This window comes from Bicyclus anynana, chromosome Z, assembly GCF_947172395.1.
Source record: "Bicyclus anynana chromosome Z, ilBicAnyn1.1, whole genome shotgun sequence".
NCBI lineage: Eukaryota > Metazoa > Arthropoda > Insecta > Lepidoptera > Nymphalidae > Bicyclus > Bicyclus anynana.
The window spans coordinates 8,335,854-8,480,032 of record NC_069110.1 but is presented as its reverse complement, the minus strand read 5'-3'; the positions used below and the strand labels follow the sequence as shown (position 1 = coordinate 8,480,032).

At 35.1% G+C, this 144,179-nt stretch overlaps 9 protein-coding genes and 1 long non-coding RNA gene across 16 annotated transcripts in view; 5 read left to right on the top strand and 5 right to left on the bottom strand.

Annotated features, from left to right (window-relative positions):
- Positions 1 to 19,731, top strand: part of LOC112052368 (palmitoyltransferase ZDHHC16B) — a 21,364-nt gene extending 1,633 nt beyond the window's left edge. The window contains exons 1-5 of one of the 3 annotated variants that reach the window (XM_024091443.2): positions 8,366 to 8,626; positions 9,861 to 10,008; positions 10,706 to 10,897; positions 11,932 to 12,187; positions 14,010 to 19,731. In XM_024091443.2, coding sequence (XP_023947211.1) covers positions 8,568 to 8,626; positions 9,861 to 10,008; positions 10,706 to 10,897; positions 11,932 to 12,187; positions 14,010 to 14,515 — 1,161 coding nt within the window. In that variant the 5' untranslated portion in view covers positions 8,366 to 8,567 and the 3' untranslated portion in view covers positions 14,516 to 19,731. Of the gene's footprint in view, positions 1 to 8,365; positions 8,627 to 8,808; positions 9,119 to 9,860; positions 10,009 to 10,705; positions 10,898 to 11,931; positions 12,188 to 14,009 lie in introns of those variants that run through there. The other 2 variants (XM_024091528.2, XM_024091606.2) reach the window with 2 other exon arrangements.
- On the bottom strand, positions 236 to 4,382 carry LOC112052558 (uncharacterized). The gene is made up of 3 exons (XR_002887316.2): positions 2,644 to 4,382; positions 2,389 to 2,423; positions 236 to 1,568 (listed from the first exon to the last, which is right to left on the bottom strand). It is a non-coding gene; the product is annotated as an uncharacterized LOC112052558 (long non-coding RNA).
- A 137-nt stretch (positions 19,732 to 19,868) lies between the features above and the next one.
- Positions 19,869 to 30,024, bottom strand: LOC112052169 (pancreas transcription factor 1 subunit alpha). The gene is made up of 6 exons (XM_024091260.2): positions 28,537 to 30,024; positions 28,221 to 28,396; positions 25,270 to 25,375; positions 23,963 to 24,083; positions 23,443 to 23,533; positions 19,869 to 23,127 (listed from the first exon to the last, which is right to left on the bottom strand). Exons 1-6 carry the CDS (start codon positions 28,587 to 28,589, stop codon positions 23,009 to 23,011), a joined length of 666 nt encoding a protein of 221 aa, XP_023947028.1. The 5' UTR covers positions 28,590 to 30,024; the 3' UTR covers positions 19,869 to 23,008.
- A 10,992-nt stretch (positions 30,025 to 41,016) lies between these two features.
- On the bottom strand, positions 41,017 to 70,221 carry LOC112052044 (peptide transporter family 1). The gene is made up of 13 exons (XM_024091063.2): positions 70,044 to 70,221; positions 55,377 to 55,455; positions 50,738 to 50,879; positions 50,018 to 50,104; positions 49,600 to 49,874; positions 49,138 to 49,220; positions 48,787 to 48,951; positions 47,144 to 47,269; positions 46,639 to 46,761; positions 45,993 to 46,333; positions 43,387 to 43,606; positions 42,279 to 42,515; positions 41,017 to 41,289 (listed from the first exon to the last, which is right to left on the bottom strand). Exons 1-13 carry the CDS (start codon positions 70,062 to 70,064, stop codon positions 41,116 to 41,118), a joined length of 2,073 nt encoding a protein of 690 aa, XP_023946831.2. The 5' UTR covers positions 70,065 to 70,221; the 3' UTR covers positions 41,017 to 41,115.
- LOC128199720 (esterase E4-like) lies at positions 43,614 to 45,732 on the top strand. The gene has a single exon (XM_052890678.1). It carries the CDS (start codon positions 43,769 to 43,771, stop codon positions 45,488 to 45,490), a length of 1,722 nt encoding a protein of 573 aa, XP_052746638.1. The 5' UTR covers positions 43,614 to 43,768; the 3' UTR covers positions 45,491 to 45,732.
- A 12,983-nt stretch (positions 70,222 to 83,204) lies between the features above and the next one.
- On the top strand, positions 83,205 to 89,704 carry LOC112051887 (odorant receptor 13a-like). The gene is made up of 8 exons (XM_024090751.2): positions 83,205 to 83,239; positions 83,556 to 83,811; positions 84,739 to 84,846; positions 85,983 to 86,431; positions 87,411 to 87,513; positions 88,664 to 88,759; positions 89,154 to 89,309; positions 89,645 to 89,704. The coding sequence occupies exons 1-8, from the start codon at positions 83,205 to 83,207 to the stop codon at positions 89,702 to 89,704; spliced, it is 1,263 nt and encodes a 420-aa protein (XP_023946519.2).
- On the bottom strand, positions 89,465 to 92,602 carry LOC112051965 (BPTI/Kunitz domain-containing protein). Its single transcript, XM_052890742.1, has 4 exons — positions 92,584 to 92,602; positions 91,467 to 91,658; positions 90,695 to 90,782; positions 89,465 to 90,009 (listed from the first exon to the last, which is right to left on the bottom strand). The coding sequence occupies exons 1-4, from the start codon at positions 92,600 to 92,602 to the stop codon at positions 89,847 to 89,849; spliced, it is 462 nt and encodes a 153-aa protein (XP_052746702.1). The 3' UTR covers positions 89,465 to 89,846.
- Positions 92,494 to 127,668, top strand: LOC112051744 (SPARC-related modular calcium-binding protein 1). Of its 4 annotated transcripts, none has more exons than XM_024090559.2 (12): positions 92,494 to 92,901; positions 98,636 to 98,813; positions 100,204 to 100,422; positions 113,137 to 113,190; positions 114,426 to 114,631; positions 116,091 to 116,217; positions 117,245 to 117,313; positions 118,976 to 119,085; positions 120,776 to 120,968; positions 122,932 to 123,025; positions 124,544 to 124,800; positions 125,379 to 127,668. In XM_024090559.2, exons 1-12 carry the CDS (start codon positions 92,830 to 92,832, stop codon positions 125,456 to 125,458), a joined length of 1,659 nt encoding a protein of 552 aa, XP_023946327.1. In that variant the 5' UTR covers positions 92,494 to 92,829; the 3' UTR covers positions 125,459 to 127,668. The 4 variants fall into 4 exon arrangements, with proteins under 4 accessions (XP_023946327.1, XP_052746739.1, XP_052746741.1 ...); XM_052890779.1 differs by having other exon boundaries at positions 117,212 to 117,313; XM_052890781.1 differs by lacking the exon at positions 100,204 to 100,422 and having other exon boundaries at positions 117,212 to 117,313.
- On the bottom strand, positions 121,713 to 139,664 carry LOC112051674 (uncharacterized). Its single transcript, XM_024090454.2, has 9 exons — positions 139,286 to 139,664; positions 135,572 to 135,772; positions 135,390 to 135,500; positions 134,898 to 135,014; positions 133,500 to 134,818; positions 132,075 to 133,272; positions 131,021 to 131,130; positions 129,949 to 130,339; positions 121,713 to 129,405 (listed from the first exon to the last, which is right to left on the bottom strand). The coding sequence occupies exons 1-9, from the start codon at positions 139,434 to 139,436 to the stop codon at positions 129,212 to 129,214; spliced, it is 3,792 nt and encodes a 1,263-aa protein (XP_023946222.2). The 5' UTR covers positions 139,437 to 139,664; the 3' UTR covers positions 121,713 to 129,211.
- Positions 139,665 to 140,709: 1,045 nt separating this feature from the next.
- The window catches only part of LOC112051311 (ubiquitin carboxyl-terminal hydrolase 35), a 29,051-nt gene continuing 25,581 nt past the window's right edge, over positions 140,710 to 144,179 (top strand). The window contains exons 1-2 of one of the 2 annotated variants that reach the window (XM_052890777.1): positions 140,710 to 141,987; positions 143,224 to 143,326. The gene's annotated coding sequence lies outside the window, so the exon portion shown is untranslated. Of the gene's footprint in view, positions 141,988 to 142,046; positions 143,327 to 144,179 lie in introns of those variants that run through there. The other variant, XM_052890776.1, reaches the window with a different exon arrangement.

Sequence of the window (144,179 nt, the reverse complement as noted above, 5' to 3'; positions counted from 1 at the left end):
TGGCCTTTCAAAATAAAAGTGAAGGTCTCAAAACTGTTCTTCTCTCAAAAACAAACCAATTTTTATTGACAAACAGCTAATGTTATGAGGAGTAACTTTGGATACTTTTTTATGCCACACAGATTAAATCACAGTTTAAAAAAAACCTCAGGTTGTTGTTGATAGCTTGTTGTGATTGTTTGCTGTGTAACTTTAAAGTTAAGCTGTTTACTTAAATAAGAAAAAATAAAATACCTTTAGTTAATTTAATTATTTAATATAGAAAAATAAATTAAACTATAGAAAAACTATATAAACGTTAAACTATATTATGTACTAACTCTTATAAAATAAAACAAAAGAAGAAATAATTCAATTATTGTCTTCCAAGCATTGAACAACATGAGGATTATTAAACCCACATCCAATTTATTTTATAACAAAATTAATACCATGAACATAATATCATGTCTATTCAATTTTAGATCAGTTAGGTTGGAACAATGCATTTTAAAAATCTATTTTACTTATGAACTGTGCTGGCAATGTCTTCCAACTGTCAATGTGAACATAAACATTTCTACCAGTGTCTAACAAATAGTATAAATTAATACAAGAATCCTATTAAATTCTTGTACTATTTTATTAATGTAACTTTTCAACATTTTGTATATTTTCATATACAAAATGTTGGTAAACACTGACACAGAGCCATGAACTCTAGATTCTATTTGTTTACAAATGGAATTTATCCATTTTTTATATTCTGGATTTTATCATTGACTTCATTATTCATCATCATAGGCCGATGGACATCCACTGCTGCACATAGGCCTCTTGCATATACTTCTAAGCACAATGGTTCGTCATTGACTTCAGCAACATAAAAACATTTTGAGCTATTTGCCTGACAACCATTACATTAATTACATTAATTTTCAATCTTTAAACTCATAGGATACTTTTGATTTTAGAATCAATAGAATAGAAATATAGGTTAGCAAAAAGTTAAACCTAATAATAGTAGATGAAGTGCAACGTCATTCCATCCATCAATTAAAAGCCTCACAACCAGTTTAGATAATTCTTTATCACGTATGATCATCGTAGCTTGGTGTCCATAACCTTCTTGTTTAAAAACTTTAGTGGCATTAATCCAATTCTCATGGCCTATCTTTGTGCACTCACTGAGCTTACAGTTGATAGCCATTTCTGGAACAATTGAGAGCCATGTTTTGCATTTCCATATACGATCCAGGTGCACAGAATCTTCACAAAAGCCATAATCAACAGCATATACACTGAAACTGTTGTTAATAGCAGTTATTATTTGACCACGTGCATATTTAGTTCCTTTTGCAGATTTAAATTCAAAAATAATCATTTGATCTATTTTCACTTTAGTAAGTTTGACTAAATGCTTCATATTTTCAATATTTTCAATTAATGGTGTATATATATCTTGGCGCACAAAGAAGTTTCCTGGGTCAATGATATGAGTTATTATAATATTATGACGTGATGAACTAATACCCAAATTTGAGAATTCATTGAACATTTGTTGGAATGTTTCCATTGTTGATTATTATCTATGGACAATATAAAATAGAAATATGTTATATAATATATGACCAAAATATACATAACATTCCAGACCCATAAAATACATGTGTGGTTAAAAATAGAATTTAATGTCAACAGAGTTATGGGCATCTCTTTATTTATATTCTTCTTGCTTGCTTGTGACACTAGAAATTCAGTTTTTCACTAATACAGCGAGAATCATGTATTTTTCCAAAATAAAAAGTTGCCTATATGTTGCTCTATGACTCCTCTAACCAGTGAAAGTCTCGTTAAAATTGGTGCAGCCGTTCCATAGCTTAGCCTGGACAAACAGAAAGACAGGCAATTTTTTTTAAAACTTCATCATATTGTGTTATTATTGTGTAAATAACTATAAGCACTTGATAAAAGTTAAAACGTAGTTGTTTTTAAAACACAGACCGACACTTCAATTTGATGATGATTTGAACATATCATAAAAACAAAAAAAACAAACAATAAAATATAAAAAGAGCACTATGTATAATATTAACAACAAACATAATACATTTCAAAGTCTATTTGCTCAAAAATATCTAATACAAATAAAAGATAATAATTTTATTACTTCATCAAAGCAGGGTCAATATTAAATTCCACACAAACATGCCTTGTTCCATCCCAGGTTCTGCACATGATAGAATTTTATGAAAAACATAACTTCAAATAAACTGTAGCAATATTTCTAGAATTATGTGATAGGTCTGAATTCACCATTATATGCTGATGCAAGGTACTTATATGTTGATGACCCTAACGCCATTGTCTACCATATAGTCGGTCAGATATTAGATAAATAATTCTTACCTTGTTAGGACAGCCTCTTAAATGTTACTTAGTACCTGCAATCAAAAATCACCTATTATCATACATAGAACCAAAGTGAAATTTCGCGAATGCACCGCCATAGCTCCCACCTCCCGGCGGTACCACGAGGCTTGACAAGATCCGAATATGTAAAATCTCGTTATAGATCGATCGATCGATCTATTACTTACTCGATCGAGTCTTGTAGAATCAAAAACCTAAAAGTTTCCAATATATTATTAATAACATACTTACATTCGCTTTGGCGTTTTTGTTCTGTGAAAATAAGGCCGGTAAAAGCAAGCTACACCAATATTTAAGTAGTTAAACGGCAAACGAGGGTAGGTAAGTTACTCTGTCTACTCTATGTATTATCTATGAAAACTAGGGAATCCAAATCCAGAGAAGTAAGATCATTGGATCAAAGCTTAGAGACATAGATAATAGAGGATATGTGACAAGTAATTATTTTTGAGGCTTCCGGTAACCATGTTTGGTCTCTAAATTGAGCTATGGCTGTTTTATCGGTAATAATTAAGCACTCGATATAAAATTATACAAAATATTATGTTTACTAAAATGAAACATTTTAAATTCTATCTTACATTATTATAATATAAAATTCCATACAATTGATTTTTCACTACTCTTGCTCAAAAACACTGTCATATTAACTAAACAAGCATATTAGCCTCTAGGGGCTAAATTAATTTTGTTTTTTTTAATTCTTGTCTGTTACGAGTACTAGCCAAGTCCTAGCCTACTATAAAACGGAGGAGGTTTTATTCGAAAATAGAATCATTATAGGTAAGGCACTGATTGTTTTGAAAAATAAATAAAAAACTTTAAATTGAAATGAAATGCAGCGTTCTTGTCTGTGGAATGCGTTTACTTTTTTATTTAATTTTTATTGAGTTGCGAATAGAGCGAGATTTGAAGACATGGGATATCCTTTACGGTGAAAAAAATAAAACTAAAAAGCGAGAATTTAAAAAACAATTGGCGTGAATAATACACACTAGATTTTTTTCAGAAATTCATTGTAAATTGTAGACTTTGTACATTTAATTTTCAATTCTTCAAAAGTTTAAAGAAATAGGTATGCTAACAGTAGCATGTCAATATATATATAACAGTATAGTATATGTAAGACAAAATATTAATTTGTACAAACGAAAAGGAGATCTAAACCCACGTCTTACTAGACACGGGCATAAGTTAGTTATTTCTGCATATCGTCTCCAAAGAGTAAAAAAATCTTTTGTAGGTTTGGGTGTACTCTTCTATAATAAGATCCCCAAGACTGTGAAGGACCTGCCAATGCATAGCTTTAAGCAATGTGTTAAAAAACATTTACTTAGTCGAGGGTACTACAACATCGATGAGTTCCTTAATGATAAAGATGCTTGGAGGCCGTTGGATCAGCTTCCACCTTCACACAGGAAGTAAAACTATAAGAAATGTAAACAGTAATTGTTATCAATTGTAAATTATAATACTGTATGACTTTTTCAAAAGAGCAACTGTTGAGTTTCTTGCCGGTATTTTCTCAGCAGGGCCTGCCTTCCGAACCGATGGTAGAATCTTTACAAATAGTCAACTGACGTGTCAAAAGTGCTTGTAAACTGAGCCTACTTGAAATAAATGATTTTTGATTTTGATTTTGAATTAAAATAAATCATTGAATATTGTACTAAACTATTTTATTTTCTCGCAATCGTAGTGAAAAGCAGAGTGTAACACGTGGGGCTAAACCCATTATAAACTCGGTTTCTATTTAGGCGGCCCTCGCCTTACGTCTCGGGCCCTAAAAATACCTTGTATATAATGGGTCTTTTTAGCCCCTTGTATAACAATCTACTATTCTCATTAAAGTGTTTTGTATTTAACACTGATTAATCAATAATATACAGATGGAGCGTACGGAACATGACGATGTCGTACCCGCTACGAATATGAAATTCAAAAACGAATACGTTCTCTTGTCAGTACGATACGAACCGTCGCATCAGTAATTTTCAATATTATTCAAGAGAAATGGCGTTAATTGTTTCTAAATATTTTAAAAACTAAAGAAATAAGATGGAGTATTTTTTTTTGATTATTATATCAATTTACGTAATTGTTTTTATATGCAAATGTCAAGGAGACGCGTGACTTTTGTTTGTTTTATGGGTTGCACGCACGCAGTTTCTAAAGACTCTCTGGTTACTCTGTGGTATTTAATAAACATTGTATAGTATAAATTATTTAAACTATACAATGTTTTGTATTGGCACACACGAACGTTGGCCTGTGTTTATGTATTGATTGTATAACGATTACTATCTGATGAATATGATGTTGTCCTAGACTACCAGACTAATACTAAACCAAGGCAATAGGAAACAAAAATCGTAATTCATCAACAAAATTTATTTATAGAAGTTGCAACACTTACAATTTTTGATACAACGTTATACGTTATACATAACAAAATTGACACTTTTTTATAAATGGTCTTTTAAAATTTGATTATCGTTCTACTAGACAATTTTTTTTAAATGTTTTTTTTGAGACGTTGTTACAAGAAAATTTTAGTTTTTAGATATGTTTTTGACAATACAATACAATACTAATTATATTCCATTTTGGGAAACAGCATTGTCATGACTCTCTAATAACAGATTAAGGTTTACTTCTTGCAAAGGTTGTCTTACTTGTTGCTCAGGTGATAAATTCTGCAATAGGTAATTTTTATTCTTTGGTTACATCTACTAAAATATTACTATAAAGGCAACATTAGTATTTATATGAGTAGGTACATAAAGCAACCAACCAGCAAAATCTTTTTTTCAAATTTGTGAATGATATCTTTCTCTTACACTATTGGACACAATAAAAAAATTATATAAATAAATGTTAAAATTAAAATTTGCTATTATTCAGATATTTTAAAATGAGGGAATTCCTATATTATCACAAACAAGAATAAATACTATGAAAAAGGATTCTCACCGGGATAGATGGGCAGGCATTGTCTTTGATGCGCGGAAAGCATAATGTTAAATTAATGTAATCCTTTTTAAAATGATCACTACATATGCAGCTGTATCGTGATGGAAATTAGGTCTGTTAATGCTGTTTAACCATTTTAGTCTTTAATCATGATTTTTTGGAAATCTGAAAAATATAAAATAACTATACATATAGAACATAAAATAATGTATTACCTAATTTATACGTTTTCGCTTATTTCGGTGATATAGCGAAACAAATCAATTGTTCACTATTCATCGATAATGTAAACAATATTTTCCCAACACTACGTTTACGGTCAAACCAAAACTTGTGAAATAATTCAATTCTTTAAAGGATTGCCCTTAAAACCGCCTATTGTAAAGCTTTGAATTAGTCAATGGGCCTAATTAAAAAAAAATACCTTTAAAATACTCAATATCAACAGAAAACTCAAAGATTTTAATACTTACTTGTGATATGAAATTCCCGCTAGTTTTGTTTGGGTTTTGTTGGTGCAGGCAACAACTGCACACTTCACTATTGTATAATATTTAATTTATTTTGCGATTCACAAGCTATTGGTTATTATTTTCGTAATATTTCGAATACCGTTACACCGGAACCACAACAATAACCATTTTGGGTGGGTCGACAAAAACAAAAGATAATTTGGTCACAATTGACATAATTGATGTAAAATATGTCTAACCTCTTTACGCAATGACTAAAAAAATATCTATCTCGCTCCATTAAGGTAGCTTTCTTTAAGTTAGAGAGGTTACGAAAAAATTTTGTTTATTCTTTAAAAAATTAAATCCTTGACCAAATTTGACGTAAATTTGTCACAGGTCCATTATATATAGGTGTCAAAGGATCAAAGAATGATCCGTAGACATTCCGTGGATGAGAGAAGTGATCAAAGAGGTTTGATTAATTAGTTTAATTTAATATATATTAAATACGTACTATTCTTGTGATACTAAAAGAATAATAATATGTGTATTAAATCTATGCTAATTAGCTTTTTTATTCAGAATAGGCTTGCGCTTGATTGCAATCATGCCTGGTGGAAAGTAATGTTGAGGGTCTTAGTACGAGATCCGACTTAATGATAAGTGACGGGTAGCAGCGTCAGTGATTTTACCATTATTTTGTGGTAGAGGAAACACCTCGAGCAGGTCCCAGGGCTTGTGACTTTAAAACTCAACACTCATCCTTCCTTTTCCTGCCCGACATGTTTTCCATGCCCACAATAAAGTACGAGTATTAATTCCAGTCAGTAAAATGACTGCAGCAACTGTCATTAAACAGTCATTTTAATAATAAAATAACATTTCAGTGACAGTTGCACTTGTCATTTTACTGACTAGAATTAATCCTCCGACTATAAACTATTATTTTAACGCAAAACATTATCAATAATTACAACACAACATTATTGCACAAAATCACTAACGCGACTGGCAACGTGACGGTCTCTACGCCATAATACACTGTAATTTTTGCTCTACGCTGCCTAACAAACAACGACGCCGCCCGGTTTCACCAGCGTGGTTTCCGTTCCCGTAGGAATACGGGGTAGGGATAGCATTCTGAGATCGTTTAATCGAAGAATCTATTTTTCAAGCTGATTTTTTTAATGGAGTACAAAATTTTTTCATCACTTTGGTTATTTTGCTCAATTGTTCTAAATCTTAGATTATCAATGTATCCAAATTCCAGATACACTTAAAACATTAATTAAACGAAAAAATATTTATGAATTGTATATTTTAAAATGTTTCAGATTGTAATTAATATCTTTTACTTTTCTTTAAAAGCATAGTTGGAACGTTATGTACTAAAACTAAGAATAAACGTAACGAAGAATAACCTGAGCACTGTTAGGCTCTCAGATTTAAGAAGTGAAGTTAGGCTACACCACTGTCTTCCCAAAACTACAGAACCGAGAAGTTTGGCACCTCCAAATTACGAAGGCGCTGGCAGCAGAGCAGCAGTGCGTGTTGACAGCGGTGACCTACGGATCCGAGACTTGGTCGCTCATTATGGGCCTTATTAAGGCTCAAAGTCACTCAGCGGGCGATGGAGCGAGCTATGCTTGGGGTTTCTCTGTGTAATCGAATTAGAAATGAGGAGATCCGCAGACGAACCAAAGGCACTGACTTAGCTCAACGACTCGTGAAGCTGAAGTGGCAATGGTTAGGCCACACGTAAGGGTAGCGACTCCACAAACTTGAGGTTAAGCTTCTATTGACCCCATTACATATCCCAAAAATAAAATTGCGTCAAAAAAAAATTCAATGGACTTTAGACTTATTTGAAAACAATATTTATTATGCATACATTGCAACGAAGCCTTAATGAAAAAAATATAAAATTTTGTCACTGACATTGTAGAGCGTGGAGGGAGTATCATTTTATTTCTATGTTGTAGAGAGACGTTGTTATTGGAAAATGTTCACTATTTTTTAATGTTAGCTGTCTGTATTCTCCATTGAAAACAAAAAATACTTGTGAAAGAATTATTTCGATTCGTTAATTAATTCCCGAGATTCCTCCTTCCTCGATAAATGGGCTTTTGAACACAAAAAAAAATCAATTTTAACCATTAGTTCGTCAGTAGGTAAGGCAGAAGTTTCGAAATTGTCTTTATCAGGTGAGCAAATGTTGTATGATGACGTCACGTACAATATCGCGACTCGTATCGAATCGTAAATCTATGTGGCGGTAGTCGATATTTATGCATGCGAAGTTTGAATGCATGTAAAACCATAACTATTTGGTATTTTTAAATAAACAAAACTAGTGTATCTGTATAAATAAAAGCTCTAATGTAACGAACTTTCAAATGATTTTGCGTACCTAGTAATATTATCCATTATCTGCAAAGATAATATTATTATGGATATATATTGTTTATGGTTATTTTCAACGAGTCTAATGTCTGTGTATGTGTGGTGAGAGTGTCAGCGTCTGTGATTGTCAATGTCAATCATTTGCAAATTTTCTTTGAGAATCTAAATTTTTCCAGCTAATGTTCTTGTTATTATTTTATTTCCTATCCAAATTTATAAATGAAATTCGCTACGATATAAAATAAAATAAAAATATATCGAATAATAAATATTGAATTAATATTTCTAAATCATAATCTACTTATTTTTTAATCGTCAAATAACATGGTGCTTGTTCAGTGGAGAAGCATATTTAATTTACGACGATTGTACGAAAATATTAGGTGAGTGAGTATATATTGTTCTTTATATCGGTTCATGCAATAATGTAGGATGAAAAAATAGTTAGATAGGTTATCCGTGGACCGCAAATGGCACCTTAAAACTATGCTAATTTAGCATAGTTTTACCGTGCCTGAGCTCTGTCGCTGGACTGTCATCACGCCGTTGACAACGCCGCTGTAATATGTTTTGTGTGCCAGTTGTAAATATCGAATTTGGTTTATATAAACTATTCTAACATCATTGGGTTCATGTGATTTATAATATACTTGTTGATACAATATTAAACACATTGGTACTTAAAAGTTGAATTGTGTTATCTATGGTGTTAACTGTTACTGTTATTTTTCTTGTCATATCCTATCTGTCACCTACCATTATTTTTGATTATTGATTTTCATTTATCCACTGAGTTACCACAATCTATAATTATTATCAAGAAGAACACACAGTCAATTTCAAATTCATAACATTTATATTTTATAGACTGCCAAGTAAGTACATAAAACTAATCATCTTTTAAAATAAATGACTACTAAACTATCTTTTGTAATTGTTCAAGTGGATATGATTTTATGAAAAAACTAGCTCTTTTTGTATAAATTTATGCTATTCAATCATAAATATCTTGTATTAGAATGAAATTTCAGCTTTGTATGAAACTTACCTGTCTTTCTATAGATTGGTTTGAAGGTGATTAGAACAATTTTACTACAACACTGCTCATAATACACTTGCAATAGAGATACTGTTCATTTATTTCCAGCTTTTGAGGCATATATTTATTCATCTTATATTTAATAACCATATAATAAAACTTTAAGAAACATTGGTGCAGAAGGAACTGGTGGGTGGGAAATATTTTCGATTTGATTTTTGTTCATTATCAACCCACATTCGGCTCTCTGTTGAGCTCAAGTCTCCACACAAGATGAGAGGGGTTAGGCCAATAGTCCACCAGGCTGGCCCAATGCGGATTGGCAGACTTCACATACGCAGAGAATTAAGAAAATTATCTGGTATCCAGGTTTCCTCACAATGTTTTCCATCACGATTTGAGACAAGTGATATTTAATTTGTTAAAATGCACACAACTGAAAAGTTGGAGGAGCATGCCCTGGACCGGATTTGAACCCACACCCTCCGGAATCAGAGGCAGAGGTCATATCCACTGGGCTGTCACAGCTCTCACGCTTGATTTTTGTTACTTGTGATTAATTAATTATATTCTTTCAGGAGGGCCATCAACTGGAGAATATTCCAGGCTGTATTAACATTCCGTACATTGACATATAACACACACATGAGCCAGGGATACTTGGTTGATTGTCTTTTTGAACCTATTTTTTGGTTTGTTGACAACTTTGCAGGATGTTTAGGAAAGGTATGCTTTAAGTTTATTAATTATTGTAAAGACTCTAAAAATAGTGTTTATAGTGTTTATCTAAAAATAGTGTTTATAGTTGTAATTGTCTATTGAATGAAGACCTTTTTCTTACCACTGATTTCAACATAGTGAAAGTTAAAAATTGAAGTGTAGAATGGTCTATTGTTTAAACCTACATAATAATATTTTGGCATATTAGTGCAAATAAAATTAAAACCTCAATTTTAAAAACGGTGAAGGGTTCTTACTTTACACCATGAGGTCAAAATTCAATCCACGCCTGCTGGAATAGTGTTGTACCTATTCCTATTTCATTATTTACAATCTTTTCCAAGTAGTTAGAAAGGAGTGGGAATATTGACCTTATTTATAAGATATCATCATCATGTCAGCCGATGGACGTCCACTGCAGGACATAGACCTTTTGTAGGGAGTTCCAAACATCACGAAACTGAGCCATCTGCATCCAGCGAATACCTGCAACTCGCTTGATGTCGTCAGTCCACCTGGTGGGGGTCGACCAACACTGCACTTTGTAGTGCGGGGTCGCCATTCCAGCACCTTGGGACCCCAACGTCCATCGTGTTTATAAGATATGGCAAATATATTTGAAAAAAAAATACAGAAGTTAAGTTATATAGACTAGGTCATTTATAAAACATAATTAAATACTAATTAAATGAATTGATTTTAGGTTTTTGTTTTCTGCGTGACAGTTTTGACAGCAGCCGTAGTGGCAATTGCATATTGGGTGGGGCTGCCTTATTGGTGGGAGAGAAATCCATATATTACTGTGTTTTTAGTAATTTTTGGGAATTGGCTTTTGATTAATATAATATTCCATTATTATATGGGTGTTACTACATCTCCTGGACATCCACCTGATGTAAGTAAAAATTTTGTTATATTTTTAGGTTATATCTAATCCAATAAAATAAAGCCAAGCTATAATAATTAATATAACTTTAATTAATAAATATTTGTACTGGTTAATACGTTTGGTTACAAATGAAAATAAGATTCTTCTAAGACAAAGAAGAGATAATTCTTATTACTAACAAATCTATATAAATAAAAATACATGTGCGCCCATAACTTTCAAACAACTATACCAATTTGGATGATTCTTGGTTTTATATATTTGTTATTGTTAGGACAATTGACATTGTGATTTGTTTGACAATGCCACGTTATTTGTGAGAATCTATATTTTATTTTCATACTCACGTGAACGGGAACTACGCGGATGAAACCAAGGGTCATTGCATCATCAGATCAGCCGATGGACGTTCACTGCTGGACATAGGCCTTTTGTAGGGACTTCCAAACATCACAATACTGAGTCACCTCCATCCAGCAAATCCCTGCGATTCGCTTGATGTCGTCAGTCCACCTGGTAGACCCCCCCACCTGGTGGGGGGTCTACCAACACTGCGCTTTGTATTGTGGGGTCGCCATTCCAGCACCTTGAGACACCAACGTCCATCGGCTCTTCGTACTATGTGCCCCGCCCATTGCCACTTCAGCTTAGCGACTTGTTGAGCTATGTTGGTGACTTTGGTTCTTCTGCAGATCTCTTCATTTCTGATTCGAACATGCAGAGATACTTCGAGCATAGCTCGTTCCATCGCCCGCTGTGTGACTCTGAGCCTTCTTATAAGGCCCTTAGTTAGCAAGTCTCGGAACCATAGGTCATGTCATCACTGGCAAAACGCACTGTTCGAAGACTTTTGTCTTCAGCCACTGAGGAATTTCGGACGAAAAGATATCGCGAAGTTTCCCCAACTGTTGCCAAGCCGAGTTGGATTCGGCGGTTCACCTCTTTCTCAAAATTGAACCTACCTAACTAGATCTAGGTGTATATGTCTACAAGGGTCATTGCATAGTAAATGATAAAGGTAAATTTTTGATTTCTTACAGGGAGCAATGATATCGGAAGCCGCTAGCATATGTAAGAAATGTTTGTCACCCAAACCGCCGCGTACTCATCACTGCTCAGTTTGCGACAAATGTGTCCTGTGCATGGATCACCATTGCCCCTGGCTGAACAATTGTATTGGATACTTTAATGCACGTTACTTTTTCCTGTACATGGTTTACATGGTCACTGGAGTATCATTCCTAATAATTGCTGGATTTGATTTGGGATATCAAGTTCTATGGGTAAATGATAACGGTAAGTGTATTAATGCAACAGAATATTCTTATTTTTATTTCATATACCCTACCCTACCTCTACCCCCACCCTACCCCTACCCTACTCCTACCCTACCCTACCCCTGAATTCATTTGTTACAAAATATGTGATAAATTAAGAACCGTTTGATGTTTTTAAGCCTATTTATATATTATTCGACCAACCTATGTAGCTTTTTTTGGAAATTTATTGTTCTTATTTATTATATAGATTATTGTGCCATCTTGTAAAGTTTTGCAGTATTTGTACAATAAGTCCAACTACTTCATAGATATAGAAGATGGAATAAAAAATATAATGTTTCTTTTTAGGGTTCCGAACGTACGTAGTATTAAACGGAACCCTTATTTTGTGTAAGATTGCCTGGTGAACTTAAAAAGCATTATTATTTATAACAAAACCAAATAAACAATTTGGTCTAAACCGTTGGAACCCTTTGTGAGATCAAATCAAAATAATTAATACATATACACGTTTGATATATAATAATATACTAGCTGTGCGCCGCGGCTTCACGCACGTTCCTATGGGATTATCGTGATAATTTATCAATGATACTATGACATAGATAGATAGGGCCGTGATAGCCCAGCCCTCTGCCTCCGATTCCGGAGGGTGTGGGTTCGAATCCGGTCCGGGGCATGCACCTCCAACTTTTCAGTTGTGTGCATTTTAAGAAATTAAATATCACGTGTCTCAATCGGTGAAGGAAAACATCATGAGGAAACCTGCATACCAGAGCATTTTCTTAATTCTCTGCGTGTGTGAAGTCTGCCGATCCGCATTGGGCCAGCGTGGTGGACTTATGACATACAAATCTATGCGACTTTTTACTTTTATTTTTTATCGATTTACGTATTTTCCAAAAGTTGTACTTAAATTAAGTATTTTTTGTATCAGTATTAATGTTTTTGATGCTGTGCTTCCAAAACCAACATTCCAAGGGCCACTAGTTTTCACATTTCTACACAATTCTCTGTTCAGTGACTTTTTCAAAAATAACTATAAAGCTAAACTATAAATAACTACAAAAGCTTTGCGGCTACAGACAATTAGAGTTTCCGGATTTGAGTTATGGGTCTTGCTATGAAATTCTTGCTTTCTTGCTTCTTTCAGTAAGAAAGGACACTTACAATGTCCAAATTGGTGTCATTTATTATAAGATAATATCAGTTTTAGACTGGATTAATTTCAGTTTGATTGACATTTTTTATAATCAAGATATAGATATTTCAAAAATTTTGCTGACCCCAAATTGGTCAGTCTTTTTTAAATATTTATTCCGAAACGGCTGAGCGATTAGTACTATATTGTGTGTACAATATATGGATGGTGCATCGTAATAGATCAATGTATATTACGTTTCATATTATTTTCCAATAATTATACGGAAATGTTAAACCATTAAACCTCAAAAAGGCCTCCGGAGGTATACCTCTGGATTCGATATGGCCTAAGGCCATATTGAATATCTTATTTCTGTATCTGTGCTATAGTGCCGGAGCGTTAATCTGTATTTTACTAATCCATTTAAGCTTTTTTAATCACAAACTGACACTCACACCATCCTATATTGAATCTAATATCTTTTATTATATAATTATTTATAGAATATTTTATAACTCACGCGAACGGATTGCGAATGACTGAACAACTTGTTAAAAATCGTTTTGCGATGCCCTCTTAGGCGCCTAAGGCTAGCGTTTACCGACATTATCGACTTTTTCCTCCGCCACTGCTACTGCCAACCTACATTAATTGTGTAGGTGATTCATCAAAAGAATTTATCTATTATTTATAGGTGGCCTTACACAGGAAGACGATCCGGAATTGATTGGACACCCGGTGCGTATGAATCAGAGCGGCGTGCTTGTACCGGTCCAGGTTATTGCCGAATATGATTCCGAGAACCTTCCCCGAGCGCACAATTTACCCGCCGTCATCATCACAGAGGCCCAGCGGATCACTGCTCATGCGCTGAAGCGGAAGGCCGTCGTTTTTATGGTGATCATGTGTCTGTCGGTGTTCTTCGCTCTTGGCTCCCTGACTATAGTACACGCGAAGAATATAACTCGAGGGGAAACGAGTATAGAGTCGCATCTCAACGCCACTCTGCGGAAGACCCACACGAATCACCAGTTCAGGAACCCCTATAACTTTGGCCGACAGAAAAATTGGAAGCTGTTCTTGGGTCTGACACAAGGCCGTACGTTTCTGAGGCATATTTTACTACCGTCGCCCCATCCACCGACTGGGACTGGGCTGACGTGGCACATTGCGAATAACGGGATCGAAGACTGGCCCTAAATCTACATTGTCAAAGTATTTACAAACTTCGAATTTGTTTTTCTTTTATAATAGTAATTAGAACTGTAGTTAATGTACATTATTTTCATTTTGTTGTCATTTACGACGGAGTTTAGATGTTACTGTAAGGTAATGAAATAGTGAGATTGAGAGTTAAGGAAAAGTATTTATTAAAATAAGACTGAAGCAGGACAACCATATTCACAACTTGCTATATCCTGATTTGGTAGCAAGTATTTGTACCAAAGTGTACATGGAGTAATGTGATTGTACTTAATCAAGATTTCTTTTCTCGATTGGACACGCTTGAACATATTATTAATAGGGATGATGACTAGGTTTGAATATAATGTTTTTTATGATACATTGGGTAAATAAAGTCAATGTTGACAATACATAAAAAGCAAAGATTGACTGACACAAAGCCGGACGTTTCTGACGATCGTGATTTGCAAAATAAATAAAATTATTGAATTTCAAAAACTATTAAAAATCTTTTATCGTAATTAGATGAAAATTCATACAGTTTTAGCTTCCTTGCATTAAATGTGACATTTTTCAATATGTGAACTATACTCGTAAACGCACAAATAACAAAGATATTAGTAATTTTCTTTGATCGCCCATACAAAACTAACATTATGCACCTACGACGTCATTAAATCGTAACATTTTGTATGGGGCGTTTTTCAAGGATCCGCGGCGGCGCCGCAAATCTGACCCTTTAAATCCCTGTAGCTACGAAAATAATGATCGCAGATTTCCCGTTACTTTTACAAAATTGCTTTACTATTAGCATACTCCTAATTCATATACAATTTAAAGAAACTGTCATCATCCCTATTGTTAGTACAGATGTTGTAGCCTGCAGCATGCTTCGTTTTAGTGGGATAGTGCTTGCAAATTTTGAACTATACAGGAAGAAAACCAACTGAGTTCTTTTTAATGTCTTTGATGAATTAAACATGGTGTTTTTGTAGGAAAATGGAATAATATGTAATCACTCAAAAAAAATTCTCATTTCTTAAATGATCCATGAAAAATTGGTGACTAGCCAGTAAGTGATAATCCATTTTAAGATGAAGTATGTCTAATTTATTTATGGATTAGTCGGAATTAAACTATAATTCATAAAACTGTACCTATATAATCAAAGATTTTAAGATAGCTACTCAGAAATAAAAAAAAACTTTGTTTTAAATCAACATTATTGTCAATTTTGACATTCAATAATACCACATTGTATGTGTGTCTAAATTTTGTGTCATTCAAGCAATAGTGTCAGTGAATTTTAATTTAATTAATGTATGTATTTCTATCTTTTTATCCATATAAACAATAACTGTGCCAAATTTCATACTGCTTTCGCCTAGTTTTAGTAAAAAGGGGTATTAAGATTTCTTTGTCCTCTCCCAATTAATTAAATACTTTGTATAAAATCACAGTAACAAAACGAATGTATTATAATGTTGTGTTTACCTACAGAGCTCTCAATTCAAGTATTTCTATCATAAATATAGCAATGTATAGCCATATATACAGTACATTATACAGTCTTGTTAACTTACCAATTTTCTAGAATTCGTATTTTCTGAGATATTATTGAATTCTCAGACTATAACAATGTTACATTCGATCTTTATAATAGTCTGTTGTTGTAATACTATCTAAATTGATCAGATATAGAATTTTGTTTAATTTGTTAGCTCATAGGAATACCATCCAGAAATTCTGTATTCTGTAGCAAGCAGTAATACCGATAGATACCCATTGCTTGAGTAATTTCTGGAAGGTATTTACTGTATATTCTATTTCATATGTGCTTTGAGACTTGAACGTGATCTAGAGTTTTGATAGATTTGCGTCGACTTCGTCTCCTAGATAAATTGGCATCCAATAATTCACATCCCGAGTAAGTAATCCTCTTAGTAACTCAACATGAGGTATCTACATGTTAACTGTTTTAGCAGACTCAGAAGTGGTTTACAAGCAATAAGAAAACTAATGTCAAACAAATGTTACAATTTACAACATTAATAAGGCCAACTTAATTAACATATCAAACTGTAACCAAATTAAGACTCTAGAATGGTAGAGAATGACCTTGATTGGAGTCACGCACTTGTGATCGATGTGTGTAGGGTTAAAAGGTACCTTTTTCTGTTAACAAACACTTCCCTTTTCTACTCGAGCCACTCTCCCCGCCTATCCCAAGTAACATCCCATAAAGAATTACACAACAAAAGATGTGGATGGCTCGAACGCCACGAGCACACTGAAGTCGATCGTACAACGAGCGCCTTATATCGCAAGTCGTTCCCGACAACCGATCGGCACCCCTCTCTAACGCCCCACTTTTTACGGAAACAAGTCGCGCCACCTGACGTCATATTCGTCTCGAGACTACTATTTCTTACACTGTGTTATCTATCTCTTCTGAATATACGACACTGAGCTGTCTCATCACATCCTATGAGCTATCAAACGTGTGTATTTAAGTCTAGGTTCAGATGATACATACTCTGATTGATTTGACGTCATCGGCACAAGGATGTTGACAAATGTACACTGTGGCGTGCACAAGGTTTTTAACTAGGGTATGCACTATGGGTAAAAATTGTACATAATGGAAAATTCCTCCTCCAATACTGGTTCCTAATGAATCCTCAGGGTATGCATTGCTTGTATGCATCTGTAGTGTACGCCACTGAATGTACATCGATGGTCGGCAAATGTATGTAGTAGCGAGGCGCGATGCAGAATCTGTGTGTTCCTTATGCCTAACTGGAAAGAGACTATATATGGATAACCATGTACATTGTACATGGTACATATTTTACTTTCAGTTAGGCCTGACTTATGCCTTACGAAGAGATATGCCTTACGCGACACTGCGCGGTAGATATAGATAGTCGCGCGTTGTTTGTAAAATAAAAATGAAAGGTCAACGCGTCAGATTGTTCCTAGCTTAAGGTCGGCCGGATACACTCGTTTTCCGTGTTTGGAAAACCAAATGAAATACACTAAATGACACACACGTACGACTTTTATCCGATCGGAACAAATTCCGCGCTTAAAAAGAGGTTGAAGTTCTTTTTTTTTTAATATAAATCGTTCCTGATTTGAGTTCTATTTTTGTAAAATGATTAGTGAACTATTTATTATATATACAGAGTGCTGGGGAGTATTTCGCATAACTCAGGGGTTATTTTCTCTACCGAAAATTAGTTAAAAATGTTCTAGGAACATGTGTTCCTCATCATTCATGTGTTGTGTAAATAACATTTCTTTTGTAAATATATCTTAAAATGTGTCCCATAAATCCTTATAATTATGACGTAGCCAAGTTTTACGTATTTTAAAATGAAAGGATAGTGGGCGTTTCTTACATGGATATTCGGAATTATTTGAATTACTTTGTATGAAAACATAAAAGTTTTTATTTTTTAGTTAAAAAAATATTAGTTATGCAGTTCGGCTCCTATAAGTAGACTTGTCAACACCTTGAAGTAATGGGAAATACTCCCGAGAACCCTGCGATAATATAAGGGAATTAATAAGGGTTGAAAATTCACATCGATTTCCACGCGGATGAAGTTGTGGGCGTCCTCTAGTTGCTAACAAATCATTGCTCTCCGTCTTGGCGCGGATAAAATGCTATCACTATCCGTACTGACTATACATTCCGAATTAAGAAAAATGTAAGTCTGCGTAAATATTATCACAGAATTCCAAATCGAAATTAGGAAAACAAATACGGAAAACGAGTGTATGCGGCCGGCCTAAGAGGGGGTCAAACGGATCTAATAAGTTTGACTGTTGATTGATGCTGTAGATTTTACAGATGTCAAAACGTGAAGGCTGATTTAAATGTTAAAATGTTTGACAAATGGAAAGTTTAATAAATAATTTATGGCGTCCATTTTCAAATAAAAACTACACATTTCAAGGGATCTCTTTATGTAATAATATAAAACTATGTATCGTTTTTATTAGGTATATATATAGTAGGTGCTCAAATCAGATTATTGTACTAGGACAAACGATATGCTATTAATATTTACCTAAACAACGTTTAAAATGATATTGAACTCTGATTAGATTATAGTGATGCTAGTACTTTTTACATTTCCAGTCTTTTTTTCTGTATTAACTTTAAATGTGATCTAATAGATATTATTTAGATAAATCTTCTTAAGTGTTGATTATGCCTCAGAGCATATGTGTAGGAAAATAAGAATATTTTCTTATACCTACAGAAGTTTTCTTAGTATACTTTAGGTATAAGTATAATTATTAAATCGTAACATAAATTATTTACTCTTTAAAATATAGTACGTACTGGGCCCCGATTTCCGTGCCATTTAATTTATTACTTACTGGCGGACTCCCACGACTTCGTCGGCGTGGAATTCATTTTTCGCAAAACCCATGAATTTTTTCGGGTTATAAATATAGGTTATTTATAACCCGAAAAAATTCATGGGTTATTGCATGGTGTTAATGCAAGGTATTATCTGAATCAAACAGTCAAATCGGTTCAGTAGTTGCGGCGTTAAATTGTAACAAACATCCATACAAACTTTCGTGTTTATAATATTAGTAGGATAGTAGAATTGCATTTTGTGACATTATTATATGATCATATAACAAACGAAACTTTTGTGGTTCGTGTAAAATTAAAATCTTGCTGCTTAAGTTTAGTTCTAAAACTATCTGCCCTGTATGGTAATTTGCGTTTGTTTTGTTTAGTATACTTTTGTTTATTTTCAATACTAGTTAATAAATCTATATTATTTAAAAAATCTCTTTAAATTAGTGTATTACATTGTTGATGTTAACGTTAAGAATCTGTATTACTCATAAGCTCACCTTATTCTTATACATTTTGTATGCATAAATGTTGTAATTGATGTGCTCACATAAAGAGACCGTTTTTATTTTCACAAAACCCATGCTCTCGTGATCGCCGCTCGTGGTCAAATTACCCCAAGAGGGACAAAATGCAAAAAAAGTCGCCTACGAAATGTGATACGGATTCAGGGTTCTGGTGAATTACTAGTCATTTATTTAAAGAGTATTTATGTAAGTTAATGTTAAGAATTACCAATTCCTCTTTTTGCGTTTAAACTTTCATATTTTTTTACTTTCTTTTGTACTTTTTAGTATCTACCTCTCGCACATGTGCGGTTTATTAAATAAATTGTTTTTCTTTCTGTTTTGTTTGGTTTTTCAACACCCTTGTGTAATATACACTTCAAAAAAATAATTGGCTACGTTGTCTTTAGTTTGACTAAACGAAAAACAGCAATGGAAGAAGACTTAAAGGGTGAAGCATTAGAATAAAACAGTATTTTTTTGTTATTTTATTACCTACTCTTTATTGAACTGACTAAATTGAATTCAAATTTCAAAATATAGGTAATGAATTGCAGCGTTGTTATTTCGGGTCACTACGGTAGCTTGACACACCCGGGATCCGATTGACAACGCCTCTTCACTAGGCGTCCACTTGTCGACAGGTGGACCACGGGTGGACGCCGCGTTGTCCACTAGTGAATCTCGCGTGGTCAACGAATTTCCGAGAGTCGACAGAGGACCATCAGTGAACCACGCGTTGTTAACTCGCCGTTCACGCGAGGCAAGCATGTCAACAGCGAGCTATCATCGAGCGGTCCACTCCCAGTCCGCGCGAATGGACACCTCGCGATCGAGGCAATTCGTGTTGGTACGGACTTGATGTAATGAGCGCATTCTCCTACAAATCTATACGAAGTATACCATCCACTCGAGGCGAGGCAGTGCGGGTCGGGTTCCGGGTGGGTCGAATGAGCTACGACCTTTAGCTTGAATCATAATTATTTGGAAGTGCACAAATTTATAAATGAGGATGAACATTTTAGCATGTAGGTACGTTTATGATATCAAATTTTGTTAAGATGGACAAAGAATAAATGCTGATAAATGTAATCCAGTCTCTAGTCAAATTTCTATTCTTGAAAGTGTACTTAAAACCGTACTGGGGCAGTTTTTTATAGTAAGTATACGTCTTAACGAGGAAATAGTGGCATATTCTTTGTTCATAGAATCGTTCGCTTAAAGATTAATAAAGTTCACAATATATTCATTTAGACGTATACTGAAAAAAGCATGCTAGACAATGCCGTGTGAATATAACCTTAAGGTTCGATCGTTTATGGTTTTTGTAGACAGTTTTAGAAGTTTCTAGAAATTACAACCTGTCTCAATGCAAAAAAATTAATTGTTAATATCACAAAAATGATGCTTGAAGCGAAACTTATTGCCGTGGAATTTACTGAAGGTTAATAACAATTATATTCACACAGTGACACTAAAATAATGGTTATATAATATCTGTCGGCTTAGAGACTTCGTAGTTCGTTTTTAGACTGGAAAGATTCATATTTTCGTTTTTATTTTAGCTCATCTCGTCAATATTTCGAAATAGAAGTTTCGTTACGATTAGATTAAATAAAATTAAGAAAAAAGTCACTACTTTTTTCTTAATTTTATCTAATCGTTGCTTGATTTTGTTAAAAATATAATTAACTTAAAAACTATATTGCACATTTTGACAAGATAAAACTAAGAACGTGATAAGTACGCCTTGCAATCAACAGTGTTCGTACTCGTCTTATGTTATATTATGGTAGAACAAATGATGCAATTAATTCTGTTTTTGTTAATTAATATAACTTCGAAGTAAATTAATTATATAGAAAGAAAATCTTGAAGTAAATACCTAATTTATTTCGAAGTTTATTAATTTTAGCATATTGTTTATTATAGATTTAATATAAAAATGTACTCCATTCATTATTCCTAAAATGTACTTCCTAATGATATATATATTATAAAAATTACAACTTATAATTATACGAGTATGTAGAAACTATTTTTATGCTCGAATATTGTACCTTGTTAATATCTTCAAAGTTCAAACCCAACCAGTTTGGGTATATATTTGGAAGAACATAGGTTAGATATTATATTACATATTAGAGGCTCGCACAAAAATACATGTTAAATGTTTAGAATATATTATCTACTTCGTTGCACTTCTAGTCGCAGTCACGGTGAATGATTTTTCAAAACCGTTTGTTTTATATTGTTTTAAGATATTGAGATGTTTTTAAATGTTAGCTAGCAATGTTAGACTGTATTTTGTAGTAGTAAGATATACTTTAATTGTGAGTGATAATGCTACCAACTAAGGGTACCAATTAAACGCACAACAAACAAATAGTATTTTTTTAAAAATCAATAATTGACAGCGCGAAAAAATTAACCAAAGAGGTGGCGTAAAAATAGTAGAGGCAATAAGAAAATATTAATGGAACAAGTAAAAATATTTTGCAACTCTGTTAACGCTAATCTATAAAACAAAACAGTTTTTCATGCATTGTCACAAGCAGATCAAGATAAAGTTGATAAGGAACGAGCGCTCAAGATTATTTCCCGTTATCAGATGCCACGGTATAAAGCTTATAATCATTTTTCTCATTTGTTTATGCTTATTAGCATTTGAAAAAAAAAACAACAGCATGGAAATCATTGCAGTTGTTCCAGATAATAAGATAAATTTAATACTGGATGGCTGAACACTGTCCAAACAAAAAAGTTCTTAAAAATCACATCATGATATTATTAACGCTTTTAAAAAAGCTTCTTAATTAAAATTTTACTTCAAAAATGTGTAAAAACATTCGTTATCGATAGGTCATGTTATCAACTTAGTTTTCGTTAGCGTTTGTAGAAAGAAAATTAACTGAATATCAGACGTAATACCGGCGGCGAAATTTTAGCGTATTATGCTAGCCATTCACCATCCGATAAGCCCACATGCCTGTAGCGCTAACGACTTAACGTCTGATAAAACTGATCGTGTGTTTGGTCGCAATCGGCATGATATGCAAATCGCGACCAACACACGATAAGTTGTATTGACTTACATTATTAGTTGTGCGTTCGCTTAGCCTCACTTTGAACGTGTCCTTAAAAGTCAAAGTTCTTAATAACTTAAGTATCTATTCCCTTACTACTTTTACCTTACTACGTAATGATATTTTTGTACTAACGCATAGCGTAACTCGTTAGCCTACTGTAAATTATATCTACAATATAGAGATCAACAAAAAAACCTACCTACAGCTCAACTACTATTACAAATACCACTACGGAAGATCAACTTTTCTATGTATACAAACTATACCTATTAATTCGAAATCTAATCATTGCTATATGATATTCAACTCTATACACATCTCAAGGTATTAATATTACGTCAGTTATAAACGATCCATGTAGCTCTAGTTGAGTCACATACTATGAGAGCCATTTATAGAACACCTTTTCGCATCCTAACCGCGTTATACATATACAGTATATACGAACATCCTACGAAAATGCTTACATTGCAACTACCGTAATTGGGTAAATATAGCGAGACAACAACTTATAGTAAATGTTAAGTTAATTATGTGGATACTGTAGATTGTCGGAGCTGAGAGCAAGCGAAGTGAGGACGCTCCTTCTTTGTGGATTTACTCCAAGATTTTGCCAGTTGATCCAGGATAGCCGTGCTGTCAAATCTACGAAAATTAATGTAGTTTTAGCCTTCATTCGCACGAGAGTTTTTTTAACGGACGTTAAAATAATGTTCAAATAAATGAAGTTAAATAAAGGTCTATTTCCAACGCAAAATTGAAAATCCAACATTGCTCTAAAAAACGTCATGTTTTAAAAACTCTGTCGTGTGAACATATACTTGGGAATGCATTTGTTGTATTTGAACGTTTTTTTAACGTCCGTTAAATTTAATTCAATGGTCGGATTAGTAAGTTTTTAACCAACTTTAAAGGGACTCTATGTTGGACTGTATGTCTGTTCTTTATTTAAATAATTACCACTTGTGTTCCAATGAGCTCTATCGGCTTTGATTTCCCCTCGAAGACACTTCTCCACGTACGTCAGGGGATCGTACTCTGCATCTAATACCTGTATTATAGTTATTTCTGGTCAATTACTATGCACATAGACGACACATAAGTTTAAGACTACAGTTACACCTTAATCCATTCGAAGCAACATTTTGGCTCTTGAGAGAATCTCGTGTAGAAACCGAAAGGGGTGTGGATTTTCATCCTCCTCCTAACAAGTAAGCCCGCTTCCATCTTGGATTGCATCATCACTAACCATCAGGTGAGATTGTAGTCAAGGGCTAATTTGTGATGAATAAAAAAAAATGTAATCACGTGTCTCAAATTTCGTGAGGAAACCTGTATACCTCTGAGTTTTCTTAATTCTCTGTGTGAAGTCTGCCAATACGCATTGGGCCAGCGTGGTGGACTATTGGCTTAACGCGTCTGAGAGGAGACTGTGCTCAACAGTGAGCCGAATATAGGTTGTTTATGATGAAAGTTTTACCTCTCTTAGTAGCGCTATGTACGCGATCGCGAGCCGTAAAGTGTCTATCTTGCTGAGCCGTTTTTCGTAGGGGAAAGTCGGCACGTGAACACGCAATTCGTCGAACGCCGAGTTTATACTGCTAAAGACAGAACATCATACACACATTTTAGTAGAGTCTTAATAGTATTTTAGCCATACTCGTAATAGGTATCTGTTGTGGAAAGTTGCGTAATTAATACCGAGCTAGCGAAGGATTCTAAGATTGAACCATGAATAAAGCGAAAACAGAATCCTAAGCGTCGTGAAGTATTTCAAGTTGACAACTAAATACACTTTTCACCGTGTACAACATATTTTTTTCATCTCACTACACAGATGAAACTTTAATGAATTTTGTTCGGCACTATCTTTCATGAAATGACTTACCTACTACCTAATAATAATTATAACTAATACCAGCAGACTGCCCGCGATTTCCCCTGCACTTTACAGGCAAGCGCGTCCTATAATAGACCTCGTAATTGCTTTCCATCAGGAATGATTGTAGTCAACCGCAAGCCCATTGACCATAAAAAGATGCGCGTCACGAGATGTCTCGTGAAGATAAAAGACAAAATGTCGTCCAATGGCGGCGCATCAAAAAGGTCACTCTCTTTCATACCATGGCATCGAAAGGTACGATACTCGTAGAGCTCGAAATAGCAGCCTGCGTGCTCAGTATCAATTAATGACGTCAGTTTGCCAACTAACAAGTTGGAGGTTTCTGTTCCTAAGTCATCATTCCAGCTTTTAGGAACCTATATATATAATATACCTAGCCTGTTAGATCAGGAGCTATGAGGTATTAACTGTGATTAATTTGAGAACCGCATTCTGTCAACGAAGGAGGTTGAACACAAGTCCATAATTTGTAAATTTGAAAAATTAAGGACTTTCCATGGAAACTAAATAAACAGTTTAACCCTATTTCACACCCTTCTATTTTTATTTTAGCGACTAAAAGTATTTATGACCCTTTAAGTAGTATTAAGATGATAGATTTAAAACAATGCTTTAATTTCATGATGAAAAATTGGACTTCCTCGAAACATAGGGGGTAGAGTAACAAAATAACGGACCAATGGACATCCTTGCAATGTGTAGAATGTAATCTGCATGCTTTTCTAAGTTCAAAACTGTAAACAGAACGCGGTTCTCGAATTATGAACACTCAATAACTTACAGCCCCTGGTCTATATTGCCACTTCTATTTAGTAACTTATTTAGTTATGACTACTTAACTAAACACAGATGCAATTTAAAAATGATACCCATTGGGGCCGGACCTCAGCATTCGTCTTCGCTCGCGAACGTTCGCAGCCGCTCGCTGCACCCGGTACGGTGAGCCTCCGCACTGGTAATCGGGCTCCACGGATGTGTCCAAGAGTGAATCTTTGAGAAAAAAACAGACAGACCTTGAAATGTGCGTGAGGCGGATTATAAGGGTTCCGTTTCTCTACTACGTACGTTCGAAACCCTAAAAATTATATCAATATCTGCCATCCCGCTTTAAAACAGAGTTGTGGGTTGACTCTAAATCTCGGTTGCTATAAGGTCGGGCTTTGGATTTCTTTTTTATTTATTTAGTACCAAGCAATAGTCACATAAAAAAGTAAAAAGAAAAACAGTAGACAAAACACTTATGTCTACGAGATATCTCTGCCATACTCTTGGCAGTCAGTGGTTGTAATTTATTTGAGTTACACCACAGAATATAGATGATCCAGAATGAGTGTACAAGCAGTGTGGTAAAGCCGGTTATATTCTGTCCTATTAGACCGAGCTTTGTGCGGTGGGCCATTGATAATTATAATAATAATGATAATCAAATTAAGGTGTCTGTCTGTGATTTCATAATGAACTGAGATTTCACAAGTACTTATAGTTATTTACACGATACTTAACCACTACGAGCTCATTTTTTTTTCGTTTATCCGTCTGTCTTTCTGTTTGTCCGGGCGAATCTTTGGAAAGGGTGAACCGATTTTGACTGGAAGATAGAGAAGGTTATGGGGCAACATATATTTTAAACACTTTTTATCCCCAAAAAATCCATAGTTTCCACTGGATGTGTAAAAAACTGAATTTCATATGGACGAAGTCGCGCGCGTCCGATAGTTACATGATATAATTAATTAAATTATAATTAATTTTGACGGCCTCCGTGGCGCAGTGGTATGCGCGGTGGATATTACTGGGCAGTCTGAGATTTTCTTAATTTGTCCAGGTCTGACTGGTGGGAAACTTCGGCCGTGGCTAGTTACCACCCTACCGGCAAAGACGTACCGCCAAGCGATTTAGCGTTCCGGCACGATGCCGTGTACCGAAAGGGGTGTGGATTTTCATCCTCCTCCTAACAAGTTAACCCGCTTCCATCTTAGACTGCATCATCACTTACCATCAGGTGAGATTGTAGTCAAGCGCTAACTTGTAAAAAAATAAAAAAAATAAAAAATTCAAAAGTAAAATTCATCGCGCTTAAAAAACCATCAAATAGGCCCGCTGTTAATTTTACCTACTGTACTTGATACTTTGTAAAGTACTGCAATAACATATTAAGTAGGTTGCTTAAATATTTTGTTTACTTAGCTTAGTATACAGCAAAGATAACATTTTATCTGTACTTATTTTCAAAGCAAACTTTAGTTAGTTAGTTTATATAGGAGTATAAAAATCAACACACTTTTCGGTTTCTACACAACATCGCACCGGAACAATAAATCAAGCTGCCAAGCTATGCGGTACGTCATTGCCGGTTGGGTGTTCACTAGCCACGGCCGAAGCCTCCCACCAGCCAGACTGTACCAATTAAGAAAACCTTAATCGGCCCAAGCGTGGGTCCTCTGCGTTACGTAGGCCGTCATTGCCGTTGAGGAAGGCTATATGCTATACCAGCAGACGCCCGCGATTTTTAGTTGAATTTAGTTTTTCAAAAATCCCTCATCCCATGGATTTTTCAGGTTATAAAGTAGCCTATGTGGTAATCCAGAGTAAAATCTATTTCCATTCCAATTTTCAAATCAGTTCTGTAGTTGCGGCGTTAGAGAGTAACAAACATCCATACAAACTTACGCGTTTTTGATATAGTAGGATAACATTAGGTTAATAACGCGAGTGGAAATTGCGAAGCATTTCACACAAATCCATGCGTGCAGTAATACAAGGGATCCGAAGTTTGGTTTGACGGAGGTTCGTTATTTGGTACATAGATACTAAATATTTAAATATATAGTAGTCACCCGTGACTTCACCCGAGTAGGACATAGCGGAATATCCTAACATGCATTGTTTTGTTATATCTCGGCAGAGTTGGACTGAATTTTTCCGACAATTCCATCAGTTCAAAATTTTTTAACAAAATATGTATTGTAAAATTATATATCTAGTACTTTCTCATGAATCTATCTATTCATTCATCATAAATCTTTTGTTTACGAGTTTATTACGAACAGATATACACACAAATGTTATAATCTTTTACAACTTTACCGCATAATTCATTCATTCATATCAACCCATATTCGGCTCACTGATGAGCTCGAGTCTCCTCTCAGAATAAGAGGGGTTAGGCCCATACTCTTCCACACTGGCCTAATGCGGATTGACAGACTTCACATACGCAGAGAATTAAGAAAATTGTCTTGAGGCAGAGGTCATATCCACTGGGCTATCACGGCTCCTTACGAATAACGTAGCATTAGTAACGGATATATCCTCTGAGATATTTAGAGTTTATTTTATTAATATAGCTCCGAAATATATTTAATACGCAGAGCTAGATCAATAGGCCTCAAAAAACCTAGTAAAACATTTGTATCATTGTTTGTTCAAGCATCATTTAAAAATCAATGGACTGGTTTTCGCAGGTAGATTAAGTTTAGCTTGTAGCAGGCTTTAGATTTTTTTTCATTGAGATCGTGCTTAAGGAAAAATGTTCTTTCCAGTTATGTACATTTTATGAAATTAAATATTTGTGTTTCAAACGGTAAAGGAAAAATATTGTGAAAAAACCTGCACACCTAAGAATTTTATAAATTCTCTAGTGTGTGAAGTCTGCCAATTGGGCCAGCCTGCTAGACTATTGGCGTAACCCCTCTCATTCTGAGAGGAGACTCGAGCTCAGCAGTGAGCCGCATATGGCTTGTTAACAGAGATATGATTATAGACATTAAATTAAAGTTTTCAGTCAGTATTTCAAAATAGCAATAACATGAAATTTAATAGGTTATTTAAATACCTGCATGTAATTGCCTGGAGTGCTGGTGAACGTAGGCCGCTAGAGGAAGTTGTAGTCTGGTGCGAGCCGCCGCATACACGCAAGACGGTAGATCTGGAGGTATCGATGAGCTCTCGTCATCGGAACCTTCGGTATATGCGAATTTCAGGCCCGAGTAGTCCAATCGACGATTTTCACTTTAAGCAATCACATAAAATCCATTTTAAAATCACGTTCCTATGATGTTATAATAATACGAATTTTTTAGATATTATTTTAAATTAAAACAGATGCTTTGGAAAACTTTTTAAATAAAACGTGAAAATTACTTTTATACCTCAGAGGTGGTGAGGTTGATGAATCTGCCACCTGAGTTCTGGCTCCTGACATATTTGTTTTTCAATTTGGTACTATCACTTGTCACTTTAAAAGTGGAATGACAGTTTAGGGGTAAGAGAAATTATTTTATACTACAAGGGGTGGCCATTTTGCGATATCCAGCTGAGGGTTTGTTGTCTCACATCGTCAGAGGAGTCATAGGCTGTAAGTCCGAGAAGACAAGGTTCAAATTTACCGGATGTGATTACTTTGGAAAATATTGAATTCAACCCTGTGGATTGGGCGGAGCTACCAAATATTAGGGCGGTTAGGGGATGGACCTCGACGGCCATGAGAGAAAGAGAGTTAAGTGTTAATTTATGTTAATGTTAATATATATAGAGATTATCAGTTTTTTTTTATTTCTAGTAGTGCAGATGAAATTCAGTGTATCACACATCCCGCATGAACTATGAAGTTTTTCGCTATAAAATGTTATTCAATAATCTCCTCTATCTTCTAGTAAAAGTCCTATTGAAATAGATTAAGGTGTTTCACACATGAGCCCGGACAAACATACAAACAGACAAACAAAAAGGTTTTTGTGTTTTAGTATTGTGTAAATACTTGAGACAAAACAGTTTGTACTGATGGAGATTTTACCTAGATTAACAAATACAGTTTCAAACGGTGTGGCATAGACGGCCTCCGTGGCGCAGTGATATGCGTGGTATATTTACAAGACGGAGGTTCTGGGTTCGATTCCCAGTTGGGCCCATGTAGGTTTCTTAATTGGTCCAGGTCTGGCTGGTGGAAGGCTTCGGCCGTGGCTAGTTACCACTTTATCGACGAAAGACGTACCGCCAAGCGATTTAGCGTTCCGGTACGATGTCGTGTAGAAACCGAAAGGAGTGTGGATTTCATCCTACTCCTAAGAAGTAAGCCCGCTTCTACCTTAGATTGCATCATCACTTACCGTCAGGTGAGATTGAATTCAAAGGCAAACTTGTAGAGAATAAAAAAAAATTTAATCTCAATTTATTTTACGCCGTTCTTCAAGAATGTCTTTCAAGTTTGGACGGGAGGCCTCAGATCGATGCCGACCATTTGCGCCCATTGGCGGAGAGCGGGAGTCTGTAGTTGACAGAGGCTATAAAACAAACCCAGCTCCGAGCTCCCTCATAGTCATAAACGCTGTGAGTAACATTTTTTTCCGATTGCGTGATTTTCATCTGCGAGTGATTTAATTGATATATAAGACACGAATAAACTTCGTGTGTATTAAAAAAATCAACTGACTTCAAAAACAAACGTACCAACGAAAAATAACATTTTATAATATGACCAATATTCCCATTTCCCTCCAACTAGTCGGGAAAGACTATGCTAAAAGTGGGTACGACAATAGACCAACGGGGCGGGGATCGAACCACCACCCCTTGGTAAAGAGTCCAACCGCTCTTACCGTTGAGCTGATATTGCGTATAATGATCAGTTTGAAGGCGGAGCAAGGCTAGGAACAATTTTTTTTCAAATTTATATGGGACCAAATACACCCACTCGGTAAAAAGTTACGCGTGTTCATACATAAATAAAAAAATGTACGCGTCGAATTGATAATCGTCTCTTCGTTTTTCCGTCTGTTGAAAAATGAAGCCAATGCTCCTATCCTTCTTCCAAGTATATAAATAGGTATGCTTTATGCTTTTTGAAAATTGAGGGAACCTTTGAAATGTGCTAATTTTCAAAGCCACCACGGTCCAAACTCTATAATCTGCTACCGCAGTTACTTATGGTATGAGCATCATCATCATCGTCATTAACAACTCATATTCGGTTCACTGCTGAGCACAACTCTCCTCTCAGAATGAGAGGGGTTAGGCCTTAGTCCACGCGGGCCTAATGCAGATTGGCAGACTTCACACAAGTAGAAAATTGGGAAAATACTTTTAATTTCTTGAAATGCACTTAACTGAAAAGTCGGTGGTGCATGCACCGGACCGGATTCGAACCTACGCCCTTCGCATCAAAGGCAGAGGTCATGGTCACTGGGCTATCTGTACGGTTGGTAGAAGCATAGGCTGACAAATTTTCAGTCTTTGTTTAATGAGGTAGATATGCCTATTGCAGGCTCTCGCTCCAGTAGGTAATTTCATGCAAGGCCTACGTGTGTATAGAGTATTCAAATATAAGGTTGATTCGTAAGTAGGTACTATTGAAATATATGGCCATATTTTAATAAGGCGATTTTCTTTCTGCCTTGCCTTCTTTTATATTCTGAGACTTAACAACAAATTGCTCATTTAGTGGGGCACCTGCAGTAAATCTAACGCAAGCACATCTAAAGGATCCATAATAATCTATTAATGACTATCACTAATACGATACCCCTTGGTTCACTCGCACTCGTCCATCAATAACTGGAAATGCCAACTATCTGTAAGGAAATCAGAAATAATTGAAAAAAGCACAAAAAAGGCCAACTCGACATGCCTATTGCCTCGCTAACTGACTGGTGGTAGCGCCGCGAATCAAGCGCCTGAAACTGACGTGTTGTTAACGGCATAGCTATGGTTCTCCTGTCAGAAACCGCCCCAAAGGCACAGAACTAACCTGCATATAGTCTAACGATTGATCGTAAATACCAAGAACAAAAAAGAAAGGAGTTGAACGATTCCGATAAAAAATCGTTGATATAAATAACATTGGATATGAGTTTTGTAATAATATTACAAGGTTCCAGATCCCTAGCTCAAAAAAAAAGTGCGGGTGACTATTATTGGTTATTTCTCGTCAAAATTTCATTTTAGTTTAAACGAAAATTATAGCCTTCCAATGTTTTACTGAAAGTCACATGCGGTCATTGTTGACATGTCTGAATAAAAATGTGCCAACAAAAATGTGCCGTTAATGCCAGATATTGGCTGCTATGACATCCAAAATAGCCTTTTATGAATCAACGAGTTTTCATATAAAATTTGAATTGAGGTGTTTTGATTTTTTTACCAACGGAATAGCAGAGGTGGTTCTTAATAGGATAGTTGACTCATATCAAATTGAATATAAACAATATTAATTTCGCATAGTAAATGGAATAAGGGTCCGAAATATATCGATATTAATTAATAAAAGTTAAGTATTTTCTACAAAACTTAATTTAAAAATCATGTATTTTTAAAATTTTTGATACGTCAAAATCTCTGTCCTCCATTCTGTGACGTCACAATGATAACTTGATAAACTATATTCAAAGTAATTATTAGAAAATATTAACGCTCCGTTTGTAAGGGATTCGTTATAGTGGCGTCATGAAACAGTTGAAATATAGACCAACATGGCCGTCAGGCGCTTTTGCTCGTATCGTCAAAACACGTTTAAATACTAAAATTTTCATGTCTCAAGAAATATGATTTTTTTTTTCAATCTAGTACGACAGTGAACTATTTAAGACCATTCAAAAAATGTGTCAACTAGCCTATTCATCGCGTATTTGGTACTGGACCTTGGATTTGGTGTCATGATTGTTCATATTATGCCAAAGAAAATATCAGAACTAGCTGATAACCACGATTTTATACACGCAAAATTAAGATTTCCATAAATTCAACTTTCAGCCAAATCCATTCAGTAGTTTTTGCGTGAAACAGTAACAAATATTATACAGTCCATAACGAACAACATTATCATCGCTTTTCACAAATCTTCTAAGAGTCATTGATTTTTGCCGAATAAAAAAAGCCTTTCTGTAAATCCAGGCTGTAATCTCGAAGTGAAAAAATCTCATAAAAACCATGAATTTCGTGATTAAAAGTAGCGTATGTGCTAATCCAGGGTATCTATCTTAGTTTTAAAAATCAGTAGCTTCGGTGTTAAAGAGTAACAAAAATCCATTCCTTCACACATCACAAACTTTCGCGTTTACGATATTAGTAGGATAATCACTTCAATCACCTGCTATCTTCCAAAGCGACCACAGCACAAACTCTGGCTACCGTATTTATACAGGATGCTCGAGAGTATTTCCCATAACTCTAACTCTTCCGAAATTTAATTAAAATGTACAATGAACATTTGTGTACAAAATTTTCGGAGTAAATAATATTTATTTTGGAAATAGATATTAAAATGTATCCTTTAGACGCATCCTTATAATAATGAACCCACGATAAACATATAAGAAAAAAAAATGACGTAGCCAAACTTGAAAGTTCTAAAATGCAGGGATCCTTTTAAAGGCGTGTGTTGCGGATAGTCAGAATTATTTGAATTACTTTCTATGAAAACATAAAAATCTTTTATTTTTTAGTTAAAAAAAAATCAGTGATGCAGTTCGGCTCCTATAAGTGGACTCCTCAAGACCTTGAAGTTATGGGAAATACTCCCCAGCACCCTGTATATGGTAGGAGCTTAGGCAGACAAATTTTCAGCCTATCCTTCTTCCATAAAATGAGGTATAAGAGGGTCTTGTTCCATAATACTACGAGTGAGTGAGACACTTGTATATATGAAATGAGTGAGTTGATCTACTGTCATAAAACTATATGAGATGTCTGTTTATAAAATAGAAATATATTTTTTTTTAAATTGGTATCTAATATATTATGTATTTCACTGGTAGAAATGGTGAAAGTAATTTCCCTTTTACGAAAGTTATAACATTAGATTTACTTGGACTTGATAAGTAGAATAGTCATCTTGGGAAATAGAAAAAGGAAAGACGTTTGAAGGTCTGCACGAGTCAATAAAATCATCCTGAGTTTAAATTGCTCTCACAATGGGCTACTTACGACGAGCACATACGAGTATTATCCATTAATCTAGGATTTATTCTTGGAACGAAACGAAATATGCTAGAGTTTTGTACGATTGTATGATTATTCCATGTACTAAGGAATTCCTATTGGCTAGGAATTCCTTAGTACATGGAATAATCTATATATATACTTAGATTGTATTATATTGTATTGGCTAGGAATTCAGGCAGTGAGGAGTTTCGGACGAAAATTCCTCAGTGCCTGAAGACAAAAGTCTTCGAACAGTGCGTGTCGCCAATGATGGTTCCGAGACTTGGTCGCTACCGTAGGAGATCCGCAGAACCAAAGTCACCGACATAGCTCAACGAGTCACGAAGCTTAAGTGGCAATGGACGGTGCACATAGTTTAAAGAGCCGAAGGACGTTGGGGTCCCATGATGCTAGTATAGCGACCAAGGCGACGACATCAAGCGAGTCGCAGGGATTCCCTAGATCACATATGGAGTTAATTAACTTTTCATATGTAGAGGTACCGTTAAAAACTATTTCTCAAGATTTGTTGGCATGCTTAACGTACCTACGAGTACTTGTATTAATGCTAAATTTGTTTTCCAGTTTCTAATAGGTTTTGAGCCAAGCCGCATTCAGGTAGCGTAAAGATGGACATGTAGATTCCTTGTTGACTATTTAACCCCAAAACCAATAACAATAATGAAATATGTAACCCAATATACACCATGTCGTTTTTTTTTCACCAAGTTTAAACAGCAGGGACGTTTCTTTTCCATTAAAACAAAGTTATTTTTAACTTTTTCTTTCACTAACTACATGAGTGGCATTTTATCGATATTGCCGGGAGCTAGATGAACATTTTGATAGGCAGATTTGTTTCAACGCTCTTTTTAGGGGTTTTATGTTCTGTCGTATAATGTAAAATACTTGGCAACTTGTAAATAATTTCTGGGTTCGAAATCTGCGTTAGGCTATACTGAGTTTTTCTTTTTTTTAAGAAATTTTCAGCTGTAATTGAATTGGGAAGTTGGTGTTACACTACCGTGCCTCGGAGAGGACGTTGAGCATGTTCCAGTCACTAATTATTATTATTAACGTCTGATAGTGATCGTTAATGAATTTAACATTATCACTCTAAGTCCAAGGTGCTGACCAAGGTGAAGATGTCATCAAGCGAGTCGCAGGGATTCGCTGGATGCAGGCGGCTCAGGATCGTGATGTTTGGAAGTCCCTACAAATGACCTATGTTCTGCAGTTGACGTTCATCGACGGTGATGATGACACTAAGCGCGCCAACCCTCATTGGAGCAGCGTGGTGGGTCTAAAGTCTTAGCTCCTTATCCGCTTTTATATAAGGATGGAGGCATAGTACTGTAGTAGCCTGTTAAAATAGGCTGATAATGATGAAATATTTTATTTTAGAGGTTTTTGTAGGGCGTGGAAGTAACATCCACCAAGTACCTACCTACCATTGGTGTATCTAATCACTGTAAGGCATGGTTACCGGTGTAATTATTTTCAGGTAAATGTGGTTTCACCTTTTTCTTTTGTTTCAATATGGCTTTACCATCATTTGGCCAGTAAATAAGTAATAATGTTTATCAAATATATTGACCTATTAGGACGAAAGTGGTCAAATAGAATCCATCGCCTGTCAGTCCTGGTCAAGTCATTTCATGCTTTACTAAAGCGAAGATAAACGAACTAATCACTAAAAACACTCTTGTTCAACCTCCGCTTCACTTGCGCATCTTTACGTAACTATATTATCGAATAAAATTCATTCTACTTCCTACTAATATTTTAGACGTAAAATTTGAGTATAGAAATTTGTTTGGATGTTTATTACTCTTTAACGCTGCAACTACTGAAACGATTTGCCTAAAACATTTTCATCATCAATCCATGGTTCCCGAGGGATTTGTATAAAACTAAATTTGACGCGGACGATGTCGCGTGCGTCGGCGAGTTATGCAATAAAACTAATGTAGAATGAAAAACGAGAGCTACATGTGATTCTTATTATTTACATCTTCGCCGGTTCCTTGTAGAATACGGAACCCTAAAATAGAAATAATTTAAGATATGAAATGATTTGGCGAAAATTACAAAAATATACTAATTACACAAACATTTTTAGTTTACTGAGAAAAAATGCATCAATATTAGCCAGAGTTTACTAAGTACTAACAGGCCGCCAGACGTGTCATGCTCAGCTACCGATTTGCTCTCCTACAAATTAGCGTCCCCCGAACTTCTAAGCACAAACAAGTAATTTCTGGAACGACTATAATTTGGTGCTAATTCCCGCTCGGAAGTTGTGCCCTTGTCGACCCTGTAATTGATTTGTCGCAGCGAGAGGCGCAGCCGGGACCCTGCGAGTGGCAAGACACGCGACTAGCACGCGTCCAAACCACGCCCCTACAGACCCCGCTTTATGGACCCCGAAAAGCCAATATCTCGTATATCATATTTACGAGATGTGTAAGTATGACTTTATACTCAAGCTATATTCTGATAGCGGCATGCTTCTGATTTTTTTTAAAGAGACTAAATCTAGGCCATGCTGATACAAAATAGAGAAAGCCTAGTTTTGTTTGTTAATTCTTTTATATATTTTATCATGGTCGTAGAAAAAGTATTGTATGCCCCTGCACATACATACATAGCCGTTGTAGCACTACCTCTTGATACCTATATATATGTATGCTGCCAGTATTCTTGCCAGCATTCCACGTGGGCATGATTTATATAGTTAATAAGATGAGTTAATTTAAGTTCCTTATTGTATACTTTCCCAATATGTATGTATATTGTATACATAAGTTTATCACTCTTGCTAAAACTGAAAAAAGGGTTAGCCAGTTAGTGTATTTTCGATGTTAGTTTGTTACTTTGTCAAACACAAAACAAAATGGGAAACCGCGAGTGCATCATTCTGTCTTAGGTTATCAGCTCCAGTTGATTTTTTATACGGCTGCATATTCTGTGAGTGCTTTTTATAAAGATGACGAAATTTAGATCTATATACTTATACATATAAAAATTAACTACTTTTGCTATACCACAAAAAAAGGCTTAGTCATTTAGGAAACTTTTAAATTTTGTTGTCTTTTTTTCCCCAGGTGGTATTTTTTAAATATAAAATATAAAATAAATTCACACAGCACTGTTAATTTTAATCCACTAAACAAATTGGGAAACCGCGTGTGAGTCTTTGAGTTATCGGTTCCATTATACGCCTGCTCATGCTGTGAAATTATCCATGTAGGTTCAATAAAGCTGACGATTCGTGTAATATTATAATGTCTTATCTAATACCTTCACATATAAAATTATTTACTGAAGCTGATCCTAAAAAAAGGCTTAGCCAAATAGCATAATTCTTTAGTTCCCGCGGGTAGATTTTTTTATTTAAACAAATGAAAATAAATTCACACATCGCTGTTAATTTTAATCCACAAATTAAAATGGGAAACCGCAAGTGCGTCTTGGGTTATCGGCTCCATTATATGTCTGCTTATGCTGTGAAATTATCCATGTAGGCTCAATAAAGATGATGATTCATGTAGTATTTATAATACCTTCACATATAAAATTAATTACTGTAGCTAAAATTAAAAAAAATGCCTTACCAATAAGCATATTTCTGTAGTTCCCGCGGGTAGATTTTTTATTTAAACTAATGAAAATAAATTCGCACAGCGCTGTTAATTTTAATCCACAAATCAAAATGGGAAACCGCGAGTGCGTCTTTGGTTATCGGCCCCATTATACGCCTGCTTATGCTGTGAGATGTGTTATCCATGTAGGTTCAATAAAGATGACGATTCATGTAGTATTATAATACTTTCACATATGAAATTAATTACTGTAGCTAAACCTAAAAAAAGATTTAGCCAATTAGCATATTTTCTTGTTAGCTCCTGTGGGTAGATTTTTTTATTAAACAAATAAAAATAAATTCAAACAGTGCTGTTAATTTTAAACCACAAATCAAAATGGGAAACCGCGAGTGCCTCTTGGCTTATCAGCTCCATTATACACCTGCTTAAGCTATGAGATTATCCATGTAGGTTCAATAAAGATGCCGATTCATGTTGATTAAAATGCCATAGCTAATACCTTCGATAATAAATAATAGATCGATGCTTTATATATAAAAACTAATTACTGTTGCCTCAAAAAAAGCTTAGCCAATTAGCATATTTATTTAGTTCCCGCGGATAGATTTTTTATTTAAACAAATGAAAATAAATTCACACAGCGCTATTAATTTTAATCCACAAATCAAAATGAGAAACCGCGAGTGCGTCTTTGGTTATCGGCTCCAGTTAATTTATTTATACGCCTGCATATGCTGTGAGATTATCCAGTGAGTGGTTGCACGTGGTGACGTTGACATAGCCAGACTCTTTGTGTTTCTGGGTCGAGCCGACTCGCACGCGACCGCCGCACGCCGCCGCGTGGCGTCCGCTTTACCAAGTGGTTGGAGCATGTACCGACGCCTTATCCTAACTATTGCTAGCAGCACTTAATTAATCCATGTCGTGCATTCCCACAATAAACACTGTAATTGCAATTGTCATGCTCCGGAAAATTTAACAATTGCGGGACTAGATGTTTGTATATGAATCATTTTTTGCATCGCCTCAAATTTCGTCTACCCATCGCATGTCATATTCCAGGCTAATAGCCTAATAGAGGGTAAATAGGGGGTAGCCTAAAAGGGGTAAAGCCTTTTACTTGACCCCTTTTGGGCTACCCCCTATTAGTTTTAGTTATAGTTTTACTTGCATCGTGGTTTCATAAAATCACGCTTTTTTTTAAATTACGATATTTAATACTTACTGGTTTTTCTATATGCACCTGTACTGATTGTGGAGTATGTCGGTTAAAAAACTTTCAGTCTTTATAAAATGACAAACGTCTGGCCACTGCATGTTCTAGGAACATTATCTACGTCAGTAACCTACATTCCAAACTCGTAGTCGAGTCACAACAAACATACAAACTAATCGTTTCAAACGTCCTTATAAACAATCTTTTGAGTTCAGAGCCGTGATACCCCTGTGGATATGACCTCTACCTGCTATACCGGAGGCTGTGGGTTCGAATCCAGTCTGGGGCATGCACCTCCAACTTTTTAGTTGTGTGCATTTTAAGAAATTAAATATCACGTGTCTCAAACGGTGAAGAAAAACATCGTGAGGAAACCTGCATACCACAAAATTTCATAATTCTTTGCGTGTGTGTCTACCAATCCACATTGGGCCAGCTTGGTGGACAATTGGCCTAGCCCCTCTCATTCTGAGAGGAGACTCGTGCTCAACAGTGAGCCGTATATGGGTTGATAACGACAAATATGAGTAATTATTAAGAAAATAAAATGTCCATGTAGACTGCTTCGAGACATAATACCTTTTCATTGCAAAACTCGAGTATGATTGGAACCCCACTTACTCTATCGGTGTATATCGTCAGTCTATATCGGTGGTCAATGCAAATCACAAAATCTTTAAGCTCATACAAACCATAACATCATTGTCAATGGCCCGGAAACCGAATAGCTCCTATTATTTGCACACCCTAGCCCGTATTTGTCTCTCTGTTTGTTGTATTTAAGCATTTATTATACGCAATTATTAACAAGTCGTCTGCAGACCCATCAGCTTTGCTGCAGGCCAGTGGTTCTAAAACTTTGTTAGCTTGTGATTTTTACAATAAAACTAATGTTATACAAATTTCTTACTATTGACTGATTTTAGAGAAATTTAATGGAAATGCTTGATAAGCAAATGCATTCTATTCTAGATTTTTAGATAATATTATAAAGAGGTAAAGATTGTGGTATTGGGGTGTAATATCTGGATCTGCTGAACTGATTTTGAAAATCTTCTCGTTTTTATTTATTGGATGAAAAGGCTTTTAAATCAAATTTAATATGTTAAAAAAATATGACAAGTGGGTGAGGATTTTAATTCTAAATTAAACAATTTTTTTAAATAAATTCATGTTATTTTTCTAATATTCACACATATTGCTAATGCTAAGAAAATTTATTAATAAAATACCTATCTAACCTGACTGCGTAAAAATAATTATTATTAAATCCCTAAGCCATCCCGCAACTGATATGTGTACTTATAATGACACCATGTTGTTATTCTAATAATATTTTATAGTATTACCTAAAATTAGACAAATATATACTGCAATAGTCGGATAATTAACAGAATATACAATTCGGTCTGATGGTAGGCGTCGGCCGTGGCTATTAAGAGTGGTAACTCTATCAGCAAAGATGTACTGCCAAGCAATTTAGCGTTCCGGTACGATGCCGTCAGAAATATGGGCAGAATAAACTTATACCACATCCAAGTGAACCCGCTTCCATCTTAAAATGCATCATCACTTAACATCAGGTAAGATCGCAGCCAAGGGTTAACTTGTCATTAAAAAAAATACTATAGTTGAGGGGCACTGTACTCATAAAAAACAAACCGAAACATGGAGGGTTAACCGACGTCACACGGCTCATCCCTCCAGTAAACTTGTGACCCGTCGGCGTTCGGCTCCTATGGGAACAACACACAAATTATCCAAAACTAATTGTCTAATGTGTTCACGCCATTTAACTAAACAGATTGGACGTTTTGAGTGCAGCGTATGAGTGTAGTTTGTATGTTTGTACAAATATGTATTTACGTAATAACTTCCTGCATAGGTAAATAATACATTGCTTTGATCATTTATTTCAATTATATTAACTTATACGCGTTTGGAACCCTCGTAACTTTAATTTTAAGTTTTCGAATAATTATTATCACCATTATCTTAAGTTTAATATTATTACCTGACGTTTCAAAAGATCTTGTAAACTAAGCCTATTTGAAATAAATGAATTTTGACTTTGACTTTGACTTTATTTTGAATTTGATATTCATAGATAAATAACAATAATGCGTGAATATGTTATAAACATACTAGCAGACGCCCGCGACTTCGTCCGCATGGAATTCTGTTTTCCGCAAATCTCGTAAAAACCAAGTGTTTTTCCGAGATAAAAAGTAACCTATATATGTAAACCAGGGCATTCTATCTACATTTCAAATTTCAGACAAATCGGTGGCGGCATTATACTAACAAACATCCATACAATCTTTCGCGATTATAATATTGAAGTTCAAAACAAATCAGGGCCTACAGCCGATCGATTTTCTTTCTACAAACGCTAACGCTTCGAAAATTAAAAAATGTAAGGGAATGACATTTACTATTGACAGGTCATGTGATCAAGTTGTCGAACGGATCTGTCATACCCATACATTTGGTTGGTTTTCTAAGCGTTTGTAGAAAGAGGATCGACGTGTCACATGGCTACAGGCCCTGGTATATTGACTATGTTACCTACGCCTTTCAACTTATATAGATCTGTTGTGGCGTAAGCGAAAGTTCAATTGATTATTTGAGTTTACAATAAGAAGTTAGAAGAGTCATTTGGAAGAACAATCAATGTAAGAAAAAATTTAAATGTATGTAATAATTTATATCTATGGTTTTATTGTAATGATGCAACAAACTTAATCACACTAAAAAAAGCGCCTTTTAGTCAAGCGGTATTGATTGTTAAACTTTCTTTGTTATCTGAATAATGAAATTTACCAAAACTGACAGTGGTCGTTCTTCCAATTATTCCTTTTATTTACATAGTAAAAATAAAACTCTTGGCATTATTAAAATAATTTGATAATTTAATTAGCAACACAATAAATTATAATATCTACAATTAACATTTAAACTTATTTTATTGAAATTAAGAAACGTAACTACTAATTATTCTCAGTTGGCGGTAAGCTGGGTTTTTTATCGGGCAGTTTGATCTCCTCAACGGCTAAGTTTTCTTCACTTGACTTTAACTCTACATATTTATATCTAAACGCCATGAGCATGAATACGAACATGTCGAGTAACATCAACCCAGCGAATAAGAAAAACTCCTTCCACTGAAAGTAAAAAAAAAAAACAACGGCTTAGTATTATAAGTAAAACTCTGCAATTTTTAATTTTACGTACAAAACTTATTAATGAAATCTAGTATTTTTTATTATTCTCTACAAGTAAGCAATTGGCTACAATCTCACCTGATGACAAGTGATAATGTAATCTAAGATGGAAACGGGCTAAGGAGTAGGATGACATCCACACTCCTTTCGGTTTCTACACGACATCGTACCGGAACGCTAAATCACTTGGCGGTACGTCTTTGTCGGTAGGGCAGTAACTAGCTACGGCCGAAGCATCCTATCAGCCAGACTTTGGCCAATTAAGAAAACCTCAATCGGCCCAGCCGGGGATCGAACCCAGGACCTCCGTTTTTTAAATCCACCGCATATACCACTGCGCCACAGAGGCCGTCAAAATTTTATCAGTCAGTCTAACTATATTTTAGTAATGTATGAATTAAAATATAGTTAGACTGGAATTTAAGTAAAAGTATTCACTGTCACTATAGTGGAATTTAACCCAGAAATGTAGTAGAATGTTTACAAGCACTGAATATAACGTTCACTATATTTATGTAATACTAGCGAATGCCTGCGACTTTTGAAACCCCTGAATAATGACTTTTTTCTATAGGTACTACACGTAACTTCTTCTTGTAACGCATCTTGTTGAAAATAGCAGCATAGCGTCGTACAAACGTAGGGAGCGACTTTGTTTTATATTATGTGATAGAAAAGTATAGTTGGAAGCAATATTTATGACGTTTTCCGAAGTATTCCGTTAAGCTGCACAATACAAAATTTTAGGTGTCAGCCGCAACGTAATGGGGCGGCGGAAGAGCATCACTCCGCGAGCGCTATACATCCACCCGCTGTCGTCGCCTCTCGCGGCTTGACGTTATCGCAGCTCATTTCGAAGCCATCATAATGATTGCATCCGATTATACCCGCCAGCTAAAAATTAATTGTAAGAAAGGTAAATCACTTACTTGTGCATCCAAAAAGTTTCCTTCAACGATGAATACTACAATAAGATTACCAAAGGCAACCGTAAGTAGCCACACCGATGTTAATACTGATTTCATGCTGGCTGGAGCCTGGGTAAACGAAAACTCAAGCCCAGTTACCGAGAACATAACTTCTCCCATCGTCAGCAGCACATACTGAGGTATCAGCCACAATATATGTACACTATTCGGTGGTGTAATCGTGATCGCATTCGTCATCTATAAAAAACAATTTAAGGATTTATTAAGGTGAGTGACAACTCTATTCTGAAGAGATATATTGATTCATCATATCAGCCGATGGGTATCCACTGCAGGACATAGGCCTTATGTAGGGACTTCCAAACATCACGATACTGAGCCACCTGCATCCAGCGAATCCCTGCGACTCGCTTGATGTCGTCAGTCCACCTGGTGGGGGTCAACCAACACTGCGCTTACTAGTGCGGGGTTGCCATTCCAGCACTTTGGGACCCCAACGTCCATCGGCTCTTCGTACTATGTGTCCCGCCCATTGCCACTTCAGCTTCGTTACTCTTTGAGCTATGTCGGTGACTTTGGTTCTTCTGCGGATCTCCTCATTTCTGATTCGATCAGGCAGAGATACTCCTAACATAGCTCGTTCCATCGCCCGCGGTGTGACTCTGGAGCCTTCTTATGAGGCCCATAGTTAGCGACCAAGTCTCAAGATATATTGATTAGATAAGTATGATGCTGATAAAATAAGTTGAAATTAACGATCAAAGCTGGAAATAATAATTAGACGGTTCGTGTAAATATTACTATGAAATCGGACTAGTGATTTTGGAAATCATTAGCGATATTGGTCTGCATAAACATCTTTGACCCCAATACGCATATACTAATCTCCGTACCATCATCATCATCATATCAGCCGATGGACGTCCACTACAGGACTTAGACATTTTGTAGAGACTTCCAAACATTACGATCCCAAACCGTCTGCATCCAGCAAATCCTAGGACTCGCTTGATGTCGTCAGTCTACCTGATGGGTAAACTCCGTACCGTTGTAGGTAAAACATAATCACAGTATCAAGGTATATCAAATAATTATTTGTAATACATACATAATTTCCGTTATTTTCTTCCAATACGTTTATTGTGTAAACAGCACCAGCCATAAACTTGAAATCTTTTATTAATACAATATCGTTTATTATTACGTCATATTTTCCTTTCTCAATACTTTTTTGTGATGTATCATCAGTAGTCATTGATAATTTTGTTCTGTTCTTTTTACTATCATGCAGAGAAATGGTTGTCGAAGTGATTACATTTGATAAAAATCTGAAATGGTGATGAAAACTCGGCATTAACATTTAATATCCATACGCAACATTTAACAACAGTTAGTAGATTCTTTTTATCAATGGAAATGGTAAACATTGGAATGTGTGGACAAATTAAAATCCGATAAGACTTTATTACAGCGTTGTAGGTAAAGCAGAAATGACGTTTAAAAAATCCTTTGTAATTTTATATTTTCTACTAAACAATATCAAAGCCCATGTGAAAGTAAGGGTTGAACAGGGAGTTTTATTAGGAAATAAAGAAGCAACTGTCTTTAATAGAAAAAGTTACTATTCATTTTATGGCGTACCGTATGCTCAAGCCCCTATAGGAAAATTAAGGTTTAAGGATCCTAAGCCTCCCAAAATATGGAAACAACCTCTAGATGCTACCACAGAGTTCCGTGGTGCGTGTGCTCAAGCTCATATTGTGCATAAACACGGACAATACGGGTTCGAAAACTGTTTGTATTTAAATATTTACACACCATATTTACCGCAAGAAGTAAAGCCAATATTAAAAGCAGTGATCGTTTGGATTCACGGCTATGCTTTCACTTCTAGTTTCAGTCATATACACGGTGGGGACTTTCTGATTGATAATGATGTAATATTCATTTCTCTTACACACAGATTAGGTGCTTTTGGTTTTTTGAAACTAAATCAAAGTGACTCAAATTCAAACATGGGTCTTAAAGACATCATTCTGGGCCTCAAGTGGATCAAAACAAATATTCAGAACTTTGGTGGAGACAAAAATAAAATAACTGTAATGGGAAGTGGCTCTGCCAGCACTTTGCTTTCCTTGATATTGGTGACCAAATATAAAAATTTATTCACAAAAATGATCTTACAAAGCGGTTCAATATTCTCTCCATCGCTATTCCAGACAGAAGAAGAAACTGAGAAACAAAGATTGGAAGAAGAAATAAAGAAAATGGGTGTTAAAGATTTGAAAAACGCTTCTACAAAATATATTATTCAGGCATCTCAGAAGATTTATAATAGTAGAGATATAACGAATTTTCAACGACCTATTATTCCTTTTGCACCAATACTCGAAACAAAATCATGGAAGTCATTATTATCTTTAGATAAATACAATGCAACTTTAAGAAATGTGAATTTTAGTAAAATACCTATACTCATAGGGTTCACAAGTCAAGAAAGCATATCTGAATTGATTCCTTTTATTCAAAATACCCATTATTTAAAAATGTATCATTCACTATTTAAATTTATGGTACCTTTTGAAGATGGTTGTAAATATGAATACTCGTCTGAAATTTATAAGAGCATTTCAAACGAAATAAAAAATTGGTACTTTAAGAGTGGACTTAGCGAAAATTCTATACACGACTTTTTAAAATATGTGTCTGACTTACGTAAATACCCTATATATAAATTTATAAATACTGTTCTAAGTGTAGGAGGCGAAATTTATGTTTACAAATTTAACTATGTGGGGCAACTTAACGCGGTCAAATCAACTTCCTTAGCCGGTTCTAACATTAGAGTCAAAGGTGCGGCGCAAGGAGATGAAATATGTTACATTCTTAAATGTGATCCTTATTGGGAATCTTACGTAAAGTTAAAGGAAAATAAATATCATAAAGACAGAATTTTTATCGAACAAATTTCGCAAATGTGGGCAAATTTTGCCAAATCTGGTGAACCGACCTCGATAAATAATTATGGTAATATTACCTGGCCTCCGATGTCTTTAAAAAGAGACAATGTATTTGAATTTGCTATTAATAACAGATTAATCAACTCTAAAAGTGAAAGAAAAATGTTTAAATTTTGGGAAAAAATCTATTACAAGTATTATGAACTGAAAAATTGTCAGAATTTAATGAATACCCGTAAGGATGAATTGTAAAAATATCCCCGTCATATTTCATTAATTATGCATAATAATAATTTTATAATTTAATATAAATGTTTTTTCTTTAATTTTAATTAGTATGATACAAAAAGAAATGTATGTTTGTTTTTCCATATATCGCTCCAAAATGTTTTAACCGCTTGACGTGAAACTTACATATAAAAATAGGTGTCGTATTTTGCAATACTGTTACCGATTTAGTATTTTATTAACTTTTTAAAATACTAAATCGGTAACAGCATCGCAAAATACGACACCTATTTTTATATGTAAGTCATACGATAATAACGAAAAATTCCCTAAAAAGTCATTGACAGTAGTACACTATAAAATATTGTCAATTTATTTTCAATAGTTTTCTGAATTTAGTCTAAGAGTCGACGTACAGTTTCTGTTACTCACATATAACGGTATTAGCCACCTACTGTAATATGTAGGTATATTGTATATAATAGAACCGACACACGATTTACATTATATGAATTCATTTACGTACCTCACACGAACCCCATCAATGGGTTTGTTGTTATTGTCGATAAAGCTATAGACATTGTCTTCGTTGATGAAATAAGAATTCGCTGTTTTCTCCAACATATGGAAATTTCCATTGAATGTGATATTTTCACAAGAATTGTCAGATCCTTGCAAAGTATATGGCATTTCAATCAATTGATCAGCTACTATATCTAGTTTTTCATACACTCCTAAAGGTCCAACTGTCGCGTTCAGTGTAGTATTGTCATGGGGGTTATAAATATTCAAAGTAAAGTTGCAATTGTGTCCATTGTATACTCTCAGTTGGGCCAACCCATTTGCTACTGGCGTACCATATGTTGGCTGAAAATTTCAAAACTTGTGATAAAATTCATTGACATTTTAAAAAAAATATTCTTTTGAGTAATTTAATATCAGACATATAATACCAAAATAACCCCAAAACTTTAAACCTTCACAATGCCAAACATTTTTTAAAGAAAAAATAATTTTGAAAAAATTTAAAAAAAAAACTGGTAGTGCTAAATTAAAAAATGTATTTTTATTATTTCATTTTTATTAAAACTCTATTTGATGTATAATTGTCCTAAATCAAATTATTTATTAAGTTAAGAACCTAGTAATAGCTAGGATAAAATTTTACATACCAAGAGATTAAGTTCGACGATTCCTGATGTTATGAATGCGCATGCGGCTAAAGTTCCTCCCCAGATCATTTTATGCAAAGGTTTCTTAATCAACTTGCAATATGTCATGAAAGGATAAATAGCCTACAACAAAAAGGTAGATAGTTTAAATAAATTAAATTTCTTTTTTTATTGAGACAGAATATAATAGAAAACTTAAGCTAAGTTATCCTAATAACTATACAAAGTATGCCCATGTGTGACAAGAATATTGGTTGCATTTCCGCGTTGGACATTCTAACTGATCCTTTGCGCGTAATATGAGCCAGCGCTTCTGTTCCAGGTCACAGAAAACAAATGTACAAGCCCAGGTCGAGACAACTAACGTTGTAATAGTTTGGAGATTGTTTTTGGCACTGCTACTCTGTGTCCCAGGGGTCACCACATTATAAATATTATAAAAGATTATACAATTTTCAAGCTTACTAAATATAAAGAAGTAACGAAATAATTATCTGCAACTTACCACTTCAAAAAGTGGAATGAAAACTAAAATTAAAAATGGGTTGATAACTTGCATCTGATCAGCTTTCAACGTCCAACTTCCTATATCTTGTTCCATTCTATCGGCTTGGAAAGTCCATCTTGAACCCTAGAAATATTATTAGAGCTTAAAATATGAAATATATATTATTTTACTTTTCTCACTCGTTTTAAAAAATGTTTTTAGTGGTTTTTTTTTTTAAATAATTATACGAGTAAATGACACCATTCACCATAAAAAATAAAATCTCCTAACGAGTACCCTCTATTTTTTTGTGATGATAAAACCACATAATACGCATTTGTGAAAATTCTGTGGAACTATCTGGAAAGTATGAAAAAATATGACCCTTTAAAATATCAGTCCAGGCATCTTCGAGTATTCGGGAAACATACATGAAAATAAAAGTTCCGACGAATATAGCAGCTCTTGGAGGGCGATAGATAGGATTATTAGGATGGATTGATACACCTCATATAGACGATCAGAGATGTACAAAATGGTTTTAAAAAAGCATTTAAATACAAAATGCAAAATACTTTTGAGATTTACTATTTCAAATGCAAAATACCAAATAGGTTTGCGTTTGGTATTTTAAATGCTAAATGCAAAATAGGTATTTTCAAAATACTTTTTCAAAATAAAATAGGTACCTTTTGACCAAATCACAGATAATTTGTATTTATCATGAGCAATAGAGACACAATGCCGAGCCGAACAAAAACGTTCGTCATCTCGTCAAGACTAAAGGCGCGCACATTGACCAACGAAGAAAAAAACAAAAAACCAGCCAAGCGCGTGTCGGGCCACGCGCAGAGTAGAGTTCCGTAGATTACATGAGCAGTTTAATTCCTTATATAATGCACAAAAATACCGATAATGGTGCCCCACACCATGTGATAGAAGATAAAAAATTCAACCTCACTTTATGTAGGAAAGAACCCCAAAAACAACTTTTTTTCCAATTTTCTATTTACTATCTTATACTTCTATAGTCGTAATTAATATAACCAAATTTCAGCTTTCTAGTTTTAACAGACTCTGAGATATCTTATTTTATTTACAGCTTTACCTTTTTAATTAACTCATAATATATTTTTAATTAATAATTTTAACCTAAAAAAATTATTATTCAAGATTTTATTATACGACTTTGTTTACATTTTAATATACACACTCATGCTAATTTACAGATTTCTAGTAATTAAAGTCACTGCGCTAAGCCGCGGACGGACGGACGGACAGACAGACGGACATAGCGAAACTATAAGGGTTCCTTGTGGACTACGGAACCCTAAAAAGAACGCACATGGCTAGCAGGCGCCTCTATTGGTCAAATTGGCAATACAAGCGTCATTTGTTTATTTCGTTTTGTTTGACTGTTAATATTGGCTAAACTTAATTACAAAGTATTTTGCATTTTGAAATGAATATTAAAAATACAAAATACAATTCATAAGGTATTTCAAATAAAATACAAAATGCTTTTTACTAAAAACCATTTAAATGCAAAATACAAAATAGGTATTTTGCATTTTGTATTTGCATTTTAAATAGAAGTATTTCAAATAAATCACATCTCTGTAGACGATGTACTAATTACTAACTAATTTAGTTATACTTACTTGTTGATCAAATAGAGCCCAAAATACTGGTAATGGTAAAAACAGTACTAGCACTCTTAAAAGAGATTTAATATCTTCAATCAGACTTTTGTCGTACTTGTCATCAGCATGGTCCAACCAGTGCTCCCTTTTCTGCTTTGACTTGCAGGAGGTCATTATAGCGTGCTATTTATAAAATACATATTATTATTGATATGTACGATGTAGTACTAAATAGAAGTATATAGTCATGCATGTAGACAAAGTATGACATTATAAATCAGATCAGATAAAACAATTCCAATAAAATTACATATTAAAACATACAATAAAATTTAAACTAAACAAATTATTTTAAACATAAATACTCACGCTAATACAAGTCGAGACTTTTCCCAAAATATTGCCAGATGGATTTTTTATAATGTACAACCTTTTTCCAGCCACAAAGAAAACTGAAATAACAGAATCGTATACAATTACGAATATTCTTAAAGTATATTAAGTATAGTATACCCACAATTTACTTTCAAGGTAAATTCTTCAACACTAAATAGTTATAAAGGAAAAAAACTTTGCAGTTCATAATAGCAGTTATTTGTTAAAGATATAGAAATGATTATCGTAATTGTAGATTTCCTCATCACTCATGATTTAAAATATTAGTATTGCAAATACATTTTAAACTTTAGATTTAGACAGTTGCATGCGGTGTTTACCTTTAAAAAGAATTGCATTTTATCTTTGTGCTCTAAGATTAATATTTGTACGTCTGTTGGTAGAAGAACCAAATAAGCAAATAAAAAGAAAATAAATAATTAGGTAATCACTTACTGATGGAAATACACATGAGGATCCCGGGAACGCCAAATGCTAGAGAGTAGCAACTATTCTCGCCAAAACATTTAACATCAGCTCTCAATATTGGTGTTAGGAATGTAGATATCAAACTACCCGCGTTGATTGAGAAGTAGAAAAGTGAGAAGAAGTATCCCAAGTATTTCGCTTGTTCTGGCAATTTAAACTGGTCTCCACCGAACGCGGAAACACAGGGCTTGATTCCTCCAGTTCCAAAAGCAATCAGCAATAGAGCCAGGATTGTGAAGCCCCTGAAATTTATGTGATTCTTGTTTATTTTTTAGGACATTGCTTAGATTGACCTACGAAACAATACTTTTTGGTCATTGGATACCTCGATAGTGTTGATTTCTGAGACCCACTATCTACACTTTGTACATAGTAGTATACTTACAATGGCGGTAAGTTGAGGGGCGGCATTGCAGTAACGGATAAAAGGACGCTTCCCGCCGCATATACCAAGGACAGGTAAAATATTGTCCTGAAAACAATACGTAAAACCATAAAATAATATACTTAGTCTCGAACTTTTTATATTATTGGCAGTTTGTTTAATATGTAATATGTTTGTAAAGTGATAAACAGAAACTGTCATGTAAAAGCGGAGTGCCCAGTGGATATGACCCTCGATTCGGAGGACGTAAGTTTGAGGTCCCCGGTTTCATGTATCATCTGGTTGTAAGTTCCAGTCATGATAACGGGGGGAATTAGGACGAAACTCAAGGTCAAGGTCCTAGTCTCACAAGGCTTAAACATGGCTTAAAGAGTCATTCCACCTCTTGCATTCCTTCTGCGTGAACTTTATTTCTGAACTTCTGCGTGCTCCTAAGCTCTCATGGTAATGCACCGATATTTGCCGGTGCGCGAATCCTAAGCAATATGTTACAATCGCAACATTTATCTTCATCGTCATTATCAGTCGATGGACGTCCACTGCTGAACAAAGGCTTCAAAAGGACTACCAAACAACACGGTTTTGAGCCGCCTGCATCCATCTTCAACGCAACATTATTATAAATCTCCATAAAACTTATTTTCATTCGTGTGATTTAATTTTGAGAGACAATTAATTTAGCCCAATATATTTAGAAATTTAACAAAAGAATTTAATCACCTGAATCGTCCCAACCAACCATCGGCAATCATAGCACCAATCAGTGGAAAGAAATAAGCGAACATCACAAAAACGTGGTAAATCACCGTAGCGCTGTCATCCGAGTAACCCAGTTTATCTCGTAGGTATAGGGACAGTACCGCTGAAACAAACGAAAATTTTATAATACCAAATTAAAGTAAAACAGTACTTCGTTTCTATAGGACAGAGGTTCTTAACCTAGGCGATAACACCCCCAGTGAAGGTATTAAATTTTCAACTGGGCAGTAGATCCAAAGAAAGGAGATTTTCCATTTCAGGTCCACTCTTGTACCCCGCATCATTAAAATTTAAAAACTACAAGGATTTTATTGAAATCTAATTAAGTGAATAAATCTAATTATAAAGAAATAAATAAAATAAAAACCCAAGTTTTAGAGTTATATCAAGATGGCACCCATACAACAACTATGACATCACAATTGACAGCAAACATCAAATCGATTACTGCATTGAAAACGTCATCAATACGCCATTATAGTGTTGCATTTTTTGGGAGAGAATGAATATTATTTCGAAAGAATGAAAGTAAATTCGTAGATTTCTTTAATCAAAAATAGTTAAAAATAAATATATTTTCTTTTAACATTTTAATTAAATGTTTCAAGGACGCCAGACTCTGGTCGCTTCAAATTAAAAATTAATATACTCAAACGTGGTGGGCAAAATAAGGTTGAGAATCTATGGTCTAGTCGGTATAGTTTAAATAGGCTTTGGTATCAAATCCATTATATAAGATGGTATTATTTTAATTTTTAGTCATTGTTTGGTAGATTTTATGACATTCTCAGAAGTAACTCAGTGTTAGAGTTATTAAAGTTGGTAATAATTGTTTTGTATGTAGTTGAAAATTGGAACATCAGTCAAAAGTCAATTAACACTGATGATAATATTCCAAGTATAGTCCTCATAGTAGTCAGTAACATTTAATACCTGAAATAGACTATTAAGACTATTTCTGTAAAGATAATTTTGAAACTATTTATATAAATATCATTATTGAATAAACGAAATTTTGGGACTATATGTAGTTAGTGACTCAAATTTAAAAAAAAACGCCCATAGTGCTGGTCGATCTCGCGGACCAAGGATTCCGTACTAAAAACAATTTAGCGACAGACAGATCAGACAGAACTATAAAAAAAATAAAAAAAGCACTAATTGTCAGTGTCGCATATATTTCATCCCCGTGTACCCACAGGAGAAACCTCGGGGCGTCTGTTAGATAATGTCTGTATGAAAATAAAAAAGCCTTTTATTTCTTCTTAATAGTTAACACTTGATTAGGTACTAAGTATTTTCATTTTAAAAGTGCAATATACTCGTAGTTTAAAATGTTTTAAATATATTTTTAATTTTCATTTATTTAAAAGATGAACCCTTTGCGGAGAAGGCCCCCTCCAGGTGCTGCGGTTTTGATCGGGGTGTCTGTTAGTGCTATAAAATGTATCGATGAAGAGATAAAAGAGAAATCGAGTGTAGTAATCACTGCTTAGCAATCGTAGTTGTATAGTTAGGTACTCTGCTGAGTCGAGATAGAGTTTAACACTATGAAACATTGTCCTAGTTGTCGAGGACACTTAAGGCTGTCTAATAGATCAGATTTTAATTAAATAGTTTAATGAACGTCTTACAATGTTTTAAGTGTTTATTGTAACAATGAAGTGTCGTTAGATAAAGAGATTTATGATGGATTTGAACCATAGACTTATGCGTCCATAATCCTAGGAGTATATATTAAAATGTACCTATCGCACTTTTCATTGATTATCAATACATATAAATCAATTAACAAGTCTGTCTGTGATTTCAAGATAACTGTATTGTCTCGAGTACTTATAGTTATTTACGATACCAAACAAAAACTAAGCTTTTGTAAAATAAAAATTAACGGGCGCTTTAACTGGAAGATGACTGGTTATGGAGCAACATAATTGAATACGCTTTTTTTATCCAAAAAAAACTATGGTTCCCGCGGGATTTGTATAAAACTGAATTTCATGCGTACGCTATGTGAACACGTGTTTGAATTAATTAAATGTATTTTGATGCAACTAGGTCTCAGATATGGTCTCGGAATTTTATTTTATTAATATGATTGATTTTCGGTCATAGTAATAATTATGCAAGGCAGCAACATTGTTTTTTGGTGATTGCGAGTAGGTATTGAATACCGAACAAGCGAAGGATTCTAAGCAAAGCGACAGTGTCAGTGTCAAAGATCTTTTCCAACGACACACTATAAGGCCAGGTCTCCCTCCCTCCTTATAGGAGAATATGGGGCTAGGACCCACCATGCTGCTCTAATATGGATTTACAAGCTATCGAAATCGTTACCAAAATATGTTAATCGTAATGATCGAGACCGGCTATTTAAGTAGGTGTACAACCATTAACTTCCATACCCCGGCCTGAGATATTCTACTAAAATTTTGTAGGAAAAAATATTTGTAAAAACAGTATTTTCTAGCCCAACCCAGAGCTCAAACCCAGGATCCACCCTCGAGATCCACATAGATTGACCACCAGCCATGCAGTTAGACTAAGTTACCGAAATCACAATCCAGAATAACACATCAGTTGGTTTTTGTTTCGTCTCAATTTTGTATTCATCTAATAATAGATGCCGGATTGGGCCAGCGTAGTGGACTATTGGCCGAACCCCTCTCATTCGGAGAGGATACTCGTGCTCAATGCTCGTGCACTGAGCCGAAAATGGGTTGGTAATGATGATGATGAATAATAACTGAAGAGCCAGCGACAGCCAGACCTTCGTCATTGTAAAAAAGCTGAAAGTTTGTAAGCTAATGCTCACATCGTAGGTAAGTACGGTGGCTAACTATGGAGTTTGGACCGTGATTTTTTGGTATATAGGATGTTTCAAGGACTCAGGCCCTCAACTCAAGTACAAAGTGTATTTTTTATTTTTACTCGGCTTAAATAAGAAATTATATTCCGTAAAAAAGTACTTTTTAATATAAAACTTTGAGGGTCTCTAGCGAAGAGTGGTCATGAAGCCACGTGTCTGCCGAATGGGGATATAACTTACCATATTATGCCGAGAAAAATATAAAAATTACACTTTATACTTAAATGGTTATGGGTCTGGATCGGAACCTGCTACCTTCCAAAGAAACCACCACCACCCTCCACCTATGGACAGTGGCGTGTACTTTAAAGATGCTAAAATGCACTGCCTACACTGAGGAATCAGTATGACTATGTGTTGGACAAGGGATTTTCCATTCTGTAAAATTTGTACATATAATACATCATCATCATCATTATCAACCCATATTCAGCTCACTGCTGAGCTCGAGTCTTCTCTTAGAATGAGAAGGGTTAGGCCAAAAGTCCACCACGCTGGCTCAATGCGGATTAGCAGACGTCACATACGTAGAGAATTAAGAAAATTCTCTGGTATGCAGGTTTCCTCACGATGTTTTCCTTCACCGTTTCAGACACGTGATATTTAATTTCTTAAAATGCACACAACTGAAAAGTTGGAGTTGCATGCCCTGGACCGGATTCGAATCCACACCCTCCGGAATCGGAGACAGAGGTCTTATCCACTGGGCTATCACGGCTTATATATAATACATACCCTAGCTAAAAACTTTGTACATGCCACTGGATATGGTAGGAAATTAAGCTGGCTTTTATAAAATGACGAAGATCTGGCTGTCACTGGCTCTTAGTCTACAATAAGAATCCAAGTTAAAACCGGGCGGCGCGTGTTGAATATAAATAATATCGATGGTAATAATGTTAAACGGAACTACACGAGTGTATTGCACGCGCCACTATAATAACAATCGTGACACAATTCATACACATAACGGTAATAATTATTGTTTTAGTGAAAGCTAGAAGTACCTAATTCCTTGGTTAACACATAAAACGTCTGACTTTGGACGGCCTCCGTGGCGCAGTGGTATGCGTGGTGGATTTACAAGACGGGGGTTCCTGGGTTCGATTTCTGGCTAGGCCGGTGGCCTTGGTTCAGATCTGGCTCGTGGAGGGCTTCGGCCGTGGCTACCACCCTACCGTCGAAGACGTACCGCCAAGTGATTTACCGTTCTGGTAAATTGCTTCGTGTAGAAACCTGAAGGGGTGTGGATTTTTATCCCACTCCTAATGAGTTAACCCGCTTCCATCTTAGATTGCATCGTCACTTACCAGCAGGTGAGATTGTAGTCAAAGGCAAACTTGTAAAGAATAATGAAAAAAAACTTTCTTAGTTAGAAAATTCAGTTTTTCTATTACCCGGGAACTATACTAGAACTTATTTTAAATTTATGAAAATGATTTCAGTGGTTAAGTCGTGAATACGTAACACAACAAACTAAGAAATTAAAATAATTTATATTATTTATAGCTATGAATTTAATTTTAAACTTGATTATTTATACCTACTAAAAATAAATATTTACCAAGATTGCAATTATGAATTAATTAACTCCAAGTTTACATAAAATTTTAGTAATATAATTATTATCTTAAATATTTATTTAATGTTAAACAAACTATTTTACGAACGATATGTATCGTATGTATAAAATTTCGTAAATATTTATCTAAGTTGTGAAATTCTACTTACTTCGTATTCCATAATATGAAAATCTTTCGCAGAACTCATTGGTCACTATAAACCCCACTGACTTCGGATATGGTAGTTTCTGAAAAAGAAAACTTTACAAAATGTAATGGAATGAGTACAAATACTTATCTAGTTATAAAACCGAAAGGGGTGTGGATTTTCATCCTCCTCCTAACAAGTTAGCCCGCTTCCATCTTAGATTGCATCATTAGTTACCATCAGGTGAGATTGTAGTCAAGGGCGAACTTGTAAAGAATAAAATAAAAAAAAGTACATAATTCGAAGTGACTGTTTCCATACAAAATTAGAGAACAGTAATATAACACTAGCGTAAAAGTCTGAGCCGCGCGGCATGGTGCCTCACAGAGCTACCGGCGGCGCAAGTTTTAAAAAGAGAGCAATTCATAATTTCATACATAATTTTTGTAGCTAGTTAACTTAAGTAGTTTTAGTATTATTACTTTTGAAAAAAAAATAACAATGTATAACTTATACCGCTTACGCAGCGCATGAAACGGAGATTCTCAAAACCAACCAATTTCGCTTGGCAAGTTCGACAATGACACTCCCATGATATAAGGGGGACGGGGGAATTGACTGCGCGGTTGTGAGATCGTGCGGACGTGGCTGAGAAAGGATTGTGCGGCTATGAAGTCGTGCGCGCGGGGCATCGCTACCCCTCTCCCGGCCCGCGCTGACCATCGATAGTGTAACGAACGAATTTGCCCAGCTATAGTATAGATGTATAGATGACATTCGTGGCATCATTTGACAGTAGCATCATGCATGATCATTGACCATCCATGACTATAATTATTCTTGTTTTTTTTTTTATTTTATTTTAATATGAAATGCATCTTAGAAAGTAGTCTATGGCAGGATGTCTGTTAGGTAAGCTGGTCTTAAAATAATAATTGTTTTCAAAACTAAAACCGACTCCCAAGGCAAGCAAATATGAAAATATTTTGTTTGCCGGAATATGTTGCAGTTAGGCAAATATAACAAACTCACATGCTCTCAACATACTTACGTATAAATATGACCAAACATCATAATAAATATGTTTTGTATACTTTGTATTGACGTTGGAAGGCTATTTCAGTTAATGACTGCGCGGTTTCACCCGAGTGGTTTTCTATTCCGTAAGACTCATCATCATCATCATTTCAGCCGATGGACACCCACAGCAGGACATAGCCTTTTGTAGGGACTTCCAAACATCACGATCCTGAGCCGCCTGTATCCAGCGAATCCCTGCGACTCGCTTGATATCGTCAGTCCACCTGCTGGGGGGTCGACCAACACCGCGTTTTTAGTGCAAAGTCGCCAGTCGAATACGGATATGAAATGCAGCCTAGAAAAGGAAGATAGAATAAACTACATCTAGACAAATGAAGCCGCTAAGAACAAAGTTAAATTTGAAAACCGATGTGTTATAATTTCTTTGGAAGCGTCAGCTTTATCGTTTTCGATGTTCTGTGGGAATAGGCTAGTTGACACTTTTTCTAGTTGAAATCGTTTATTATTATCTACTACATTGAATAAAATATCATATTATTTTGAGACGTGATTACAAGAAAATTTAAATTTTTAAATGTTTATTTGACAATACGAGACAAAAGACATGATGGTCTTTAATTTAACTGTTTCGTGACGTCACGTTAACTAATTCTTTACCAAACGGAGTGTTTGACAAAACTATTAGTTGATAACTAGTTTGACGTTTAGTACATCAAGAACATTGTCACGTCACAAAATGGACAGCGTTTTTGACGTTTGGAAAATTTTGCAAAATACATGATTTTTAAATTAAGTTTTATAAGAAATCCTTAATTTTTACTAATTGATATCTAAAATTTCGGACCCTTATTCCACGCACTACGAAATTAATATTGTTTATATTAAATTTGATAATAGTCAACTACCCTATTATTGCAATGTAATTACTTGTACGTGGTAATAATAGAGTAAGGTTTAGTCAATATAGTGTGCATGTGGTTTAACTTTCAAGTTATACTCGTGTATTAATTAGGTGTATAGATAACTACAGCAGATAAGAACGGTGTAACTAACTATATTTGCGCAATAGTCGTGTACTTACCTGATACTAATATGAAGTAAAATTCAAGAATGGATTACCTACTTTGATTCTTCGTGTTCTTAACGAGTGAGCAATAACTGAAAATGTTATCTATTAAGAAATCTATGTAGGCAATCGTAATAATGATATCTATGAAGAAGACAATATTATGTAGGGTTAAATGTTTTGCTTACTATAACATTTCGTGAAGAATATTAAAAATGTATTTTTTATAAAAAATATTATATAGCAGTAGTACAGTACCGCAGACATAAATGGCATTAACATGGTACCTTCTGTCAGGAAGTATTAAGAAAAATATACTTTTATTGAAGGATGAGATAAAAAGAGATAATGATTTCTAAATAAACGAGATAAAAGTCTGAGAAAAGAACATTTAAATGACGTGTCATTATAAAGCTAAAATCTCCGGTAGGCGGTAACAATGAACAATACCTTACATTCATAATATATTATGCATACCAAAACTTTATTCTGAATACTCATCCCACAGAATAAAGAATAATCTAAAATGAGTCTTTACACCCATAAAAAAAGCAAAGGTCACGCGTCGCCTTAACATTCGCATATACAAACTTTTTTCGTAATTTGTATTTCAAAATTTAACACTAACAACAATTACGTAAATGAATATTATAATCAATAATTACCAATAAAAAATACTCCATCTTATTTCTTTAGTTTTAGTGAACAGTTTTTAAAATATTTAAAAACATAAGATGCCATTTTTCGTAAATAATATTGTAAATTACTGATGCAACGCTTCGTGTCGTACTGACTCGAAAATGTATTAGTTTTTGAATTTTGTATTTGGAACAGCTGCTACGACACCGTCGTTTTCCGTGCGCTCTATCTGCCTATTATTCTTTGTTCTGTGACCCACGTAAACACTTTACATGAAATCATATTTATGAAAATAATAATCGGCACCTCTATAAACACATAATTATTTAAAAAAATATTAATGAATGAAATTTTAAATAAACCTCATCATTTAAATAAATAACTAACATAAATATTATAATTATGAATTATAAAAAATTTCGAAATTTATTGTGTTAGCAAGCAGTAAAATGTTGATTTGGCTGAGCAAAAATAACTTTTCCAAGCTACTTAAATAAAAATTAATTTAGATATTAGATAGATCGAGAATTCTAAGCTGTCAGTCAGCGTAACGCTTTAATTAATTTCATATACGAGTAGATTAAAATTTGATGCCAGGAAATTGATCATCTAAATACTTCTCATTAGCTCGTCGAAACACGCAGTTGTTTAAAAAAAATCATTATTTATTATTAATTATGCGAAACAAAATATCACGTGAACGGGCATCCTGGGCAGCAGTATTTCGCCAGTGGCAAGGTTACCCTACATATTGTTTATGATATTGACAATATTGATCGTGTGTTGGTACCCTATATTTTATTTAGTAGGAGATACGGCATAAGAAATATATACCCTCATCTATTATTCACTGGTGCTTAAATAATAAACGATAGATAATGTGATGTCACAGTGATACATTGCAAATAGGTTGTTAAGTTAAATTCCGGCCAAACACATTTGTTACCTATACAAAATCTAGGAAACCTTGAACTAGAGATCAAAGGGAATCTAATACAGTTCAATTAAGAATAAAATACTACTTAAATTCAATTGGTTATAGACCAATTCAATTTAAGTAGTTGGGCAGGTCATAACTCTTATCTATAAAGGCGAGGACGCTGTTTGTACTTAATGACTAAACCAAACAGTCAATAATTGACTAAAACATCACCTGGCAAAAGATATGATTTTATCTACAGTAATGAAGCAATATTATTTTTTTTTTCTAATTTGTGACCCAGTATACTCCTAAGACTTAAAAGCTAAGTTACACAAGGAGAGTTACTTTATTTCTAGCGACAGTCTTCCTAGGTAACAATCTGATCGCCATAGGTTTCCCGCACACAGTCATTAACATTGTCAATATTATTGTCGGGGTTTGATTTACGCTGCGGTACAATTTTAAACAACCTGATAGGCTAAAAAAAGAAATTAACTAAGCGAGCGTCTAAAAAACCGGTCAGGTGCGTGTCGGGCCACGCGCAGTCTAGGGTTCCGTAGATTAAGTTAGCACTTTAATCCCTTATATAGAGCACAAAAACACCGATAACTTTCTAGTAGCATAGTCTCTGCCCTAAGCCGCGGACGGCTAGACAGGCGGACATGACGAAACTGTAAGGGTTCCTCTTGGACTACGGAACCCTAAAACAACAATCCTTAGTTATTTTGTAAAAGTTGAATGGTTTATGATTTGAAACGGTAGATATAAAGTTCTTAAGGTCCAGAACCACAATAGTAAACCTCAGTGAAGACCATTTTTATACCATCGAGATAGTATTAGAAATCACCAGACATACGAGTAGCTGATTTTTTTTTCGAAAAAATCCAAACAGACGAAGATGCAGGAGTTTGCTACTTTCTAATAAATGAACATAAATTAGAAAATGTTTATATAAGTACCTACTTATTAGATACACCGGTTTGTTCTTTATTTATTTAAAACCATAAACCCATAAAAAATATACCTAGTAGGTACCTCAATATAAAAGAACCTTAAACTATTTATAATGTGCAAAGGCAGTATTATCGCAACAACGATCTTCCCAGACAACCTTGGAAGGAAATATGAAAATTTGAACGGGTTCGCGTGGCAAACATTTTTTTAAACACATGATAATTTTAAAATACATAGTTAGTAAAACTTGCCATTCTTTAAATCCATCATCATCATCATCATTATCAGCCGATAGACGTCCACTGCTGGACACCAGCAATACGCCAGCATCCAGCGATACCCTGCAACCCGCTTGTTATTCTCGGTCCACCTAGTGGGGGTCGACCAACACTGCGTTTTCCGGTGCGTGGTCGCCATTTCAGCACCTTGGGACCCCAACGTCCATCAGCTCTTCGAAGTATGTGGCCACTTTAGCTTCGCGACTCGCTGAGCTCACTCAGAGCGAAGTCAGTGGCTTTGGTTTGTCTGTTGACTTGACCGGGTCCGCTAATAAGATGTAAATACCAATCGTTTTAAATATGATTACGTTACTCCCTTTAAGACAGTGTTGGGTTTAGGAATGGGCAGAACAATAGTTCAACGGGCCAGGATCGAACCCACGATCTATCGGTGATGATTCCGGCCCCTTTATCGTGGAGCTGTTAGCAATTATTGTGATTTTAAATTGAGTTAAAAACAGGACAATATTCTCGCAGTTTTCTTAAAATAGATTCATTAGAAGTTTTTTTTTATATATTTTATGATTCGTGGGCTACACAAGCACAAAATATGTATGAAAAGATATAGTTACCTAAATATCTGTAAGAGGACTTAATATAAACAATTAATCGAAGCTCTGTAACTGGGCAACCTTAGTATTAGGGTCAAGAAAAGATCAAGCAAATTAACGCTGCAGTTGTAGATGAATTTATAAAATGAAATTATAATGTTGACCTGGTGAGATGAGGTACCTAAATAAATACTTAAATAAGTTATATGATTATAACTTGCTAGCTGACTCCGCGTTTTTTCACCCGCGTGATTCCCGTTCCCGCAGGAATAAAGGACTAATATAGCTGACCCAGGAAAAGTTATGTTCTATAAATATAAATAATTATTCACTTGGGGGAAAATAGATGTTTACCGATTCGCAGACCTACCCCATATCCCATATGCACACAATATTTCATTAAAATCGGTCCAGCTGTTACGGAGAAGTTTGATAACAAACGCCGCGACACGATAATCTTTACTAATATTATACTAGTAAATGCGAAAGTAAGTCTGTCTGTCTGTTACTTTTTCACGGCTAAACGGCTGAACGGATCTAGATGAATTTTGGTAAATGGGACCTTCGAGCAAAACATAGGGTACTTTTTGACCCTAAAATTAAAATAGAAGGGTGTGAATAGGAGTTGAAAGTTTGTATGGAAAAAAAATTTACAGTGTTTAAAAATTTATTCATAAATCATAAAATATAATGCGATTAAACTTTTTTAAACTCAACCCCAAAAGTGGTGAAATAAGGGTTGAAGGTTTACATTGATTTCCACTCAGACGAAGTCGCGAGCGTCCGCTAATCTTATATATAAGAGACATATAAAACGTCTACCCAACTCATTGCGCATGCGCTACAATCTCTTATTTAGAGGGAAAACGATCGATTGCGTTGGCGGGTATAGCTTATGCAACGCAAAAAGAGCAATGACTGCATTTACACGTTATATTTGAGTCAGAAGATATTTTATGAAAATTCCTACTTTAGGATAATTATGAATATATACATACATAATTTGTGCAAATCATACATGTCGATTGTATATACATATAACTAGCGCTTCTTTCACGTTACGCCCACTATACAGCTGTTTGATCATGCAGTTTTTCATTGTCTCGACCGAGTAGGTATGTCAAGGCAAACTGTTGGACGAAATGAGCCTCACTGAAGGTAATGATTGCATTCGACAGAATTCTACGTACTGTGGGACAAACTGACACCTAAACATGAAAAGCTAGTTTACGCATAATATCTACACCTCAGCGGTAAACAGATTGGACTCATCACCGAGAGGTGGTGGTTTTGATCTATTTGAAACAAATGAATTTTGACTTTGACTTTGATCCCGCCCGCTGGACTATTGTTGTACACACTCTTAAGACAGTCTTTTCATATTTAAAATATATGGTAAATATTCTTTAAATGTATGTATGTATGTAAATATATATAAATCTTCTCTACTATATAAAAATAAGTTGGGTTTTCTTTCCTGACGCTATAACTCTAGAACGCACGAACTGATTTCCACGGTTTTGCATTTGTTGGAAATGTCTCGGGCTCCATGAGGTTTATAGCAAAGAAAAGTCAGGAAAAGGTAGGGGTAGGTTAGGGGTAGGGTAGCGGTAGGGTAGAGGTAGTTGAAAGTTAACATCGAGTTTCACGCGGACGAAGTCGCGGGCGTCCGCTAGTATGTAATATACTCGTATGTTTATGTCATCATATTAAATTTGGTTGCCTGGATGATTACAGAAATATTTACTGGATGTGAACTGTTAGTGGATTTTAATCAAGCATTTGATACACCTAATGTGCTCGTGTTATGTAGATTTAATTATAATTAGTAAATTGTGCTATAAGGTAATGTACCGCTACTGAAGCTGTGATTAATTAGATACTCGTTATGCGAATGTTTTAATTTGTGGAACATTAACTTGCATATTAATATTTAAATATTAACATAATATAACTCTAACGATTTGAATATAGGTAGTTAAGGTTAACATAATATAGATATAGATACTAATTTAACCGAGATAACTAACAGATTACCTAAGTACTTAATAGGTACTTTGATATCTAGTTTCCATTAAGAAGATAAATAAACGTGTCATTGTCCATGTTCTCCAAAGAAGATTATTGTTCTACGTAATACCTAGCTGTATTAGCTACTTATTTAAGGCGTACGTAGTTACATATATTCAAGTGATTCCATTGTTCTTAACTTATAACATGACAATGAAATATAAGATCATAAAAATATAATTAGGTATACATGTTCAAGTAATTGAAAAACTTTGAAACAAGTTAAAATAATAGATACGTAGTACAAAAAAGAGTTGAATTATGAATTTATACAAACTTTTAACTGTGGTTTTATTCGCGTATCCTATGTGTTATACCAGACTATTAAAAAATAGGCACATAGATAGGTTATAAAATATTTTTATCCATTTATCCTAGTAGCCGTTAACCCGTTATTAAGTAACAAATATTTTTTTAAATAATTTATGGTTTCTGAAATTTTCTAATTTACCGTGCTATTTTCCTAGTACCTATTTCATCACATAAGACCCTTCTACAAATTGCTAGAAGCATAAAATATAAAATGAAATCGGTTAATGCCACAGAATTTTTGGTAGGTACTTTTACCGACTCGTAAATATATGCATTTGCATAAATACATTTTGGCCGGACATATTTAATTACTTAACAATCACATTATTACAGTACATCCACAGTATGTTACATAAAAATAGCACAGTTAATAAATAGGTAATATACGACCATAATTACTAAGAACTATCATCTAAAAGCAAATATTAAATAAAAGTCTTCAAGTCTAAAAAAATACAATCTGAATATCTATATAATATAATTTGGTAAAGTATCATAATTAAACATGCTATCTGGTATACTCAAACCTACTCAGTGGAGAGCGAACCCTACTCATGTATCCCTATACTTATACAATAGGCTGCCGCGAATAGTACAAACACTGATATCTGTGGATAGGTATTTTACTTTTCATTATTTAACCCTCTTCAGATAAAACTCAGAAAGTAGAAACCGACGTTATCTTTGAAGAGCTGTCATTGTACTTTCGGCCTCGAATCTGATTTAGTTCAATTACTACAGAAACGGGGTTGTTGTTGATAGAACACTTGCAAAAATGACAATAACAGTTATCGGTGATCTATATCTTTACAAATACCATAGCTACAAACTACTAGGGGCAATGATCCAAGAAACTGGACGAGCAAAAAATATCCTGATGAATAATAACTTACTGCCCACACCAAATAGTAACTACTCGATTTTTTATTATAAACAATTTTTTCTAATTCTTAAAACAATTCTTATTCTTATTTAATGATTATCTAGTTGTTAGAACAAAAATTAAATTTAATATTATATAAGTATAATATAAATTTAATATTATTAAGATATTTCCTTTTAACATAATAATTAACATAAGGATACACAGTAATTTACAGACCTCGAGGGCAATACCTCGAAGTGGTGGTTCCCCTTTATCTTAGTGTATAAATGAAAGTTCATCATGAAATCTCGAAAATTGCTTGATGTACAAAGCTGAAATTAGGATGGAAGGTAATTTATATATTTATAGTAATCATTAAGAACGGATTATGCGATAGGACCGGATTAAAGAGGTCTAAAGGCGTCCGCTAGTTGTTTCATATTTTTAGCTTCAATTTGCTAACACCCTGAAAATAAATGGCGATATATATGCCTATTTCTTTGTTATATGATAAATTGATCATCCATCAACACACAGCCAAAGTAGTGGAAAAACATTATGTCTGTTTTTTAATATACTAGCAAATACTCACTACAACATCCGCGTGAAAACCCTGGTCTATTTATTTATAATGAGACTAGCTGACTCGGCAAACATTGTTCAGCCATATTTAAAAAAATGTTGTTTTTATACGAATGCCAAAATAATTTGAAAATATCCCTCGACTCATCCAAAATGTCATAATTATTGATCATTAATCTTGACATGGTGACAATGTTACCATGGGACTTATATATACCCTTTTAAAAGAGGTATTTAAATCGGTCCACGTAAATATCAGTGAACACATTCGTACTAAGACAACATACAATACAACCTCCTCAATTTTGAAAGTCTGTTAAAAATATGAATTATCAAAGTATAATCCTCCATAGTGGATTACTTATTAAGAAATAACTTTTGGATATTTTAACTTTCTAGACTCAGCTTTAATCAATTGTTGCCATGCTGTTGTCAGGAAGAGTAATTTTATGTAGAGAAATATTGCCGACAATATCTGTTAAGTACTTGAGGTAAGATGAAAAACTTGACGGCTTCTGATTGTAGTTATCAAAACAGTGATAAAGTTACACGAATTGTTACGAAACTGATACAAGAATTAGATTAAGATAATGTTCTGTTTCATCTCGAAATCTGAAAGTAATACATAATCTTATTTTTCACATTTTGGATAGCTAAAAAATCGTACCTATATTATTGTAAGATTATGTTTTAGTTAAGTTATTCCTTAAATAAATAAAAAAGGTAAAGGTCGCCATTGACGGCCAATTATTTTCACGTTTCTGAAAAGCAAACGGCAGTACCCACGCGGCATACTTTACAAGTCATGTACGCAGTGACAAACACACGATCAATTATAGTCGTGGGTGCTACAGAAACGTAAGAATAATTGACCGTTTGTGGCAAGCATAATAATTAAAAAAATAGAAAGCCTGCTCGCACCTAGTCATCCGCCTCGCGTATTTTGTATAGCGATTAATAAATAATGTTCTTTTAAATCTAGGGTTTTTTTTAAATTGGCATGATATATTATTTTAAAATCCTCTTGATAAGCCCTGGATTTTTATACCCATATCGCAAAAATTTATTTTTTTTATCTCGAGTCTCATACACACGCGTCTCATAGCCGTCGTGTTGTTTTTTTTTAACTTCATCTATCTAAGAATAATTGAGTTATTAAGGCGAATGTAACGATATCTTAATTACGTAAATCCGTTCAGTGGTTTGGAAGACATGAGGTGATAAAGAATATTACATACATACAAGATACGCGCGATACACGAAAAAATAACCCTTCTTGATAATGACGGTTGAGTAAAAAGTAAATCCTTCTCAAATAAGTAAATCAGTCGGTCAAATAACTTTTCACAGATAAAATTGGCGAACACTTTTACCGAAGACAAAATATTAAAATGCAAAAGTTTCCTACAGTAGACTCCTACAGAGATACATTATACAGTGTTAGCCTCTATTTACTTATACGAGTATGTATAAGCATTCGTCATAATTATGTTGAAGCCAATTTTTACGTAGGCGTATTAAAAATATAACAGTTTATTTATTCAAAATACCTGTTTTTCCGCAATAACTTGCAACGTGAACTCAATTTTGCATGTATACCGTTATGGCAGCAAGGTTACCATTGATTATAAAAGAAATATGAATAGTATAGTATATTTAGTTTACTATGCATTCGGTTCCAAGTCAAAAGAAAATTACTACAAAAGTCTTAGATATATCCAATATTAAACATTCATCTGCTGAGATGATAATGACTAATTGATTAAAAGCATCATCCCTTGTAATGAATACCTACCTATTAAGTATTTTATAGTTTTACGACAATTGTTGGTGTGGTAGGTCATATATTACCTTAAATCTTTACCTACAGGTGATCACAACCCGGTTCAATCTGAGATTCAGGTTTAAACTTTGACCTTTAAGTGTCACATGCAAGTTGTAACCCTCAGTCGTAAACTAAGGTAGTATCTTAAATTCTACGTTTTTAACCGACTTCAAAAGGAGGAGGTTTCTCAAGGCGGACAATGTTTTTGAGTAAGTATGTAGTAGTGCAATAGTTGTGTATATTATCTCTATATGTACCTACCTATTCGTTTAGATGATTCTAGCATATGAAGTGTCTTTAATTTAGATTCGTCTCGGTGAAGTGCAATAGCATATCTAAATAATGTTTTCTGTCAGCAGTAGTGTTTTTTTATTGACTTATTGTAATAGTAATAAATTCTTATTTTAATGTACTTGCATCTATATACAATAAATATATGTATAGGTGAAAGGTTTCAAATTCATCATGAAATATCGAAAACCGTTAAGGCGGATTTACATTTGTCTGACGTGTCGTGTTGACACATCAGAACAGAAACGGTATCATACATTTTGTATTGTATATAATCACGACACGACTCGTCAGATAAATATAAATCCGGCTTTAGACGTATCAAGTGTTGTTAGGCAGGGAGGTAGCTTATAGTTAATAGACGTCCACTAAGAACGGATTTTGCGATAGGTATGGCTAGATTAAGGAAGTCTGAGGGCGTACAAAGTCGCGAAGGTCCGCTAGTATATATTTATATTCTCTTTAGGGTAAGTATCAGTAGCGAAGACTGAACATTTTTCTCGTAGGTAACCAGTTCATGTGGTTTTTAGACTGAATGTGCTTTTGGCTGAGTAGGTTAAAATATTTAAAATATTTATAACTCGTAGATATTTAAAAGGTAACCCGATAGAAATCGGGTTGTTAGGAACCAGCGCCTCTGGTAGGTTGTAATTTCAAATACCTTAAAATTGCTTTTTAGTTCCAAAATCACATTGTCATAATAATACATGACAAAAACATCTCAAAGAAGATACAAAGTGGACAAAGTAAACTGGTTATTCAACAAAAACAAATTCGGTTAACCTGTTTACATGTAAAAACAACATTAATGTTTGTTTATGATTACGATTAGTTATGAATCAAGCAGGGTTAATACTATTCGTATAATAAGAAAACTTGCAATTTTTTTATGCTTTTAAAATGGGTTGGAAAATATTTTGTCATTCATAAAGTGCGAGCCAAAAAAGAATCACGTAAACAATTTTATTAATGAATAAATAAAATTGTTTATAACACATTTGCTCGTAAAGTATCTCTTATTTCAATATATTGTAATGTATCTCGTTGCGCACATGTGCCGTAACGTAAAGTAAAATGCACAAGTGCCGTAATGTAATATAAAAACTTTATCATCCGTCTAAAAATCGAACGGTCCTTTTTTAAATCTTAGCATAGAGTATTTATGTCAGAAAAATGCTCAACATTTTATTATTAAAATTTACTTTGTAGGATAAAATAAAATAAAAAAAATTTATTATTTCATTTTAATTTTAATAATTTTGACCATATGTGACAACCAGTTATCTGTATCAGAAACACGAAAATATTTATTTACTTTATTAGTAATACTGGCTGATTTTGGTACATTTGCCTAAAAAAACGCACGCAAATATGACAAGCGTATAAAATTTAATCGTATGGAAAACAGTCAAAGATGCAAATTCATTTTCAGAAAGTGAGTCCAAAGTGTGTTTCCTCGCAAATAAAACGTCGTATGAAATAAATACGCTTTGATAATTACAGCCTCTGCTTTCTTACTATAGCTCTCGCCTACGACTCGAGCTTGCAATATAGCTTCGGCTGTAATTTTCAACTTATCGCATTACATCATAATGCAGTATTGTCTAAATAGAAATATAGGTACAAGTTATCAAAAAATGCGACTCCGACGGGGTTCAAACTCACTACTCTTGGCTATTGCAGCCGGAGTACCACTTCGCTTTTGCCGACGGTGCCTAATAGTCTAAGATCTGGCATTAGAAATATATGCCCTCATCTGTTATTTATTAGTGATAAGTGACAAATGATAAATAATATTTTTAATGACACATTTCGTGTAGGTAGCCTAGTTAAATTGTGGGCAGACAAATTTTATCATCTAGGAAACCATGAACTAAACGAAAGGCAACTTAATACAGTAATTTATATCTGGCAACCCCACAATTACAGTATGAAAGCAGACAACCCTTACGTTTTCAATTCTGTTGGGTACATTATTTTTACTAGTGTACCTACTTTTTTAAATTAACCAATTAAAGTAGAGTAAATAAAATTTAATCATTTAATACTATCCGGTCGCAATTTAACTAGGCAACCTATTTGCAATGTGTGTCAATGTGAACATTTTCTATCATTTAATTCTTATCCCAAATAAATAACAGATCGAGGTACATATTTCGAACGGCGGCTGGATCATAGAAATATATACCCTCATCTGTTATTTATTAGTGATAAGAAATGATCTAAGATCCGGCATTAGAAATATATACCCTCATCTGCTACACAGTCGGTAATGGCGAAGTGGTATACTAGATCTCGTACTATAAATTATGCATAATATTATGCACGATTTTTAACAAACCTTGACGGTCGCGATGTCATAGTACGAGTAACTAGATACATATTATAAAATAAAGTAATCCGCCGCGTTTGTCTGTTTGCAAAAAACTACTGAATGTGTTTTCGTGCGGTTATTAGATAGAGTGAGTGACGAAGGTTTGGTAATATAATTTGTTAAATTTTAATGTAAATTAATTGAAATATGATGGTTATTGTTAGTAATGTCGGAAAAAGTTAACCTGCCTGGGATTTTCATCGATAACACTGCTTTTGACTTGTAACAAAACAATGAATGTTGGAATATTTAAAAGCTTTTAATAAAAGAGTTCAACGCGAGCAAAGTTGCGTGCGTCTGCTAGTATAGGTAGTGCAAGATTGTTTCACATTGTATAACAAATTATAAAAGTCAACATTTCTTTATTGAGTGGGAACTTTTGTTTCTTTTGAATTGTCATGATAGGTACAGTTGTTTTTGTTTATTTTTATATTATTATAATAAAATCATCGTGGTTAGTAACATCGCAAACTTAAAATTAAAGTTACGAGGGTATTTATCGCGTCTTGGTCCGAGAAAAACCCACTACTAACTAGCCAGTATGTAATTCATTTAATGAAGGAAAGTAACCCAAAACTAGATAGTTAACATATATAAATATTTCTGCATATAATTCGCTTTGTAACAGCTAAACGCAAAGCATAATTTGAAGTAACAAATTGCATAATCTGGTAAGTGCAGAACAAAATAAAGGTAGGTAAGTATAACTACTTTTAGTTAAAGAATAATTGAACAACAGAAAAATCAATGGGCTAAAATTTAATATAATGCAGAGATTTATTTAAAAACGAAGACAATTGTATAAAACAAAATGAAATAAGACACAACTTTTAGAAAGGGAAATAAAATTTCCAGTACAGTATAGCAAATCGCAAAAACATTTTGAAATTTTCTTTACAAACATAAAAGTATACTGACCCCGGGTTCTTTGGCAGCCATTTTGTTTGACAATTACTGTGTTTGCAGTTATTTGACTGCCACTAATTTAAACCTATTATCTTTTTTTAAAAAGGCGCGAAATATAGACGTAAATACGTTGCGCTTGCATCGAGACGAGTGCGCAAATAGCGTACGCGAACACGACTGCTGTCGGGTTACCTTAATGATTAGGTATTATCGTATGTGTCAATCGTTCTCTCTTGAGTCTGAGCTGAAATTGGCTACATAGAACCTTGATGCGTTTAAGATGCGAAGTCAAGTAAGATCATAACGTAATACAGAAATCAAATCAATCCTACTACCTAATCACACTAATATTATAAAGGCGAAAGTTTGTATGTAAGTGTATATGTTTGTTTCTTCTTTGCGCTGCGGCTACTGAAGCGATTTGGCTGAAATTTAGAATGGAAATAGATTTTACTCTAGATTAACACAAAGGCTTTCCATCCCGGAAATGTCCATGGTTTCCGCGGGATTTGTGAAAAACTGGATTCCACGCAGACGAAGTCGCGGGCGTCCGCTAGTATTATATAAACGCGAAAGTTTGTAAGGATGTTTGTAACTATTTAACGCCGCAACCACTAAATCGATTTGGCTAAAATTTAAAGTGAAAATAGATAATACCTTGGATTAACACATAGGCTACTCTTTGACCTAATCCATCCATAAATCCATGGTTTCTCGAGATTTGCATTAAACTGATGGTTATGATGGTATTAACGTTTATGAGTTGCGCTTTGGAGATAGAGATATATTATGGATTAACACATAGACTACTTTTATCCCGGAAAAATTGGAATACGTGTAGGTACATACTTATTTTTCGCGAGGCGCATCTAGTATACTATACTTAAAAAAAAAGATAAATTAAAGCCATATAAATCACTGTACAATTACAATATCTATTAAAAGTTTGTATTTACATGTTTATCTAGTAATTTTTATTAAATTAATTAAAAATAAAAATACATATTGGTCAAAATAAATTATCACATGCTTAGTAATATTTAGGAGTTCCTTCGTAAATCGAAATCAAAAATCTTAAATCTGTTTAGAGTCTGCGACTCAAATTCGAAAGGACATCCCAAACAGGTACCCTAGACTGAATTTGTCAATCTGATTAAGATCTTACTCGTAGCTGTGGCCACTTTCACTTACAATTAACGCCATATTAAGAGTAAACAGTCCAGTTTTGCATCTCTTTGATGATTTATTATTATTACTGCATGGTTGATCCGGTCAAACTCAACACTGAGGGCAATGGTGTGCACCTCGTAGATACAAGAATGCTCTGCATACCCTGAGGACTCGGTTCAAGGTACAAGACTGTATTGGAAAAGGAATTTTCCATTTCGAATATTTTATACGAATTGTGCTTACCCAAGTTAAAAGTATTGTGCACGTCATTGATTGAGAAGTGATTTCAGAACCTATATTTAGATCTATTACAGCAGAGCGTTGTAGAGAATGACCACGAATCCTACATACGAAAACCAAAAATAAAAAAAAAACAAGAATCAACAAGAAAACTGGTTGAGGAGGCTAAGACCCACAAAGGGTTGTAGTTTCAATGAAAGAAGAAGAAGAGTAGAGAGTGTCAAAATATACGTTTTACGCAGCTATCATACAGTATTTGACCTGAACCTGATAATTTAAATGGTTTTTATATCAAGTCGATAGGCGTTTACGAGATAAAGGATCACAACAGACAGACGAATAACACTGATCCTATAAACAGTCCGTTTTAATTTTGAGATACGAAACCCTACCAAACTATACATTTTAAATTATAATAAACTATAATAGGTGTAAGGGCCAGGCTAAATAAAACACAGATTTGAACTTAAACACAGGCCTCAATCGGGAACGTTTATGGTGACATTTTGGCGGTTGGCTTAAAAGTCGTTTGTATGTTCAAAAGCTGTCATAGCACGTCGTACTTTGCTTTGCTTTGCTGTCACCATATACGTCCCGTTTTTGACCCTTTATTTTGAGGCACAGATTAACCAACAATAATGGCTTATGTTGTCAATAGGGATGATGAGAGGTTTATTAGATTGTATATATTACTTAAAAGTATGCTAATTGTATAGCAAAAACGCCCAATACAAAATGGCACGAATTAATGACGTCGTTGTTCCTATTGATCATTAGATTTGTACATAGGCGTTCAAACAAAATTTCAAATATCTTTGTTATTTTGTGCGTTTATGTTTAAAGTTCACATATTGAAAAAAGTCACGCTTAATGTAAGGAAGCTAAAAATGTATGAATTTTCATCTAATTACGATAAAAGATTTTTATTTGATTTTGAAACTATAATCTTATTTAATTTGCAAACATCCAGATTAGATTTACGTATCAATTAGTTAATATTAATCTTATTTAATGTCTCATAAAAATCAATATATTTAAACCTAGTCATCATCCCCATTCAGCTGTTTGTATATATTTCGTGGAATATACGAGTACACAGCTGAATTATCGTTTCAGATAATATGGATATAAGTTACTTTCTTGAGTAAAACACGAAGTGAGGTGTCCGATCTGTGCTCAAGCGTAACAGTTATAAGTGAGGGGATATCCGGATTCACAACCGCAACTGTCTTACGTAAGTTAAAATTATGATGAAGTGGCGCTGTTTATTTGAGAGCGAGTATCAAACAATTTTGTATAGCGCATTAAATATTATAATAAGAGCCTTGAGTACAGGCGGAAATTAAATACGGAACAGTTAAACACCAAAACGTTATTAATCTCTACATTATATTATTTTTATCTATTTGCATATTTAAACCCGTCCGCTACGCCATTGCGGGTTAGCAGGCCAACTTAATGGGTTAGGTACCTACTTAATGGATCATCATCATCATTATCAATATTCGGCTCACTGCTGCCAATAGTCCACCACGTTGGCCCAATGCGAATTGGCAGACTTCACACACGCAGAGAATTGTGGTCTGTGGACTTGGCAGGACATATAGTAAATAACATAAAAATATATTTGGAACTTATATCAATTAGCATTAAATAAATAGTGAATATGAAATCACGTGCCTTATGAATTACTAACAATTAGCTAGTTGGTAAAGGTATATGTTCACTAACATACGTCAAAGTTAGTGAATTGGCATGAACTCGAACTTAGGGCCTCATGATTCAAAGCCCCATACATACGAGTACATACCTACTGGACCGTGTGTATGTATATAAAAATAAAAAATATGTATTTATTTTCTGCAGATGAATTGTCTATCTGCCTCTGCAGAAAACATTGAAGCTATATCTTTTATAAGAATATTTGCCGTATCTTTTGAAATATGACTAATGCCCCCATTCCACTCTATTTAATTCAGCACGCCCTTTTCCTCCGTAGTGCGTAGTATGAAAGATTATATTTTAATTATAACATGATATATCAAAAAGCCTTTATTAAAAATACTTAATATACTAGCTGACGCCCACTTCATTCGCAACAACAATAGAATAGGCAAAATAAGAGAATATAGGAGAAGTAGTACCTAAATGAGTCCTTAAAATAAAACGATCTATTCGTAAAATTCGCATGGAAATGCGTTAAAGTAGTTTTTAATTCATCGCAAACAGATAGACATATACTGAACTTTATATAATAACTAGCGGATACTCGCGACTTCGTTCGCGTGAAACCCTATCCCTAACCTACCCTAAGTATCCTAAGTCCCTCTCCTGGTGCTATACTACCTCTCCACTTCGGTTCTAGGTATAACCGACAGTCTTTTTTACAGAGCATGCATGGAGGAAGAAGAAACAACGATACATGTTATGCTTAGATGCAGAGGTTTAACTGAACAACGCGCAGCACACATTGGATACCCAGCAACACTCCAAGAGGCGTTCGGTGACCTGGGAAGCTTCTGGAGCGAGCTCGGTTGGCTGGAGTGACTCCAGCGGGGATGCTGGGAGCACCAAATGGACCTACGTACAACGGTCAACCCCTAGTGGCCAAGTGCGGACCAAGATAGCTTGTAACTTGTTGTAGAAACAGTGCGTTTGCCAGTAATGACCTATGGTTTCAAAATTTGGTCATAAGGAGGCTCAGAGTCACTCAGCCGGCGATGGAAAGAGCAATGCTTTGAGTATCTCTGCATGAACGAATCAGAAATAAGGAGATCCGCAGAGGAACCAAAGTTACCGACATAGCTCAACGAGTCGCGAAGCTGAAGTGAGCAGGGCACATAGTTCGAAGAGCCCATGGGCGTTGGGGTCCCAAAGTCCCAAATGGCGACCTCGCACTAGAAAGCGCAGTGTTGGTCAACCCCACACCAGGTAGAAGGACGACATCGAGGAAGTCGCAGGGATTCGCATACATGCAGGCGGCTCAGGCTACAAAAGGCCTATGTCTTGCAGTGGACATCCTTCGGCTGATATGATGAAGATTATGATGGGCAATTAAAGGTAGTAAGGGGTAGCTATACAACGTGTCCCAAAATTCAACGATAAGCGGGCGCCAAAAGATTGACCTGCTCATGAGCACTTAAGGAAAAATAATAAAAAAAATATACCTAAATTTTTTTTTTAGTTACAAAATAAATTTTAAAATTCTTTGAAAATTTACACCTTGTATGATATTTTGAACTACCGCAGCTACAATTTCTTAAATATGCTTAAGATTTTTTTTGTATCGGAACCTAAGTAGTACTACTATTCACCACAACTCTTAAAAACACCACAATGCCCGCAGTTTTTACACAAAAAAAAATCAAAATATTTTTTTTCCCTCAAATTTTTAAAGATTTTTACTTTCAGTCTACTTTGACTCATGGTCTTGCAAAAAAAAGTATGAACACCGCTATGGCAAGTTATTTTCAAAGTTGACGCAACTAATCAAGATTTCAAAATAGTATAATACCCTAGGATAACTAGTCACAAAAAAAAATATGCGTACCATTTGTAAACAAGAACCAAATTTCTTAATTGTTCTTGTTGTTAGTAATAAATTTTACTATGTTCCAAAAATGTGTTTGTTATTTTAATTACACAACATTAAAGTAAATGTTCGAATTGTTTTCCACCGGCATTAATACAGGCACGACATCGCCTTAAAAACGACCGTTTTATTTTTCGCGCATATCTTCTAGCATTGATATGTGCCGCAGCCTGAGTGATTTTTTGCCGAAGCTCGTCCAATGTCGTAATCGGTTTTGCGTAGATCCTGTCTTTGAGACAACCCCAATAAAAGAAATCCAGGGGGTTTAGGTCGGGTGATCGGGGTGGCCATAGGATAGGACCAAGTCGCCCGATCCAACGCCCCGGATACTCGTGGTCTAGGTATTGTCTCACAGGACGAGCGTAGTGAGCTGGGCAACCATCATTTTGATACCACATATTTTGAAGGTCGCTTAGGGGGACGTCTTCTAGTAATTCTTGCAAATCATTTTGTAAAAAGTTCAAATAACTGTCCCCATCTAAGTTTCCTTGTAATTCAAAAGGCCCAATCACTTTTCCATTTAAAATGCCCGTCCATAAGTTGACCTTAAATTGATATTGGGATTTGTCTTCTCTCATCAGGTGCGGATTCTCATTGCTCCAGCTGTGTAGGTTGTGAAGATTTAAATAGCCATCTTTCTTGCAGGTTGTTTCATCCGACCATAGTACTTTATCCAAGAACTGAGGATCTTCCCGATGCTTTTGAAGCATCACTCGGCAAAATGCGATCCGCAGTGGATAGTCCCGTGATAGTAACGTTTGTACACGTCTGTAATGATATGGGTGTAGCCGATGACGTTTTAGTATTCGATGTGCTGAACTTTTTGGGATTCCCGTAGCTGCTTCTATGGCACGCACTGAGGTAGTTGAATCAATGTTTATTTCATTGAGAACTTCTTCATCGCATTCCGATCTAGGTCTTCCAGCGTTTCTTCTAGCTGACGGCAAACGACCCTCCGAAAACGCTTGATGCACATTCATAAATACCCGATAATCTGGATATCTTTGAGCGTTTGGGTACCTTTCTCGATACAATCTGCTAGCAGCGTTAGCATTGCACCGACATTCTCCATAAATGAGATGCATGTTAGCGTATTCCATCGGCGTGTATGGTTGCGGCATGATAACGCTAAACAGTCCAAAATACACCAAAAGTCCAATTCACAAAACACAGGCACAGTCCAAAATAATGCCAGGTCAGTTCAGTTTGCAGATCACTTAAGTCCAGTCCAAAATGCAAAGCCAAAAGTCGTTAGTACGAGAGCCACGTCAATTGAATACGGAAAGTTGCGCAGTAAACAAAGGAGCAGAGCGTACTGACTTGCTGGGAACAGGATTTTCTTTACCTGCATCATTGTCATTCAACAAAGAACATCTGTCTATCCCTCTCTAACGTATACTTATCGCTATCTTTCTCTCTCTCTCTCTCTCTTATTTTTAAATGTTATCGTTCGTTCCATTAAAATTCTAGGAAATTGCAACGTATGACTCACATCATTTTGTGCATAAAGTAAAAGTGATTTCTAGGAGCAAAAACATTTTAGAAATTTAGTTCTTGTTTACAAATGGTACGCATATTTTTTTTTTGCGACTAGTTATCCTAGGGTATTATACTATTTTGAAATCTTGATTAGTTGCGTCAACTTTGAAAATAACTTGCCATAGCGGTGTTCATACTTTTTTTTGCAAGACCATGAGTCAAAGTAGACTGAAAGTAAAAATCTTTAAAAATTTGAGGGAAAAAAAATATTTTGATATTTTTTTGTGTAAAAACTGCGGGCATTGTGGTGTTTTTAAGAGTTGTGGTGAATAGTAGTACTACTTAGGTTCCGATACAAAAAAAATCTTAAGCATATTTAAGAAATTGTAGCTGCGGTAGTTCAAAATATCATACAAGGTGTAAATTTTCAAAGAATTTTAAAATTTATTTTGTAACTAAAAAAAAAATTTAGGTATATTTTTTTTATTATTTTTCCTTAAGTGCTCATGAGCAGGTCAATCTTTTGGCGCCCGCTTATCGTTGAATTTTGGGACACGTTGTATATGAATTTTACATTGAAGTCCCGTTTCTTATGATCTTAGCATGGTGCTATGTAGCATATAGCTTTCCTCGATAAATGGACTCAAAAATATTTTTTCCTGAGATTAGCGCATTCAACCAAACAAATAAACAAATTCTTTACCAATAGATACCTTGACCTAGAATGCACGTAATATAAAGACCAATTATTATCACCATTATCTAATGATATTATTACCAGACGTTTCGAAAGTGCTTGTAAACTAAGCCCAATTGAAATAAATGAATTTTAACTTTGACTTTTATTTAATTTATTTTTTTAATTTATATCTATGAAATAACGGATGATTTGACCATCTCTGAATCACTAAAAAGATATCCAGACACAGCCGTTAACTGCTTAGTTTGTATAATATTGATATAATTAATTAATCACTCACCTTATTCCCTTTCTGTTTCAAGAGATTGCAGTTTTGCATATAGTCGCACTCCATCTTCGAATTAACTAATAAGTTTAATTTGGAACAATGTAATTCATCACATTATTGCACGTTATCTAACAAGAGTTTCGTGTACATAGTCTGATACGTCAAGTATAGTAGCTGAGTACACCTGCATTGTGATTTACAATAAATTATTACCTACGTCATGTTAAATGTGTTCTATGTGTACACGTTGAAACAAAATTCTTGAGACAAGGCTCCATCTACACTGTCGCAGATTGTAATGGAAGAACAGAGTTTATTGTCATTATTCATCGTTATCAGCTCATATTCGGCTCACTGCTAAGCTAGAGTATTGGGCGAATAGTCCACCATGCTGGCCCAATGTGGATTGGCAGACCTTACACACGCAGAGCATTAAGAAAATTCTCTGTTATACAGGTTTCCTCACGATGTTTTTCCTTCACAGTTTGAGACACGTTACAATTAATTTCTTAAAATGCACACTACTTAAAGTTGGAGGTGCATGCCCGGACCGGATTCGAATCCACACCCTCCGGAATAAGAGGCAGAGGTCATATCCGCAAGGCTCTCCAGTTTTGAGAGAATTTATTGTACAAAACTTTAATGTGTATATGTCAATTGTATAACATTCGAGGCAAAAAAGAAATCTTGCTTCTTCCGAGAAATCTTTGCGTTTTATCGAGGACTAGCCACTGTCGTCTTTGTAATCTGCGGGAAGGCATGGATGGGCTCCCTTGGTCTATCACACCTTGGTACTGTCACAAAATTCTCGAACATTCGCGAATTCGCGCGCCTTCTCGTGAAATGAGGCAAAATTGACGGTTTTCGTTTCATTTCGCGGCAGTGTAAATTGGCCCTAAGATAAAGTGCATCACAAAGAGATTTAATTTTTAAGGTATATTATCGATACTTGTCTTCTTTTATTATTATTATCTTCTCGTATCTATTAAACAGTAAATTTTCTTAATTTTTTTGTATCTGTTATCATAATAATAATAATATTCGATCCCAAGCCGCCTACATGCAGGCGAATGAAGATTCGCCTGCATGTAGGCGGCTAAGGATCGATGATGTTTGGAAGTCCCTAAATAAGGCCTATGTCCAGCAGTGGATGATGATGAATCTTTATTGGGACTATTATATTGAGCGTAAACACCACTGAAAAAGTAGGAGCATGGGCAGAATAACTTTCACCCTTTACATAATGAGTGAGGTCAGGTGTCAGCATAGATTTACGAGTCGGTACAAGTACCGTGCCAGCCTTAAGGAGGATGAAAGGATCTCGTTCTATAGATTGAATATCGTTATGCCCATTTTAGACTACTATTTACGTAATAGCTGTATTTTGGCGTTTCGCCAAAAAACTTGCATTTCGACTGATGTAACCAAACTCAAAATTTCTAAAGCTGATAAAAATGCAACAGTATTGTATATACTTAAAGGTATACATTTGTCAAAGAGGTAATTCACATATTAACATCTACATCAATGACAGTAATATAATATTATAGGTAAATCAATATTATTGTAATTAGTTAAAAGTGAAAATTATTTATTAATTTGGTATTATTTAATAAGTTTATTTTTGAAGTTAAATATTTAAATAAATAATAAAATAATACCAAGCCTGTATTGTAAATATATAAAAATTTGATGACTTTCTGTGGCAGATACATAATTCTATTGTTGCTTCAAGAACATCTTCAAAACTTCTTGCCCATATCGTTCTAAGCCAGTCTGCAAGGGGTATTTTCTTCTTCTTAATTAAGGAGTTTTCCAGAAGACTTTGCATAGTTTAAAAAGCTTAAAAAGTTTATTATTGACAGTAGTAACAACACGCTCGGCGTGGAGCAGCTGGAATTAACTTCGAAGGGTATGTCTGAGTGTGAACACTTTTCTTGGTAAAAGGATTAATAGGTTCCGGCAAAGCTCGATGTTTCACTTCCATATTTATTCTCGCAGATTTGTCGCCCTTTTCTTCTTCTTTTCGGATCAAAATATAATAAGGTCGAAATTCGTTCGAATACATTTTTCACAGATAAATATTTCTTGAATTATTATATAATTTTACGATTTTTTTATCTGAATTATTTATGAACTTGTCAATGTCTACATTTGAGCGTTTCGTTTTTATTTTTAAAAATAATTAATTGAAGAATTAATTTGATCATAAAGGTGAGTATCTAAGGTATTATTAGACTGGCCGACGCTGCCCCGCGGCCCGCCGCGTCGCGTTTCACCCGCGTAGTTCCCGTTCCCGTAAGAATACGGTGATAAATATAGCTTAAGACACTCACAAATAACGTGACTTTCCAGTGGTAAAAGAATTTTCAAAATCGGTACATCCAGATGTAACCACACAAACCACCACAAACTCGACCTCTTTATAATATTAGTAATAAATTTGGTGGGTATAGAAATAAAATGACATAATAAATACACATTCAAATATTAATTACTGCAATAGGTAGAGGAATATCTAGAATATATGGTTCTGAATTCCAGATATGATTCATTGGTGTAGAATTTGAATAAGTTTTCATTACTCTTGTATGAATTATAAAACAAAAGAAAATGATCAGTATACAGTCAATAACCCCACAATGCCATTGGCAGTTTGTTTTTAATTTTATTTCAGCGTTGGCATTCTTGAAGACTGCAATGAAGTGTTCCTACTAGTAAGGAGATGTACTGTTAACTATACGGATCATAAATTTTCTTTTGGCCACAGGATATTTTATAAACTTTTCCTCAAAATCTTGGCGCTTATTACGCGCCTTACATACTGTACACTGAAAAACAATAAAAGTATGAGCTATGAGTTTCCACTAAGGTATTTACAACCTAGTACAAAATCTATTAAAATTCATTTGTTTAAATAAATCTATTACTGAAATGAGTTTTAAGTTTTAAAAATCAAATTACTTTTTTAATATTCTAATTAAAATGTATAAAAACTTAATAGACTATTTACAAAAATCAAGAAATCATTAATATTGCCGCCTAACATTTACCTACGAGTAACAATTAAAATGTGTTTTCACTTAAAAACCGAGGTAATGAACATCATCGAAACTTACAGCATTAGTGATACAGATAAATAGTATTAGGAAAATTCCAAAATAGTAGAGTCCAAATACATTCATATTATCAGAGCGTATATGAAGAAATTATTGCTGATACCAGTAGGTAGATTGTGAAAATTTTATGGAAGCAGTAGTAATAAAATTGAGAAATATAGCATTGCAAAAAATATATATTTTACGAGTAAATATATATTACATTAACTTGTAAGGAATTTCTTTTCTTTACAATTCCTTATCAAAAAAATTAATAAAATTTTTAGTGCATTTTAATATATTTTTTTTATTAGCTGGCGCAACAAACGTTACTTTGTTAACTTAACGCTGTCGAGGGTAGATGGGGCCTTAAAAGGCCACGTCAGAAAAAATAAATTAAAAATGTCCACCTCTAATCGCTAGTGAAAAAAAATGTGCTCATATGCTCACAAAATTTTATAAACATCGGTCCAGCCGCTTCGGAGGAGTATAATAACAAACACCGCCATATTTTAAATATAAATTCCATTTGTTTTTAGCTAAGAGGCAAAATAGAACATAAAGTTTTAGAACATAAAAAGAACATTGATTTTAAACTACCGTTTGACCCACAAAATTTATTTACTCATGATCATAATGCGTAAGCTTTGTTCAGCTTTGTGAGAGATGATCATGACGAGTTAGACATACGAGTTTTTACCAGCAAATCAAATCCTTAAAAAAGTACGTGCATATAACAAAACGAATTTAAAAACGATATAAATTACTTATAAATATACTTTTATGCAAAATTTTGACAAGTCAAATATTGATCTTGATGTTTTCTAAGATCTATAACTGAAATATCATTTCTTTTATTGGCATAATCGGGAACAACACACATCTGTGATATAGAATTTGGCTCCCATTTTCACATTTATGTTTTGATAAGATTATATTTTCTACACAAACCCATCGATATAATAACTCAGCGCACAAGGCAACTTCTTCTACAAAATTGATAAAATGTTTATAATCTAGATAATTAAAAAAATAAAAATTATTTCAATGTCGACCATATTTTTTTTTCTTAAAAGAATATTTGCCATATCTTTTTTTTTAATATGACCAATATTCCCATTCCCCTCCAACTAGTAGGTAAAGACTGTATTAGAAGTGGATATGACAATAGACCAACGAGGCGGAGATCGAACCACCACCCCTTTGGTGATGAGTCCAACCGCTTCTACCGTTGAGCTATTGAGACTCTAACTGTATCTGACCTCTAGATACCGTATAAAAACTACTAGGTACATGAAGACAAAATGTGAAGGTTAATATGAAATTGGTAATTGCAGAACTCAATTATCTAATCATGATAAAAAGCATTTGACAAGCAAATTACATAACGATCTACCGGAATAATTTTCTTTAATCGTGACACAAGGAAAGAAATTGATAAGCAACATCAATTACGTATAATAGGATAAACACTCTTTTATTGTGTCGTACGACCTTAATGATATAATCATTACTTTTGCCATCATCGTTTGCCATCATTAACTCGGACCAGTTCTATACGAATTAACTTTTCTAACCGACTTCCGAAATAAAAAGACCAATTAAATGTGTCGAAATAAAATATAGCCTATATTACTCGCTGATATTGTAGCGTTTCATTGGTGAAAGAATCTCTAAAATCGGTTTAGCAGCTGAGGCATGAGAGCAAATAAACTCACATCACACACTGTCACGTTAGAATACTCGTACCCATTATAAAGGCGAAAGTTTGTGTGTGTGTGTGCGTGCGCGTCTACTGAACCGATTTGGTTGAAACCGTAAGGAAGATGGATTTTACCCGGGATTAACGCAAAGGTAAAATGAAAATAATAAAAATAAAATACGTCAATAATCCAACGGGCGGGAATCGAACCCATGGCCTCTCGGTGTTGAGTCCAGTCCCATTATCGTTACCGAGCTTTTGAGGCTTCTATATTATAATGTAAGATTGGTCACAATATGTATTGACCTCCTTCCTTATTTCAGGCTGCTACTGAATGGAAGAAAGAAAATAGGTATCAATATTTCATAGCCCGACCAGTAGGCTAATTCAGATTGAGATTCTATATCATAAATGTCATCCGTTGCCTACTGACAATCCTTGACTTATCAGTTGATCTGATGTTTATTTTAATAAGTTGTTCATAAATACCGAATTAATGAATATTCCAACAGTACCTTCGTCATCTGAAGCTTCAAATGTTGAGGCTTCACGTCGATTCCTGTCTATTAGAGCTATGGGGAGCCTATGCGATGGCATATGCTAATTACAGGACTTCGATTGTAGTTAAAAAATAATTACCTAAGTTTTATTTGAATGTACTCGTAAACTGGTTAGGTTTTGCATAATAAGTAGACAATGCTATCTAAATACAAGAAATTATGTTATACAGTCAAGACAACTTCAATTAGATGCATATTAGAGTAGCTTATTAGAATGTCGTTAAGCATTTGTGTTGATTTCTTTAAAGTACATAGTATACTTTTAAATTATAAAGACTCATTGGAAGAAGTCGCCTTGTGAAGTAGGGAACCCCCATCGTACTCGATAATAATATTGATATTTCAAACTGTAACCATCAAAAAAATGGTTCTCTTTCTTACTGATGGCCGAGATCTTATGTAATTTATATTATTAAATATTTTCTTAAACATTGTTCTGTAGGACAACTCACAAAATTAATGCTCTTAAAAACGTGCAAAATAGCTTTTGACGATATCTGAAACAAAGCGAATAATTTCGCAGTTATTCGAGTTTAAAATTTTTTGAACTTAAAGCTTGCTGAGAGTTCCTTTCTTTTATACCAAAAAATCACAGATATATTTTTATTTAGGTATATTAATTTTGTGTCGATTTTGACTGGGATAGAATAGAAACAAGTATCTAAAAACGCCTGAAGTAAACTCGATTTTTGATAAAATAAAGATATTTTTACAGCGGAGTTACTGAAGTCCAAGATATCAAATACATGCAACTTTTGAGGTTTGCCATGAGAATTCTCAATGCTTGGCCTGAATCTATTTTGGATAAAAATATATCTAAATACGCATTCTACGGAAAATGTTACACATTTTTCATTGAGTTTATCTGTCTACCGCCCGGTTTTCTTTATATAAAAAATAGTATTGGAACTATTTCTTTTCTAGACTTAGGTCGGACTTATATTACGGTGTTTATGAATATCGTCGCTATGGTAAGTACTATTTTTTAAGTATGGTTTAACTTTTTTTTATAAAGCATTAAATGGAGTTTTATTAAACAAAGGTACAATTAAACCATTCATTATAATTGTATTATAATGAATTAAAACTAATACTTAAAAGTACAAATTTTGCCGCCTTTGGTTGCCCATGACGCAGGCAGCATTAAAGTAAAGTTCCGGTTGAAATTATTTGTTGCCTGCCTGCCCAAGGATCACCTGTTGCCTCCCTGAGGCGTTTGTTAATCCCAAATTGATTTTTTTTAATGAGAAAGAACTTAGGCATACAATAAGGATTTTATGCTAACTTATCCTAATAACAATACAAATCATGCCCACGTGTAATGGTGGAAAGGACTACTGACTTCATATCCGCGCTCGGCTGGACAGCCAGGCTGATCCTTTGCGCAAAAATGAGCCAGCCCTTTTATCACCAGTTGAGGCAACTAGCCGCAGTGAAATGATTCGGTGAAATTTTTGGCACTCAACTCCATGGCCCAAGGGTCTCCACGGTAAAAGGTACAAAATATATGTCTAGCTCTCAGTCAGAGAGGAATACTTGTGCCACATACCGGTTTTAGCTTTTTCTGCTGCGGCTCACAGTCTTGATTGCGGCTCATGTGTCAACGCATGTAGCGTCCCACATTAGGGCCCGCCCCATTTCCCAGGGAACCAGCGCTAATCCATCAGGTCTGTTGCCATCATCATCATCAATTGGAAAATTGGTCTGCCTTTGTGATTAGCTTATATGGCTTCGGATCATGAAGTTCTGAGTTCGTTTACTGGGTCGGGCTAAATATCTAATATTGAGTATTTCTGGAATTTCCAGTAAAAATTCTCAGCTCTGAGCTGTAGTGTAGGGCTGTTAAAAATAGTCTGATAGTTATGACTACATTTAATATTTTGTTGTCTTGTTTTCAGCTAAGATTGATTCTGATATTTCTGAAACGATACGAAAAACTCGTAGGGGATTTTGTAAACAAAATCCATCTTTTCCATCATAGAAACAAATCTGTACATGCAATGAAGGTATGTATACCTACTCATATTTGTAACCTCAAGACTTACAACAATTATCGTCCTATTTTAATGGATTTGAATAATTATATCTCTCTCGTGAATTCTTCTACCTGTTGATCATAAAATCATTAAAATCCGATGAGTAGTTTTGAAGTTTATCGCAAACAGAAAGACCAACTGACGCGTCGGACTTTGTTTTATAATATGTATAGGTAGATTCACATGTAAGTCATGACATGACAAGTATGACTAAGAGCCTATGTTGGCTAGATCTTTGTTATTTTAATAAAAAAATCTATCCTTGCTACGCCCGTGCCGTCCTTACCTTAGTAGAAGCATGGACTAACAATATTTAAGTTTTTATAAATTCAGTTTCAGTTTTTTATAAATTCAGTTCGGCTATCACAGGCTCTTAATATAGGCATATGGATTATCAAAGCAAAGCTAATTAATATCTAAGCCTGTTTGTTACACAGGCTTAGATATAACTCAGGTGGATTAGTGTTATTTGCGTTAACACAGTGACGTGCACAGCGGTTTTCCAACAATGTAAGGCGATACAAAATGGAAATTTAAATTAAAATACCTGCGCAAAATGTAAGGGCAATAGATGGCAATAATGAGAAATAAAACTTAACTAAAGCTTCTAAAGACCTCTATTGTTCTAGAGAATACGAAGATGAAACATAGCCTACGATACTCCCAAAGAACGTGGCTTTCTAGTAGGTAGTAAAAGATTTTTCAAAATAGGTTTAGTAGAGAGTAGTAATGAGTTGTCTCTAACTTACAATACGACAAGCTTTACCTCTGTACTATTTTTATATACTATTTTATATACTATTTTTTAGTTTTTATCATACTCTTTATTGTTGAAAGCAAAATATCTTTATATACTACTAGCAGACCCGGCCAAACTTCACTTTGACTTATGTGCGCTTCTTCCCTACCCCTACCGTTCCCCTACCCTACCCCTACTCAAACATTAATTTTTATATATGTATATAAATTTCAAAATGAAAGTATTTGTACCTTATAATTTCCAAAAAAAGTAAGTATTTGTATCTTATAATTTCTAAAAAAAAATCTCTCTTATTTACCTTTTTTCTTGACTCTCCAATATATTGTCAACTATTTGTATGTTTCAGATTCATATTCTGGTACATAAATTATCTCACTTCTTCTCAGTGTATACGGCTGTGATGATGATCCTTGGAATACTGCTCTTCACTTGTACACCGCTATATAAGAACATAACTTCTGGGGCTTTCTTTAATTACCAAACCGAAAATGTTACTTTTGAACATTCTGTGTACTACGATTTACCTTTCGATTATGAGCATGACATTCGAGGGTATATTGTACTGTTCTCATTTAATTGGTACATAACTTTAATATGCTCCGCCTGCTTCTGTACGTTTGATTTGTTAATGGCTCTAATGGTGTTCCACGTTTGGGGACATTTAAGTATACTCGTCAAGAGTTTGGAAAATTTTCGAAGACCCAATGAAAATGGAGGATGGTTTAATGAAATAGAAATGAAACTTGTTTCATCCGAACTAAAAGAGATTGTTGAGCATCACAACCTAGTTATAGAGTAAGTTTTAAAGTGATTTGAATTTATATTACTTGAGAAATACTTTTAACATTTAACTTGTAATATCGTGGGTTAAGATGTATTTTATGAATTAGGTATGACGCTTTTTAGAACTTGTGACGAGGCGTGGTTTCTAAATAAAATGTGGTTTTCACTATCGCCCCAGCGCTAGATAGCGAAGAATTGCACGGGTATTGAATAAGCAAACTCGACTCATGCTATGCCTCAGCCCCGAAAGGGGTCAGACCAAAATTACCGGGGGAGCGAGTGTCCCCCGCGTCTTAGTTGGGCAAGGCCAAACCTCGAGGCCCGTAACCCCAACCGACACTCTCGGGACGAGATGACCCCACTTGACACACACTTAGAGTGTTCCTGAGAATCATGGACCACTCTAATCGCAGTGTGGTCAAGAGTCAGATAAGGATTTTATATTTTCTAAATAAGATTGGCTCAGGTTATTCGTTGACCTGGTGGTAGACATCGTCGGTGGCTATTTTGGTAACTATCCAGCAACCTTGTCTACCACCAGCTAGCCTATTCACTAGTTTGATCTTTATTAACAAACTATTAAAAATATACCAAATAAACTGGGAAATCTTACACACTTTAAGATATCCACGAAGGGTTGTCAGTAGGCACCGGATGACGTTTGTTACCAATCTTAATCTCGCCTATGTCAGCTAACATACGTCAAAGTTAGTGAAAACCTGCAGATGATATCTTCGGCGATGTATATCTTAAGGGTGCTTTTCCACCAGAGATGTGCTATGCTGCTAGGCTACGAAGATGTGAAATCTACGCTACGAAATTTCCGAGGACGATGTGCAGTTTGACCTACGCTACTGGCATCCATAGCACCAATGAATATGATTGGTGGATATCAAACGCATCTATAGCAACGTAGCGTAGAAAATCTCTGGTGGAAAAGCACCCTTACTGTAAAGCCATACCACCAAGCGATTTACATGTGAAATTACAGATTTACAACAAGAATGGGAAATATCTTTGGCCCTGTATTAATTCTTTATTACATTTTCCACGTTGTTAGCGGGTGTGTTTTACTATTGGAGTGTTCACAAATGGTAAGCATGAAATACATATTATTAGCCTATTTTAACCCCCAAATGGACTAATCAGGCAGTCATTTATATAATTAGCGACGTCGACCCACGATATTAGAGTTCTGTGATTAGGAAGTGTATAAACGATATAGGTATACATAAATATATAATCTAAGTAAGTACAAAATTATGCATGTGCGCTCAGTGGAGTAGTTAAATTCGGATTACTTTTTGCGGTGATTTTGTAGACACGTAACATATCTGTAGTAGAATATCTTTGACGACGACGGTTCGGCTTAGCTTCTCACATGAAAAGACAAACGTATGATAAACGACAGGTAACACTCCTTAATGGATCAGCGTGGCTGGTGGGTGGTGGCTTTGTAACCCCTATCCTAGAAGAAGGAAACCCTGGCCCTATAGTTGGCCGATAAAGTATACTTACCGATAATAATATAAATGCCAACCAGTGGCGTAGCATGGATATAAATAAACGTCGTAGAAGTCGTATCACTATCGAAGGGGCCCCTTTCTTTTAGTAACTTACCAAAAACATCTAAAAACTGCTTTTAACTTTTGAAGTGATAACTCCTTAGCTCCCATTTGCACGAGAGTTTTTTTAACGGAAAATGCTTTCAAATATAGTATGAAGTAAAATGAAGGTCTATTTCCAAAAACCCAAAATTGAAAATGCAACACTGCTCGAAAAAAGCGTTGATTTTGAAAAACGCTGACGTGTAAACCTACTTGGGAATGCATTTGTTGTATTTGAACGCTTTTTTAATGAATGAGGGTTTATAGGAGGTTAAACCGTTTTGTAACATAAAGCGTTAGGGCGCCACTCTGTCTGGCTTCTCTTTCTCTCATGCATACGGCAGCAGGTTTAAGTTATTACTTCTGTCGAGCGTCTCGAGACGCAGACTTTTTTTTTAATCTGCCCTTTAATTTTATTTTAAGGTAGCCATGACTGATTATATAAATCTACCGGAGGTGGTCTTCGAAGGTAGTCGTAGAAGGTAGTTAATTATAAACTACCTCGGCAAGGTCTCGCGAGGCCATGGGTTGGGGCCCACTTAGAGTACGCCTAGTTACGCCACTGGTACTTAAATATTATCCAAGAAAGTTAAAAAAAAATAATAACAAGGACTTTATGCTTCGTATGTTTTTTCAGAATCCCGAGGCCTTGGTCCGTTATGGTACATTAACATTCTTAGTTTTCCAGCAACTGCTACAAATATCAATAGTGTTCGAACTTTTAGGATCTAAGGTGAGAAAGTTTGTGTTCCTTTACTTTGAATTATTGTGGCCAGGCCGACCAACGACAAATCTCTTTTTTTTCTATATATCTGAACAGAAATAGACCAAAAATCGTCCTATCTTTTTCGTTTCAACGCAATGAAAGAGACAGATATATTTTCGGTTCCGCCGCTACTGGTTGAAAATTTGTCTCTTTCTCAAATGCGAAATTCTGCGGATCTCCTCGTTTCTGATTCGATCACACACTCCTAGCATACCCTTCTTATGAGGCCAAGTATTGGAACCATAGATCATCATTGGCACCTCGCACTGTTCGAAGACTTTTGTCTTTAGGACGTATATGGGTTCTTAATTACAATATTACATTAATTTATTTTGGTAAAATAATGAAGGTAATTTTCTAGAGCTACAGTTTAATAAACGCTGTATACACCGTACCATGGGAGTGTATGGATAATTCTAACAGGAAGATGGTGCAAATAATGTTATTACAATCTCAAAGGTTGCTGGCTATTAAAGCACTTGATATGGTTAATGTGGGGGTGCAAACCATGGCATCGGTACGTATCCATAATACACCATAACTTTGGATGCCTATTGAATATTCAAATAGCACAACTTACGAAACAGCACAGTGTTATGGAAATAAAACCCAAACGAAAGTTTAATCGATTTTCTTGCAGACTAAGGCGTAGTTACAAAAATAAAAGATAAATTTAAAATGTTTTTATAATTTATTTATTCATTTTTTCTACAAAAGATTTTCAGTCTTAGGAATTAATTAGAATCAAGCAATTAGTTTGTTTTGACATTTTATTTTTGCTATTTCATTTACTTCAGGAGTTGAGATATAGTTAATTGTTATTAGTAAACTAATTGTAATTTGGTATTTCAGATAATAAAGACATCTATTTCATACTTCATAATGCTACGAACATTCGCAGAAATGGATTAAAATCTTCACAATTAATATATTCATTGTCTAATTTTACTTACAATTCTTACTCACAGGTAGTTGATTATATTAAAATACATTGCACATTTAAAATTGTTTTATTGCCTAAATATTAAAAAAAAAAACTTGTTTAATTAATAATTCAATGAATATCAGGCACATGAAGTGGTATGCAAGTAGTAAAATAATGAGCTCTTTGCATGGTATTATTGGGGGGACTTAAACATGTTGCTCTGCATTCAGCTTGACTTTGAAAATTATTTTGATTACCTCCACAGCCTGAATATAGTTTTCGACGACAGGTCCTGTAAATGAAAATCTAATGTATAACTGTGGTGTTTCTTAATAAAGTTGCATACATATTACTGATACTGATAGTCAGACCTTTTAGACGGAGAGCCAGCGACAGCCAGAGCTTCGTCATCTTATAAAAGCTTTGCCAGCCCATGCTATGATCAACTATGAAGTTTGCATTGTGGTGACTTTAGGAGGTAGCAGGTTTCAAGGATCCAGGCCCTCAATCATCTAAGTATAGTGTATTTTGATTTAATTTTTATCGGCTTGGATAAACCAGACACTTGGCTTTATGGCAACCCTTCACTACAGACTATTGAAGTTTCAAATTAAATAGTGTTTTTCGAAGGGTTACCGCGAAGCTAAGTGAATGGCGACTGGGAATATAATTTTTCATATTATGGCAAGCAAAAAATAAAAAATTACACATTATACTTAGATGGTTGAGAGTCAGTCCAATCTCTATAATTAGCTACCATTCTTACTTATGGTAGGAGCCTGAGCTGACCAATTTAATTTAATTGATGATTGTCATTAACAGCTGATTGACATCCACTACTGGACATAAACCTCTAAATAGGACTTTCAACCACAACAGTTTTATACCTCTTGCATCCATCAGTTACCTGCACCCCCTTCTTTGTTCCAATTAGTGCGGGGGTCACACTATTTCATATAATAGAAAGTGGTACTTACTTTGTCAATTTATCCCAAGCCCAACGATGAAAATATCCAAAGCAGGTACCATAATCAAATGATACAGAACAAAAATCTGGGATTCTTGCTGAAAAATATATTCAATTATTAGATTAAGTCACATTTAGTTAAATATAATATTCCTATTTTCTAGTAATAGGTTCTAAATGGGAATTAAAAAGCCAGATTAATCTGTACTTGATTTGCTATTACTGATCTAACTTTATTTACATTAGAGTATGCCCCACATTCATTCCTTCATAGCTCCTGATCCCATGAGAATAGAGATATATATGTATATAATATAGCCTCTGTTACTCACTCATAATGTAGTTTTCAATTGATGACAGAATTTTCAAAATAGTTTTAGAGGTTGGTCCCGTTCATGTAAAAGTGGACCATTAAAATGTTTAAATAGTTAAGTTAGCTTAAGTTCCCTAATGTATTCTTTCTCAATAAAAACTAATGAAATCACACAATAAAAAAAATTGCACATTACATGTCCATACGAAGCTAACCTTCTACTACTCAATTTTTCTGTCACTGACGCCACTTTCAGACTTCTTCTCAATACTCATTCCTTATTTTATCTATTCTTGTCTCACCACACATCCATCTCAATATAGACATTTCGTTCACATGCATTCTTTTAATATCTTTCCCTGTTACCACCCAACATTCTGATCCATACAGCACAACAGGTCTTACAACCGTTTTATATATTTTACCCTTAGGTCTAAGAGGCATTCGAGGGTGACATAGTGATACTTACTATGAATATAAGATGTATTTAGTTGGCAATATTCTATACATGCTTGCATTGAGGCGAACTTGTTTCCATTGCCCTGACATCCACCCCAATAAAAACGATAACACTTTGCTTGTCTCACATCATAATACCATTGAATAAGATCTGCTCTACATGGACCGGTATCTGGACGTAGAAAACAAGATTTATGACGAGCTGCAAAAGACAAGGACGTCAATTAAACTTTTTATTTCATTACTTACTACATCTTCTCAAATAATTAAAAAAATAAACCTTTAAGAGTTTGATCTACTCTTACGCAGATTTTTCTAGGGTGTGCTTTTGTATGAAATTTGTAACGTTGCGTTCGTTTATGACTGTGTATTATTGTCAAAATGAATAAAGTTACAATAATAGATGAAAAAAACCATGTTGTAAACCATTTATACATTTTGTTGTGTATGTAGAAACATTCAAGATTTATAGCTTCCAATTGTTTTTATCACAGGTTACTTACGTTTTATTTCATATTGAATAATACAATTTTATCCATAAAGACTGTTTTCATATAAATTCTTGAAGTTCTAAGATATTTTTTTGAATGTTATTAATTTTTAATATTTGCTCTACATAAAACCCCATATTTGTGAAAAAAAACTGCTATTATAAGTTTCAAAGTTATCTAATTATTATTGAAATCTAAGGTTTTTCCATTCTTTGGCAAAACTATCTATTTCCGTAAATAAAATAATTTAGAAAATAAACAATATTATGACATTGACAGAAGTGTCAAATGTCAATGTCTATCTGACAGCTTAGTTCAGAAAATATACTAAAGTTACCACGCTTTGTATATTGCGAATGATTTAGAATTTACATATTTAATTATATATCGATATTATTATTATTTACTTTTGTTGAGCAAACTACGTCAATTAAGAAATATTGTAAAAGTTTAATCAAGTACAATTATAAATACGTAAGTAGCATCACGCAATAAAAAAACTGGTTGATAAACGGAACGCTATTCAATAATTCAATATACGTTGGGACTTGGGTGGGGTGCGCGAGCGCTTTTTGCTTGTGTTTAGACGACCCGGTATCGGGATTTATCCTTATTGTACTTTATTCTGCTCGTAACTCTCTCTTTTATCTAACATCTTTACGTGAAGTTTTTATTTTAACAAAAAATTGTGTTCTGTAACAAAGAACGTCCTAAGATTACATATATTGATAATGCCAAAATGATAATAAAAATGATTTTAATCGTTCAGAGAGTCAATGAAAGTTTGATTTTGTTTTGTGAATGAGTGTTGTTAAATAAACAAAAGCGGTCTCCGACTTTCCTTTATTATTACATATTTAATAGTACTACAAAATTGGCATTATGAATGAATTTGTGATATATATTTTATGTCTTAATTTTATTTATGTTGCCGGCGCGGGCACCGGTGTTAAGGTAAATATATTTTTATGTTACTTTTAATTACGATATTTAACACTTTATTTAGTGTATAAAATGTATATATATAGTTTTTATAAAATATTGGCAATTACCTACATACTTATATTACATTTGAGCCGCTCTATCTGTAATATAAATTTATACGAATTACCTATCTCCATTGTCTTATTAAAGTTCATTTAAACTTAACTGGCTCTTGCTCTATGTGATTGATGTGACAGGTTGCTCTACAAGTGACATTTCACATTGTGTATGTTTATCTGTTACATTAGTGGCATCAATACATATACCTATAAATAAATAATTGCTTAAAATTATTATTTACACTACATTAAAACAAATGAACTTTTTTTTTGTGTGTTTGTCCGGGCTAATCTCTGGAACAGCTGAAACTATTTGAATGGGATTTTCACTGGAAGACAGGAGATAATTGAGCAACATATAGAGTTACTCTTTATTCCGAAAAAACATGGTTCTAACAGGATCTATGAAAAAACTGAATTTCTTGCATTGAAGTCGCGGGCGTACGCTATTTTTATAATCAGTATAAATATATACGACTAAAATATATGTTAACTTCTGCCGAAAGGCTTTTGCCGAGTACTTATATTTATCATCCTACCGGAAAAGACGTAGTCTTTGACTTCCGGTAGTGTACCTACTGCTTAGAAATCTATTAGAGTTATGGGTTCAATAAACTATACCCTAAGGCCTAGTTCGGATGACTTTTTTTATTTGAGTACGAACATTTTTGGGCGGTAAAACCAAAAATTGTTCGTACTCGACTAAAGTAGTCCGAACTAGGCAAAAGTTATTGTGATACCTAACGTCTTAGAATACCCGTAAACAAGCGCTATTTTACCGGCGACCAAAAAAAAAACCGAACAAACAAGACATATACTGCTGTGACAAGTTAAATTATAATTGTTCTCGACTAGCTTACTCACCCCGCTTCTAGCGGCTGCCGTTATGTCGGATGTACATTGTTAATCTCTATTTCAATAGCCATCTCGGAACCACAAACTTCGTAATATTTTCGCGCTGAATGCTCCTATTGTTATTCTGGTAGGTGAATGGTATTGGTAACCAGTACCCCTTTATAGTGGCTAAAGGTTATCATCCCTGGCCATAGTGTTGTATCAAAAACTGCTATCAAACAATACAGAGTATTGTGTGCTGTTTATCGTATGCTAGATGTGTAGGAAGTAAAGACAAGGGTGACTCGAGTCTCTATTCTATAATTACGTAATTCTCTGGCACCTATAAGTACACAGTTACTTTTAACGCTAGAATTACACTGTGGGTCTTTACTGGCCCATCAAGTGGTCAGTGGCTGTGCGATGGTTGCAACCATTGCAACGCATTACGAACGCATCAAAAGTTATCGTCGCGGCGTCAGTATATTTATTTAACGCTTTCTATTATATTCATCAGAGAAAATAGAGAACGCTGACGCTGTTCATAATGTTCACGAGAAAAACAATATTAATAACAACAATATTGACAAGATTGTGAATGTTACTGTCTATCACAACAGGTTTAATGCATTATCATCATCATAATCAGCCGATGGACGTCCACTGCTGGACATAGGCCTCTTGTATAGACTTCCAAACATCACGGTCTCGAGCCGCCAGAATCCAGCGGCTCCCTGCAACCCGCTTCATATCCTCAGTTCATCTAGTGGGGGTTGACACTGCGCTTTCCGGAGCGGGGTCGCCATTCCAGCACTTTTGGGCTCCAACATCCATCGGCTCTTCGAACTATATGCCCTGCCCATCGCATTTAACTTCGCGACTCGCTGAGCTATGTTGCTGACTGGTTCATCTGCGGATATACTCATTCCTGATTCTATCATGCAGAGAAACTCCAAGTATAGCTCGCTCCATCGCCTGCTGAGTGACTCTGAGCCTTTTTAAGAGATCCGTAGTTACAGGTTGCAGGTTTAATTCATTCATTCAATTTTTGTATCAATCGAGTATTTTAATTTTAAAACGTATCGCAATCATGAGAATACCTACTCTTATCTACTATTTGATGTGCAGCCGAATCGACAACGACGCCACAGCCTAGAACATCGCAAGCGCCATAAGCCATCGGACGCCATTCATCATCATCATAAACAAGTCGTCTAACTGATAAGTACGACACTTGGCCGACCGACCTCTCCCTAGGCTAACCCCTCTCATTCTGAATGAGAGGGGTTAAGCCTCAGACTAATTACAAAAAGTAACGTCTAGCGAGGCAGGTCCTTATGTAATTAATTTATGGGATAGGCTGACGTCTAAAGTCCATTACGCTGGCCCAAGATTTTACAGAGGAAGATAATTATTAAGTAAATCCATAGGTTTCCTCACGATGTTTTTCTTTCACCACAACTTTTGTTTGTTTTGTACTACATGCAACTTTTTTGTTTGATTATTATCTGGGATTATCCTAGGACTCTAGATAGAAACGGCTATTTCTTATACCGGAAATGTTTAGAGTGTTTGTATCGATGTTTGTACTCGATATATAAAAAAAGCTCGAAGCGTATAAATTCCTCTGGCTATGTAATAAATCAATTATTTGATGTAGCTAATTTAAATTTACAATCATACCATCATAAGAATACTCGTGTGATTAAATTACATCAAATTAAATAATTGATGACGAATTAAAATGTTCAGTTGTCCTCTAACTATTCAACGATACTCAACAAACTATAAATTTTTTGAAATCGGCGAATAGCTTTAATGATTCAGCAAATATAAATCTAGATCGTAACCAGACAAATCGAAGTTGCACAGAAAATCGTTGATACGAGGCGACTGACTAAAATAATATGATATCGATTAAAGATATAGGTATTAGGTATATAAATAAACGTTTTATTGATCAATAGTAGTCTCCATTTTTTTAGGATTGCTCAATTCTGATAGGCACGCGCTGTTACTTGTATCAGTTTATTTAATCTTTTTCTACGAATTTTCAAATCGTAAAAAATTTTGTTCGCTGCAAAATTTTCCTTTTATGTCGTAACAGTTTTTATGCCATTTTAATACAAGACTACATAAAAAATTGCTGTGTTTCTTACATGGCATGACTGCAGAAAAAAGTAATTTCTATTCTGAAACACGCTTGACAAGGTTTTAAAACAGTTCTAACACAGTCTTTCCGACTTAATTAGAAGTTAACTGGACCATTTGGCATATTAAAAATATATGGCATATATATATTTTTTTTAAATGGTAAATACATAACAAGGATATCCTGAAGCGTCCATTTCCATGTAAACTTCAATAGTCAGGAAATCTTTAGGGCATTGAATACTAAGTAAAATAATAAAACGATTGTGGTCGGCATTTTTAATGAATAGTCAAGACATCCAGGTTGGTCACACGGCAGACAGTTCGCGCATATACCTGGTAACAAGCTTTATCCTCGTAGAAAGTGAAATAACCTAAATAATAGTAGCCTAGTACCCCTATCCTATATATGACATTATATGTACTCATCTTTAAGTAAAGATATTTATTCAGCCAACAACAAATACATAATATTAATAATTGAAATAAATTATAACTAAGAATTAATTATAAATTATAACTAAGAAATATTTACAGAGTTAATGTTTGTAATAATATTGTAATCTCTGGATCTAATGAACCGATTTTGAAAATACTTTTACCACTAGAAAGCCACGTACTTTCACGGGAACGGGAACTACGCGGATGGAACTAGACTCATATGACCAGAAGTGACCCCCACTTCATAGATGCAAAAGTTTCGACGGCCTCCGTGGCGTTGAGGTATGCGCCGTGGATTCACAAGACGGAGGTCCTAGGTCCGATCCCCGACTTGAGCTGTCGGCCGATTGAGGTTTTCTTAATTGGTCCAGGTCTGGCTGGTGGGAGGTTTCGGCCGTGGCTAGTTACCACCCTACCGGTAAAGACGAACCGCCAAGCGATTGAGCGTTCCAGCACGATGCCGTGTACAAACCGAAAGGAGTGTGGATTTTCATCCTCCTCCTAACAAGTTAGCTCGGTTCCATCTTAGATTGCATCATCACGTACCATTAGGCGAGATTGTAGTCAAGGGCTAACTTGTAAAGAATAAAAAAAAAATGCCTATTCTAAATTTCGAATCAATTGAAGGATTGGAATTTAACATTTTGCACAACTTTTACCCTTTTTTAAATTCTGCACGCTACTGCATATGACACGCGCAAACGGAAATTGCAAAGTTGTTTCATTTTTTAAGGATAAAGTTATAATTTGCTTTTAATTGAAACGCCAATTGGAATGTCGAAGAATGTCCATTCCATTCTGTCGAGGCTGTTTCGATGCGAAAATTATGGAACCTTGCTCGGTGTGCCATTTCGTACGTAGATAGGTAAAACATTTTACTTCTTATTTAAGGTCAAATTCTGTTAATGATATTTTGAAATTTTCAGTTGAAGGTCGGGGGCTGCTCGGGGGCTATATTCTTTACCGAAAATTAATTAAAATTTGTCAAGGAACATGTGTTTATATTTTTGTGGTAAATAATATTTCTTTTTATAGATCGTGAAATGAAATAAATCCCATATACGCATCGTTATAATTATGACGTAGCCAAGTTTTACGTATTTTAAAATGCAAAGATATATAAAGGCGTGTGTTACATGGATACTCGGAATTATTAAAATTACTTTGTATGAAAACATAAAAAGGTTTTTATTTTATTTAGTACCTTGAAGTTATGGGAAATACTCCCGAGCAACCCGTATAATCGATACTGAAGCCAAAATATTTTTTGGTGTGCCACGTGAAACCCTACCTCTAACCTACCCTACCATACCTGTACTCAACCCTACCTCTAGCCCTACCATCCTATGTCCGTTATAAGTTACCTTAGAACCAATTTTCAGGTAAATCGGTCCAGCCGTTCTTGAGTTATAAATAGTGTAACTGACACAACTCTCTTTTATGTATACCCGTATATAATACTTATTTCTTGTATATGTATTCGTTGCATTGCTTTGCCGAGACAGAATTGGCAGCTTGCAATACATTCACTACACCTATTGGTGCGAGCTGAATATAAATTCAATTCCTGGAAAAATTCCTAAGAAAAGTGATGTAATTTTGACTATCTATCATAATAAATAAATTTATCATAATAGTTTTAGTTATATACCTATACTTATTCGAAAATTGGTAACCTTCGGTGATGCTTATAAGCATTTTCGAGTTGCTAGAGTAAAGACATTATAGTAATAGGAAAATATTAACGATATCACCGGCTCATTCGAAGTGTAATAACATACTGAGAAAGATATTTTTTTTTGCAATATAATACTTATATATATGGCATTGTTACAAAAATAAAACAAAGAACGTGCCTTAGCGTTTTGCTAATAACTGTATGTTTTATCATGAATTTAAAAATAATTCAGCGTACTATTATATAAAACTAAAGAATAAATGTAAGGATTTTGATCTGATTTAAGACATACTAACTAACTAACTCAGTTAAATAGAATTACTTAATATTTACTTGAACCTGTTACTATTAAAAACAGTATACTTTCACTTGTATTGTTTTCAAACAAAGCGTATCTTAACTGTAAATTATAATGAAGAATACGTTATATTGCTTTAGAAGATTTTGGCAGTCGGCTAACGGCTATTCAGTGACAAAATCCGTATAATTTTAAGTAAAATATCATATGTTTATAAACATTATGTTATAAATTGTTTGGCAGGCTGGCACCCAAAGCGGGACTTGCTATCACAAAGTGGCAGCATGTGAAGCGAATACGGGCAATGCTAATAGAGCTGTTTGCGGCACGGACGGTCGAACTTATTCCTCCAAATGCCACCTCATGAAAGCCCAGTGTTCTGGTGAAACGGTGACAATAGCGTACAGAGGGTCGTGTTCGGGTGAGTTTAGTTTTACCTATATATAAGTGTAGTATTCTAGCTAATAAATGTATTATACTATGTATTCTATTCTAACTGCCTCATTAGGCCGGTGGTTAGCTGGCTCAGCTACGGAAAATTAGGTCTAAAAACGAAATACGTTATTGGGATTTTTCTTACAAGAAAAACCTTAATAGCAGCCTAGAGTTAGGAAGTTGGCGGTATTGGTACAGCCCCACGCCTCGGAGAGCGAGTAAAGCCGTCGGTCCTGCGTCTGATCTTTCATCGATCCTGTCGGTCTATCGTCTCATCGGACTGTGAGAGTGAGGGAAAAGAGAGTGCACCACGTGTTTGTTTGTGCGCTATAATATCTCCTCCGTACATAGATAATCTCTCCAAGAGTTTGGCTGACGTGGCCGAAAAAAGCCATGTCTCGCAGTTTCGCATAGACATAGAATAAAAAGAAAACATAAATGTAAAGATGTTTTCTTCCTTTCTGTGGTAAGAGTTGATATAAGATAATACTGCTGTATGGATGCGGCTTCAGACCGGGCTTTACAGGACGTCTTTACAGGACGCCTATGTTCGGCAGTGGTCGTCCATCAGCTGATGATGATGAAGGCAAGATAGAAATGAATACGTGACAGAGTATCATCAGTGGACGAAGAGCCATAGAACGAGTGCATGGATTAGCCAGACATACCACCATTTTATAAAGGCTGATAGTTTGTACCTACCTCAGCTAAATACGATAGCCTACTGTGAAGTTTCTACTGTGGAAGGTAGCAGGTTTCAAGGGTACAGATCCTCAGGTGGTCTTGATAGTAGCTATTTATAAGGGACTTGATAAAAGTCATAGTATATCGATTAGGCGTGTTTGACGGCAGCCCAAGACATTATCACACTGAGAAAGACGTGCCACTAGTTTTTTGAAAACTCTGCTGCTGCCTCTGTGGATACCTGTTAGCCATACTGTGTTGCGCCTTCACTTTACGATAGGTAAAAAGTCATATCAGCGAAAAACTAAAGTAACACTTGAAATTAAATAAATAAACAGTAGGTGTATTATTAAATAGTAGCGGTATTCAAGTTTATTCAAGGTATATAGAGTTGTTTATCAACTTAGTGTTTCTTTTATTGTGTTAGTTGTACAAAGTCCAAACATTGCATATTTACGTAACTAGGGAAATATGGACTGCACCGTCATCGCAATATCGCAATGACGATAACCGATTGAGGAAGGATATATAAATAAACCTAATAAACCTGTGATCCTCTCTCATTTAAACAGGTAGGCTTTGTAGTAGGCGGTTAAAATAGGTTGATATATGAAATAGGTGATGATGAACAAGCCTGTAAACAGTGATCGTATCCCGACAGGCTGTCAGTAACGATAAGAATTTTCTACTAGAGGGTCAGTCATCCTGCCTAAGCGTGCTGCGTTACGCGTTGAGCGCACAGGGCGGGCGGCGCGCCGCGTTTGTCCCACGATGTAGAGCTGACGGCACTTACGCGGCGATACAATGCGCGGCCGCCGGCGCCTCCACCGGCTGCTGGTGTGTCACTCCCGACGGCAAACCGCTCCCCGACACAGCCATAAGGAACGGCAGGCCTGACTGCACCAAGACGGGTAAGTTGTTTTACTCCTTTCATCATTCGTCGTCGTCGACTTACTGCTGAGCTCGACTCTCCTCTCAGAATGAGAGGGGTTTGGCCAATAGTTCACCACGCTGGCCCAATGTGGATTGGCAGACTTCACACACGCAGAGAATTAAGAAATTCTCTGGTATGCAGGTTTCCTCACGATGTTTTCCTTCACCGATTGAGACACATGATATTTAATTTCTTAAAATGTACATACTGAAAAGTTGGAGGTGCATGCCTCGAACCGGATTCGAACCCACACCCTTCGAAATCGGAGGCAGAGGTCATATCCACTGGGCTATCACGGCTTTCACCATTCAGTTCTATAGATTCACTTATTAAGCCGAATGAACAAAATTTAAATTGTCAAACACTCCTCTCACCACCTGCGATCACCAAATCATACTATACAATTGATTTATGCAGATACTTTATGATCATATGTATCAATACCATGTACCATCTGGTTAGCTATCAAGTTTGATCCAACCCCGATTATAACGGCTAAACTACATTTACTTTTTCGTAAATATCTTGTAGATGCGAACTCTTAACAGTAATTAAATAAATCTCGAACTATTTTCCTCCTCCCTTCTATTTGTATACGTGAACAGTTTATCAACACTATACTAGAAACCAATCTTTCTTACCCGGATCCGAGACGCCTGTTCTGCTTAGTACAAATTATAAATAATGTGTCTAAGACCGTTTGTAAACATTCTTCCAGATGAGAGCCAAAGTTTATTTTACATGCGCATCTCCTTTCAACGAATCTTTCAATATATCTTGCGCAACTGTTTCTAGGACACAATTTAGTATGGGTTTTCTAGGTATATATAAAATGAAAAAAAAAATATACATTGCATTGAATTATGCATATTTGATGACGATTATTAGGAGTTATCTTAGTAAATGTTCCATGCATTTGTTGGCTGACTGGCTTCTAATTTAATACCTATAGCATGATATCGGGCGCCAAGAATCTGTTTTGTATCTTTACACCGAAAAGTATTACTTGTTTATCCGAAACGATACTAAACAGACAATCTAACTTCTAGAATTCCTCGAACTAGTTTACTTATTCAGAAATTCATAACAGAAATATTTATTAAGCGTAGTTTTATTTTCCTCGTACAAAAGTAACGCGATCACTCTGGTATTTGGTTATAAAAGCTTACTTTAAAAGATTTTATAGTTGTAAAAGTTTTCGAAAAGTTTTATTTAAAATAACAATCTTTAGACACGATGAATTAGTGAACTGTAAACTAAATACTAGGATTTACGCAGAACTCAATATTAAGACTTTGAGAGTGTTAGGTTATGGCTTAACGTGTAGAATTAGGAGTTTGGCTCTACTTTAGGTGTGGTAACCTGATGAAAATAGTTTCAGTGGGATTTATTTTCGATATTACGTGTCCATTACCCATAGCTATGCGACACTAGTAAGGATTTTGATAATACTCATATTGCCATCAATTGATTATTATTATTGGAACTTGTAGTTTATAGTCCTAAATAACTTAATTTTTACCATCATGCCAGATCGCATTGAAATATATATACCATTGAAAAACCCTTCATTATATTCCAATTGTCCCTCACCCTTGAACTCAGGTACTTGTGTAAGCAAAGCGCGATTGCTAAAGGCGGAAGGCAGCAATCCAGACTTGATTACCATACTACTATCATCATATTAGCCGACATTGATAGCTAGTCGTAGTCATACAAACGAAATGACTGCTCCTATCGGATAAATAACGCGTAGCAAGCATATCTCTAAAGATCTATAGAGACACTATAAGGGATTCCAAAATTCATTTTATTATTCAAAATACAACATATGAGTAGATTGTAACATCTCAAAATACTGTTTTTAGTTGACCTAGGCCGGCATACAGGTAGCTCGAGCAATTAGCCAGTGATCAACATACATGGACCTTTCTTGCAGTCAGAGTCAACAGCATGAGACTGCCATTGATAAATGCTATAAGCAGTTGCAACAGCTCGAGCGGTTCGTGTATGGCCTAGCGTTAGAGCAAGAAAAAATTAAAAGAATGTCTACCATATTATACGTAAATAAGGTGTAAAATTCCAACATTGATATTATCAGGCGTTAGTTGATATATTGATATAATGTTGAAGATATCTTTGTTGTACTTAGCAATTTTCCTTCCAAATCGTGTGTAATTACCGTCACACCAGTCTGAGCTTTCCTAGGCTACGCATATTAGCATTATCACAAGTACATATACTGTGAAGTTATTCGCATTAGACTAGATTAGACTAGACGACTAATGCGAATATGTGTGTGCTCAATCTTATTAAACTTTTATTGAATAATTTAATTAAAAAATATGATAAGGAAAGACTTTGCGAGATAAATAAAAGCTTAAAATACATAAAAAAGGATCCTTCTCAAAATATGTTCCTATCTTGTTTAAAAAAAAAACAAATACTAAAATGGGCTGGTCGGCTAAAACAATCACAGAAACGACATTTGATGCATGCAAAAAAAGAATTGCCCTTAATCAAAATTCTTCGATAGAATTAAGTGCAAAATGTAGTCGCCGCAGGTCTAAACTTATTGACCCTCGCCAATTTTTACCTGAGTTTATTTTTATAACAATCTAACACATACACGCGACTTTGTCAGTTGGATTCGTTTATTAAAACAGCAATTGTAAGGTGCTGCATCTCTATCCTGGAATTCGGGTAACCATGACTAAATATACCTATCTAGAAATATATAGTTTCTTACGTTTCACAAAATCAAACTCAACTATCTTTCGCGGTAGGACTATCATTTAAAGGTAAAGATCAAGTCAAAAAACTGTTGATATTAGAAATCTTTTTGATATCGCTGGCCTCGTTCGATATATTGTTCTTTAAGCTTATGACTAAAATGATTATACAGGATATGGATGTTGGCGATTAGGGACGACAATCAGGAGACATAACGTAGCCGCCCTGCGTAGGCTGCCTTCTTGGAAATATCTGTATTCTGTAAAGGAACATATTTGTTGATTCAATATTACGAAAGTATAGAACGTCCACGTATATTATGAAGTCACTATAAGTGCTAATAATATGACATACAAATAAGTGTATGTCTGTGTCTTGAAGTGAACTGAAGTGAATGAAGAATGTTTTCTCAAGTGCGTATACAAGTAGTACTTGAAAAATCCAATTGAGCTTTTTTTAAATTATTGTGTCTCTCTGTTTGATTTGCTAATCTCTGGAACGATTTAAATGGGACTTTCACTGATATATAGAGGAGGTTATTGAGCAACATATATATATCTTTTATCGCGCAAAAGTTCATGGTTTCAGCGGGATTTATGAAAAAACGCTAACGAAGTTGCGAGCTCCCGCTAGTGTAAAATAAAATTATCATCAACCATCAGAAGTAGCTTGTCTTTACACGAATGTTTATTAGCTTTATGTAGGTCAGTTTCATAAAGTGCTAAAAGAAATATATTAACGAGTTGCACCTGTAGACTTGGAGTGTAACAACGGCAAGTGAAATATAGATGACTTTCTTTTCTCGAATATTTAGACTGTTATATATTTGGCAATCCAATGACAGAAAAATTGAGGAGTAGAAGATTAGCTTGGTATGGACATGTAATGCGTAGGGAGGAAAGTCATATTACTAGAAAAATGTTGAATGTGCAAGTGGAAGGATATAAGAGGAGAGGAAGGCCAAAGAAGAGATGGTTGGATTGTGTGAAAGAGGACATATGTGTAAAAGGAGTGGATGATGAGTTGACGAGTAATAGAGACGAATGGAAAAGATTGACATATTTTTCCGACCCCACTTAAGTGGGATAAGGGTAAGGAGATGATGATTTATTTGGCAATCCTCTTTTCTGGGTACCCTTGCTACAATCTACAATCAGATACCAGATTGGCAAGCATTAATGAACATTCGTTCTTTCATAAGAGACAAATAGGTTAAAGCTACAAATTAAATATGTACAGAAGTCCTCCAGCTTTGACCTTTTCTAAGACTTTTTGAAAATATCGAGAAATTAAATAAAACAAGGTAATAAAAATAACAGGTACGCTGTAATTTAAATAATACTCGTATCTAGACACCATGTTCATATAGAATCAGCTACCTAGATCGTAAGTACGATGGATTATCGTAAAATCTCGCTGAATACATTTCGATCGTCAAAAATAATTTATTTTATTACAACTTTGGTAGTAAACGGCGCATAATAAAATTCCTATTCAACGCATATGCAAGATATATATAATTTTTGATTGCACAGGAAGAGTATCTATCTGAATGACTAGTTATATTACAACAGTATTTTAAATTCCGTTATACCATTATCGTTAACAAATGATTTATTATAAGTGGCGTTAGGTATCTAGTATAAAATTTTATGACTACAACAAAATATAATGTACAGAATCTGTGCCTAGAATCGTAAGAATTTCTGTTTTAACTTGTCTTGAACGAAATATTAATATTGTCTGTTTTATTTTGTAATTGTCTGCTTCCCAAATTGTTATGGATCACTTGAAATAATTTCTCAATCTTCTTCAAGTCTTTAAAAGCAATTTAACACTACTCATGCTTTGGCCAAAATTCTCCACATCCGAAAATCAACTGCAACCATTAAATTTAAGTCTGTTTGAATAAAAAAAATTAACTTTTATAATTAAATAAAGTGCTTCAAATATATTTTTGTGAGTTTGTCAAACTTCGTTCAGTTTTTTCTTTTTCTCTCTCTCTTTAACAGTTTAGCTGCTCCTAGAAATATAAGTAATACTGTTATTTTTATACAGAGCCATTGGACATAAGGAATGTCGTTATGCATTATTCATTTAATGTGTGTTGAGAAAATTATTATTGTCATTTCGTCATGGTTCGTTTGGTTGATTTTTTTATAGTAATCGATAGCGATGTTTCTTCATCGAACTATTGTTCTATGTTGTTGCCATAAATCATTGTTCATGATTGCATTTGAACGCATAACATGATTAACAATGTTTTTGTTTAATAATGACAAGTTAACCCTTGACTACGATCTCACCTGATGTGAATATGCAGTCTAAGATGGAAGCGGGCTAACTTGGAAGAGGTAGAAGTTTATTCTACCTATACCTAGGTTTTTAACTAGGGTATGGCACTATAACTAAAAATCTTTTTAACAAAAAATATCTTCTGATCACTTTGAAGGCGGTGCCAAGTCAGTGACGTTTAAAAAAATATATACGCGTTGAATTGAGAACCTCCTCCTTTTTTTTGAATTCAGTTAAAAAATGAGAAAATTCCTTGTCCAACTATGTATTCTGTGGTCCAACATAGGTTTGTCTTCAGAGTAGTCATTGCATTTTTTCAATAAAAAAACAGCTATTTACGAAATTTTTTTAAAAAAATCATGTTAGATGATTCAAAAACATCACTACCATTTGATGTAAAATAACGTAGTCAAGATCATTTCGTTGAAATAACTATGCTAGATGATCACAATTACGAAAATACGACGATGTAGTGACTTATTATTTTTATGGTACACGGAGTTACATAATAACCCAGTAGACATTAGCCAACTTAGAAGATATATTCTAAACTGTAGCCAAGTGGCACGTCGATTCTCTTTCTACGATCGCAAACGCTTCGAAAACTAGAAAAATGTGTGGGAATGACATTTGCTATCGACAGGTCACATGATCAACATCTGTCATTCCCATACATTATTCTAATTTTTAAAGTCAGCCCCTGTGGGCTGATCCGAGAGGGGAATCGAGCCCAGGACCTCACTGTTGAAATCCACAGAACTTCCAATTGCGTCTGAACGTTCATCAAAAGCATTATATGAAATATCCATATGTTGTCTTATTGAGACAAAATTAATCAACAAACAGATTAAAACCTGATCTGAAATTAATTATTTTTTTATAAATCTATTAAATCTATCACTTGTTTGTATTATTTGTTGCCTAAAAGCTTAAGTCCGATGGAATTTGATTTATTCTAACACATTCAGCTAAATTAGTTTTATCTTGTGGCCGCAATAAATAAAATATGGTGACAGGTAGATATTTTTAAATTCTGCAACTTATACTTAAACTGTCGCTACGAAATATTAAAATATGTATCTCAGGTGTTATGTATTACTTATAGGTATTAAGTTGTCCTAGATATTATCTAATCTGGGGTGCCAGGTAGTGCACACACCAAGACGAGACAACGGAAGTGGGCTACATACCTTTTACGAAGCGTTTCATCGTATTTTTGTACCCTTTTAAATTCGATATTGATTTTTTTTCTATCATTTATTTATATGTCCTTTTTTTTAACAATATCAGTAAAATTATAATACGTGCTAAGTTTCAAGTGTATAACTGTTCTTTAAGTTTTAATAATGATTATGTAAAAACCCAAATTCCATCACTCGCTGACTTATATCCAGCAAAATTGTTAGGGTCCTTCCTGGTGTATGAACGCTGAAATTTTAGTGTAGAAGCTTTAAAAGCGCACAATACAAAAATTAAGAAACAACGTGGTTACTGGAAAGTTGAAAATCAAATCCTCAAACTTATAAAGGTCAGAGATTTCCAAGCGGGCAAAGTCTCGGAAGTCTGCTGGCGTTATTAAAAAAAATAATCATAATATTTTAAAAAAACGTTTATTTTAATTTGTGTATGCTAAATCACAACACAAATTCATGTTTTCATCACAATAATAATAAAGCTTTATTTAATTCCATTAAAACCTAATAACTAGCATAATCTTTATATTATATTTCTCAAATAAATTTGATTTTTATTTTAATTATTTAATTTTTTTTAAATCATGTTTTTACATGAACCCCTAAGGGTAAAATCCTCCTCTAATGTTTTCCACCATTCCCTATCTTTTGCTGCAGCTTGCCACCCCCTGTCGCCTATATTTCAACATAATTACACAAAATGAAATACTATTATCCGCATTGGGCCAGCGTGGTGGACTATTGGCCTAACCTCTCAGAGGAGACTCGAGCTCAGTGAGCCGTATATAGGTAATGAATATACTATATACTGGCTTTATATTATCGGGAGATTGCGGGGATAAAATAATTTAACAAACAAACAGACAATCAAATATTTCCTCTTTATAATATCAGTATAGATAAATGCAGCAAGATATCGCGGCGTTATTCCTAACTGTCGACATCAGTATTTTGCTCATAATTCTTGTTGTACGTTTACGTGACCATAATTTATAAATACTAGTTGTGTTAGAGCATGGCGCCAGACGATAGTTCAGTATTCACGTGGGCAATTATACTCTGATTATATTAGCACTTATACTGACCCGATTGCGCATAAGGCCCAAATCACTCGGAAACTTATTCCTTCTACATCACATACGTAGTATATCTTGCATGCAAGCATTAGTAGGCTATATGCTATTTAGAAATTGAGACTAGTAGACGCCGCGCAGTTTCACCTGCGTGGTTCTTGTTCCCGTAGGAATACAGGGATAAAATAAAGCATATAGCCTTCTTCGACAAATGGGTTATCTAACAATAAAATATTTTTTGAAATCCGACTGAAAGAATTTTCAGTAGTTCCTGAGATTCAAACAAACAAACTCTTCAGCGTTATAATATTAGTACCTATAGATACGGACGGGCGAACTTGAACAACTAGTATAATTAGCATCTTCAAAACGTAGAATAAAAGTAAACGAGCTTTCTGTTCACTTTTTTTGACTCATTCATTCAACGATTCAAAGAATCATTGATCAAGTTTGAAATTATGACTACATGGCCAATTAGTTATATTTATGATTTAATAAGCAATTACTACATAATAAAATATTTTACCTAGATTCCTATATATTTAACTGGCTGACGCCTGGTTTCACCCGCGTAGTACCCGTTCCCGTGAAAAAATAGGGATAAAATATACCCTATGACATTCACAAATAACGTGGTCTTCTAGAGGTAAGAGTTCTCAAAATCGGTTTAGTGGATCCAGAGATTAACCACCTATAACACAACAAACTTTACCTCTTTATTTCGGACCCTAGCAGATTCCCATGAATACTCTAAAATGATGGATGAACGATTTCAGTTTAAGCTAGGTAAATTTTAAAGGCTAGTTTAAAGATACAATTATATATATTTACCTCTATTAACCCACCGGAATTAAAGCGTTTTCCATGTTAAGTGTGTGTTACCTTGCTCAAGTTTTTTTTTCTATTAGATGCTCTATCTTTTCGTAGTTACAGAGCTGTATGTTGTACAAATTTCTACAAATACATATATTTATATATTTTTCCTGGTTAGTATGGTGGGCGGCTCGCTTAATTTCATCTCCTATTCTTAAAAATAATTTTGCCACATGTTGATAACGATATAATTGCTTTAAAAGCTTTTAAAAGTGTCATTAATATCACGACACTATACCAACTTTACAACCTGAAACTACAATAATATACATATAAACACGTAGAGACACCGCGTACGTTTAAAATTTAAGTAACCCAAGTTCCCAAAACGGAGCGCCAAACCGAAATGAATTCTATCGTAATGACGTAGTCACCAAAATAGCTTTACAGGATTTTGAGTAAGTTAACTGTAAGGGCGACTGAGTTAGAGCGGGTTTTCTTAGAAAAAATCGTTCCTGTTAGACAGCTCGACGCCATAACACAATGGAACCCAGTTTTTGTTCACTCGAGTGGAGGCAATGCGTCTGCACCATGAGGTGACAGAAAAAAGTTCCTCAGACATCGTTTAATAGGTTTGTTGGGATAGTTTGCCGCTTTGATGTTTTATATTAAGCCAAGTCATCTACCTGCATAGTGATTGGTGCCACAATAAATGCGTGCAGACATGTAGATCTAATCAAACCTATTAATAAAAATTTACCTACGTTATTATATTGTGGATTATTCATATATTGAGCTGGTTTAGTAACAAATATGTACATGTTACCGGCAAATTTTATTATGCGATATTCTATACAATGCCCAGGCTAACACCAAGAGCTTTCTGGCAATGTATGAAATATTTTATGAATATGATTGTTCGAGTCAAGAACTCACGCAGTGTTTAAGTCCATTGCGTAATCTACACTTTTGTGTAGTTTTGACTCCACGCAGTCTTGTCCAGTCCCTAGAGTGTTTTTTATAAAGACAGAAGCTCGTGAAGGAAGTACTGAATGTCGCAAGCCTACGAAGCCAAGTGAAGCGAAGAGCTGTAACGAAACGAAAGTCTAGGAAGGTGAAGCGTTGGAACGAGTCTTCTAGCGTAGTCACATTTACACACAACTTGAGTCTTGAAAGAATATTTGGCATGTTATGAATTTTAGTGACTGTTGTGAACCAAACTAGAATCAACACCGTTAATAAAAAAAAAATGATTTGTTTATTAAAAGTTATGGACAATCATATTCACAATATTTCATACATTGAAAGAACGCCTCCGGTATTCTATACATTATATCCTAGCCATTGTATAAAATACCGGAATTATACAGATTGCCGGTAACAAATATTTACCTTTTTCTAAAAATCCTCAGATTAGGTACGAATGTCTTGCAATTTTAGGTAGCTACGTGAGATCTTCACACAAAATATTTCACTACGTTTATTTTTTTTAATATATTGATTACAGCAATAATTAAATCAAACACGAGCAGGCGTTCAGTAACATCTTAACCCTCTCTTAAATAAAAAAGGGTTACAACGACTGGGTTAGTTATGTATATGTTATAAAGGACCCCAATGGGGTTACAGCATGCGTTAGTCCACGCTCTACGGTGGTCGCCGGGATGTCTGGGACGCAACGAAATCGGATACCATCAATTTGATCATTGGATTCTTTATTTTACGACCGTGACGACGCTTTTACATGAAAAATAAACTGTTATTAGGTAGGTGTCAATTATTATTACTATCGATCTTTTCATTCAATTCAATTATGTCAAACAAACATTACTTACTTGAGGACTTTTGCAAGAATTCTGATAAAATTTGGGCAACTACCTGCTTAATGAAATAATTATATTAAGACAGAACACAGAACAGAATACGCTAAAAGCTAACGATTTATCCGTTAAACGTCTATGATTTTTCATATAGTCGGTAGGTAAGAATTGCTTGTAAACTATTTTTCATCCCCTTCATTACAAACTTACAAAGAAATTTATATGGCAGTACGTTTGTTGAGTTACTATATTATATAATTATGGAGTATTTTAAATTTATTGTCAGTGATTAGGGGATTTTAATTTTAAATCTCCCAATAATTGACAATCTCTTGTCGATAGCAAGCCAATAAAGCGTCTCAAATTAAGACATTTACTCATCGTTCAATTAAAAATTTATGGAGACAACACAAGCATTCGCGGGAAGCTCGTTCGTTACCGGTTTTCGTATTGACTAATGCTGTACATCACTGCCATTTGGACCGGTTGTGTAGACGGTCCCCCGTCTCCCCCTTCCAGGACACCGGCACACTTGCATCAAGTGGTATACTCAATATATAATAATACTTATAATAACATATCCGCTTCCCGCGATTGCCTGTGTCGCGCAGTGCATTGATATAAATGTCTTAATTTGAGATGTTTTATTGAAATGGTCCAGAGGTTGAACTAAAAAACACTCCATCTTTGATACTTCAATACATATAAACACAGAAGTGTATGTCTGTGATTTCAAAAAAACTGTGTTTTCTACAGCGCTTAAAGTTATTTAAACGACATTGAAATTCTGACAACCTTTTTTACTTGATTGTCTAACTGTTTGTTTTAGATAATCTCTGTAACGGCTAAAACGGTTATAGTGAAACTTTAACTTAAAGATGTTGAAGACTATGGAGTAACAAGCTGCTTTTTGTCCCGGAAAAGTTAATTATTCCACGGGATTTATAAAAAAAACTTAAAGCGGACGATTGCGATGGCGTCTGAAAGTTTCATAATAAATCTCGGTTTCCGTGTAGCTATCGGAATTCGGGGCTCATCCAGGTCCATTTCCCGTGTGCTTCTAAAAGAAAAGAGAAAAAATATTCAGCCAACATTTGGCCCTTGTTGTTCCATTGCCAATTACTAAAATGTCCCACTCTCCAATCTGAATTACTTCGTTCGCCCAGTTTCGCGTTTAAATCCCTCAACATAACAATGTAATTTGACTTTAATTTGAGGGAAGAGATTGAGGCATGTATAGCTTTTGAATTGAAATACAATACCTATACCTCTTCGTCGGATGTGTCAAGGGTGCGTAAACCTGTGTAATCTTCATCGGTAGTGTTTCTTATAATCCTGCTTGATACTCTCTCGACTTGTACCTTCTGCATTGTTCACGAGGGATACCACCCTTGGACTGTTGGTCGCCCTCCAAACACAAACAAGATATCGGATTCAAGGGATTTTCTTTTTGATTTTAGACCATCCTCTAATATTCCACCGTAACGTCCCCATTAGTTCTTTCAGATCGATGACTTTTTCGTCGGTTCTTACAGTGTTTGCGAAGCGGAATCTCTGACCAGAGATACTTAACACCCCTTATTTCGCCGTTACCGTAACCGCTGCCACAGCCAGGAATAACGATGCTCCCGGGGACTAGAGACTGGGTTTTATATGTTCGATATAATTTGTAATCTACAACGATTTTGCTCGACTCTTACCACGCTGGGCGTGCAGCATGGTCAGCGCAGAGCTAGATATCTCGCGCCGGCCTGGGCCATTTAATAATCTAGACTGTGGATCTGATTATGCCGCTATTTGTCAGTCGCCAGAGCCCCGTCAGTCTATCTCAGGGTGCACACGAGCAGGTGAGATTGGGAGAGACTGATAGGTACTAGTTTCTTCCTGTGCCCCTTACACCTTTGAAACATGGTACCTCCTAAATCTAAAACCACTATGCTTCATACTCTATGCACACATGTCTACGGTCCTTACGAGTACCTATAGTAAAACAATGGGCTGACAAACTATCAGTTTTTATAAATTCATGAAGGTCTATAATATCATGGGCTCTGAATCTACTAAATAGGGATGATGACAGTTTTTTAAATTGTATATAAATTAAGAGTATACTAATAGTAAAGCAATTTTGTAAAAGGAACAGGGTATCTGCGATCGTTACTTTCGGAGCTACAGGGATTTAAAGGGTCAGATTTGCGGCGCTGCCGCGGATCCCTGAAAAACGCCCCATACAAAATGGCTCGAAAAAATGACGTCATAGGCAATGTAATGATCGTTAGATTTGTATGCGCGTTCAAACAAAATTACTAATATCTTTGTTATTTGTGCGTTTAACTTTATAGTTCATATATTAAAAAATGTCACATTTAATGTAAGTAAGCTAAAACTGTATGAATTTTCATCTAATTACGATAAAAAAAAATTTAGTAATTTTTGAAATTTTATAATCTAATTTATTTTGCAAATATCCAGACAATCTTTGCTTTTTATGTATAAATAAGTTAACATTGACCCTATTTACCCGAATGTATCATAAAAATCAATATATTCAAACCTAGTCATCATCCCCATTGTATTTCGCAAAAAGGCATTTGAACTAAGTCTTCATATCTTAATATGACAGGATCTGAATATTTCTAATAGACTTAACATCAACGTTGGTTTCCAGTTCAGATCTTTGTCTGTTGATATAATAACAATGCAGAATTTAAATTGTGTTTAACGGTTACTCAATACTGATCATTTTCAATGGTATATCTTACAGGTAAATCACAGACGAAGCGGAGATCATCTGTACGGGGTCAACGAAACAAAAGAAGTAAGTCAGCACGTATAATACATAGTTGAATAGTATATTACAGAATTTAAGATGGTTAAATTAGATATATTTATTTGACTAACAATAATAAAAGACACACGCCTGAAGATAATCCATAACATTGGCAAGTTTCAAAGCTTAATACGTCATATAACTAAACAAGATTATATTATGTAGTTGAAGACTTACAAGTATTATGGTCATATTCTTACTCCATCATCAGAAAATCTTTATCTTACTAACTCCTAACACTAATAATAAAAGCAACTTTAATAAAATAATCTCATTGTTTAAATTCAATTCAGTTTATATCGTATAACATTAGTGTTAGGTATTAGTCGCTTTAGAAGCTTAATTGCTTTGCGTAATTCATTACAATCTTTAGCTTTTTTATATTTTGATTACCAAAATTATTTGAAACATACCACGTTTATCATCATCAACCTGTCCTTCACCGAAGGTCGACATAATATGTTTGATTCTTCCATTCTTCTTGATTCTTTCAGTCAACACAACTTCTATTTGTTTAAAAGCCATAACGATGGCCTTATAATATTTAAAATTTTCTGCATTTCATATTTATACCACACATACTTGCCAGCTGCTAACTTTTCAATATGATTTGTCTGCGGTGGTATTTTGAATCATCCACTTTATACTTCTTATCTTTTCCTTTCTAGTATAACCACACATTGATCTGACTGACTCGTCGGTTGCATGTATTCTTTCCTTAACTTAATTTGTGATGCAAGATTTTGCAGCCCAATTTTGTTTTACTTTCATCGCACTATTAGAATCACGGCATTTCATGTTAATTGCATATCTATCACGCGATGCGTGCTTCGTGTTTTTACAATACATGCTTGATTGGTAGTTACATGATTGGATGGTGCTATACCTCTTGACATTTAATTAGGTACTGTACTTTTTAGTACTTAACATAATAATTTCGATTACTATTATAATGTGCTTCAGTAAAAAAAAATTAAAAAATATTTTAATAGTGCAAATGGGCTAACGTGTGAAACCGGTGTAAAAAAATATGTATTATCCTTGCTTCTTTAATATATATGAGAACTTTTTACAGCAAAGTGTAATCAATCTGAGAATCAATCTTGACAGACTGAACTTTACGGAAGTGATTGTATCTGTACAAGAAAAAAATTGACTCTATTTTATGATTTAAATTTTGATTTGTCCAACAGCATTTTATTAGAATAAACAATTTTGTCCAGGCTGTACTCGTATTGATCGTGCTCAGTTCAACGGGAACCTAATAAAAATATTCAGCGGTGAATTCGATCGTGCAAGATCGTCTGAAGGCGGGGCGGCCAAAGATTCCCAGACTGTTGCTGACTGGAAGTTTCGGGAACTCGATAGGGATAAGAGCGGCACATTACAAAAATCAGAATACAGGGGATTGAGAAGGCTAATTAAAAAGGTTTGTATGGTTTCCATATAAAAGCGAGTAATCTATCATCATCATTATCAGCCGATGGACGTCCACTGCTTGACATAGGCCTTTTGCTTGGACTTACAAACACAACGTCTCGAGCCGTCAGCATCCTTAATGCCCGTAAATTACCACACTATGCTTAGGCTTTTCTGCGCCGGTGTCGCTACTCCCTGACCGGCCTGTGCTGAATGAAGAATGGTTATACCACCACTAGCAGAGTAATCTATAATAATATTATAAAGAGGAAAGAATTGAATGTTGATTTGCATTGAATAGGCCCTAAAACTACTGGACCAATTTCAAAAATTCTTTTACCAATGGAAAGTTACATTATCAGGTAATAACATAGGCTATATTTTATCCCTGTATTCCTACGGGAACGGGAACTACGCGGGTTAAACCGCGAGATACTGCTAGTGATATAAAACTTAGTGTGGCCGAAGCAATACAACAAGGAGCCGTTGTTGTCTCAGTAACATATTGACGTAGAAACTAGGATTGCTCCATACATAAGTGGTTTAACATTTCCGAAGTGGGAAACAAGGCGGCGATTGACGAACGCCTTACATAAAAGGCGGTCAAATCTGGCTTTAACACTTCCCAACTTCCAACCAAAATATTTAAATAAGTAAATCACATTTACAAGCGTATATTTTAAACACTCCGCTTGTTTTAATTTTGACTTGCAACTGTGTTTAAAGCCAAGCCGAGAGGGATGCAAAGTATCCTTTTTTAAAGATATCTTATAAAGTCGGATAAGATAAAACTATAAGTTTAAAACAGATACCTAGGTCATCTACGATGACAATGCTCTTATAGATATCCTATTTTATGATGACGGTTTTACTTTAGTTGTAGTAAGTGTACAGACATGCGTTCAATACTCAAATGTTATATCTGAAAGTCATTGCTAAGCATAGTTGTCATTAGTCACCATAAAATAAAATCTATAATACAAAATCGGGGGTATTAATACATTAATGCCATAACAACCTCACGTTGTTTATTCAAATCAAAAAAAAATTCTTCAACAGTCCAGACAGACGGAAACTTTTATTATAATAACTGTCGAGGCTAGTAAAGTATGCAGTCGTTGCGTTTCATGTAGAATGGTACGGGTGACAATTTGTTACACTCTTAAAGTTTGTCGCGATTCACGATAATAGTACGTATTATGAACGTCATACAGGCAACTGTCATCATACCGATGCTATCTGAAAACACTTCAGTCTTCTAAGTAGATTTATGGCGTGTCCAAACATAGCGTGGCGATCACGAGCGGCAAGCCGCGTGCGTTTTCTGCGTTGTGTGTGGACAGCCTTCGCGCACAAATGTTTCTGGGATATCTACACAAGTCGTGCGGTAGGGCTGTGTCTCGCGATTGCCGCGTGTTGCTGCCACGCTATGTTTGGACACGCCCTTACACATACGACGAAATGTGCAGGTGGTTAAGCCAAAAAGATGCGCTAGAGCGTGGACACGTGGCTGCGACGGTGACGGCGATGGGGCCATTGCTAGAGAAGAATGGGCTGCATGCTTGCTGTCTAACCCCGAGCCACCTGCTCCGGACTGTAAGTACCTTTATGAAAATTCCCTGTTTAATAACATGGTTACAGCTCATTAGACCTATCCAGCGCCTGATCAGCACCACCACCAGCCAGTTCACGGATGAATGCTGTGTGTCAAATAGATTTTTCTCTAACTTTGAGTAACTGTTGGGGATATATATATACCTACGAAAATTACCAACTAAGTCACGAGATTTCATATTCATTTCAATATCAAACTATTGCTAAATGATCAAAACTGAATTTGAAATATGTGGTTGTTATTGATTTTATGTTATTTATATTAAATGTTGAATAGAGCATAGTTAGTGTATAGTTGGACCACGGATTGACCACGCGTTGTTAACCAGCAAAAGTCGCCGATGAATCGCCCTTGCGCGTAGAAGCACTCGCAGACAACGCGCGATTCATTTGGCTCCTCTGCGTGGGCAACGCAAGACAAACGTGCTAGCGACTGAACAGTCCATTCGCTATCAGCCCGCAGGCGAGGCAGTCTAGAGTGAATGTAGTAAGCTTATGACCATAGTACTCCATATCCAATATCCATTAATCGATATAACCATACATTCAAGGCAAGACGGTGCTGATCAGGCGCCAGGTGGGTTCAATGAGCTATGACCTTTATTATCTTGTTGCGAAAATATTGGTATGTTTTCATACATTGTCCATATATACACGATAATTTAATAAATAATAATAAAAAAAAGTATACAAATTGTTAGTAAACCTACTTTTAAAGTGGACTTTTCCTTTTGACATTTTCCTGATGACCATGGAACCGGTCCAGTAGGCGTAATAGTAGCCTGGGTTTGCCAAATTTCCGAAGCCCAGACTATTATTAACTTACTTCACGTATACTTATCTATACTATTATAGTTTGTCCATTGAGATCCAAATCAGAAATTAATCCTACTACTTGTCTTCGCCTAGAAAGCTACGCAGGTACTCCACCAACTTGGAATGCATAAGTATGCGCAAACATAATAATAATATATAGTCTCTCTCCGTTTCTTCATGTCGTTGAATGCAGACGACGACAGCGGTCCTGAGCCGGAGCCTGACTATAACGAGGAGGAACCGCCGGCAGATCCTAGTTCAGGTACATAACATGGCCTTTTGGGGTGTTGCATATAATGGGACAGCACCAGTAGGCCTAGCGAGCGTCAGCGACATATCTCGTGAAATGAAAAAGATACTGCCGACCAATAGCAGCGGATTTGTAATATTGCTGTCTCTTGTGTCACAATGCAACGAAAGGGAGAGCTATATTTTCGAATCCACTGCTATATGTCGACATTTGTATTTCTCTTGTTTCGAGATATTTCGTAGTGGATCTTAGATCTGAGGGCAGGTTTAGTCAGATTACATTAAAAAATTTGTACCTAGGAATCATATTAGACGTGCCATAAACAGAGAATATATATTAACACTCAAAATATAAAATCAATCAGCGTAGCATCATCAACCGTGCCAAAGGCTACGAGTACTTTATGCACTTTTGCACAAGTTATTTTTTCTTTTCCTTTTGTGTAAGTGACGTAGGGTCCTTAATGGGACCTCAGCGGTGTCACCAGGGGGTTTGGGCGAGCGCAGAAACATCGTCTGATGGGACCCGAAGGCAGAAGCAGAGTAGATGGGCGGAACCCTGGCTTAGAGGGTCGTTCGGGAACGGTGTTTTGGCCTGAGTGTATCAGTCCGGACGCCCCCGAGATCGTGAGTTAAAAAGCCCACGTCTGGGTGACGTCAAATATCAGGGACCTCGTCTTCGCCGGCAAAGACGCTGTGTAGCTTGTGTTTGTGTAGCCTAGCAAGTGCTGTCGTTCGTTATGTCATCGTCAGGATCCTATAGGACGTTTTTTGGGCGTCAATCAGCGTTGGAATCGGGGGTCACAAGTTAGTGTTGTTTATAGCACAATAGAAGTCAACGATCTCAAAAAGTGCACTTTGAGTCTGACAATATATTCTGACCTAAAATCATTACAAGGATGATATGTTGGCTGCTAACTCATAACTGCAACGAGAATGAGAGTATAATCAAAATTCTTGGACATATTACTCATATTTGGATTTTACTAATGCAATGACTCAGTCGGCTTTGATACATTAGAAGCTGTGCAATGCTTTAAATGAGAGTTAATTGCGCTGACGTATGTAGACTGTACTAATCAAACACATTGAGTCTCCAAGATTAAGTAGGTATACACTTGAGAGCTTTTTAATCGCTGCACAAATGTAGACTTTTGGCATAACTGAAGCAATAAATCAGCCAGTTTCCTTTCTGTGACGTCATCTCAATCGAAGTAGTTGTCACAAAATTATGAGACTCACCGTGTACGTTAGCTTATTACTTACTAGTAAATACCTTTTGTTGATCGAGCTTTGATCGGTAATTTTTTGGTACGTTTTCTAAAAATTAAACCTAGCTATATCGATTTATCGCTCCCGAAACCTGCTTAATAAATTTCATTAAAACCATTGGAGCCGTTCCCGAGTTCCAGATCATACACTTATGTGTACCTACCTACTTAAGAGTCATACTTAAGTGTACTTAAGAATAAATATTTATAGAATTGCTCGTTTAAAGATATTACTTACGATGTGTTAACTAACATGAGATTTTGTAGAAATTATTAGTGAGTGGAGAAAACTGTACCATCGCCCCATTTCGATAAAATTTTGGCAGAAAATACTCACGATAGACCTGCTTTATCTACCCTGTATTATATAAAATGGCATGAAATAAAGTGAAAATATGTTTCAGCGATGTTGCCGGGAATTATGCGTAACTCATTCGCCCCTGACGGTTCCGTGGCTAGAGAGGACGAAGCCAACGATTGTCTCACGGATCGCCAGGCTGTGTTAGATGAACAGGTATGGTATATTTATGCTCTGGGCCTGTAGCCATGTGGCAACGCTAACGCTTCGAAAATTAAAAATGTATAGGAATGAAATTTACTATCGACAGGTCACGTGACCAAGTTGTCGATCAAATCTGTCATTCCCATTAATTTTGTTAATTTTTATAAGGTGTTCGCGTTTAAAGAGAATCGACGTGCCACATGGCTACATGCCTTGGCCTGCTGTGTTTAATATGATGGTACCTATTGTTTATTTGTGATTGCGAATGTTATTTTTAAAATTGATTGAAAATAGATAATATTGCATGGGAACTAGTAGGATTAACAGTTGGCGGAAACTTTACAAAGGAACTATTGCCGGCGGCATATAAGTTTGCTATCGATTAACCCTTGTACTACTAACAAATAATATAGTTTTTGTTTGATTGTTCTTCATTTCTATTGATGTAAATAGAAACTGCCATGTAATTTTGTCATCGCTGTAGCTTTCAATTTGCCATAAAAAGCTGTGAACATTTTTTATGGTAAAGTCTAATCTATAATAATATTATAGAGAAGTTTGTAAGGTAATCTCTGGATCTACTGTAAATAATTAGAAAATTCTTTAACCACTAGAAGGCCACGTTGTTTGTTAATGTCACAGACTATATTCTATCCCCGTTTTCTTACGAGAATGGGAATTACGCGGGTGAACCCGCTGGGCTGCTAGTTTCTTACAAATGCTTACTTAACTATCACAACTGCTGCTTACTTAACTATTTAAAATCTCTTAGCGATTGCGAATTTGATAAAAAAATATTAGCAAATAAAAGTTTCATAATATTTTATTTTATAGGATCATTTTTGTTTTTTTGTTAATTTACGTTTTCAACGTGACTGTTCTGAAAAAAAAATTATGCGATGCGAATGTATGATTTTTTCTTTAGGCCGCTATTTATCTAGGTCGGAATACTTTTGTTGATGAATTTTAAGAGACACTAGTTTACGTGCGCACTATCTGAATCTATTTTCCAACCTCGCAATGCATTTTACTTAAAAAAAAACCTAGCGAATTGCACGTAGAAATGAGTTCAACAACATTTAAACGGGTGGTGGTCGGATCTTGGAGCTTTGCGATTTTAGTCCCTTTGAGCGGGGGCAGACGATGTGTTGCGGCGCCGCATCGCAAAGATTTCACAGTATCAGCGGGCACGCGAGCGGTGTTATGTCGCAGTCCAGGCCAACGCTGCTGTTGGACAGTCTGTAAATCCTTGTAAGGCATAAACAACTGAGTGGTGCCGCTCCGACGTCGCAACGCATTCACCTCTATCCGCCTCATCTTGGTGGTCGCAAGTCCGGTGTGGTGCCGGAGCGCATCGTGTGCACGCCACATATATTTCTATGTAAGACGACGCAGCGACACCGCTCCTGCGCCGTTGCAGCGTTTGATAGTCTCTTGATAAATTAATGTTGTGACGCATAGACAGCTGAGGGGGTGCCGCTCCGACGTCGCAACGCATTCACCCCTCCCCGCCTCGTCTCGGTGGTTGCAAGTCCGGTGCGGAAAGGAGCGCATCGTGTGACATGCCACAGATATTTCTATGTATGCAGCGACACCGCTTCGGACTTGCAACCGCCGCAACGCATCGTCTGCCCCCTTTCTTATTCGTAAAACTGTCGATGCATTAACTGTTCTTTACATGTTTTTCATTCAATCTCTCCAGAAGGCGGGCAGCGCGGTACTATACGTGCCGGAGTGTATGGGAGACGGCAGATACGCCAGAGCTCAGTGCTACCGGTCGACCGGATACTGCTGGTGTGTGCACCAGGACACCGGCAAGCCTATACCTGGCTCCTCGGTGAAGGACAAACGACCGGACTGCGACGCAGCGCCGCAACATGCCAGCCCTATGCGAGGTATGAACACATTTTAACAGCCTTTTTTACCCGATTGCAAGTAGGGTTCTTTTTTGCGCGTATCTTGTATGTATGTGTTTGTATTTAAGTAATATTCTTTATTTCATATATTTTTATATGGCATGCATCGATCTCCTATTAAAAAGTGGTTGCACAATCAGCGATCAAAAAACGTCCCCACTCAATGAGTGCCAAACACAACTTCTTGGCACTCAATTCAAGTAGTCGCATTTGCAAATTCAACCTTAAACTCAATGCTTATGGTTGAATTTGCTCATAATTGAGTATTTTATTGTATATTGGACTATGTTTAAAGGTCTTTAGGTATAACTTTCTTTACAAATAATTCTAAAACTGACAAAGCATAATTGGCCAGTTTTAAGTGAAATTGTGTTTCCTTTTATTATAAGAGGTCAAAGATGGCATGTGATTTAAAATGTATGGAAAGCGTCACGCAAACACTAATGGAGCAGAAGCTTAAGGTGGTGTCCTATTATTATTAGTGTTTCTGAAATAACTGCATAAAATACTAAATTTATTAATAATTAAATTAATGTAGTTATTACAGCATACTACTTAAATATATTTTTAGCTGGGCACCATCTTCAAAGACTAGTACATCACTTTCGATGTTATTTCTCGTGTTATAGTTTAGTTTGCTTTGTTTATGAAGTGCGTTGAATAGTTTCATACAATTGCTGTTTCTAATGGGTAATATAATGAATGTTATTAAAACTACAGTAATTTATGAAAAACATGCTTATATTTTTGACAAATGTAATAGTAGACATGTTTGATTTATGCGACATCGATCAACAGTGCTACTTATATAAAGGAACTTGCTTAACTATGAATAACCACAAAATGCAGGCACATTTTCACTATCAACGATTGTAAACAACAATAGGTTAATAATACCGGTTAATGTAAAGCTTTTGACATTTAGTAAATGAGGACTGGCAGTAATGTACATCGTTACAATGTTTTTTTTTTATTCCCTACAAGTTAGCCCTTGACTACAATCTCACCTGACGGTAAGTGATACAATCTAATATGAAAGCGGGCTAACTTGTTAGCTTGTTCTACACGACATCGTACCGGAACGCTTAATCGCTTGGCGGTACGTCTTTGTCGGTAGGGTGGTAACTAGCCACGGCCGAAGCCTTCTACCAGCCAGACCTGGAGCCATTAAGAAAACCTCAATCGGCCCAGCCAGGGATCGAACCCAGGACCTCCGTCTTGTAAATCCACCGCGCATACTACTGCGCCGCGGAGGCCGACATAAAAAACAAAATTGTTAATACAACTTCCTTGCAAACAGTAATTTTCAAGTGACGGTCTAGGTCACTGACATTTCAATTCTTATTGTGATCGCATTCGCATAGTACGGAGCCTGGTCCTGCAACAAATATGTCGTAATTGACTCAATTGGTACCATTGTGTGAAAAATATTAAAGCAATCTTCAAGTAGTATTTTTATGAACGCACTATTCGAAAGCAGCTTTAACTTTTCAAACATATGTATTGTTGTATTACAAATCGTAAAGACTAGGTTTAATTACTAAGTATAAATAAAACTAAATATGAAAATGCACAGTTCGAAATAAGCAACCATTTTATCATTAATCTTATATCATTAAACGCTACAGTGTATTTGTAATCAGACTTTTGTAGTATATTTGTAATAAACATATTAACTATTATTAAATATTGTAAGGCCAACGAGGCGAAATAAAAAAAGTAAATGATCATCCAATAGGCCTAAGATGCCCGGCACGAGATAGTAAAAAAAAAATAAACAACGACAAAGTAACTCTACATAAATAGAGTTAATTTTTCAAGGCCCTATAACCTAATGAGATTACTCTCTGTCGAATTTAAACACCAACATTGTGCACATCACATTTGATGATTTGACTATTACACTAAAAGGATACAAAAATAACCTATTTTATATTTTCAGGATGTCCTGAACCTATGAAGACTCATTTCTTAAAGGATTTGTTGAGTTTTTTCGTGTCCAAAATGACGACTTCCATCAATGGAACAGGGCCTGGGTAAGACAAACTGTATATACTTACATTTAACACAGATAATAACAACAACAAGCTTTAGTTAAACACAACATCAAACCGTAAACATCAATGCAAAATATAATATATAGCACTTCACTAATATTTATTTGTAACATTCTTGCCAAGTTTTACTTTATTTATTCAGTGTTCTGGCATTATGCAATTTATATTTGTCTGACGTGTCGTGTTGTGACGCATCAGAACAGAATCGCTTTCATACATTTTGTATGCGGCACATCAGAAGCCATCACGACATGTCACAACACATAAGTGTAAACGTTGCCATACAAAATGTATGATACCGATTCTGTTCTGATGTGTCACGACACGATACGTCAGGCAAATAAAAATCCGGCTTTACAAAAAGACAGACAGACAGAAAAATTACAAAAACTATATTTTTTGCGTCAGTGTTCAATGTACAGAATTGGAAATGCTATTATAAGTATAGATATAGATGAAACTAATAAATAATGATTCAATAGTATCACTGGCGGTAGAAACCAAGGCTTTGCATTAAAAATCGTTCTGTATTACGCAACTTTCTTCACTTTACTTGTGTGGTTTGTGCATTAATGGTTTAAGTTTATTATGTGTTATTAACTATGACAATAATACATTTCAATACTACTCTTATGGACACATCCAAATTTATTTTAACTATATATACTTAATTTATTTGGATTACATTGATATTACACAAACACACTTAATTTATACCTGACTTTGTTAATTAAATTATTATGACAAGTTATAAAATGAAATTGTAAAGTCTAAACTCGAGTTTAGCAAAAAAAAAAAGTTAAAGCAATACAATGTATATAATATACAAATAGAAAAACATCATCCAGACTGTATATTTATATGCAGGGCCTGTAGTTATGTGGCACGTCAATTACCTTTCTACAAACGATAACGGTATTAAAATATGTATGGGCATGAAAGATCCGATCGACAATTTGATCACGTGACCTGCCGGTAATGAACGTCAGTCCCATACATTTATATAATTTTCAAAGCGTTAACGTTTGTAGAAAGGGAATCGACGTGTCACATGGCTTCAGGCTCCGTAATCGAGGAGTATATTTTGATATCTCGACTGGTTAATAGAATCTAAAGCCGGATTTATATTTGTCTGACTTGTCGTGTTGTGACGCATCATAACAGAACCAGTTTCATACATTTTGTATGCAGCACATCAGAAGCCATCACGACATGTCACAACACAGTGTAAACGTTGTCATACAAAATGTATGATACCGATTCTGTCCTCATGCGTCACAACACGTCACGTCAGACAAATGTAAATTCGCCTTAAAACAATTTCGAAGTAGATAAGGCTTTAACAATCCCTGATAAATAATCAAAGTTTTGTAGTTTCATTGATCTCTCAGATATAAAAAATTTAATTATGAAGCGTTAAGTTTAGTTATTAGATAATATTAGGATTTGACACGGGAATTGTTATAAAATTACATTGGTAATGGTTTCCCTATCCAGTGACATGGTGAAATGGGGTGCGTCAAAGGAAGAACAAGCGGCCACGTGGACTTACGTGATGCTGGACAAGGACAAAAACAAAGCTTTAGAAAGACGAGAGTGGAAAGCGTTCCACCAACTGATAGCTAACATGGAACAACTGAGGAGATGCGGCCGAAAGTTGCCCCGATATTGTGATGTTAACCACGACTCCAAAATCAGTATAACAGAGTGGATGGCGTGCTTAGAGATGAACCAAGCGTCGCTGGGCCGCTCTAGTAAGCATAATCCATACTAATATTATAAATGTTTGTGATGTGTGTGTTTGTTTGTCCGTCTTTCACGGCAAAACGGGGCGACGTATTGACGTGATTTTTTAAGTGGAAATAGTTGAAAGGATGGAGAGTGCCGTAGGCTACTTTTTGACTCTTTCTAACCCTCCACTTCCCTAAAATGTGGGGTGGAAGTTTGTATGGAGCATTCTGCAAATTTCAAGGTAGAAAGCTAAAAATTGGTATGCAGTGCTATTTGTGACTAAAAAAAACCGTGCGTGATTATATTTTTTTTAAGTGAAATTTTATATGAGACTTTACGCAGTTTTCAAGGTAGGTAGCTAAAAATCGATACACAGAGGTAGGGTAGGGGTAGAGTAGAGGTAAAGTAGGGGTAGGATGGGAGTAGGGGAGGGTAGGGAAGAAGCGCACAGTAGTCAAAGCGAAGCTTGACCGGGTCCACTAGTTTATAATATTTCAATCGCACTAGTTAATAATATTCCATTATATTGTTTCTTAAATAATTTTTCGAAATTATCTTATTTACAGTTTATATTATTGACAGTAAAATTAATTCCTTACAGCCGAGACCACCAAAGTTCCTTCTAATCCTAGGAGAAAAGGACCCAATCCACTAGAATCTATTCTCAAAGCCGACGACTGATACTGTATAAGTGCAACCGACAAATAATATTGTCGTCGCAATTCAGGAGGATACTAGTAATATATTATGGCCAGTGGCGTGCACACATAAACACAATGCATACCCTGAGGACCTATATTGGAGGACGAATTTTTCTATTTTGTACAATTTGTACCTATAGTGCATACCCTAGTTAAAAACCTTGTGCACGCCACTGATTATGGCCACGGGTGCCAATTCAGTTCACAAAACTTAGCAACACCTAGCTCTAAAAATGAGTTACAACCTCGTCACAACTAATAATTATAGAGTTGAAAAATTGTTGTATTGTGAGCTGAATTAACACCATTTTATAGGTGACGTCATTAAGTGACGTACCTCTACCACTAGGTCAGTATTAATGTGTATTTCAGATAGCATGAGTACGGTGACATTATCGTGAATCGCGGCAAACTTTCAATAATGAATCGAACTGTCACCGTACCCATGCTATCTGAAAACACTTCAGTGGTCATAACACCCCAGTAAAGTGCATACGTTTTTGTGAAACAATAACAGGTAACTGGGACTTTAAAATATGATAATAATAATAAATTATTATTTATTTATCTCATTGTTAAATGCAGATGTTCCCAAAGGTAAAAGCAACTGTACTTTGATTTGTCTTGTTTTGAATAAATAAATGGTTCAAAAATGGTAAATTCAAGAAGTGTATACTTTATAATAATACTAGCCCTCAGGCATAACTTGGGACAAAATCAAATTGACTACCATAATACTGCCACTAATTGGGCTACAACCCTTGGGCTTCATCTTTTGTAAACTCATATGACAGTTGTTGTATACGTATAACTAATGGTCTGCTAAAAACAATGTATAAATATATACAGGGTGCTCGGGAGTATTTCCCGTAACTTCAAGGTTTTGACGAGTCCACTTATAGGTGCCGAACTGCATAACTAATATATTTTTAGCTAAAATAGTAATTTAAAAAATTCCGACTATCCATGTAACACACGCCTTTATCTATTTTTGCATTTTAAAATACGTTAAACTTGGTTACGTCAAAATTATAAGTATGCGTATAAGGGACACATCTTAAGATCTGTTTCCAAAAAAAATATTATCTACCCTGAAAATATTAATTTTAGATCACATGTTCCATGAACATTTTTAATTAATTTTCGGAAGAATCCAACCCCAGAGTTATGGGTTATGTTATGGGAAATACTCCTCAGCATCCTGTATAATTTAATAGCGTGAAACCTGAATAATGAGTCATTACGATATTTTCAGAAATAGAGACAAGTTATCGTTTTATTTATGCAACAGACAAATGCGCAAATGTATATTAAATTTAGCATAAAAACTGTAAAATTTGCCATGCTTTTCAAGCCAGTCTATGTGAACAAGCCCTTGAACTATATTAGACTAACAGCACTTTCAATTTATGTGTTTGGAGTTGCACGTTTGTCGGAGGGCTGATTTTTCAGTACAGTTATATACACATAAGACGTAAGTGCGATGCCCCATTAGTGCGTTGCGACATCTCTGCAACGACGCTGCGTCGTTTTCCATATATTTCAAATGGCATGCCACGTTACTGCGTGGCGTCGCCGCAAGCGACGATTGTACGTTCGACGGACAGGGCTCATTTTGTTTTGTATGCATTGTTGACCGGGTGCGTGCGTCGTCTTCTTGCACTGCGTTATGTGACAACGCAATGCATGAGTGGCTTACACTGCGTTGTGATCACGCAACGCACTAATGAAGCATCGCCTTTAACCGAAGCGGTCAGAGAAAACTCGCCGTAAAAGTTATTTTTATGGCAGATATAAATATCAGTGATGTATATTATCGTTATTTAAACCACCCTTAAATATTTTTTTTAACTGAAAATAAATATAAAGCATAATTACCCTAACATAATAACGTATTTAATTTAAAAATATAACATCTTACTAGTTGTTTATATAAAATTGTTGATATAATGCCATAATTATAATAAATATAGTATAATGCCAGAAGTATAATGAACATTTAGGCATAACTTTTTGATTATTATCCCTTATTTAAATGTAATGTTAAGCTATGATATATAACAATTTTTAAGTTGAAAATCTGTATTAATTTAAATATTTATAAAACATTTAGTCAGATTAAAGTGTAAGAGATATGTGATATTTTGTTCATTTCTATTACTATTTCTAAATAAATAATTTAGTACTTTATGTGACGTTTTATTGCTTATAGAAAAATCTTTAAAAAGGTTTTAAATACTAGTAAGTGTAATTTTAAATCAATAAATAGTAACTAACTAGTGAAAAGGGGAAATAATTCAAGTTTTTTGTAAAAATAGTATCAAATCACTATCACATCAGTATATTTTAAAAAAAATTTATATCTCTATTCCTATTTCAATTATTGATATTCAATAAATGATTATTTAGTGGCCAGTTTGTGTACAGTATGTATATTTAATTTTGGGAAATAACGCCGTAATCACAACAAAATAAAAATAATCAAAACACTCGAAAATATAACTTCAAAATAAACCTATGCAAAATTTGAAAACAATACTTGAGTGAAACAAAGTTATGTTACGGGTAATGTTAACTCAAGTTTACCCAAGTTTACCTGGGTATACCTAGAATTAAAAAAAAAACGGAAAATTGAACATTAACTTGAATTCGGCGTTTACCTGTATACACAAAGGTCTATCTATGATAGACCTGGTTGGATAAATGATCTTTTCACTTCCGGGTGCCAGGTTTCGTCATGGTCACTTGGCAATATGAAAATTGGCCATTGGGGCACCACAATTCCATGCAGTCTTCCCTTACTGGAGTGTTTTTCTAAAGTGGTTGAATAAGAATGACTGAATAAGTCTTCTGGCGTAGCCAAATTTAAACAGAAATCCATACTAATATTATAATATATAACTGTAACCAAAATAAGACCCTAGAATGGCAGAGAATGACCTTGAGTGGAGTCACGAACTTGTGAACGTTGTGTGTAGGGTTAAAGACGCCTTTGACTGTTAACAAACACTCTCCTTTCCACGTCACGTCACTCTCCCTGCCTATCCCAACTCTCAGATTATTATTTCCTACAATAATACATCAAATAGTGACTGGGTCACTGTTAGGTGGACCTAAGTGTTAGCGTCCCTGAAATCCAGAACTAAAAATAAAGTTGATTTAATTTTCAGACTTTACCCAAAAGGCTTGGGTAAATACTTGCCTTGTGTATACCTAGGTAAACTTAAGTGTATGATAATTGATACTTTTATAATTACCCATAACTTAATATACATATAATGAGCTCTTTGTGAGCAAGTTGCAAAATGTCAATTATTCTTACGGCTCCTAATATACAAATAGTTTAAATATTTATTTTATATACATTATATATTACATTACTTGTACTGTGATGTGTTGTTTGTAAATTTCCTAACTTTTACAAGCTCCCCTTATTTATATCTCCCCAATTATCAAAATTAATAAAAGTTCTTCCTGAAATAAGAATATTTTACTCTTAACGTATAGACAGATAATAAAAAAACAACAGTAAAAGCGTGAGAAAAATCCATAAACCACCAAAAAAATGTGTAAAGAATTGAATTTCTGACACTATTCAAACTGACACAATTGTATATTATAAATATGCATGCAAAAGCGCAAAATCACAATAAATAATAATTATACATTAACATAAGCGTTTACTGTCATGTATTATTATAAAATTGCACAACAATTTCACAAAATTCAGATATTAGTCCTTGGGCTCGAGGACATTTTGCTTGTACTCATCGATAGTCTCAGAGAGAAGTTTCTGGAAAATACTTTCAAACACTTGGTTTTTGACGATGACTTCGTCTGCATGCAGTGATGTCCATTCGGGCTCGCATCGTCGCCACTCGGCGAACAGTATGTCATCAATGTGATCTGATCGCCTTGCCCCGACACCTGTAAATTAATAGGCTAGTTGACACTTTTGTTTAAATGGTCGTAAATAGTTCATTATCGTTCTACTAGACTAAAAATATTTTTTTCATATTTTTTTGAGATGTGATTACATGAAAATATTAGTTTTTAAATATGTTTTTGGCAATACGAGCCAAAACGCCTGTCGGCCATAACAGTCTATATTTCAACTGTTTCATGACGTCACTACAATAAATCCCATATAAATGGAGCGTTTGACAAACATTCAAATTTAATCAAATTAATACGACGTTTAGTGTCGTCACAAAATGGACGACAGCGTTTTTGACGTTTGGAAAATTTTAAAAAATACGTGATATTTAAATTAAGTTTTAAAAGAAATCCTTAAGTTTTATTAATTGATATCAATATATTTCGGACCCTTATTCCATGTACTACATGAAATTAATATTGTTTATATTAAATTTGATATGACCCAACTAGGGTAGTTATATATAGACAATTAGAACGGCATTCACAAAACACAAGAGCTGATAAGTAATAAAAATATGTATGAATATTTACCTGATACAACAGTTGGTGGAACACAGGTAAGGACTTGTTTAAACTCCGCCGTGGTTCTCTCGATCAACTTTTCAGTGGTAACTTGGGGTTTCGATGGAGGGAAGTTACATGTATCCCAATATTTCTGATTCTGCTCCATCTTGTGCCTTTCTATGGAGTCCAGACAGAAATCCTTGACGAACACATCAAAGGGGTCCATAGAATCGCCTTCATCGTTCTTGGGATCGGGGAAGAAGTTGCGTATCTTTTCCTCTACTATGCTGTCAACGGAATATTTCCCCATAGGTTTTGACCCTTTGGATTCTGATGGCGGCGTGTAAGGAGGTGGCGGCTTGTCAGGTATTTCTCTTACTGCTAATAACTGACACTGCTGCTGCTCTAGCGCTTTAATCTATAATAATAATAAAAAAAGATTTTGAATTGATAACCTCCTCCTTTTTTTTGAAGTAGGTTATAAATACAACCGACTTTAAAAACATAAAACGTACCGACTTAAAAGCGAAAAATAACATCATATTATGTTACATTATCATGTTATCTACTGATCAGTTTGGAGGTGGTGCTAAACCTGCGTCGCATTAATTTAATAAAATAAAACATACGCGTCGAATCGAGAACCTCTTCTTCTTTTAAAGTCGGTTAAAAAGTAAATAATAACAAATTATGTAAGATTTAAACAGACTTCATTTAAAGCAAAGGTTTGATTACCAGCTCAGGCTAACTCAGGATAAGCAGGATAAATAAGAACTAAACTAATTTACTTTGTCTCCAAAAAGTATAAAATCCTATCGGAGGGTTGGGTGAGCTCTACTACAACAAGCTACCCAAGACTGTTGTGTCAAACTCAGAATTTTAATCATATAACTGGCCTATTTACCGAAATAGACTGTTGTACTCATTTATAAGTTAGCTATATTATCATAGACTTCATCATCACTTAACTGGTGAGATCAATTTCAAATGTTAAATTGTTGATAAATTACAAATAATAAAAAAGAATACAATTATAGATTTATAGTAATATTAATTATATCTGTTTAAAACAAGTAAAAGTTATGAATTAAATAATCACCTCTCTTTCTATTGCAAGTTGTTGTCGTCTTAACTCTTCAGCTTCACAGTTGACAGGTGAAGTCAATGACGACTCGCTTGGGACTAGTTCGAGTCTACTACTGTCGTCAACTGTAAGTAATATAGATGTATATTTAAATAACCGTATATACTCGTACAATTCTGTGGTCATAATAAAATCACATCTACACTTACCATCAGGTGAGATCGTGGTCAAGCGCGAGCTTATAAAATACAAAATATAAAAAAAAATTAAAATAGAAATCATTATATAGCTACACTACAAACCATGATGCGAGTTTAAGTTGTAAGCAAATTTTAAATGGTGCATTCATATGGATAGCTATTTATTAAAAATCAACTCGGTGGAGACGAATATCTTAGCATTAAGATTCCCTGTGCGGGTGCTTAAAATATATCAGAGAAAAACTAGAACTCGGGACTGGTGACCCGTTGAAGGTTTAAAGAATTCCTTTATAGTATATGATACCGATGACCGGTGACCTCTGCCTCCGATTCCGGAGGGTGTCGGTTCAAACCCGGTCTGGGGCATGCACCCTCAACTTTTCAGTTATGTGCAATTTAAGAAATTAAATATCACCTGTCTCAAACGTTGAAAGAAAAACATCGTGAGAAAACCTGCATACCAGAAAATTTTCTTAATTCTGTGCGGGTGTGAAGTCTGCCTATCCCCATTGTGCAGCGTGGTGGGCTATTGGTCTAACCCCTCTAATTCTTAGAGGGGTTAGACCAATAGACTCGTGCTCAGCAGTGAGCCGAATATGATAATAATGAATATGTTAACAATGAACCTCTGTGTTAGTGAAGCAAAATTGTTATTCTACTAAAGATTATAAATTCAAAAAGCCTCAATAGCTCAACGGTAAGAGCGGTCGGACTCTTTACCGAAGCGTGGCGGTTTGATCCCCGCTCCGTTGGTCTATTGTCGTACCCACTCCTAGCACAGTCTTTCCCGACTAGTTGGAGGGGAATGGGAATATTGGTCATATTTAAAAGATATTCTTTTTAAGAAAAAAAAATTGGCGCATACATACCAAGCAAAATCGTAGTTGGTGCATTTTGTGACACCCAAGTTGTATCATCGGATGGGGCTGCAGCTCCCGCCGGAACGGGTAAAGGACCCGAAACGCTAACGGCAACTTTATCCATCGTTGTATGTGATTCTTCAGACACCATCAGTGGTTCACATGTACAGGATTCATCTATGGATGAATCACTCGGAAAACTCACTAACTCATTATCTTGGGAGCATATATTATGAAAACTCTCGTTGTTATCTTGCAAGCATATATTTTGGAAATTGTCACTATCTTCAGTTGCCCGTGAACTATTAAACTCATCGATTACAACATTTTGAGCCTGATCAGTACCATCGTCAGGCGACTTTTCCTCGTCCAAACTTTTGTAGATATGGTCTAACTCTTCAACAAGACTATGAGCGGTCGACGGCGTATTAGGGTCCTCCAACTCGTTCGTTTTTATTTGATCCATTAATGCTTGAATGACGATGTCGGTGTTCCAATTGAAATGTTGCAGGTTACTTGTGTGCACGATATTATTTAACGCCTCTTTATTTACTTCATATTGTTTATCACTACTAAATATTTCAGGTGATAAATTATGAAAAAGTATATTAAGGTAACCACCGTCTACAACTATGAAGTTCTTGTCACCGGTTTCTGTTGAGCGGTCCATACAGATTGTTTCTAGAGTCCCGTCACTGGTTTGGACGCACTTTTCGGCACTCGTAATGCTTTTGGGAATAGTTTGATTTATATTAACGGACGTGGCGGATCGCGATCGAGAGGTAGTGCTATCATCACATCCACTGCTCGACAATTCGAAACATTTAAGGGGTGCTATGTTGCGATCACTCGAAAAACTTCGTTTCAATTTCTTTTTGCCCAAAATAATTTGTTCTACATCCACACTGTTTCTTAATTTGATTTCAATGTTCTTTTTTGTTTTTATAAGTGCCAATTTGCGCCTTTCGGATAACGTTAACAAAGCTTTGCGCATACGTTGCATTTCACCACATTCATGCTGCAGCTTTAGCAAAGCACCACGTTGTTTTTTTTTCAGTTGAGATATATCAGTATTATCTTGCTTCTTTTTATTTTCCAGCCACAATATTTGCGATTTAGTAAAATCTTTTAAAGCATCTTCTCGCATTTTCAGGACAAATAAGAGATTTTTGGCTCTTCTCTGCTCATCGCGAATGAGTAAATTGAGCTAGAATTATACATATTAATTAAGTAATTTAAATTATTATTAACTATTATTAATTACCTAAATACTCGTAATAACAGCTTACATGACAATTACGGCCCAATTACTTATTATAATAAATGATCTCTCAAGCACAAATTGAATGTTAGGTAAGTAGCATGCAATGCAATGCAATGATAACAAATGAGGCTTATTTCATAATTGTTTACACTTAAAAAAGCAACACTTACCAGACAAAGACTCTTGGATGCCATTGTTTTCGAATCGTCAATATTAATTTCATTCTCGAACTTCGATAAAAATGACCCAAACTCTAAATGTTTGAATTCATTTCCACTATTATTTATCCATTCATCAACTTTCATCCAATCATCATTTTCGCCAATACACTTTTCGGATAAAGAACAACTCTCTAAATACTGGAGAGACTCAAAAAATGAGTCAATGAAGTTGAGCTCTCTTTGGAATTGTTCACAGATGTAGTCACTGTGTAACAAACTATTATTAATTTGGATTGAACTAATTATCTCCGAAGGTTTTACTAATTTTTCACTATCATAGACATATGAACCGTTAACAGAGGTTGAACCAGATGAGTGTTCTAATTCAATGTATGATTTATCATTTTCGTGTTCATCGTTTTCATCTTCATATTTGTGATGTATTTTTCTGTTATTATCATGGTTTTCTTGATTTTTTTTTTCATTTTTATATACCGAAACAACATTCATAGGATATGCTAATGGACTAGAAGGTGCATGAGCCTGCAATACCTTATTATTGCCTATAACATGAAAATTAATTTTTTGTTTTGTAGTATATGTTAAAGTTGCTCTGCTAATAAAATAAGAAGATTTTTTATGAAGATTAGACTCCTTAAAATTATTTATATCTGCCGGAGACACTAAATTGATCGGAACATCCAGAGCATCTGATTCCTTATTCATAACGTCTATATCTTCTTTGGGCAGATCACTTTTAATATTATTAATTAAGCTTACATTTGGTATATCAAGACTATCAAATGATTTTTTTATATCATTAATAATATTATTTCTAATTAAATTTTGATCTACTTCGATTTCCTGATCCACTTTGTTTAACAATATTTCTGTTCCCTGATCCACATTATTTATAACTACTTCAGTTCCTTGATCCACTTTGTTTAGTAAAACTGTACCTACACTTGTATCTTCAAAATTGGTGTCATCAGTAACTTGGACACAAGAGTCCACTGTATGGAATTTAGTTACAGAATAATTTAATATATCTTCTGACATTTCAGTAGCAACATCTTTCGTGGGTAGCTTTTTATCAAGTGGAACATGTATTACAGGAACGAGCGCGTGTTTCATCTTTGTATCTTTTAATATAGATATACTACTTTGTTTCAACTTAGGAGATTTCACATTGGTTCTACTATTAAGGGAAACATTTGACAAACATTCTTTTTTAGATTTATTTTGAAAAACTGGTAATTCATTGTCAACTTTTCCTGAATTTTTATAAATAGGGGGTGCATAAAATTTTTTTGCACCTCGTGAAGATTCTGAAAATATTTACAAGTTATTTAGTGTGTTTGTGAATTATAATGATATTTAACTTAATATAAATAAAATTATGTATACTTTCACTTTCATTGTTTCCTCTTGATATTTTGTACTTATTTTCTGATTTAATGTAACTTAACTCTTTTGCAACACTTGCTTTGTTGGATTTTGTATTTGACTTTACATCTTTTGAGTCTAAAATTAAACAAAAAATTTATGGGTTAACAGTATTAATGCTAACCAATATATGAATTATTGAAAAAAGGTATTTGATAATAGCTTAGTTTGATTGGCATAGGAACTAGCCTTAACATTGAATGTATGAACCTGATGGATGTTTGAGACAAAAACATCAAAATCCAGAAGAAAGAACCGTTTCTGACGAATATAATAGTATATTTTGTATTAAAGAGAGTCAGTCAGTAATATAACTAAATAATACAAATAAATATTTGTATTTACATATGTTAATAGCAGGGGGGGGAACTAACTTCTTATTAGTTTGTTGAATGAAGAGCATCCAAATACACGTGAATTGTGAGTGTAAAATATGTTTGTTTATATACATACTTTTGGAATTATATGTTAATCTTGATATTCTTTGTTGTGATATTGGCTTTTCTTCTTTAGCTTCAACAGCTCTGTTAATTGCATTTGTATAAGATTTTCTTACATGGTGTGCTGTAAAATTTCAGTGCTTTATTGATCATGTTAATAGATTAATAGTTACTATTTGTTTGTTGAATACATACAGAATTTAGGATAATAGCTTGTATATTCATCATCTTCTTCTATTGTGACAATTTTTCGTTTACAAATATCAGAAGCCATTACAGTAGATGGTATTGCAACATCTGACTTTAGAGACCTTCGCGTGCTAATGTTTGGCTCCTCAATTGCTATTACTCTTCTGAACCTGGGTTCTAAAATGTAACCTTGAGGCATCCTTGATGCTAAAATCATGATAAATTATAAAATTTCATTTGCATTATATTTTTTATTGAATACCTATGATGTTAGTAAGTAGTTAGTTGTAATAATAGTAGGAGTTATTAATAATTAAGAAGACAAGTTATTGGTATTCTAGATTAGTAAATTTTACTTAATTAACTGCAAGCATTGAACTTAGTACCTTAGGACTTCTGCTAGATGGGTCTGATGACCTTAAGAAGGTAGTGGGAAGTAGCTGGATGAGGAAGACAGAGGATTGTTTGTGGTAGCATGCTCTCAAAAAGGCCTATGTCCAGGTGTGGACGGATACAGCCTGATGATGGTGATTGTGATTGAGCTTAATCAACTCTATTATTTTTTGTATTTTTATTAAGTAGAAAACTCATTTTTCATCAAAGATCCTGGGACACACTGCATTATTATCAAAATAAGTCAATAAACGAAGACATTGAAAGTCTTAAATCAAACTATACTTTGACTACAATCTATTTCTGATTGATCAACAAACTAGTACCACATAGTTTTTCAGTTCCTTTTCAATCTCAGTCATTCTTCACATCAACCATTAGTGAACTGGAATAACACATTCAGTTCTGCATCAAAAGCACCAACTTGGAGAAATACTACCCATATAAATAATATATACATACATAACTATTCACAACCTATTAAATTAAATAATTCAGTCTATGAAGCTTAATCCCCTAATACTGTTTCCCAGAGTAATGCTTAAATTTCTGAATTACTTATTGAATGCTTTGAGGTAAAGGGCAGACTTTTGATTTACCAGGTTGTTAAACAATGAGTTATTCTAGTTCTCCTCTCGGCCTGCAAATTTCACTGTATGCCAGGGTTTAATGAATGGCCTAGATATATTTCATTGAAGACTCATTTGTTGACTAAAACATTAAGATCTATGTAAATAAATGTATGAAGAAATGAGTTTGTAATGCATATTACTGTTTTTTTTTTAAATACAGATTGTGCCTTTTTTAAGATTTTACATTTGATATATATAAATATATAAATGATTTTTATGCCATGCATACATTAAAAGCGAAGATCAATTGCAACATAAGTTAAAGCTTAGCTAAAACTACTTAGTACAAAATTTTTTTTTATGTCTAAATATTAACTATGTTTCTATAATCAAACCTGAGTCAGAATGTTAAAGCATTGAATTCCAAAATGTAACCAAGTAAAGAAATACAACATTTTATATGTCTGCTGTAATATAAGTATAGGTAGGTATGGTTGTTGGATAGTTTTTTTGTATCAAATTAAATATGTCAATAAATATATTGCCAATGGGTTGTCTTGGAAATTTTAGTCTGTAATATGATAGTTCATTTCATGTAGGATGGTGTGGGTGACAGTTCGTTTCACTTTTGAAAGTTTGCAGCAATTCACGATAATTGTACATATTATGAATGTCGTACAGGCAATTGTCACCGTACCCATGCTATCTGAAAAACACTTTAATGGTACAAAATGCTATAATAAAGTACCATTGAGTGTTAAGTATTGTTAAGTTAAGTATTTTTTAATTAATAATAAAAGCTGATTTAATCTTTTTTGTGTTTCAATACATACCAATGGTTAAATATCAATACAGTTTTGAAAGATCCAAAACAAATTTAAAGACAAAAATGAGGTTTGAAAGTATTGTGCCTGTGAGACGTCATGTCTCTTACAGTGTTATAATTTTTTATGTCTCCAGTTAAAGGTTAATACAAATCGAGCAAGAGTATGAATCCTAAAGAATATGCAAACATTATGTTTACTATTTTCTATTAAAGTGGAATGCCATAATGCACTACCCTACACTATGGTACATTCTACATGATGCTAGTCTTCAAATGACATCAAGGTGAAAAGACACACTTTGTAGGATTTGCGGATGATTTAGAGCTATTAGTAACTGCTGGTACGGACCACCTACTTATTGAAGGCAATTGACACTTAAGAAAATATGGTATGGATGGTATTAAAAAATCTGAAACTATACCCAGAAAAAACAGAAGCAATTATGCTTAGTGGCAGGAAAAAGCATGTGTCTATCACCTTCATAGTACAAATAAAGCTAGTGGACCAGCTGAATTATCTATGATTTTGATACATTATTTAATAAACTTGTAAAGCTAACAGCTGAAAAAATTGAAAAGCTGAAGCTGAGCTGAAACAGCACTTAAGTCAACTGATGTTCTAGAAAGGAGGACCAAGGCTAGCAAAAAAGAAGAGTCCTAGCATCAGTTGTGCACTCAAACAGTTAATAGGGTAGTTGACTCATATCAAATTTAATAAAATTTAATAAAGACAATATTAATTGCACATAGTTCGAAGAGCCGATGGACGTTGGGGTCCTAAAGTGCTGGAATGGCGACCCCGCACTAGTAAGCGCAGTGTTGGTCGACCCGATCGTGATGTTTGGAAGTCCCTACAAAAGGCCTATGTCCTGCAGTGGACGTCCATCGGCTGATATGATGATGATGATGAATATTAATTTTGTGTAGTACATGGAATAAGGATCTGAAATATGTTGGTTTTATTTAATAAAAGTTAAGGATTTCTTGTAAAACTTAATTTAAAAATAATGTATTTTTTAAAATTTATTATTGTTATTATTTTTCAATAACGCTGTCATACATTTTGTGATGTCACAAACTAATAATTGACAACTAATATTTTTATCAAATGCTCCATTTGTGGGATTTGTTGTACTGCCTTCATGAAATAGTTAAAAAATAGACTACCATGGCCAACAGGCATTTTGGCTCGTATTGCCAAAAACATATTTAAAAACTAAAATTTTCATGTAATCATGTCTGAAAAATATATGATTTTTTTTTATCTAGTAGAACGAAAATGAACTGTTAGTTGACAGTTCATTATCTTTCTACCACCTATTACGAACATGGTGGGTTGTTTGCGCAATATCAGTCCTGGATTCTGGACATCATCATAATCATATCCTGGACTAAATATTTTTAAGTAAATCATCTGCAATATATTTATTGGCTTAGTGAAGGTCATCCTATATACTGGGATATTAGAACATGTAGCCTGTTCTGGTAACCTATGTGTAAATATTTTTAGACTGCTGAATATCTGATTAAGACTTCCCTTTTATAATCCAAACCAAACAATCTACACATACAATCAATAAACATGTAATCTACATAATGGAAATAAATAGCTTTATTATTAAACTTTATTTTACATTGCTTAATTAAATAAGCAGTTATTGTATAATGTTTGTCGCAAGATTGAATGAGACAAACAATTTCCAAACTTTCTGGTGTCAACCAGTTATTAACTGGGGAGACCACACCAAGTCAATACCAACTGCACCCAACCTCTCTCCTGGGCTTGAGCACATTAGGTTTGGTAGAGAAACTTCAATGTCTTACTATCAGTCTCGACTTTTAAATTGTAATACACCAAATGGGTAATAATTAATATAATTCGTACGTGCTCGATTGTCCCAAAGCAATTCTCATTATTATAGTTCTTACCTTTAGAGTTGTTGTCGTCCGACAGTTTCGTATACTTAATCACTGTTTTTTTTTGTTTTATTGTTGGTGGATACGTCGCGTTCTCAATTTTTAGATAAAGACCAAACAAATCTGCTTCGGCATTCCGTACTTTAGATGCCGTAGCATCCATTATGTATTCACCTAATTTTGCCTAAAATTTAAGTCGCACAACATTTTTAGATTCAAATTTATTCATCTGCACGAATATCACACGTACGGTTTACAATAATACTAGATAATTTTAATTTTCATACTGCAATTTAATTTTTCTCTAAAAAATAAATAGTGTTTAGTGGTTTTCAGTTCCACAAGCGTATAATATTTTTTTATATATTTATTTTACGGTTTTGGATTCTACTCCATAGAGGCCTAAGACAGACTAATTACATAAGGACTTGCCTCGCTAGACATTATATTTCTGTCAAAGTACCTATAAGATCAACGATCTAATGCGATTATAGAATCGGTGTTTTATAATAGTTGTAATCGTGATCGTTGGTTAAAGAGCTACGTAAAAATAACTTTTTTGTAATTGATTTATAATTTTTTTCTCTTTGGATCTGCGATCAGTCAGATTGAGCAGGTGAGTTGTGCGACTTAAGGGTGGTTTCTAGGGTAGGGGTAGGGTAGGGTAGAATGGTCAAATTTACATTTTTTCCCATTTCTAACAAAAAAGGTGAATTTCACCCCTGAAATGCTAAAAGCGCAAGACGAGCACATGTCACTTTTGAAGCAGAGGGTAAAACATGCATAATCCCAAATTTTCATTTAAATCTATGGAGGTTCAACGAAATCGGGGGTTGGGGCTAGTTTTGGCCTTCAATAACTGTACTTACTCCTTTTTGACTTTCTGGTAAATCAAAAAATTGTTCGTACTTGACTATTAAATACTAGCGGACGCCCGCGACTTCGTCCGCGTAAAAATTGACTTCTCTACCTCTACCTTACCCTGCTCGTAAACCTACCCAACCCTACCCTACCCTACCGCTAACGCTAACCCTACCCTCCCCCACCTTACCTCTACCCTAACCCTACCCGTAACCTATCCATACCCTATCCTACCCTACCCCTAATCTACTACTACTACTCCCCGATAACGTAGCATTCTATTGGTGAAAGTATTTTTAAAATCGGACCAGTAGTTCCAAAAATTACCCCATTTCAAAGAATTGTTACAAACTTACAAACTTTACCTCTTTATAATATCAGTAGGTATAGATTAAAGTAGTCCGAACTAGGCCTTATGGTGTTTGACGGTTGCCTTGTCAATCTATTTCCCTTTATCAAATTAGGATGAAAGAGACAATGATCAGAGAACCATATTATGGTTCTTTTTTTTTTAAGTACTCTGTTTGCCTGTTTGCGTGTGGTAAGAAGCTAAGGTGGCAAAGAAAAGCGTGTTTATCGATCGCCGTTTACTGTTCAACTGTGTTATTATAACTAAATACATTGGGTTAGTAATGTTCTTGAGTTGTTAATTATTAGTGTGGCTACGTTAATAATGATTAAACAATAATATTTGTATGGATAACGCTACATTTACCTCCCCCTTTAGATCAGACTACAATAACATAAAATCATCAACCCCGAAACTGTACTTATATTTAAAAATGCTTATAAACTAGGTACATTGTTCGGGTGGCACGACACTCTTTGTTCACATTTTTTTGTTATTATGTTACGCACTTTAAGCTAAACTGACACTTATTGCGGGTACCGTAGCGATGAAGCCGCTCGTAGCGTTGTATGACCGCGAATAACACGCGATCGTCTTTAGGTGCTGCGATGCGGTGTTTGCAGTAACGCCAAATAATAATGTAGGCTCAGCGTTACAATATGTTGACGGTAACCTTTATTGATGGCAACGACGTAGGTACAATATAATGTCGTTGGTTGATGGAGACATTTTGTAAAAAATTGTGATTGTTTCATGTTGCTTGGCACTTGCTTCGTGATTTGCGTTATTCTGCGCTATAATGAAACATGCTGCCTTGTTTATAGCGTCTGTAGATACAAAGTGCAGAATGTGACTGAGACGTGCGATGAGTGAATGGACGCGTAGCTGCTCGCCGGGCTGGTGGTTTGTCTTGTAGCGATTTCAGTATCCCTATGGAATGTCAATTGTGGGTTTCAAAGGCCGGGTCTTGTTTTAACATCTGGCTCGGCGCGGCGTAACGGAGATATTGTGTTCTTTGTTGGGTTCTTTTGTTTCTCTGCTCCCTGGGTTTGAGACTTCCATTTCGCCGGCAATTAATACTTAAACGGGTTTTAGTATACCTGCGGCCCATAGGGGTTTTTTTTATAGGTGTCTTTGGCGTTCGGCGTGTATGAATATTCGGCGATCTATGATAGGAGACGTACCGTAGCTCATAGACTGTAGATATCTCGTCGATCCACTTTGTCGGTTTGAGAGACGAGATTGATAGTCTTGAGTGATTAGTGATTAATATATGATGATGTACGTGTCCTGGTGATGATCGCATGCTGGATAAGTGAACGTCCGGTTGATAGTGATTATGATGTCGATGTTGGGGCACGCTGGTTTCAATGGCACTTGTCGTGAATGATGTCACGAAAATTAATAGTAATATCGAGGAGGGCCCAGAGGAGCTCAGAGGATAGCATTCAGCGTGGCCGATAAAGTCAACAGGGTTGCCAAGTCTGAAGTCTGAGGTTCGAAGGTAAGTTTCCGAACGTATTCTAGATTAGTAACTTGTCAAAGGTACTTGATTAAATGTAAGTTTCTAAACGCATCGTCGGAAGTGTAAGACAGTTTGAACTATAACATTAAATGTTGCGGTTGAATTTCCTCACTTTATCGGCGACGCTGGGTGCAGCAGGTAGCAGATTGAACTCCAATCATTATGATTGGAGTTGAAGCTGCTAGTGAGTCCCTAGTTTATAGATTGATTCTCATAATTTTTCCCAAGTGATATTTCCTATAACTACTCCGTTAATATTCTTTAGATATATGAAAAATTTAAACGTGTATCAAGTTAATCATAATACTTTCAGAGATTTATGTGATTTTAAGGGATTGAATTTATCCAATTATAATACACGCGTTGGGGGGGTAACCAAGGGTCCCTTAAAACATATACAATCATTTCAAAGGGACCCACAATAGAGAAATGGGCTTAGCCACGTTGGCCGTGCACACTAAGAAAAGATACCGATGAGTGAAATTGTCCCGCCCCCAAGTCTTTATATTAGAGTAGAATAGAATGTAGTATGCCATGTTGGGCTTCTTTCATTCATTGTTGGTTCTTCTACCGAGATTGGCGGCCGTTGTCTCCGGTAGAAGTGGACCCACGAACGCCGTCGCGGACGGCTGGGATCCATGCAGATCCCTACTTACGACGTTCTCTCATTGAGCAGAAACGCTGAATGGGAGAACGGGCCCCGCATCCGCTGCATAAACAGCAAATGGGTCGGTAAGTTAGAAAGGTTGTATCGCAGGCCACATTATCTCTTCTAGATATAAAGGGATTAAGAACCACGGCAACCTAGTCCCCCAAATAAGTCCACACAGTTACTCTCCACCAAGGAAGAGAGTCGTGGCAGTTCCATGAGACCACAGTTATTGCCGTACAGAGGAAAGCAAAGGCAGAACTCATAAGTCCACAGTCGTTCTTAATCCCACTGCCTTAAAGGCCACAGACGTTAACAGAAAAGGAAGTAGTAGCGCTCCGTTCAACGATTCCCCAAATTGGTCATGTAGGAAACTATAGGATCTTACCCCTGTAACAAAGTATAAATTCATGAATCATATGTAGATAACACGTTACGGTCAGGACAACCTATATCTAGGGCTTCAACACTACCTTAGTTGCCTAGAGTAACTCGAAGGTCAGTGTTACAGCCGGCAGACACAGTACCGAGTTGCTGTGTTTGCCCGGATTTATTTCACTTTCCAGAAACCAGCTACGGTGATAGAACCTCAGATTAGGAGAGCAGTTTCATGCGGAGCAGATCATAGATCCTCGACACACCTACAAGCTGGGCAGTCTACTAAAATATGTGAGTTTTCAAACTTGTATATCTATCAATTCTTTTTTATTTAATTGACGCTGGCCCTATAGCTCTCAGGCTTATACTATATGTGGTTAAACAATCAGGGCAAAGCGCCACAGCACTTGTTGTTGACAAGTAAGTTTGTAGAGTTGTGGAGTGCCGAGTACGCTATATTCGCAGTACTGTAGATGCGGAAACCGTGCGGTGTATGCTGCGGTTGGTCCTTTGGTACAGTTGCGGCTGCTGGTACTCTGGTGCTGTTGATGCGGCCGTGTGCCATGGTAGTGGCCGTGGTTACTGGTGTGGTGCCTTGTGAGTATGGTGATGCGTACAGGACTCGTTGGAGAGCTGGTGGCGCGCATGGTATGTGCCTGTAAGGTACCTTGTAAATGTTGTGATGCTAGATGTGCGCGTGATGCCATAGATTGATGATGCTCTCTGGTGTGGCTGCAGGTTGTGATTTGCGGTAGCCTGGTATGGTGACGATGATGACTGCTCCGGAAGCGCTTGTAGATTTTGTTGCTCCGCGGATGCAGACTGGTATATTAATTTACTGGGTCGTTTGGTATATTAATTTTTATTTTAGTAACGCGCGCGAGTTGAATAAACCAAGTCGATAATTATAATATCACGTCGGGTGTACCATTATGCTGTAAGTGGCAACACCCGACGGATATATCACGTCGGGGTCACCACTTTGCCTCGTGTGGTAAGAAGGTAAGGTGGCAAAGAAAAGCGTGTTTATCGATCGCCGTTTACTGTTCAACTGTGTTATTATAACTAAATACATTGGGTTACTAATGTTCTTGAGTTGTTAATTGTTAGTGTGGCCTGCACGCCACATGTGCATTGTGCAGGC

Excerpts from the sequence above, each read along its gene's own strand:
- LOC128199720 (XM_052890678.1), top strand. The coding sequence starts at position 43,769 with ATGACGTTTAAAAAATCCTTTGTAATTTTATATTTTCTACTAAACAAT.
- LOC112051744 (XM_052890779.1), top strand. The coding sequence starts at position 92,830 with ATGAATGAATTTGTGATATATATTTTATGTCTTAATTTTATTTATGTT. Across the intron at positions 92,902-98,635 it reads GCGCGGGCACCGGTGTTAAG|GCTGGCACCCAAAGCGGGAC; the intron begins GTAAATATATTT and ends ATTGTTTGGCAG. Across the intron at positions 100,423-113,136 it reads GCCTGACTGCACCAAGACGG|GTAAATCACAGACGAAGCGG; the intron begins GTAAGTTGTTTT and ends TATATCTTACAG.
- LOC112051674 (XM_024090454.2), bottom strand. The coding sequence starts at position 139,436 with ATGGATGCTACGGCATCTAAAGTACGGAATGCCGAAGCAGATTTGTTT. Across the intron at positions 135,773-139,285 it reads GGACGACAACAACTCTAAAG|CATCAAGGATGCCTCAAGGT; the intron begins GTAAGAACTATA and ends TCATGATTTTAG. Across the intron at positions 135,015-135,389 it reads ATTAACATATAATTCCAAAA|ACTCAAAAGATGTAAAGTCA; the intron begins GTATGTATATAA and ends GTTTAATTTTAG.
- LOC112051965 (XM_052890742.1), bottom strand. Across the intron at positions 90,783-91,466 it reads AAATACATCTTATATTCATA|CAAGAATCCCAGATTTTTGT; the intron begins GTAAGTATCACT and ends TATATTTTTCAG. Across the intron at positions 90,010-90,694 it reads GCTTGGGATAAATTGACAAA|GACCTGTCGTCGAAAACTAT; the intron begins GTAAGTACCACT and ends TTTCATTTACAG.
- LOC112052169 (XM_024091260.2), bottom strand. The coding sequence starts at position 28,589 with ATGTCAGGAGCCAGAACTCAGGTGGCAGATTCATCAACCTCACCACCT. Across the intron at positions 28,397-28,536 it reads TCAACCTCACCACCTCTGAG|TGAAAATCGTCGATTGGACT; the intron begins GTATAAAAGTAA and ends GATTGCTTAAAG. Across the intron at positions 23,534-23,962 it reads ACATAGCGCTACTAAGAGAG|GTATTAGATGCAGAGTACGA; the intron begins GTAAAACTTTCA and ends ACTATAATACAG.
- LOC112051887 (XM_024090751.2), top strand. The coding sequence starts at position 83,205 with ATGGTTCTCTTTCTTACTGATGGCCGAGATCTTAT. Across the intron at positions 83,812-84,738 it reads TTATGAATATCGTCGCTATG|CTAAGATTGATTCTGATATT; the intron begins GTAAGTACTATT and ends TCTTGTTTTCAG. Across the intron at positions 86,432-87,410 it reads CATCACAACCTAGTTATAGA|ATTTACAACAAGAATGGGAA; the intron begins GTAAGTTTTAAA and ends GTGAAATTACAG.
- LOC112052044 (XM_024091063.2), bottom strand. The coding sequence starts at position 70,064 with ATGGCTGCCAAAGAACCCGGG. Across the intron at positions 46,762-47,143 it reads TCATTCCACTTTTTGAAGTG|GCTATTTATCCTTTCATGAC; the intron begins GTAAGTTGCAGA and ends TTTTTGTTGTAG. Across the intron at positions 42,516-43,386 it reads AAGAAAATAACGGAAATTAT|ATGACGAATGCGATCACGAT; the intron begins GTATGTATTACA and ends TGTTTTTTATAG.